This window comes from Lagenorhynchus albirostris, chromosome 4 (genome assembly GCF_949774975.1).
Source record: "Lagenorhynchus albirostris chromosome 4, mLagAlb1.1, whole genome shotgun sequence".
In the NCBI taxonomy this organism is placed as follows: domain Eukaryota; kingdom Metazoa; phylum Chordata; class Mammalia; order Artiodactyla; family Delphinidae; genus Lagenorhynchus; species Lagenorhynchus albirostris.
This window is the reverse complement of record NC_083098.1, coordinates 98,577,846-98,722,024: the sequence shown is the minus strand read 5'-3', so window position 1 is coordinate 98,722,024 and position 144,179 is coordinate 98,577,846. Positions and strand designations below refer to the sequence as shown.

General features: G+C 36.6%; 1 protein-coding gene across 1 annotated transcript; it reads right to left on the bottom strand.

The window, feature by feature from the left end:
- Window positions 1–40,575: 40,575 nt before the first annotated feature.
- LOC132519109 (nucleolin-like) lies at window positions 40,576–112,718 on the bottom strand. The gene is made up of 3 exons (XM_060147052.1): window positions 112,567–112,718; window positions 83,432–83,732; window positions 40,576–41,971 (listed from the first exon to the last, which is right to left on the bottom strand). The coding sequence occupies exons 1-3, from the start codon at window positions 112,716–112,718 to the stop codon at window positions 40,937–40,939; spliced, it is 1,488 nt and encodes a 495-aa protein (XP_060003035.1). The 3' UTR covers window positions 40,576–40,936.
- Between the last annotated feature and the right edge of the window lie 31,461 nt (window positions 112,719–144,179).

Below are 144,179 nucleotides of genomic sequence, written 5' to 3'. Positions count from 1 at the left end.
AGAGATATATCAAAGGAAGAATATATAGAACTTGGTTTCTGATTAAGATTATTCTTTACGTTTGTTGTTCTCTTATTGTTTTAGTCTGATGTACATAATATTTCTATTTATTTATTTATTTATTTTGATTTATGGCTGCATTGGGTCTTCGTTGCTGCATGCGGTCTTTCTCTAGTTTTGCTGAGCAGGGGCTACTCTTCATTGCAGTGTGCGGGCTTCTTATTGTCGTGGCTTCTCATTGCAGAGAATGGGCTCTAGGTGCATGCGCTTCAGTAGTTGTGGCTCATGGGCTGTAGAGCACAGACTCAGTACTTGTGGTGCATGGGCTTAGTTGCTCCATGGCTTGTAGGATCTTCCTGGACCAGGGCTCAAATCCGTGTCTCCTTCATTGACAGGTGGATTCTTAACCACTGTGCCACCAGGGAAATCCCCATAAGTGTTTCTTATTTACCATGCTTAAGATTCACTGGTTTTCCTGTGTCTCAGTGTATTAGTCAGGGTAATTAACACTAGCTGCTGTAACAAATAACCCCCAGAGTCATTGATTTAACATACTACAAGTATTATTTCTTGCTCATGCAAATTCAATGCAGATGTTCCTGGGGAGTGGCTTTCCTGGGCTATTATCCTCTAAGGAAGAACTCTGAAATCCAGGTTTCTTCAAGTTTGACATGATTTCATCATGTTTAGTGGAGAGAGAGAGAAATGGGGAATGGGAAATGTGCACCTACTTGTAACTATATAAGTCAGTAAGTGCCCATTTCATTTTTTTTTTCTGCTTACATTCTTTTTCTGAGAACTAGTTGAATGGCTCTCCTAAATGCAGGGGGGCTTGAAAAACTAGGTTACTGTGCCAAGAGCAGTCTCCCACACTGAGAATTAGAATCTTTGAGCATTTCACAGCTATTAACCCTTCAAATATTGTCTCTAGCTCATTCTTTGTATTCTCTCCCTCTGAAACTCCATTTAGAAGCATATGACCTCATTACCTTCCGTATTTTAAAATAATCTTTCATATTTGACACCTCTGCTCCTTTGTGCTGGATCTTAGGTATTTTTTTTCAGGTTTCTTCCAGGTTACTAATTCTCTCTTCAGCTGTGATTGATCTTACATTTCACACTTTTACTGAGGTTTTTAATCTTAATGATTACACTTTTTTATTTTGAGAATTTCTATTTTTTCAACTCTGCTTTTGACAGTCTAACTTCTTGTTATGTTTCAATTCTACTTTTTATTTATTTTTTTAAAATGCTTATTTAAATTTTGTGGCTGAGAATTTCAGTATCAGAAGTTCCTGGGAAGTCTACTTCTATTACTGGTTGATTCTTCTGACTTTTATTCTGGTGGCCTGTTTCCCTTTGTGTTATTAATTTTGAATTACAAATTCTTGTTCAAATGGTTGGGCTTTATCTGGAGAAATTCTGCAAGCGTTTTATTAGAGCACATTTTTCCAGAGAACATCTATGTTTGCTTCTGCTTGACACACTAGGGTTCTACTAACCCGAAATCATTTTGAATTCATTATTTTTTAGCATATAGTTTGTCAGATCATATAAATAGTACAAATAATTCCAACTCCGTTTAAGGGATGGCTTGATTTTAATAAATTCTCAAGAGAAACTTTTGTGTTCATCTAAGTCTGAGCTAAAATATATGTTTCCTTTGTTTCTCCCTTTCCTTTCAGGCAGATATTTTTTCTTCTGGTCCATACTTTCACATGGCCCCTTAAGGACTCTGGCTTCTAATTCTAAATCCTTAGCTTGAGTGAGCCCAACATCACTGAAACACAAGTCTCTGGGTGACAGAAGATTTATACATGCAGTCAGGGTAGGTATAGCTTCATCACCCTACTTATTTTCTTATTTCAGCTTCTTTTATGATCTTGTCCCCCTAAAGAAACCTCTTTTTACTTGCAAGCTCAGCTATGTATTTTTAAAGATGATTATTATATTACAATTCAATACTCCTAGGTGTTTCATAGCAGAAAACTTTTTGGGTATCTAGTTAGCCACGTTTTCAGGTGTGGCAGTTCCTTGTAACTAATCAGATAGATAGAAAATCCTCATATATATACTTCCACAGTTTCATTTATATTGCTGACTGCTAAAGCTATGTGTTTTTCTATTTTTCTAAACCACTGACTAGTGTTCCCAATTTCATCACAGTTACCTCAAACTCATTATATTTAAAATAGTATGCCTCGTCTTCCTCTTTTCCCACTTTGATTCTCCCGCATCTGGTTTTTGCCTGACTCTTACATCTCTTTCTCAGTTAGGTCCATGAGAGCAAGCTCAGGTCTGCCACATTCTTTGAGGTTATCTAGACTGAGCACTATGCATTTCCAGCAATCTAAGTGCCACCATCCAATGAAAATCATAATTAAGCCATATTTCCTAATCTTAGGATCAATAACTCATTGCTAATGAAAGAACATTAAAGACACCCCTACACTGTGAGTTAGCCCAAAACACTGAGTTAAGTTTTCTCTTAGTATTCATTGGTAATACTGGGTGGGGATGCAGACAGAGGGACCCCTTTATTTCAAAAAGGACCATTGGTACTGACAAAGGGAAGTGACAACAATGTGGGAGGTGATAGTAATGTCACATTCTAGCAGAAATGTCAAGGTCAAGTCACAAGGCAGAAAAGCAGCAGATTCAGGGTAGTTGGTAGGGATGAGGTCGGCACTAGTAGCTTTATCAGAATTTGAATGGCTGCCAACGAAATCACATGAGGTACTTGGGACTCTGCCTGAAGACAGAGGGAGTTAGAATGCTTATATATTAGAAATTACGTTGAATGGAAACTCAGAGCCACAGACCATATGTATGACTATCACGGATGTTCTCTTTCAGGCTGGAATAATAAGAGTTATCTAAATATTACTCAAGTACACTTCAAGAGGAAAATTGTAATATAAATAAATAGAGTAATACAAATAAGTGCTGTAAGAGTATATAGAGATAGAGATGTAATTGTGGGTCCCTGAGAACAGAGAAAACTGATGCATTTTGGCCATTTCAATGAAGAATTAAATTACATGCATATAAAAAAACGTGGTTTGGGATTTCTCACACTGAGACAATTTGAAATGGTTATTCAAGGTAGGATTTTCCTAAAACAACAGTATTAGGATAGACATCATTATTTTGTAGTAACCAAAAAAAAAAAAAAACAAAAGGGGGTGGGGCTTCCCTGGTGGCACAGTGGTTGAGAGTCCGCCTGCTGATACAGGGGACACGGGTTCGTGCCCCGGTTCTGGAAGATCCCATATGCCGCCGAGTGGCTGGGCCCGTGAGCCATGGACGCTGAGCCCGCGTGTCTGGAGCCTGTGCTCCGCAACGGGAGAGGCCACAATAGTGAGAGGCCCGCGTACTGCAAAAAAAAAAAAAAAAAAAAAAACACTGTCGAGATGTAGGAAATCAACTTTAAAGTTTGTGGTAGCCTAATGCACCATTTTCTCTGATCTACATGAATGCAAATATCACAATTTTATTAAGGTAGAAATTAAAACAAAGGTAGGCTGAGGAGTCATTTTATGGAGAGATTTAATGCCAAGTACACGTTGAGTCTCCTTTCCCTTTATCTGGTTTTCTATGCTTCCCCTATCCACCAGTCCAGTCACAGGATAATTCTTGAACTTCAAAGTACATCAGAATCATCTGGGGAGTTTGTTAATAATCCAGACTCAGGGCCCACTCAAGAGATACTCTGCGGCTGGGTATTACACTTTAAAGAACTTTCCAGGAGATTCTGACTAATGCATTCATTTGTCAAATCAGTCATTCATTCAACAAATATTTATTAAGCATTTAATATGTACCAGGCACTGGAATATAGTAATAAACAAAGCAGGTGAAACTCCCTGATTTTCCCTTGGGATGGGAGTATAGGAAGAAGTGACAGTTAAAAATATATAAATATAGTGTATTTAAAAATTGTAAGGTTGCCTTGCATATTGCCTTGCATTCAAGTTCTCCCACGTTAAGTAGTATTTTGTCATCAGTGGGATGGTCCTGAACAAGTATTTTATATTCTCATGCACTAAGTATAAAATTCACCATCACAACACTCTGTGAATGCAAAGTTCAAAGACTTACTTTTCATTATTTCTCTACGTCTGAAATAAACTTAGTTCTCAAGGCTCTATTTCTCCCACTGACTTAAAACCGAATTTTGTCAATTCACGGTCAGTTTGGGAACTTCCACTTTAAATGAAATCTCTCATTCAGGATTCTCCTGTCTTTCTTTTCTTTCCCTAAACTCTGTAGCAGGGTGTACCTATTATCCTGGCAAAAATGGAGGGTTGTGTTCATTTTGGTTGCCTCTGGGTGAAATTTGTATTCTTTGAATCAGCAAAGCTGGGTGAGGAGCTCACTTTCTCCCCCTGCTGGCTGGGCTCCTGCTCCGGCTGACACTGGTTCTCTGAGATGCAAATCTCTGTAAATTTCATCTCGCACCAGGCATGAGTTGTTCATCCCAAAACTGATCACAGCAAGCCCATGGGGCATCCACTGAATCTCAGTTTTAACCACCATCTCTGCCACTCTGGACATGCAGGAACTTTGGTTAAATACCTCCCTCAGGGCAAGTATTCTTAATAAAAAAGTATGGAGGTGATCATTTAACTACAAAATAGGAAAGAATAATTCTTAGAGAATACTTTTTGAAGAATATCTTAATAAATTGTCTGAGTCAGTGATATTGATACTTGGAATATCCTCTGGGGTGTTTCATAAAGTAGGCCAGGCTATCCTTTGTGAAGGGAACTCATGCAAGTTTGGTGCTCTGAGTAACTACTATTATGTTATTATCTTTGAGGTGACATTCCCCAGTGCTGTTGGAAATAGTTTAATTTAAAGTTTATTTTATGTTGCAGGTATGAATAATTTTCAGACCTTATTCAAAAAGAGAAAAAGAAAAAGAAATGTTGTATTTTTGAGATCCATCGGTAAGTACAGATTATACACCAATGTAAATAGACAAAATTGTTATGTTTATTTCTCTTCTGGTGAATATAGTTAATAAATAAAGTACAATAAGAAATATTAATTGATTTAGGTATATCTTAAATGAACTTATTTAAAGCCAGACAAGCTATTTTTTTTTTCCATCAGTTTGAGTCTTTATCTGAGCTGAGAGTTCTGGAAATGTTTATACTCAGGCAGTGGCCTGAAATGAAAGTTTGCCTGTGAGTAGTTATAATTCACATTTGTATTTTTGAAAGCCCCTCATAAACTAAAGTCATATTAGTTACTGACAACCTAGTTAAGCAGTTCTCAAAAATAGAGTCTTGCGATACCTGTGGATCCTTGACACTTTTCAGAGCACCAAGAGGTCAAAGCTATTTTCATAATAGTACTAAGATATTATTTACCTTTTTCACTCTTATTTTCTCATGAATGAATTGTGGAGTTTTCCAGAAGCTGCATGAAATGTGATGATATTGCTTTGATGGTGAAAGGCATACACACATATATTCTAGTATTTTAAAATGTCTCTTTTAATTACTATTACAGTAAATATTGATAGATATAATCCACATAAACAAAAACTTTTGGGGATTCTCATTAATTTTTAAGAGTTTAAAATTTGATCAAAATGTTTGAGAACTGATGAACCTAATTCATTGAGTTGACATATCTTTTCTCCTTAAATTAACAGTGATCATATATTTTCTTTGGAGCTGGTAAACTCAGGGCTTGTTTTTGTTGTAGTTGTTTGCTTGTTTTTCTTTCTTTCCCACTCCATGTATCTTCTAGACTTTGTTGTTTTTCTCTAGCTTTTCTCCTTTGCCTGGTGTTTCAAAATACAAAACAAAAGTGGGATCTGACGAAGAAGTTCTTTTTCTGAGGAAGAAAATATAATAGTTATAAAAAATTTTTAAAGGTGCTGAATTATTAAAACAGAGATTTGGGTTAAGATGGAAACTCGCACATATCAGGTAATATCATGAGATGTGAAACTGAGCATCAAATAGAACTTATATAGTAGTGTCTGGGTACTAACTAGCAAACTCTCCCACGCTTCACTTGAGGTGTACAAAGACATCAGGGGAATAATGGAGATGGGAGGCAAGATGTCTTTGGGGAACACTGAGGTATTAGGCCCATCCAACCCCCCAGGGTGAGAGATGGGGTTCCTTCATCCTTCACCTCCAGTACTTAAATGGACGACTAAGAGCCTGATGGGAAGCTCCTGCATTTTGAAGAGGATGTAATTAATGATATCCGACTTTCGTAATAGAAATCTGGAAGACCTGAGATTGATTAACCACTGCTATCCTGCTGGATGGACCAAAGCAGAGATGTTCAAGATGAAGAAGAACCTTCACACCTTGGGGGAAGTATGTGTGAGTGATTCTACTGGCCCAGACATGAACATGTGTATGTCATATATATCATCTGTTATACTATGGTATGCTGTATTATGAAGAAAACAAATCTTGATGATAGAGATTGAGTTTGACTGATGGGGACTTACTCCAAAACAGTTGGGCAGAAGACCAATATGAACAGGTAACATTTCAGTTAAATTGTGAATAACAAGAAGGAGTGAGCCATGAAATGATCAATGCAAAGAACATTCCAAGCGGAGTGAATAGCCAGAAAACGCATGGGTTCTGCATGTTCAGACTCTGGTCTTTGAAATCCACTGAGGCTAGAGCCCAAGCTGATGTGTGCAAGATGAGATTGGAAATGGAGGCAGGGACCAGGTCATGCAGGGTCTTATAAGCCAAGGTAAGACCACACAGTTCTGCTGATGTATTCTTCATGCTTTCTGTAAGCGCTACAATAATTTTCCAGACCCTCAATAAATTGGAGGTTCCATATTCTTTTTTTTTTAAATTTTTTAAATTTTTTTTATTTTATTTTTTTTTACATCTTTATTGGGGTATAATTGCTTTACAATGGTGTGTTAGTTTCTGCTTTATAACAAAGTGAATCAGTCATACATAAACATATGTTCCCATATGTCTTCCCTGTTGCGTCTCCCTCCCTCCCACCCTCCCCATCCCACCCCTCCAGGCTGTCACAAAGCACCGAGCCAATATCCCTGTGCCATGCGGCTGCTTCCCACTACCTATCTACCTTACTGCGTTTGTTAGTGTGTATATGCCCATGACTCTCTCTCGCCCTGTCACAGCTCACCCTTCCCCCTCCCCATAACCTCAAGTCCGTTCTCTAAGAGGTCTGCGTCTTTATTCCTGCTTTACCCCTAGGTTTTTCATGACATTTTTTTTTTCTTAAATTCCATATATATGTGTTAGCATACGGTATTTGTCTCTCTCTTTCTGACTTACTTCACTCTGTATGACAGACTCTAAGTCTATCCACCTCATTACAAATAGCTCAATTTCGTTTCTTTTTATGGCTGAGTAATATTCCATTGTATATATGTGCCACATTTTCTTTATCCATTCATCCGATGACGGGCACTTAGGTTGTTTCCATCTCCGGGCTATTGTAAATAGAGCTGCAATGAACATTTTGGTACATGTCTCTTTTTGAATTATGGTTTTCTCAGGGTATATGCCCAGTAGTGGGATTGCCGGGTCATATGGTAGTTCTATTTGTAGCTTTTTAAGGAACCTCCATACTGTTCTCCACAGTGGCTGTATCAATTTACATTCCCACCAACAGTGAAAGAGGGTTCCCTTTTCTCCACACCCTCTCCAGCATTTATTGTTTCTAGATTTTTTGATGATGGCCATTCTGACTGGTGTGAGATGATATCTCATTGTAGTTTTGATTTGCATTTCTCTAATGATTAGTGATGTTGAGCATTCTTTCATGTGTTTGTTGGCAGTCTGTATATCTTCTTTGGAGAAATGTCTATTTAGGTCTTCTGCCCATTTTTGGATTGGGTTGTTTGTTTTCTTGTTATTGAGCTGCATGAGCTGCTTGTAAATTTTAGAGATGAATCCTTTGTCGGTTGCTTCATTTGCAAATATTTTCTCCCATTCTGAGGGTTGTCTTTTGGTCTTGTTTATGGTTTCCTTTGCTGTGCAAAAGCTTTGAAGTTTCATTAGGTCCCATTTGTTTATTTTTGTTTTTATTCCCATTACTCTAGGAGGTGGGTCAGAAAGGATCTTGCTTTGATTTATGTCATAGAGTGTTCTGCCTATGTTTTCCTCTAAGAGTTTGATAGTTTCTGGCCTTACATTTAGATCTTTAATCCATTTTGAGCTTATTTTTGTGTATGGTGTTAGGGAGTGATCTAATCTCATACTTTTACATGTACCTGTCCAGTTTTCCCAGCACCACTTATTGAAGAGGCTGTCCTTTCTCCATTGTACATTACTGCCACCTTTATCAAAGATAAGGTGTCCATATGTGCATGGGTTTATCTCTGGGCTTTCTATCCTGTTCCATTGATCTATCTTTCTGTTTTTGTGCCAGTACCATACCGTCTTGATGACTGTAGCTTTGTAGTATAGTCTGAAGTCAGGGAGCCTGATTCTTCCAGTTCCTTCTTTCGTTCTCAAGATTGCTTTGGCTATTCGGGGTCTTTTGTGTTTCCATACAAATTGTGAAATTTTTTGTTCTAGTTCTGTGAAAAATGCCAGTGGTAGTTTGATAGGGATTGCATTGAATCTATAGATTGCTTTGGGTAGTAGAGTCATTTTCACAATGTTGATTCTTCCAATCCAAGAACATGGTATATCTCTCCATCTATTTATATCATCTTTAATTTCTTTCATCAGTGTCTTATAATTTTCTGCATACAGGTCTTTTGTCTCCTTAGGTAGGTTTATTTCTAGATATTTTATTCTTTTTGTTGCAATGGTAAATGGGAGTGTTTTCTTGATTTCACTTTCAGATTTTTCATCATTAGTATATAGGAATGCCAGAGATTTCTGTGCATTAATTTTGTATCCTGCCACTTTACCAAATTCATTGATTAGCTCTAGTAGTTTTCTGGTAGCATCTTTAGGGTTCTCTATGTATAGGATCATGTCATCTGCAAACAGTGACAGCTTTACTTCTTCTTTTCCAATTTGGATTCCTTTTATTTCCTTTTCTTCTCTGATTGCTGTGGCTAAAACTTCCAAAACAATGTTGAATAATAGTGGTGAGAGTGGGCAACCTTGTCTTGTTCCTGATCTTAGTGGAAATGGTTTCAGTTTTTCACCATTGAGGATGATGTTTGCTGTGGGCTTGTCATATATGGCCTTTATTATGTTGAGGAAAGTTCCCTCTATGCCTACTTTCTGCAGGGTTTTTATCATAAATGGGTGTTGAATTTTGTCAAAAGCTTTCTCTGCATCTATTGAGATGATCATATGGTTTTTCTCCTTCAATTTGTTAATATGGTTTATCACATTGATAGATTTGCGTATATTGAAGAATACTTGCATTCCTGGAATAAACCCCACTTGATCATGGTGTATGATCCTTTTAATATGCTGTTGGATTCTGTTTGCTAGTATTTTGTTGAGGATTTTTGCATCTATGTTCATCAGTGATATTGGCCTGTAGTTTTCTTTCTTTGTGACATCCTTGCCTGGTTTTGGTATCAAGGTGATGGTGGCCTCGTAGAAGGAGTTAGGGAGTGGTCCTCCCTCTGCTATATTTTGGAAGAGTTTGAGAAGGATAGGTGTTAGCTCTTCTCTAAATGTTTGATAGAATTCGCCTGTGAAGCCATCTGGTCCTGGGCTTTTCTTTGTTGGAAGATTTTTAATCACAGTTTCAATTTGAGTGCTTGTGATTGGTCTGTTCATATTTTCTATTTCTTCCTGATTCAGTCTTGGCAGGTTGTGCATTTCTAAGAATTTGTCCATTTCTTCCAGATTGTCCATTTTATTGGCATAGAGTTGCTTGTAGTAATCTCTCATGATCTCTTTTATCTCTGCAGTGTCAGTTGTTACCTCTCCTTTTTCATTTCTAATTCTATTGATTTGAGTCTTCTCCCTTTTTTTCTTGATGAGTCTGGCTAGTGGTTTATCTATTTTGTTTATCTTCTCAAAGAACCAGCTTTTAGTTTTATTGATCTTTGCTATTGTTTCCTTCATTTCTTTTTCATTTATTTCTGATCTGATTTTTATGATTTCTTTCCTTCTGCTAGCTTTGGGGTTTTTTTGTTCTTCTTTCTCTAATTGCTTGAGGTGCAAGGTTAGGTTGTTTATTCGAGATGTTTCCTGCTTCTTAAGGTGGGCTTGTATTGCTATAAACTTCCCCCTTAGAACTGCTTTTGCTGCATCCCACAGGTTTTGGGTCGTTGTATCTCCATTGTCATTTGTTTCTAGGTATTTTTTGATTTCCTCTTTGATTTCTTCAGTGATCTCTTCATTATTAAGTAGTGTATTGTTTAGCCTCCATGTGTTTGTATTTTTTACAGATCTTTTCCTGTAATTGATATCTAGTCTCATGGCATTGTGGTCAGAAAAGATACTTGATACAATTTCAATTTTCTTAAATTTACCAAGGCTTGATTTGTGACCTAAGACATGATCTATCCTGGAGAATGTTCCATGAGCACTTGAGAAAAATGTGTATTCTGTTGTTTTTGGATGGAGTGTCCTATAAATATCAATTAAGTCCATCTTGTTTAATGTATCATTTAAAGCTTGTGTTTCCTTATTTATTTTCATTTTGGATGATCTGTCCATGGGTGAAAGTGGGGTGTTTAAGTCCCCTACTATGAATGTGTTACTGTCGATTTCCCCTTTTATGGCTGTTAGTATTTGCCTAATGTATTGAGGTGCTCCTATGTTGGGTGCATAAATATTTACAATTGTTATATCTTCTTCTTGGATCGATCCCTTGATCATTATGTAGTGTCCTTCTTTGTCTCTTTTAATAGTCCTTATTTTAAAGTCTATTTTGTCTGATATGAGACTTGCTACTCCAGCTTTCTTTTGGCTTCCATTTGCATGGAATATCTTTTTCCATCCCCTTACTTTCAGTCTGTATGTGTCTCTAGGTCTGAAGTGGGTCTCTTGTAGACAGCATATATAAGGGTCTTGTTTTTGTATCCATTCAGCTAATCTGTGTCTTTTGGTGGGAGCATTTAGTCCATTTACATTTAAGGTAATTATCGATATGTATGTTCCTATTCCCATTTTCTAAATTGTTTTGGGTTCATTATTATAGGTCTTTTCCTTCTCTTGTGTTTCTTGCCTAGAGAAGATCCTTTAGCATTTGTTGTAAAGCTGGTTTGGTGGTGCTGAACTCTCTCAGCTTTTGCTTGTCTGTAAAGGTTTTAATTTCTCCATCAAATCTGAATGAGATCCTTGCTGGGTAGAGTAGTCTTGGCTGCAGGTTTTTCTCCTTCATCACTTTCAGTATGTCCTGCCACTCCCTTCTGGCTTGTAGGGTTTCTGCTGAGAGATCAGCTGTTAACCTTATGGGGATTCCCTTATGTGTTATTTGTTGTTTTTCCCTTGCTGCTTTTAATATGCTTTCTTTGTATTTAATTTTTGACAGTTTGATTAATATGTGTCTTGGCGTATTTCTCCTTGTATTTATCTTGTATGGGACTCTCTGTGCTTCCTGGACTTGATTAACTATTTCCTTTCCCATATTAGGGAAGTTTTCAACTATAATCTCTTCAAATATTTTCTCAGTCCCTTTCTTTTTCTCTTCTTCTTCTGGAACCCCTATAATTTGAATGTTGGTGCGTTTAATGTTGTCCCAGAGGTCTCTGAGACTGTCCTCAGTTCTTTTCATTCTTTTTTCTTTATTCTGCTCTGCAGTAGTTATTTCCACTATTTTATCTTCCAGGTCACTTATCCGTTCTTCTGCCTCAGTTATTCTGCTATTGATCCCATCTAGAGTACTTTTAATTTCATTTATTGTGTTGTTCATCGTTGCTTGTTTCATCTTTAGTTCTTCTAGGTCCTTGTTAACTGATTCTTGCATTTTGTCCAATCTATTGTCCATTCTATCTCCAAGATTTCGGATCAACCTTACTATCATTATTCTGAATTCTCTTTCAGGTAGACTGCCTATTTCCTCTTCATTTGTTAGGTCTGGTGCATTTTTATCTTGCTCCTTTATCTGCTGTGTGTTTTTCTGTCTTCTCATTTTGCTTATCTTACTGTGTTTGGGGTCTCCTTTTTGCAGGCTGCAGGTTTGTAGTTCCTCCTGTTTTTGATGTCTGTCTCCAGTGGCTAAGGTTGGTTCAGTGGGTTGTGTAGGCTTCCTGGTGGAGGGGGCCAGTGCCTGTGTTGTGGTGGATGAGGCTGGATCTTGTCTCTCTAGTGGGCAGGTTCACGTCTGGTGGTGTGTTTGGGGGCGTCTGTGGCCTTATTATGATTTTAGGCAGCCTCTCTGCTAATGGGTGGGGTTGTGTTCCTGTTTTGCTAGTTGTTTGGCATAGGTTTTCCAGCACTGTGGCTTGCTGGTCGTTGAGTGAAGCTGGGTGCTGGTGTTAAGATGGAGGTCTCTGGGAGATTTTCACCGTTTGATATTATGTGGAGCTGGGAGGTCTCTTGTTGATCAGTGTCCTGAAGTTGGCTGTCCTACCTCAGAGGCAGAGCCCTGCCTCCTGGCTGGAGCACCAAAAGCTTTTCATCCACAGGCTCAGGATAAAAGGGAGAAAAAGTAGAGGGAATTAGTAGAAGTATGAGGAAAGAAAGAAGGAAAGGAGGGTAGGAAGGAAGGAAGAAAGAAAGAAAGAAGCAAAGAAGGCAAGAAGGCAAGAAGGAAAGAAAGGAGGGAGGGAGGGAGGGAGGAAGGAAGGAAGGAGGGAAAGAAGGAAAAAAGACAGAAAGAAAGAAGATACAGTAAAAATAAAATAAAGTATAATAAAGTTATTGAATTAAAAACTTCTTATTTAGAAAAAAAAAAAAAGGGACGGAAAGAACCTTAGGACAAATGTTGGAAGCAAAGCTATACAGACAAAATCTTACACAGAAGCATACACATACACCCTCACTAAAAGAGGTAAATGGGGAAAAATCCTAAATCTTGCTGTCAGAGACCACCTCCTCAATTTGGGATGATTCGTTGTCTAAAGGAGGGAAGGAAGGACGGAAAGAAAGAAAGAAAGAACGAAGGTAAAGTATAATAAGGTTATTAAAATTAATTATTAAGAAAAAAATTTAAAAAAAAAACATGGACGGATAGAACCCTAGGACAAATGGTGGAAGCAAGACTATACAGACAAGATCTCACACAGAAGCATACACATACACATTCACAAAAAGAGGAAAGGGGAAAAAATCATAGATCTTGCTCCTAAAGTCCACTTCCTTAATTTGGGATGATTGGTTGTCTATTCAGGTATTCCACAGATGCAGGTACATCAAGTTGATTGTGGAGCTTTAATCCGCTGCTTCTGAGGCTGCTGGGAGGGATTTCCCTTTCTTTTCTTTGTTCTCACAGCTCCCAGGGCTAAGCTTTGGATTTGGCCCTGCCACTGCGTGTAGATCGCTGGAGGGCGTCTGTTTTTTGCTCAGACAGGATGGGGTTAAAAGAGCCGCTGATTGGGGGCTCTGGCGCACTCAGGCCGGCGGGGACGGAGGGGCACAGAGTGCGGGGCGGGCCTGCGGTGGCAAAGGCCGGCGTGACTTTGCACCAGCCTGAGGCGCGCTGTGCGCTCTCCCGGGGAAGTTGTCCCTGGATCCCGGGAACCCGGCAGTGGCGGGCTGCACAGGCTCCGCGGAAGAGGGGTGTGGAGAGTGACCTGTGCTCGCACACAGGCCCCTCGGTGGCGGCAGCAGCAGCCTTAACGTCTCCCGCCCGCCTCTGGGGTCCGCGCTTTTAGCCGCGGCTCGCGCCCGTCTCTGAATTCCGCGCTTTCAGCCGCGGCTCGCGCCCGTCTCTGGGGTCCGCGCTTTCAGCCGTGGCTCGCGCCCGTCTCTGGATTCCGCGCTTTCAGCCGCGGCTCGCGCCCGTCTCTGGGGTCCGCGCTTTCAGCCGTGGCTCGCGCCCGTCTCTGGGGTTCGCGCTTTTAGCCGCGGCTCGCGCCCGTCTCTGGAGTTCCTTTAAGCAGCGTTCTTAAACCCCTCTCCTCACGCCCCAGGAAACAAAGAGGGAAGGAAAAGTCTCCTGCCTCTTCTGCAGGTGCAGGCTTTTCCCCGGACTCCCTCCCGGCTAGCTGTGGTGCACTAACCCCTTCAGGCTATGTTCAAGTAGCCAACCCCAGTCCTCTCCCTGCGCTCCGGCCTCAGCTCGCAGCCCCGCCCGCCCCGGCGGGTGAGCAGACAAGCCTCTCGGGCTGGTGAGTGCCGGTCGGCACCGATCCTCTGTGCGGGAATCTCCCCGCTTTGCCCTCCGCACCCGTTGCTGTGCACTCCTCCGCAGCTTCGAAGCTCCCCCTCCGCCTCCCGCAGTCTCCGCCCGCGAAGGGGCTTCCTAGAGTGTGGAAACTTTTCCTCCTTCACCGCTCCCTCCCACTGGTGCAGGTGCCGTCCCTATTCTTTTGTCTCTGTTTTTTCTTTTGCCCTACCCAGGTACGTGGGGAGTTTCTTGCCTTTTGGGAGGTCTGAGGTCTTCTGCCAGCCTTCAGTAGGTGTTCTGTAGGAGTTGTTCCACGTGTAGATGTATTTCTGGTGTATCTGTGGGGAGGAAGGTGATCTCCGCGTCTTACTCTTCCGCCATCTTCCGCCTTCCCCATATTCTTTTTCATTTTAGAGTTTTCAAGGAAAGTCATGGGAGCTATAATTTGATGGGTTATGGAAAGGCTGAGAGTGTCTGCCTCTTAAGTTTTATTAATATCTAGTTAATACCATAAAGTCCTCTAATAATGGTCCAAAACATTAATTTTAGCAAAGGCTGTATTCACTACATGAATACCTCAAGTAGCAGCAGAGATTTGGGACCAGGTTTTGTAATTCTTAATCTATTTTTATTTCCCTGATCACCATATTAACTCTTGATTTTAATAATGCTTCTACTAGAAAGCATCCCGTACATTTGGCTGGTACATCCAGTTTAGAAAAATTAATCCAAGTCAATCAATTTCCTTGGTAATATCATGATTATAACTTTACTTTTTATATTGAAACTCTTCTGTATAATCTTTTTGAAGGATCTGAAGCATTCTTCATTTGGTATTATTTTATCCAATCAACAAATATCTCTTATCTATTCTTTCAGGTGATATTAAATATGTATTAAGTATACATTAAAAGATATATATCAAATAAATATAAAAAACAATATATTTATAACTATATATACAATAATCTAGTATAATGGTATAAAGATCAAGGATACTATAGCTAATAAAACATGTAGAAATTGAGAGACAATGGAACATCTTCCTTCAGGAGGAAAAATTTGAACTTGGCCTTGAAGGAATGATAGGAGTTGGGTTAGGAGACTGTGAGGTAGATGAAGCATGTAGGCATGAGTTGATATAAAGAGTGAAGATGAAATCACATGAAGCTTATTTTGGAACACTGAGAATGTCAATTTGGAACACTGAGAATGTCAATTTGGAAAGATGAATATATTAGTGAAAAGAATTGTGAGTAATAAGAAAATTGGAAAGGGTGTTTCAAGCAGAAATAAGTTATCTTCCCCGATTTAACTATGGATGTGACAGAACATTTAGAAGTTACTCTGAAGAAATATTTTGGATCTGCTTGGAAATTCCTCCTTTTTAGTAATATGTCAGTCACCATGAATAGCCTTTAAAATAATCAAGATTTCCCGTTTACCTGTGACCTTTCAGAGAAGCATGTTCACAAAATAACATTTAAAAGATTATGGACCATACTGCAGAACTAGCAAAATTTTGTGGGATGATCATTTTAGTCCACCCATTATAAAGTCATGATTCAGCTTTGGAATTCACCAGAATTATTTATAATTGCCACAGATATTAACACCTGCTCTCATGGCAATTCATCATTAAATGTCACATGGGGAGAAGAAGGATGAAGAAATCTTGTTTTCTTTAAAGTCAACCTATATCTCTTTAAACCAACATTTTTGATTTGACAGAAAACTCTATAACATCGTCACAAATTGGAAGAAAGCAATACTTTTAAATTTAGGGTCCAACTCTCAGAGCTAGATTTGAAGGGACAATCACACACAGCTCTCTACCTGTGTCTTGCCTCAATTCTTGGCAATGCAAAGTTTAAGCACTATTGTATCTCCTAATATTCCTGCTGAAAATTAGTTCCACTTGTTTTGTCTTACAAGGAACATTAATGTTGCTTTCAGCTTTGCTCTCCTTCAACTCTTTCTCTATACTTTCAGCAGAATGGTCTTTCTGAAATCTGAGGCAAATACAGATCTGATTATGCTATATCTTGTTTAAAATCTTCCAGTGATTCTTGATTCTTTTCAGGAAGAAGGTTAGACTGATCATGGCAAAAGAGATCACCTCACTAGCTTTTAGATTTCAGCTTATTTATTACATCCTCAGGGAGGCTCTCCCTGATCTCTTCAACTAGGTGAGTTTCACAGCACCCTGCAGTTTTAGCACTTATCACAATTGTAAATGTACAGCTGTGGCTGTGATAGATAAAATGTCTGTTTTCTTCACTAGAGTGCAAGTTCTATGAGGACAGGAACAAAATATGCTTTTTAAACCCATTCCATCCTTAGCCACTATCACAGCACTTTAACAAACTGAAGAAACTCAATACATAGTTATTAGTATTGTTATTATGATGTTTCATGAGTGAGTGAATGGATGAACCTATGACATGTACAAAAACTATAGTCATCCCCTATTACATTCACAGAATCATAGTGTGTTTGGGAAAAAAAGTACTTTTGAAAACTTTTATTTTAAAACTCTCATTAGTTAGGGAAATTGAAGCCTTGAAACCAAATGACTTGCTCAAGATTGTACAGTTAATCACAATGACAGAACTGGACTTAGAATGTAGGTTTTCACTACTACTCTGAACTCTTTTTATTATGTTATAGCTCCTCTCATCTAATCTCCTCATTCCAAAAGTGCAAGCTGTGAGCCAGAATTGCAGGGAATTAGTGCAGGAGTTGGGTGGCTTCAGTGTCTCCACACTCCTTTATACTCAGGGACTATCAAGCAAATATTTGAATGTTGGTGGTCTGGGAGAGTGGTTTTTGGCTTACTGACTTCATGGTTCCAGGAACTCTTACCCTATGCTTTATTAGTCTAGTCATTCCTAATGTACATATATCATGGTCATGGAAGAACTAGGAAACTGAGTCTGAATAGAACAGGGAAATATCCATACTTCCAGCCAAAGAGCTAAACGGTCAGGTCCAGTGACGGTAATCCCAGTCCAGGCTGTTCACATACAAAGAGCAACAGCCATACATGAGAACTTGGACCTATTAATTCACATCTTCAGCTTTAGTTTATCCATCTTTAAATCCATTAACGATGTTCTTAATTCTAAGATGCTTTGATTCTGAAAATGTTTCAAGAAATTCTCTTCCTCATAATTGCCTTTTTTTTTTTAACTTTGCCTTTTCTGGGTCAATTTCCATAAATTTGTTGCCTCTTAATTATAGCAGTGGAGCTCAGTGTGAAGGAAACACCACACAATGAGTCCCCCATTCATCATAATGTCCCATTACTGCGAGGGTCAGATCACCTAATGTCTTCGCTCCCTTGGGTAGCTCAGGGTTACCCCTAGGTAGTCAGGTAGAGTAGCAGGTTGGCCATTTAATCTCACCCCATTCTCCATTTCACTCCCTTTCTTGTGAACACAAAAGAACTTTAAGCGATCTATCCAGCGGCATTGAAATGCCAACCTTAGTTGGTACTTTGAAAACTCAAAGCCTTTTACAAGATGAATAGCAAACTGTGGATGACAGCTCCTGTGGAGCCATTATTGAATTGCAGCCCTTATGACTGCATTACTTTGGATTTAGATAAAAGACTCCATACAAGACAAATGGTGGGAGGACATCAAACAAGATTGTGTCCATACAGTGACAGAAGCAATCCAATTGAAGAAGCTGTTGATTTCCCCAAGGCTCCATACTATTTCTTCCTGAGTAATTTATATTAAAGAAGTAAAGATTGTATATTCAACTTTTATTTATATTTTTCTCTAAAAATACGAATGTCCAGTTGTCAAGTCAAAGTCTCACTTCTGCTCTTGCCTGGAAGAGAAATATCGATATAGGAACATGTTAATTATTTTGTATTGTGTTTTATTTAACCACAATAGCAGTGTGTGTAAAGGTTATAGACTGAGAGTTACAATCTATAATGATCAGATAAAAAGATTAGTCAGCAAATCTATAGTTCCCTGTACCACCAACAGGAAGCTCGGTATATTCAAGGCAACAATGAGTACAAAGGGTACAGATAAACATCGGGCACCTTTATTTAGATGAAAACTAATTCTTGAGAACTTCCACTACCTCATTAATTATGTACCAAGCTTCAGAGGCTGAATTGGGTGAAGTATCATTAGGGGCTTTTGGAATGTGTTGAAAATGCTTCTGGCTCTATGAAAATTGTGTGAAATAAGAGCTTTTCTTTCTGTTGGTCTGGCACATGTTCCCACAAACCCAGTTCCTCAAAGGGGCAAGGGTTTCATGGATAGAACTTGCACACATTTTTTATATCCTAAACCTCGGGAACAACAATGCACCAGGCTTTATCTTACGAAGTACCATCAACATTGTATAAAAGAGAGATTTAAATCTTAATCTACTTAATAAAGAAATAGCAGCCTTCATATAAGTTTTATCCTAAAAAAGCTATGTTGACATCCTTTTTTTTAAATTTAATTTTATGCTTTTGTGATGACACTGCTCTCGTGAACTTTTATACTGTGAGTCCTTTGCTTTTCCTGTTTTATTTGGGATTATCTACCTTTCTCTTACCCTTCCATTATGTAAAAAGTAATCTATTGATAAGTGGATTTGGATTCAGATTCGCTGAATTGTGAACTTTGAGTAGAACCTTTGTTGTTGAATGGGGAGAGTTGTTTAAGATCTCTTTTGGAATTACATGTAACTTCATTCATTTGTATAACCACATGTTTTGAATGGGGACTCCCCTCTTAGCATCTTTGACTCGGAGTATTTTCCAAAATCAGACTCGCTCTCTTCTGGACAATTATTCAATTACTCAGGAATTCATCAAGATGAAAGCAGAATGTCATTTGTTTGGAATAGAGTCATGTAGAAGAACAAATTTCAATAACATAACAACTCAAAAATAGCTTCAGTGGTGTCTAATAGGTGATTCCTGCTTGACATCAATAATTAATATAAAAAAGGAAAGAAAAAGAACTGAAGAATTGACATAATTGAGCTCATAAGAACAGTTTGGTTCTCTTGAAGTCATCTTCAGACATTACTTTGTGTGGTTGCTTTTAGAAAATATTTTTCCATTCGAATTTTCTATGTTAGAATGAGCATATATTAATTTACTTCTTCTGGGTCAGAATATACCCTTAGATGTGCTCCTGCAACTCCCTCATACTGAATCTACTATGAAATACAGCCTATATTATGTTCCTTAAATGCAAAATTCCAGAATTGTGTGTATATGTGTGTGCTGTCAGTCTCTGGGAACTTGTAAACAAACCTAGCTTCTACTGACTGTCAAAAAAGAAACTGTGCCACCTTTCCTGTTTCCTTTTGGATGTGTATTTGGGAACATGTTCTGTTCAGTGAGCTCACCTGGGCTGTGGCTATTTGCCCAGCAATTGAACCACTGAAGAAGGTTCTGATTAGTTTTCAGTAGAACCAATCAGTGGCCTTCTGGCTGATTGGCTGAGACCTGGCGTACTAGCAATCCTGTCACACCTCAGGGCAGACTAACAGTTGTGACTGTAGTTTAATGAAACACTTTGACTTCAAATGTCAACTTAGCTGAAAACTCAATTCCTCTGTCTCCCTTCTCTCCCTTACTGTTTTCCTTCTGTTTCCCTCCTTCTTTCTTTCTTCCTTCCTTCCTTCCTTCCTTCCTTCCTTCCTTTCTTTCTTTCTTCCCCCCCCCTCTCTCTTTCTTTCTTTTTCTTTCTTTCCTTCCTTCTTTCTTTCCTTCCTCCCTCCCTCCCTCCCTCCCTCCCTCCCTCCCTCCCTCCCTCCCTCCCTTCCTTCCTTCCTTCCTTCCTTCCTTCTCTCAATGCCACTGTGACATTTCACACTCTACAAAGTAATTTCACACTCTGCCACTGCCATGCTTCAGGCCCTCATTGTTTCTTGTCTGGATTGCTACGGAAGGCTCATAACAGCTCTTGTTCCTCCCCTGACTGCCTCCTGCTTCCACCCATACAATTGCTACGCCCCAGTATTCCATCCTCCACAATATAGTCAGAGTGATCTTTCTAAAACACAAATCTGCTGACAACATCCTTCTGCTAAAAATACTGCCATGTCCCGCACCTCATCTAGGGTAATGATCAGACTCCTTCACAAGGTATCCAGATCCTTGCCTGGTCTGGCCCTTGCTGACCTCCCTGGCTTTATCTCCCATGCCGTCGCATGTACACGTTGCCAGGTACACCCAGCCTTCTCACACATCCCTCTTTTACACTTGCTGTGCAATGTCCATCTTCCCTCCCTCATACCTTTACCTCACCTGACCTATTTGGCCTGGCTAATTCTCACCTCCTCATCAAGGCTTAGCTAAAGCATTATTTACCATTGAGATCTTCCAAGACTAACCTCCCAGGAGTGCTCTCCCCAAAACCCCCATCTCACAAATACACACACACACACACACACACACACACACACACACACACACACTGACCCAGACTGTGACATTATTCCTACCACAACATTAACTACACTGCTGCGATAACATTAATTACAATGTATTGGAATTGTTGATTTACTTAAATATCACTTTTTCTAGAGCCAGGATTCTTAACACTTTCATACCATGAACCCTTTGGCGATTTGATGAAGCCTGTAGACCCATCCTCAGAACCATGTTTTTAAACACATAAAGCAACAAAAAAATTTGATTACAAAGAAAAAATTATAATGATATAAAGTTACCAAAATATTAACAAAACATATTCTAATGTATTATATGTTTTAAATATATTTAATAAAAATTTTAAAGTATTAATTAAGAATGCCTAGCAGCAAGTCCACTAATTATTGTACTTTAGAAGTGGTGGTTAGTAAAAACAATATTTCAGGATATCTTCTGCCGCTCTAATATGATATTTGTAATTTCTACTTGTGCCAAAGTACTACTGTGGCTTGTTGTCTACATTCCTGATTTTAACAAATGCTAAATTTTACTAAAGGTAAGCAAAACTAAATACATAATTATTATTTCAAACCAAGTTCATGGAGAACCTGAATTCTAGGATCTTTGTTTCCATTTTAGGCCATAAGTTCTTTAAGAGTTTCATTTTAATATACCCAGGACTTGTATAGTACTGGAACATAGAAAAAACTCAAAATGTTTGTCAGCCAAATGTATGAAGGAAGAAATAGTTTAACATTTCATCTAACTTAAACTTTACAGGCTCATTCCCCCATTAATTAGGCTTTATTCTTCTGATCACATATTCAAAAATTGAAACTCAGAAAGGTTAAGTGTATTTCTCTAGTTCACAAGGCTTAAAAATGTCTATTCCACCATAAAGTGGCCTCCCAGAATGTTGTGTCCAAACTATCTGGTAATCAAGAGAAAGAGAGCAAGTGTGGAAAGGTTATGCTATCAGTTCCTACAAGGAGAAGTGATCTCATACCTTTGATAACTCTTGGCATCCATTATATTAATGTTCCATCAAATTGGTCAGTGGACTACATGATATTCATCTGGACTTGATGAGAAAAGCTAGGAACTTAGAGAAGATGATCCTGCCATCCAGGAGAATCTGTCTCACCAAGAGAAATGCTTACTCGGGCTCAGAAACAATCTGAGAATAGCAAGACTAAGGATGGAAATGCCACTTCCCCCGCAGCTCGCTCAGAGAGCAGCACTTGTATAGACCTCGCTTTTTGTTTCATTAGCTCCCTTTGAGGCAAAGAAGAAAAGCAAATGACTGAAACTAGGACAACCCTTTTCATGTTTCAGGATATGAGCAAAGGACAGTTTGGGGCATTCTATTCTGCCCTGTGCATTGAAATACTCGGACCATTGTGGGACACAATGGCTCTCCTTTCAGGAAGGTAGCTTGTTACTGTGTCTTTCTGTTGCTCTGTTTCTCTCCTATCCTTTTGCCTGCTTTAGTTTCTTTCAGTGTCTAGTCTACAAAGAAACTACTCAGTAGCAATGCCTGGGAAGTCTCCTTAAGGAAAAGAGAAAGAGAAATTCTCTCTCCACTCCCCAACACACACACGAGGGAAAAGAAAGAGAGGGAGGCAGTGTCAGCCCTGGGATGTACAAGCTATGAGGATGCAGCAGTACAAAGTCACTTTAAATACTCCAAACCCTTGTTTCCCTGGCAGTGATAAATCAAACCAAACAAGGAACAGCTTATATTGTCAAGCTCTGGGAACTTGCTATAAGAATAGGTAAGCTCTTGACATCTGAAATGTCTCTGGTTTAGGTATATCCTGATCTTTTACTTTATGCCTGTATATTTGATGAGTCAAAATACATATATCAGAAATCACACCACAGTTCCTGGGGGACTCCCACAATAAGATGTGTTGTATAATATTTATATAAGGCAGTGAGACCCTGAATAATTAAAATACTTTAGAACAACATTAATTTAATTGTGAAGCCTTAAGATAACCCCTCTTAGCATCTTCTCATGCTATTACAATTTTTAAAAATATTTTACATTATCTTTTTCTATTTTACTACTCATAGTACCCACATTTGTTTTTAATTCTAAGCATCTTACTATAATTTATGGGCATAATTATTGCTTAGTAATCATGGTACTATAGATCAAGACTTAGATAAAGTCATGATACTAGAAAATACAGTGAAAATTGTTTTCTTCTCCCAGAGAAGGAATTGTGCTGGGGTTAAGAAAGTCCATGAAGTCAGATAGCGCTGAGTGTGACTCACAGGCACGGGACTCTGTGTGTCCTATAACAAATGGCTTAACTTCTTTTATCTAATTTTCTCTTTCAGAAATTGTGGTGATACAATTTTACAGCCTCATTCATATGGTTGTCTTGAGAGTTAAATAGGATAATGTATGTACTATGCTTAACTCAGTGTCTGGCACACAATATGAATCTAATAAATACAGAGTAGCTGGTATTACCCGGGTCCTGTTGTAAACTTGTTTCATTGTGATCTGTCTTCAAATGGCATGCCCAATAAGGATTATTAATATACAGCTAATACTTGTCTACACTTTACTGTTTACAAAGTATATTTAAATACATCAATACCTTTAAGTCTCCTAAATTCCAAGATCCATTATCTTTCTTATTTTACCAATCGGGTGGCTGAATCTTGGATAGGATGTGATTTCCTGAGGGTCCAAGCAAATACACAGTAGAGTAAGAACTAAAATTGTCCTTAGGATTCCACTTAATTGGTTCTCATTAACTGAAGTTTTACCTTAGATGCAACTGAATCTCTGATAAGTAGAATTATTTTTCTTTTCTCATTTCTTATAGTCACTTGTATGGGCTACTAAAGGCTACAGCTTTAGTGTGCAGAATAGCAATCTGGCAAGCTGATTAAAACATAAATTTCTCTCCCCCTTCCCCTTCCAGACCCTAGAAATTTTGGTTCTAGAGATCTGGGATGGAGCAGAGAATTTGCATGCCTCATAAGCTCTCAGGGGATGGAGAGCCTCTTGTTTCAGAAACTACATCTTCAACAGCACAGCCACAGCTGATTTCACCATCAGTGGATGTCTCGAGATATGTTTGTCACAATCCAGAAACCCATCTGCAGAAGAAACTTCACAACCATGCTGTATTGTATATATCTTTAAAATTTTTTTGTATATCATGATGCTTTGCCATATTAAAAAACCTTTCTGGCTGGGGAGAGACTGTCCCTCCTGAGGCTAGCCAATGCTTAGAGACAGCAAAGGACTCAGCTGGGAGCATACCTTTGATATATAAACTAACTAGTCCAGATCCAAATCGCCTCTATCTGGCCCATACACTGAAGGAAGCAATATTCCTCTGATTGAATCGTCCCAGGGTTAGGTAGCAGGCAGCTAGAGACCACCGGTATGACCCAAAGCCCAACAAAACTATTCAAACTAGCCAATCCTAACTGTTTTCTCTACCCTGTTTTGACTTTCTCATGGAAACTCCATAAAGCTTTTTGCCTAAGCTTTCTGCTTACTCCTGTCTTTTCCTATTTGATCAAAACGTGGCACTTCCCCTGTGACTCCGCATGGCATGCGGTGATTCCCTCTTTAGGACCTAGGAATAGAATAAACTTGTTTTCTTCTGTCCCTTCTGTGTCCCCTCTTGTGGCTACACCTAACTGCCCATCAACTAAAAGAACACAGAATACATGCTATCTTCAGGCAAGAAAGGAAGGTGCAGCTCTCTTTTCCAAATGAGTTATCCTGAGTTGTGCATTTTCAGCAGTCATTCTGTCCAGCTCGCAGTCAGGCACCTATAGAATAATGTCATTAAGGGCACTGGTGATCAAGGCACCCCTGCAGATTTCAGGCGTGGTTTTAGCACATAGGACTTTCCATTGTCTTCTGACGGCAATTTCAGCCTCCTGCTGCCCAGCCCCTATCTCTCATTAAACCTCTTTGAATAGCCCTGCAGCAGCCATGAATCATACACTGAGGGCTTCACACAGGCTGGGTTTATTGAGCTGCATTATAGGAGACTATATCTCAGATGGCCCCGGTGCAACCAAAACAATCTGTCTCTTTTAATTCTTCCTGTCACCTCATTAAGTATATGGCAACGTTGACAATAAAACACATTTTCGCACAAACACAACACACACACTTTCCCCAAAATGTAACATTTCCTCCTCTTGTATTCAGATGTGGTTGTAAATATCCAGTCATTGAAAGATTCATTAAGCAAACATATGTGCCAGGGTACTGTATATAACTGACAGAGGCAAAGAACAGTCTCTACGGACACATAAAGCAATTAAAAATAACTGTGCTTCAAAGCAGGCTACTATAATACAAAGGTCAGGCCCATAAATATGAACAGGATGGCAGTAATGTCTCTATCCAAATATACCCCCAAATACACAACTACAACAGGTCAGAACTCAAAGGTTAATGTAAAAAAAAAAAATCTGAAATTATGCCATATTCTTCTTATGCCTTTTTCTTCTTGTCTTTTCATCAAAGCTTAATATATGTGAATCCAGTGGAAAAATTGTATCAGGGCCAAATATGTGTCGTCAGCCAGTATTTTATTCAATGCAAAATATTTATCCTTGTACACATGACAAAATGAAGGATCTGTAGCAAATTTTCTGTGGAAGGTAAATGTCTGTCGCTTGTTTTTACATGAACTGCACTGAAGTTTCAATTCCACTCAAAGCTGTAGAGAGACTGTTCTGAGGACTGGGATAATTTTTGCAGTAACACACAGAGTGTGATAATAAGGTTTAATGCATGATTGTAAAGAATGTGCTGACAGATGGAAAGGGAGCTACCTTGGTCTGCACAGCATTCACTTTTATATATATTTAAAAAATCATACTTCACCTGACTCTGGTTCAAACAGCAGTTCTTCCTCCTGCTGTCTTCCAGGAACAGAAATATTTTAGAGTATATAGAAAAATTCCAACCCCCAGTGGACTGATTTGCTAAAATTTCAAGTTCTATGCACATCAGAGTATCATAGGTCCTGTATTACCATTCAAGATGTCATGTGCAATGAAAAACTTATTCCCTCCAACATGAATTTCTGTGTAGTAAGTGCCTTAGATAGCGAGCAAATAAATGCAGCAAGGAAAAAAGATGTGAACAGAATGGTTCCCACAATGGAGAGGCACTTCCCCTCTGAAAAGCAAAATGCCAGCTTATTTGCCAAGGATTAGTTTGCACCAAAGGAAATTAAAATATGAATGCAGATTGTATTAGAGAATTCAGGTCATCTCTACCTCTCCATGATGTTGTGACATCTCAGAGCATATTGATTAAAGGAAAAGAGCACCGTGAGGTAAATTCCTTACTCTTTTTTTTTTACATCTTTACTGGAGTATAATTGCTTTACAATGGTGTGTTAGTTTCTGCTTTATAACAAAGTGAATCGGTTATACATATACATATGTCCCCATATGTCTTCCTTCTTGCGTTTCCCTCCCTCCCACCCTCCCTATCCCACCCCCTAGGTGGTCACAAACCACCGAGCTGATCTCCCAGCTGATCTCCCTGTGCCATGCAGCTGCTTCCCACTAGCTATCTGTTTTACGTTTGGTAGTGTATATATGTCCATGCCACTCTCTCACTTTGTCCCAGCTTACCCTTCCCCCTCCCCGTCCTCAAGTCTATGCTCTAGTAGGTCTGTGTCTTTATTCTCATCTTGCCCCTAGGTTCTTCATGACCTTTTTTTTCTCTTAGATTCCTTACTCTTAAGGATACGGAAGCAACAATGACCAGCCCATCCAATCCCACCTCCTTGCTTCTCTAAGGTGTGGTGTCAGCTTTCTAAGGGAGAGAAAACCGGCTCCTGCTGGCTATCTTCTCTCTTAGACCTTACAACTATGTTCTTGGAAAAACCCATTCCATGCTTAAAAAAAAAATAGGAAAAACAAGAAAACTCAACCACTTTCCATTCATCCTTTTGACCAAATATACCTATATTCTCTAGGGCTGCCATTACAAAATGCCACAAATTGAGTAGCTTAATCAACAGAAATTTCTTGTCTCATAGCTCTGAAGGTCAGAAGTCTAAAATCAGGATATTGCCAGAGTTGGTTCCTTCTGAGGGCCATGAAAAAGGATCTATTCCAGGCCACTCTCCTTAGCTTGTAGATGGCTGGCATTTCCCTATATGTCTTTTCACATCACCTTTCCTCTGTGTCCAAATTTCCCTTTTTCATAAGGATGTCAGTCTCAGTAGTATTGGATGAAGGCCCATCCTAATAACTCCATTTTCACCTCTGTAAAGACCCGATTTCCAAATAAGTTCACATTCTGAGGTACTGGGGGATTAGAACTTCAATATGAATTTTGAGGACACACAGTTCAACCTGTGATGACTACTGGATGCCAGATTACCTTTGTATGTGTGTGGCAGGGAGGAATCATCCAACAACTATTAGCTCCTGATCTCTTCAACTCAAGTGACCTTCAGCTGCAATCCACTTACACTGCCTAATCATTTGCATGCTCTATCTAGCCTGTACACTGTATACACCCATAAGGTGTAAAAATTTAAATTCAAATACTCCATCCTTTGACCACTATCTGCTCATACCAGTTTTCTCATTTCTCTACTTCCTGTACATCATCAGTTACAACTTATGTTATTGTATGGAACGTTAGTGTTTCAGTATGGTTAATGGTACACAGGGGAAGATAAATGGTGGGTGGTCAAATACATTTAGAAGAATAGGGTTAATAAAAGTAGAAATACTTCTTTACTGAAGAAATTTAGTACACTAACATTTATTCTGAATAACCAAGATTTGTGACAGCTTTAAACTAATTTATATGAGCAATTAAAAAAAATAGCAGTGAGGCCTAGTGATCCACAGAACATCAGTTTGCAAATTAGTGGATTACAACTGTTCTTTAACCCAGAACCCCTATTTCACTCTTTCCCTTCATTCTAGTTACGTTTCTAGTTATGTTTCTCCTCCTTAGGATTCTTGGATATATCACTTACCCCATTTGTTTGCTAAATAGTCCTTTCATTTAGTCTTATTTTCAAAGCCACCAAGCAACTCTGTGCCGTGTCTATTACCACATGCACACTCATGTTCTCTAAACTTCAGTGGGCCTCCAGAACTGCAAGCAAGAATATCCAAGCTACATCCTTTTCCCCCCAGATAGAATATATTTATCACTATTTACTGGGTCACCTGCTCATCTACCTCACTCTCATCTCCTACATCACAGTGTAAAATGATAGCACTCATTGCCATTAGGTTGGGATTTGCTCAGCTCACAGACTTCTCACTTTCTGTCTATAAACAGTAAAAACAACATGCATGGGGCTTCCCTGGTGGTGCAGTGGTTGAGAATCTGCCTGCTAATGCAGGGGACACGGGTTCGAGCCCTGGTCTGGGAGGATCCCACATGCCGCGGAGCGACTAGGCCCGTGAGCCACAACTACTGAGCCTGCGCGTCTGGAGCCTGTGCTCTGCAACAAGAGAGGCCGTGACAGTGAGAGTCCCGCGCACAGCGATGAAGAGTGGCCCCCGCTCGCCACAACTAGAGAAAGCCCTCGCACAGAAACGAAGACCCAACACAGCCAAAAATAAATAAATAAATAAATTAATAAACTCCTACCCCCAAGATCTTCTTTAAAAAAAAAAAAACAAAAAAAAAAAAACAACATGCATGGACACAGAGTTTCTTCCACTGTCCCTTCCATTATCAGTCAAAAGCCGTTCCTCCCTGAAGGCAAATAAATCCTCCCTGTCTTTATCCCTATTACTCCTGCCATCTCAGGGATCACCTCCATCTCTTTCCCATCTTTTTCTCCTGTATCTTCAATTCTACTAGTTCTTTCCCCTAGTATATTAAACCAGATCAAGGGGTCTTGTTTTAATATTGTTTTCCTTTTTTCACAACTCCCTTCTTGAGTTCTGATTTTATCTTCCTTTTTTTATTGTTGTTTTAAATTTTTAAAAAAAATTTCTTGTCTTTTTAAAAATTTTCTATTTTTTTTGTGGGTTTTTTTGGTCTTTTTATCTACCTTTTTTTTTTTCAGTTTAAAAAGCTAGTCTTTTTTTTTTTTTTTTTGAATCAGCTATACATATACATATATCCCCATATCTCTTCCCTCTTGCGTCTCCCTCACTCCTACCCTCCCTATCCCACCCTTCTAGGTGGTCACAAAGCACCGAGCTCATCACCCTGTGCTATGCAGCTGCTTCCCACTAGCTATCAGTTTTACATTTGTCTACCTCTTTTTTTTTTAAAGATCTACCTTCATAATTTCCATGTTCTCACCTCCAATAACTTTCTCAGTTTTCTGAAAAATCTAGGCTTTTCCATCAACATTAGAACTATTTTCTAAAGATGTCTCTTATTTTCCATATTCACTGGGCACAGAGAAGAAAGTCTTGGGTTTACAGTCTAGGATTTCAGTTTTATTATTAGCTTCTTAGCGTTGTGATCACTGATTGTGGTTTTTTTTTTTTTTTTTTTTTTTTTGCGGTACGCGGGCCTCTCACTGTTGTGGCCTCTCCCGTTGCGGAGCACGGGCTCCGGACGCGCAAGCTCAGCGGCCATGGCTCACGGGCCCAGCCGCTCCACGGCATGTGGGATTTTCCCGGACCGGGGCACGAACCCATGTCCCCTGCATCGGCAGGCGGACTCTCAACCACTGCGCCACCAGGGAAGCCCACTGATTGTGTTTTTAGACTCCTTCAGCTTTGGTTTTTTCTTCTTTTAAGGGGCAATGTTAATTTCATCTGAGCAGGATCTCTGGAATAATAAATTAGATATTATATGAAAGCCTTCCAAAAAAGAATGAAATAATGCCATTTGCAGCAACATGGATGCAACTAGAAATTATCATACTAAGTGAAGTAAGTCAGAAAGAGAAAGACAAATACCACATGATATCACTTATATGTGGAATCTAAAATATGGCACAAAGGAACAGATCTACAAAACAGAAACAGACTCACAGACATAGAGAACAGACTTCTGTTTGCCAAGGGGGAGCCGGGTGGGAGAGGGACAGAGTGGGAGTTTGGGGTTAGTAGATGCAAACTATTACATTTAGAATGGATAAACAACAAGGTCCTACTGTATAGCACAGGGAACTATATTCAATCTCCTGGGATAAACCATAATGGAAAAAGAATATAAAAAGGAATGTATATATGTGTATAACTGAGTCACGTTGTACAGCAGAAATTAGCACAACATTGTAAATCAATTATAATTCAATAAAAAAAGAAATTAAAAAAACCCACCACAACTACAACCACCACCAACACAAAGGCTTCCAGGAGGCAGGCAGTAGTGGTTAATTCCTTCCAGGCGACCCACTCTCCCTAATCCTATGACACTGTTCTTTATTGTCTCATTGAAATTCTCTCTCCCTGTTCATGGAGTAGCATCACCTCTTGAATCTCTTCTTAGTGCTTTGGTTGCTCTAACCTCTCTCCTTTCCTTCCCACGTAGTGTGGATATCTGTCAAATTTTTTCTCCCCCGAGTTTTCTTTCCTTCTTAATCTAAATTTTCACAGTTTCAACTACCATTTTCTAAGGATTTCCTTTAAAAAAAAAAAAAAGAGTTTGCAACCTGAGCAATTTGTCTAACTCCAAACTAGTATATCTTAAGTATTTACTGAGGATCTCCCCTTAAATGTCCCATAGGAAATTCAAATATAAAATGTGCAACACCGAATCCATTGTCTGTGTGCACCAGAAAGCTGCCCCCTTCTTGTTTCTTTGTCTCAATAAATGACACCACTTTTGGTATACATAAGATAATTTTAGGTGCCATACGACCATAGCAATAGGTACCATTTAATTAGATAATAAAAATAGTATTCACTTTTCATTTTTTAAATTCAAATCCTTCAAGCTACATCAAAGAGGAAGCTTCTGTTTTGGACTTAATATGTCTTTAGTGCTTCTATAGTATTTCAGAAACTCCCATTTTAACAAATAGAGATGTTTCAGAAACTTTAACAAGTCGGACTTTGAGAGAGTTGACTTTGTCAATTTTATGTTTAAATTCTACCTATGATAAATTATTCTCATTTTACACTTATAGTTTGGATATGTTTTTAATCAAAATGTATTTAAATGACAGTCAATTTAAAGGAAGATATTAAATAATATTACATTACTATACTAATATAGGGAAAATCACGAAGAGGATATGCAAAAGATGGTGTTTGGGAAACATAGTATAACTTACCTTTTTCTCTCAAGACCCACTAACATTGCCTTAGCTTAATTTTCCATAAGTTTTTACGTGAGATACTGCAGTGATTTTCTACTTGGAATCCTTTCCTCTTGTCTCACTTTCCTCCTATTTACCTTCTAAATCACTGCCAGGGTAAGTATTGAAAAGCCTGGATTACAACACCATGCTTTCTGTGATTAATATCCTTCATTGAGGACTTATTGATTTTTTTTCTTCTCAGCACCCTACAGCATTTTGGTCAGACTGCTTCCTGCACTTTACATGTCCTTATGCCCCAGTGTGTCTACCTGTCTCCCATTGGTTCTTTAGTGCTTCAGTCAGAATTCCTGAATAAAGATGATGGGATAAATACATCCATATCTTATCCCATCCCAGATTCTCACTAAAATGATCAGAGAAAAACCTAAGTAGAAAAGTTTGTTGTTGTTGTTGTAGAATAAAAATAATTGGAAAATATGTAAAGGACTCAGAAAATGACACCACCCACAGAAGTACTCCTACTGACATATGAACCAACTTCCTCAAGACATAAGATCAGCTAAACAGCTGTGAGCAATAAACCAGTAAAAGTTTCCCAAACTGCTACTTTAATATGGGTTTTAAATTGCAAATACATTCTTGAAAGAGGCAATTTTGATACTGTAAAATGTCAAATAATAATCATAATCTAAAACACTAGATTATAAGAAAAAAGAAGGTAATAAAAGAAAGTAATTTTGTTTTAATTATCAAGGGATAGTGATTAGAAAGATGTCATTTAAAAAATAACCTTTTGGGGCTTCCCTGGTGGTGCAGTGGTTGAGAGTCCACCTGCCGATGCCGGGGACATGGGTTCGTGCCCCAGTCCGGGAAGATCCCTCATGCCGCGGAGCGGCTAGGCCCGTGAGCCATGGCCGCTGAGCCTGCGCGTCCGGAGCCTGTGCTCCGCAACGGGAGAAGCCACAACAGTGAGAGGCCCGTGTACTGCAATAAATAAATAAATAATAACCTTTTTATTTTAGAACAGTTTATACTTATAGAAAAATTATAAAGATAGTAGAGAGGATTTCCATAGAATGTGCATGTTGTCCTCTATTATTAGCATCTTACATTTATTATGTTTAATGGTGCATTTGTTACAATTCATGAACCAATATTGTATATTATCATTTAAGTCCCACTCTTTATTCATATTTCCTTGGGCATTACCTAATGTCGTTTTTCTTTGGTTCCAGGATCCCATTCTGGTACCATATTACATTTACTTACTGTGTCTCCTTAGAATCCTTTTGACTGGAATAGTTTCTATGATTTTCCTTGTTTTTGAAGACCTTGACAGTTTTGAGCAGTGCTGGTCAGATTTTTTTTTTTTTAATTTTTTTGATGTGGACCATTTTTAAAGTCTTTTTTTTTAATTGAATTTGTTACAATATTGCTTCTGTTTTATATTTTGCTTTTTTGGCCGTGAGACTTGAGGGATCCTAGCTCCCCAACCAAGGATTGAACCCACACCCTCTGCATTGGAAGGTGAAGTCTTAACCACTGGATCACCAAGGAAGTCTCCTGGTCAGATATTTTGTAGAAAGTCCTTCAAAGGGATTTGTCTGATGCTCCTTTCATGACTAGATTAGGGTTCCTTTCATGACTAGTTGAGGGCATCACTATGTGGGTTTTGGGGAGGAAGACCACAGAGGTAGAGTACCATTTTCATCACATCATATCAAAGATACTTTCTATCCACAGGACTTATCATTGTTGATGTTAACTTTGGTCATCTGGCTAAGATAGTGTTTGTCAGCTTTCTCCACTGTAAAGACTTTTTTTCTACTCCTCATTCAATACTATATTCTTTGAAAGGAAGTTGGAATGTACAGCCCACAGTCAAGACGTGAGGAGTTATGGTCCACTTACCTAAAGGTGGGTAATCTACATAATGTATGCAAATAAAAAAGTCATTTAGGTGGTTAGGAAAATCCCAGGATGGAATGCAGAATATGACAAAACAATCTGACTGTATTAAAAATTTAAGAAACATCCTCACTAAAGGAGTCGAGAGAAAAATGTGCTGATCTAAGTAACTTCGGAAATTAATGGAATCCATAAAACTAAAGTCAAAAACAGTACATAATTACTGTAATTTAGATGATAATGTTGCTTCCTACAGGGTTATTAGTTAAAAATGATCATACTGCTATACATGTATACAGAATTTAACAATGAAGTAAATGGATGGTAGATGGTGAGAGCCAGGTGGGAAGTGAGAATTTACAGGTAAGAATGTTTTAATGGATTAGAGTTGAGGGCATCACTATGTACTCATGTTTACCTTAATATACACAGATAATAGCATATAGAAATATTTACAGAGAGGTGCACATACACTGTTAGTATACACGTATATATTTCCTTGTTCTGTCAGCTGAGACAGTCTGGAAGCAGCAATGTCCCAGTATCAGCAAGTATATCTGGTACCCAGGTCTTAGTTCCTAAGTATTATTTTTCAGTAAAACAATGTAGAGTTCCTTGGAGAAATGGCTGATTCATGGACTGGGGCAGGAAATATAAAAGATGAGCCTGAAGTATTTTGCAGTGCCAGAGGTAAGGAAATGCTAAGAAAAAAATATTTTAAACCCTATTATGATGGGACCATGTCAAAGGACCCAAGAGACTTTAAAAGAATTCCCAGTGGCCAAAGTTGTTAACAATGTGAGCAAAGAAAATAATGTTGGACTATAAAATAAATACCTGTGAGTACACATGGGTATAAATAAATTTTTGAATAAATAAATAAATGGGGAGAAGAGACAAGTCTCCTATACAGAAGAATTCCAAATAAGATATGTGTGGGAAAAAAAAAAAAAAAGATATGTGTGATTTTGGTATTTGTAATTTTGTGAAAGAAAAGTCCAATGTTTTTTCCTCAAATATTTTAAAGTTAACCTGGGGGAAAATATATGATGAAAACAAGATTTCCAAATTCCAAATCAGCATTAAAAATAACAAAAAAGTAATCATAGGCAGCAAAAACGAACACTCATAAAAGAAATTTAAAATGGAGGACAAAAGATCAAATTTAATATTCATTTTATTTTCCCATATCAAAAATATTAATTTACTAGTTCTATGATTGAACTCAGAGAAGTTTATATTGAAAAATTGTCCAGGCTATTATAAAGTATATTGGACATTGTGAGCTACTGATATTGAGAAAATTTTGACAAAGATAATGAAGACAAAGAGATAATGCACTTATGTTGCATTAGGAAATAAAAAGAATGCAGCCTCAAATATGGAGGATATTAAAGATAGTTTAAAATTCTATATATTTTTGAAAGTATCGATGAAATAGAAAATTTTCCAGAGAAGAATTTATTATAAAAATTGATATTTTATGAAGAAGCTTAAAAATAATCTCATAAACATTAATGAAATAGAAAATATTATCTAGGAAATAATTATCAAAAGGTTATTCTTACCAATAATTTTATGTTGAGTTCTTTGAAACCAGTTTTAAACTATTTCTTATTACAGTTGTTGATGAAAAGCTTCCCAATTTCAATTATAAACCAAGCAAAATTCTCTATCAAAACACGAGAAAAGTGAGTCAATTAATAAAAAAGACTAAAGATATTTAGAACCATCACTGCAATATATTAGCAAATCAAATATAGCTGGTTATTAAAAGATAACACACTGTGACCAAATAGGTTTTTATTCCAGGAATGCACTAACAATTCAATATTAGGAAGCCAAGTAATAATTCATAACAATAATTGATCAATGGAGAAGAAAGAAAAAATTGATCTTGATAGGTGTTGAAAAGGCATTTAAAAATAATTCAACATCAATTATTGATTAAAAAAAAGTTAGTCAACTAGGAATAGGAGATAAGAATAAATCACCAAGGTGATGAAGGCTATTTCAAACAACATTATAGCTAATTGTAAAAAAAATAGAATCTTTCTGCATAAAGTTAGGAATAAGACAAAGATTGTTATTACTGTTTTTTTAATTTTTAAAAAGTTGTTTATTGATGTATATTTTATAAACAATAAAATTCACTCTTTTAAGTGTTTAGTTTGATGAGTTTAAACGTGTAGTTACATAATCATCAGAATAGTAAAAAAGGAGTATTTTCTTCACTACGTATATTTTCTCTTGTCTGTTTCTCTCCCTCTGCTCCCAGACCTGATGACTACTCTTCTACTGTATGTCCCTGTATATTTATCATTTCCAAATTCCCTGTAAATGGAATCATATAGTATATATGTTCTATACATAATGCGCAATGCTTTTAAAATTCATCCATGTTGTCCATCCATATATCACTAGTTCATTTTTATTGCTTAATAGTATTCTACTCTACGTATGTATTACAAATTATTTTTTCATATGTAAATGATGCATATTGGGGTTATTCTAGTGTATGGTTGCTATAAATAAAACTGCTTTAGACATTTGCATACATGTCCATAAGTGAACATAGGTTTTCAGTTCTCTCTGCTAAATATCCATAAGTAGGATTGCTGGATTTTGTTTTATTTTATCTCTCTATCTCTGCCTCTGTCTCTCTATCTCTATATCTGTATCTTTATGAAAAATTGCCAAACTATTTTCTAGAGTGGTGTACTATTTTATCTTTCACAAACCATATATGAGGAGTTCTAGTTTTCCACATCATCATCAACATTTAGCATTGTCAGTCTTTTTAGTTTTACTATTTCAGTAGGAGGTAGTGATATCTCATTGCGTTTTTAATTTGCACTTCCACAGTGACTAATGACGATGAGCTCTTTTCCTGTACATATTTGCCCTCTGTGATTTTCTGTGTTCACAATTATCCTAATTGTGAATAAATGTAGTTATTTTTTCCCTTACTGTATCTTTATCTTAAAATCTTGACATCAGGTAGAGAGAATTATCTTTTTCTTCTCATTGAATTTCTGCACAAATTTTAGAATCACCTCAATTTCTAACAACAAAACAAAACAGAAACAAATCTGATGTAATTTGAATTGAGATTGCCTTGAATCTATTGATCAATTTCACAAGAACTTACATATTAACAATATTTAGTCTTTGGACCATGAACAGTGTATTTTTTCATTATTTAGGTCTTTAATTTTTCTCAGTAATGTTTTATAGTTTGTAGTGTACAGGCTTTGCACATATTTTGTTAAATTTATCCCTAGTAAATAATGTCTTATGATGCTACTAAAAAATGTATTCAATTTTCTTTTTCAATTTCCAATTATAGGTTGTGAGTATATAGAAATACAATTGCCTTTGTTCCTATTGACCTTGTATCATGTGATCTTGCTAAAGTCAGTCATTTCTTTTTTGTGATATCTTTGTTGGAGTATAACTACTTTACAATGTTGTGTTAGTTTCTGTTGTACAACCAAGTGAATCAGCAATAAGTATACATATATCTCCATACCCCCTCCCTCTTAAGCCTCCCTCCCACCCTCCCTATCTCACCTCTCTAGGTCAAGAAGAGACATCTACCACAATGTTCATTGCAGCACTATTTACAATTGCCAGGACATGGAAGCAACCTAAATGTCCATTGACAGAGGAACAGATAAAGAAGATGTGGCATATATATATATATATATATATATATATATATATATACAATGGAATATTACTCAGCCAAAAAAAGGAACGAAATTGACATATTTGTAATGAGGTGGATGGACCCAGAAATAGAAAAACAAGTACTGTATGCTAACAAACATATATGGAATCTAAAAAACGGTACTGATGAACCTAGTGGCAGGACAGGAATAAAGACACAGTCATTTCTTTTTGGAACGCTTTTTTTTTTGTAGATTTGTGGTGATTTTCTGTGTATAAATTTATGTTATTTTTGAATAAATATAGGTTTTTTTTTTTCTTTTTGCGAGCATTTTGTTTCTTTCTCTTACCTTATACTCTTTGCTAGAACTTCTGGTTCAATGTTAATTAGAAGTGGTAAGGGCAGATATATTTGCCTTGTCCATGATCTTAGGGCAATATCAGTCTTCCACAATTAATATAATGTTATCTGTGGATTTTTAATAAAAGCCAATTTTTAGTGTTAATACTTCTAACATTAATTGTGAATTCAAATATACTTTTTATATTTCTATGATTTTTATGTATTTATTTTAAACTCATTAGAGTTTTTATTAAATTTTTGCTATATTTTCTTGATAAATTCAACCCATTATTTTTATGTAGTGTAACATTTCTTTTTCTCAAGTCTAGTTTGTCTGATATTAATAAGCCACTCCAATTTACTTTTGATTAGAGTTTGTGATATATATTTGTGCATTCTTCTACTTTTAACAAATTTCTGTATTTATATTTAACATTGATTTCTTTTAACAAATTTACGTCTTTATATTTAACATTAGATATTGCTTTTTGGTCTGCTCTACAGTCTATGTCTTTTAATTTAGTGTTTATACAATTTGCGTTTAATATAATCTATTATCTGGCACGTTTTTTTCTATTTGTCCCATGTATTTTTTGTTTCTTATTTTCACTTTCTGACTTATTTTAGATTGACCCCTTTTCATATTTTTTATCTTCAATATTAACTTATTTATTATACTTATTTTATCAGATGCTGTCATGTTTACAATATATGTCTTTAATTTATCATAGTATGCTGCCAGATCATATTATATAACTTTATGTAAAGCATAAGAAACTTAAAATGGAGTATGTCAGTTTACTCCCTCCTACATTTTGTGCTACTTTTTGTCATATATTTTATTTCTACATAAGCTATAAGCTCCATGATACTTTGGTATTATTTTTACCTTAGATAGTCACTTATCACTTAAAGAGATTAAAAATAATGAAAAAATATTTTATATTTACCCACATATTTATTCCTTTTCAGATGCATTCTTTTTTTGTGTAGATCCATATATTCTTCTGGTCTCATTATCCTTCTGCCTGAGAACTTAGTTTAACATGTCTTGTAGTGCAAGTCTGTGATAAATTTTTTTAGCTTGCACATCCTTAACACGTCTTTATGTCACCTTCATTTTAAAAATTGTATTAATAAACTTTATTTTTAGAATCATTTTAGATTAAGAGACATTTTTAGACTTACAGAAAAATTGAGTGAATAGATAGAGATTTCCCATGTTCTCTCACACAAAGTTTCTCCTATTATTAACATCTACATTACTTTGGTATATTTGTTATGATTCATGAACCAGTATTAATATACTATGGTTCATAGTTTATTCAGATTTCTTTAGTTTTCAATCTACTATTCTTTTTCTGCTCCAGGATCCCATCTAAGATGCCACATTATATTTAGTTGCTATGTCTCCTTAGACTCCTTTTGGTTGTGACAGTTTCTCAAACTTTCCTTGTTTCTTGATGACCTTAACAATTTTGAGGAGTGCCGGTCAGGTTTTGTAAAATTTCGTTCAATTTATTTTATCTGATGTTTTTCTCATGATTAGACTAAGGTTGTAGCACTTGGGGAGGAAGATCACAGAGGTAAAGTGCCATTTTATCACATCATTTCAAGAGTACATTCTATCAGCATGACTTCTTATCACTCTTGTTGTTAGCTTTGATCACCTTGCCGACATAGTGTTTTTCAGGTTTCTCTGCTGTAAAGTTACTTTTTTTTCCTCCCCTGTTTTCATACTGTCCCCTTTGGAAGGCAGCCATTTTGTGCCATCTACTCTGAAGGAGCAAGGAATCAGGATCCACCTCCTTTAGAGTGGATTATCTACTTGGAATTCTTCTGCATGGGAGATGCTTCTCTTTCCCATTTATTAATTTATTCAATCATTTATTCATATGTATATGGATACACTGATATTTGTTTTATACTTTGGTTTATAATCTAATACTATTTTTTTTTGCTCAAATTATTCCAATTTTGCCATTGGAATCTTTTTCAGGTAGCTCCAGTACCCTTTTGACATCCACATCAATTTAAAAAAATTTTATTTTATGCACTTTCTTACTTTTTGCCATTATAAGATGCCCCAGGCTCATTTTGTACAGTTCCCATCCCAGTCCAAGAACCAATAAGTCCTGTTTCCTTTTATTGGAATGGCATTAGAAACCAGTATCTGGAGGTTAGATATATTCATTGCTACTAGAGAGTTGTTTTGTTTTGTTTTTTTGCCTTCTTAACTGACAAAGCAAGGAAATATATGTGTATATGCTAACCCGTGTATGCACATACACCTATAAATATTTCTTTATGTAGGCATTTGTATTTATATTAAGTTAAACATGAGTTCATACTGAAGGCTCCAAATCTAACTATTAAAACATGGATCATTCTAGCTTTTTCCCTTAGGCAACATAAATTTCTACTCCAATAGTTGCAAATCTAGCTTCTGCCATCCTTCATTCATTTACTTAATTGTTCAGTTCCAGTATACATTTATAGCAGTATCATATTTTTTAACCTATACTTCCATGGAAAACTACTTTAACTACTAAAGGACTTATGTACAGCTCCTTTTGCCTTTAGCTTTGTGGATTTCATTCATTTCTAATGTGATTTAGGGCAGCACCTTTCCCCTACTTTCTTCATTGAGATCATTTCATACATTTGTAATATAATTAGATTCTCTTGTCATCCTCTGTATTCTCTACTAGGATTCCCTGACCTCTTAAAAGATTTTTTAAATTTTTCATACATTTTTTGTGTGTCTTAAACTATTGTTGGTTTTAATAATATATAATGTCATGTGTTCATGATTACAGCATCCTAGAGTTTCACCACACTAAAAATCTCCTATTTATTTCCTCAAATCTCCTATTTATCTCCTTTATCTATTTATTTCCTCAAACTTGAACTCCTGGCAACCACTGATCTTTTTACCAACTCTATACATTTGCCTTTTTCAGAATGTCATATAATTGGAATCATGCAGGTTATAGCACTTTCAGAATGGCTTCTTTCACTTAGCAATGAATTCAAGGTTCCTCCATGTCCTTTTATGTGGCTTAATAGCTTTTTCTTTTACTATTTAATAATATCTTATTGTATGGATACATCACAATTTGTTTATTTATTTATTGGAGAAATATTGGTTGCATTAATTTTTAGCAAATAAAGCTGTTTTTCATGTGCAGGCCTTTCTGTGGACTTAATTTTTCAACTCATTTGTACAAATATCTAGGAACATGATTATTGGTTCACATGTATGGTAAAAATATGTTTAGATTTGTAAGAAACTGCCAAACTGTCTTGGAAAGTGGCTGTACCATTTTGCATTTCCACCACCAGAGTTCTTGTTGTGCCTCACCCCCATCAGCATTTGGTATTTTCAGGTTTTTCTGGATTTTAGCCATTCTAATAGGTTTGTAGTACTACCTCATTGTTGTAGTAATTTGGGATTACATATTGTAGGTATTTGAAAACTTTTATATGCTTAATTTTTATCTGTTTATCTCCTTTGCAGAAGTCAGTTCAAATCTTTTGCCCATTTTTAAGTTGAATTGTTTTCTTATTGTTGTGTTTCAAGTTCTTTGCATATTTTGGACATCAGTCCTTTATCAAATATGTGTTTTGTCAATATTTTCTTACACTCTGTGGTTGTCTTTTCATTCTTTTAACAGTGTCCTTTGCAGAGCAAATATTTTATATTTTAATAAAGTCCAACTTATTAATTTTTTTCTATCATGGTTTATACTTTTGGTTGTATCTGAAAAAGTGTTAGGAAATCTAAGTTCACCTAAATTTTTTTTTTTTTCAGAGTTTAGGACTTTTAATTTGTCCCAAAGTTGCTAAAGCAAAAATCATGATAAAACATTCTGCTTTCCTTTATAACCCACCAACGCAAAAAAACAAAAACAAAACCAAAAAACTCCATAGGAAAAAAATGGTTTTGTACATGGGAGGAAACAATATAAATTCAAAACTTACAGATAAGGGTTAGCTCTATCACTCATCTCTTTAAAAAGTTTATACGAATATCCAGTCAACACCAACAGGGTTATCTCCCTTGAAATGTTATCTATACGGATTTCCAAGTAGACCACAGGGCTGTATACTGTCTTGGAATGTCCTCAGAAGGCTCTGTCATTGAGCAGGTAACAGAGTAAAAACCTCAGAGTCCTTTCTTTCAAATGGAAGAGGGGAAGACAGGGATAGAAGAAACTATTCGAACTTCGTCTTCTTTCCTTGTGGCTTGTGGTCTCCTCCTCCTCCTCCTCTGCCTCCTCGGAAGCCTCCTCGCCCTCCAAAGCCTCCCCGGCCTCGGCCTCCAAATCCACCTCGGCCGCCACCTCGGCCTCCTCCTCGGCCACCGAAGCCACCTCGGCCTCCTCCTCGGCCACCGAAGCCACCTTCACCCTTAGGCTTGGCCCAGTCCAAAGTAACTTTGTTTCCATCGATTTCACCATCTTCCATGGCCTCCTTGGCAGCTTTGGCCTCTTCCTCGCTGTTGAAGTCTACAAAACCAAACCCCTTAGAGGATCCAGTCTCCCGGTCAGTGACTATCCTTGCACGAACAGAGCCGTCAAACGACTCCTTTAATGTCTCTTCTGTAGTATCCTCAGACAGACCTTTGACAAACAGAGTTTTGGATGGCTGGCTTCTTGCATTAGGTTGTCCCCTGGGTCCTTGCAACTCCAGCCTGATGGCTCTGCCCTCAATTTCCCTTTTATTACATGAATTTAAAGCTTCTTTAGCATCTTCAAATGATGCAAATTCTATAAATGCATACCCTTTAGATTTGCCACTTTGGTTCTGGGGCACTTTGATAAACGTTGCCTTCTCAAATACTTCCTGAAGAGTTTCTTCTGTTGCACTATAGGAGAGGTTGCTTAAAACCAGGGTTTTTGATTCACCAGTCCAAGTGCTATTCTTTCCACCTCTATGGTCTTGACCTTGACCTTTCTCTCCGGTATAGTACAGGGAAATGGATCGCCCATCTATCTCTGTTCCCTGCTTTTCTTCCAAGGTTTTCTCTGCATCAGCTTCTGTCTTAAATTCAATATAAGCAATCCCTTTACTCTTTCCATCCTTGCTGACTAATCTGATCTCCACAGCATCTTCGAACACTTCTTTTAATTCTTCCTGAGTAACTTTATAAGGAAGATTTTTAGCCAAAAGTGTTCTCGCATCTCGTTCTTTCTTACTGTCTTTTCCCTTTGGTTTTTCTAGTTTAATTTCATTGCCAAAGACTTTCACCTAAATTTTATTCTATGTTTTTCCTAGAAGTTTAAAATTTTTGGATTTTAAAATTAGATCTATGATTAATTTTGAGTTAATTTTTGTAAGAGGTATAAGTTATGTGGTTAGATTAGGTGTTTGTTTTTATTTTTGTTTTTCTGGATATGGATAGCCAGTACCATTTGTTGAAAAAAAAAAGGTTCTTCCTTAATTATATTATCATTGCTCCTTTATCAAAGTTCATTTAATTATATTTATGTGGGACAAATTCTAGGCTTTCTATTCTGTTCCCTGTTCTTTTGGTAAAACCATGCTGTCTTTATCGCTGTAGCTTTATAGTAAGTTTGAGGCTGGGTAATGTCAGTCCTCCACTTTGTTCTTTGTCCTCGATACTGTGTTGGTTACTCTTGTTCTTTTACATTTTCATATAAACCTTAGAAGCATTTTGTCAATATCCACAAAACACCTTACTGATATTTTGCATGGATTGTGTTGAATCAATAGATCAAGTTGGGAAGAATTGACATCTCAAAAATATTGAGTCTTCCAACCCATGAACATGGACTATATCTCCATTTATTTAGATTTTTAAAAATTCTTTCATCAGAGTTTTACAATTTCCACATATAGATCCTGTGTGTATTTTGTTAAATGTGTACCTAAATATTTTATTTCTGATGTTAATGTAAATGGTATGGTATTTTACATTCAAATGCCAATATTGTGTATTGACCTTGTATACTATGACCTTGGTGTAATCACTTATTAGTTCCTGAATTTTTTCAATGCATTGGGTTTTTCTACATAGACAACCTGTCACCTGTTAAAAAAAAAGAAAAGAAAAGAAAAATCAGTTTTCTTTCTGTTCTATTTGTATACCTTTATTACCTTTCCTTGTCCTAGGTAGGACTCCTACTATAATGTGGAAAAAAAAGTGGGGAGAAGAAGACATCCTTGCTTTATTCTTGATCTTAAGGGGAAATTATCCTGGTAACTCACTATTAAGTAAATGTTAGCTGAAGGTAGTTTGTAGATGTTATTTATGAAAGTTATTGTCTATTATTACTTTTCTGAGAGTTTTTATCATGAATACATGTTGGATTTTGTCCAATGCATTTTCTGCCTCAATTGATATAGTTTTTCTTCTTTAGTCTATTGATATAGTAGATTACATAAATTGATTTTCAAATGTGGAACTGGCCTTGCATAACTTGAATAAATTCCACTTTGTCATTTTGTATAATTCTTTTTGTACATTATTGAATTCAATTTGCTAATATTTTGTTGAGGATTTTTGATCTATATTCATAAAAGATATTGACATGTAGTATTCCTTTTTGTAATGTCTTTATCTGGTTTTGGTATTAGTGTAATGTCAGCATCGTAGCATTAGGAAATCTTTCTTCTGTTTCTATTCTCTGAAAGAGATTGTAAAGAATTGGAATTGTTTCATTCTTAAATGTTTGGTAGAATTCACCAGTGAAACCGTCTTGGTCAGGTGATCTTTGTTTTAGAAGGGTTTTAATTATTTGTTTAATTTCTTTAATAATTACAGGCCAATTCTATGATCTATTTCTGCTTTTGTGAGAGCTTTGGTAGTGTGTGTCTTTCAAAGAATTGGTCCATTTCATCTAAATTATCAAATCTGTGGGCCTAGAGTTGCTCAGAATATTTCCTTATTGTCATCTTAACTGAGAGGATCCATGGGATCTGTGGTGATGATACTTACTTCATTCATGATATTAGTGCATCTGTGCCTTCTTTTTTCTTTATTATTTAGTGTGGTGTCTGTTTCTCCATCCTTTGTCTTTTAAGCTATTTATGTCTTTATATTTAAAGCAAGTTTTTGTAGACTACATATAGATAGACCTTTTTAAAATAATCAGTTTGAGTCTGTCTTTTAGTTGCATTTAGACCATTCACATTAAAATTGATTATTGATATATTTTGATTAGTATCTACCATGTTTATAATTGTTTTATGTTTGTTGCATTTGCCTTTTTCCTATCATTTTATTTTCTCCTCTTTTATTTTTGTGCCTTCTCTGGTTTTAATTGAACATTTTATATTATTCTACTTTTCTCTTAGCATATCAAGTACAATTCTTTTAAAAGTTTTTTAGTGTCTAACCTAGAATTTGCAATGTATATTTACAACTATTCTAAGTCCACCTTCAAATAATACTATACCAACTTCATGGATAACATCAAGTACCTTGTAACAGACTTTCCCCAATTTCTCTCTTCTGCCCCATATAAATTGCTCTAGTTTCCTTCACCTATCCATATGTTATCAGCACTCAGTATATTGGTACTCTTATTTCTTTGAATAAACATTTATCTATTAAGAATTTTAAAGTATATGATTTTATTTTACCTAAGTTTATTCCTTTGCAACTACTGTTTCTTTATGTAGTTCCCATTTTCTACCTATGTATTCCCCTTCTATCTGAAGAACTTCTTTTAATATTGCTTGCAGGATGTGTCCACTGACAATGAATCCCATCATTTCTTGTTTGTCTGAGAAAGCCTATTTATTCCTGACTTTCGAAGGATAATTTCTCTGGATATAGAATTCTAGATCAGTGGTTTTGTTTTCCTTTTGACACCTTAAATATTATATTTTACTCTACTCTCTTCTTCTTTGCATCGTTTCTGATGGGAGGTCCACTGTAATTCTTAAGCCTGTTTCTCTATAAGTAAGGCATATTTTTTCTCTTGGGCTTATGATTTTTTGCAAGATTTTCTCTTTGTCTTTGGTTTCCTGTTATTTTAATATTATTTGCCTTCACATAGGGCTTTTTGTTTGTTTGATTTCTTTTTATATTTTTCTTGCTTGGCGTTATCTGAACTACCTGGATCTACTGTTTGGTGTCTGCCATTATTCTGGAAAGTTTTCAGCCATTATTAATTCAAAAAGTTGTTCTGGGTATATTTCAAATGGTTACGCTTATCCTTTCCCTGCCTAAAACCCAAGGGGATGTTTCTTGATTCTTCAGTTCAAGAAACTGATGGAGTTCCTGGAGGTAAATACCATGAAAATATATGTTTATGTGTGAGGAGTAGAGGGGTCTAAGACCACAACCCCTAGGAGTTTCTCATTCCCACACTAGGGAATCAGCAGTTTGTTAAAATTACTTTTCAAACATTCCTACCACTGTATGGCTCCAGTGGCTTCTGCTAATCGTTAGGTGATCTTGGTTGTAGTTTTCTATTTTCTCCTGTCTCTCCTGATGTGAGGGTGGCAGTTTTCTCTATGACCTCAATTCTATGATGGGTCTAAGAAAAGTCATTGATTTTCAGTTTGTTCAGTTTTTTCTTGTTGTAAGAATTAGAGTGATGACTTCCAAGCTCTTTACATGTTGGATCAGAAACCAGAAGTCTTGCCTTCGTTTTTCAAAGGTATTTTCACTGGATATAAATTTCCAGGTTGATAGTTTTCTCTCCCAGTTCTTTAAAGATGTTCCACTATCCTCTTACTTGATTTGTTTCCAATGAGAAATATATTCTCATCCTTATCTTTGAACATATGAGGAGAAATAAAACAATCTAGGGTCTGAGAAGAGGGAGAAAAAGCTTTAAAATCACACAAACATTTATTTAAAGATGAATTACCACATCTGGAATAAGAAAGATGGGCTAATATGTCATTTTGAGGAGGACAACTGTGGCAGATGAGCTGCTAGTCTTGGGATGATTTTGTCACCTTAAATACATTTTGGGTCCACAGAACTGAGTAAAAAGTGAGGTTAAACATAGTTTTCTTCCCATGCTTTCATGGATAAGATGGTGAGAGCCACTGATACCTGGAGAAGTAGAGCACTCTTCTAAAAGAAGTGATAAAGAAATGTATAATAAAATATGGTCAGCGTTAGGAGAAGTCTCAGTAAGTCAAATATTAAGGCCCTAAGTTCAAGAACATGGCAGGAGAAATGACAGATATGACAGTGGTATTAAAAACTCTGGTTTTCCCTGAGAGAAAAAGCAGACTCCTATAAATCAAGCATAAACTAAATAGTACTTAATCACAATTGAAACTTGGGAACTAAGCAGAGGTGCCCCAAAGAATCTGGATACTTAAAAAAATTCTTGCATTAGATGCTATTTCCAATTATTTACCTATAAGTGAATTCCCTCAGTTACAGGATTAAGTCCCAGAGATTTAAAACAAACTCATAAGCCTAGCTTCTTAGACCATGATATTAAAGGGCACAACATGTTTCATTTAATCATTAGTGGCCATTCTCTTAATGAGTTAAATGCACGCCACATAGAATGCAATCATGATATGCTTAATTTATTATAACATTTTATTTGATGGCAGGGAATGTTTGACATAATCTCCACTTTGGCCTCCAAAGACTTACACACTAAGAATAAACAAAACTGACATAGAAAGCCTAAAAATTTTGGAGGCATAATAAATATATTATACTAATGTATAACCTGAAAGCAGAGTATTGTAATATGGGTCTTGTGGCATGAAGGCATCTAAGTAAGAAGTAAGTCCAAAGTAGAGTATAACTCAAGAGGAAAAAGGATCTAAGTGTTTAGGTTGGGTATGCAAATAATGGTTCTCCTTGTGGGTGATTTTATTTATTCAGTCAAAGTTATTGAAAATCAGATATATCACATACATTTCACTGGGAAAAATAATGATTCCAGATCTATTGTTTTTTTTGCAAGGAATTTACACTCTGAAGGGATAGACTAGTAAACAGGTTGTTAAATACAGAGGGTCATGTTCCCTAATAGGGATAGTTACAGGTTGCCAAGAAAGCGCATAAGAAACCCTGTGTGAATGAGGAAGGAGGAAAGAAGGTCATCTAATTAAAAGAATAAATGCCAAAATGAAGACTAAAAATATATATATCTCCCCGTCACATTATCTTTAAATGTTTTGGGGTAAGGATAGGGAGATTTATACAGATTGTCCCATGTTTCTCAAGGTCCAGTCATCATCAAGCCAGCTTTCAAATTTGGCATTGTCCTGTACCAACTGTATTTGTACTTAATATTTTTCTTTATATTGATTTACTTTTTTGTTTAAATCATTTTGTATAAAAAAAGAGAGTTTATATTTCCAGTATAAAAGGAAGTCAATTACACATTAAGTAATCAAATAAAATGTGAAACGAAAACAAAATAATATTTTAGATATATTATTGTTAGATATTATTGTTTTGCCTAGGAAGACTGAACACAAGAAGATGGGTAAGAATTTAAAATGTATTAAAGGGAGACCTTCAAGATGGTGGAGGAGTAAGACATGGAGATCACGTTCCTCCCCACAAATACATCAGAAATACATCTACATGTGGAACAACTCCTACAGAACACATACTGAAAGCTGGTAGAAGACCTCAGACTTCCCAAAAGGTAAGAAACCCCCCACATACATGGGTAGGGCATAAGAAAAAAAAAAAAACAAGAGAAAAAAGAATAGGGCCAGGACTTGCACCTCTGGGAGGGAGCTGTGAAGGAGGAAAAGTTTCCACACACTAGGAAGCTCCTTCACTGGCAGAGATGGGGGATGGCGGCGGGGGGTGGGGGTGGTGGTGAAGCTTCAGAGCCATGGAGGAGAGTGCAGTAATAGGGCTGCAGAGGGCAAGGTGGAGAGATTCCCACACAGCAGATCTGTGCTGACCAGCATTCACCAGCCAGGGCAGGTGGGGGCTGGGAGATGAGGCTTGGGCTTCGGAGGTCAGATCCCAGGGAGAGGGCTGAGGTTGACTGCATAAACACAGCCTGAGGGGGGCTAGTGCACCACAGCTAGCTGGGAGGGAGTCCAGGAAAAAGTCTAGAACTGCTTAAGAGGCAAGAGAGCATTGTTTTGGGGTGTGCAAGGAGAGGGGATTCAGAGACCACCTAAATGAGCTCCACAGACAGGTGTGAGCACGGCTATCAGCATGGACCCCAGAGATGGTCATGAAATGCTAAGACTGCTGTTGCAGCCACCAAGAAGCCTGTGTGCAAGCACAGGTCACTATCCAAACCTCCCCTCCTGGGAGCCTGTGCAGCCCGCAACTGCCAGGGTCCTGTGATCCATGGACAACTTCCCTGGGAGAACACATGGCACGCCTCAGGCTGTTGCAACATCATGCCGGCCTCTTCTGCTGCAAGCTCGCCCCACTTCCTGTACCCCTCCCTTACCACGGCCTGAGTGAGCCAGAGCCCCCTAATCAGCTGCTACTTTAACCCCGTCCTGTGTGAGTGAAGAACAGAAAACCTCAGGTGACCTATAGGCAGAGGCAGGGCCAAATCCAAAGCTGAACCCCAGGACCTGTGCGAAAAAGGAACAGAAAGGGAAATTTCTCCCAGCAACCTCAGGAGCAGCAGATTAAATCTCCACAATCAACTTTATGTATGCTGCATCTCTGGAATACCTGAATAGAAAACAGCTCATCCCAAAATTGAGGTGGTGAACTTTGGGAGCAACTGTAGACTTGGGCTTTGCGATCAGCTTCTAATCTGTTTCTGGTTTTATGTTTATCATAGTTTAGTATTTAGAGTTTATTTTCATTGGTAGATTTGTTTACTGATTTGGTTGCTCGCTTCCTTTTTTTTTAATATATAGATATATAAATTTTTTCTATTTTCTCTTTTTGTGAGTGTGTATGTGTATGCTTCTTTGTGTGATTCTGTCTGTATAGCTTTGTTTTTACCATTTGTCCTAGGATTCTGTCCATTTTTTTTTTCTTTATGTATAGTTTTTAGTGCTTGTTATAATTGGTGGATTTGTTGCTTGGTTTGCTGGCTCTCTTCTTTCTTTCTTTTTTTTATTGTTACTTTTAATTTTAAATAATTTTTTAAATTTTTTATTTTAATAACTTCATTTTCTTTTCTTTTCTTTCTTTCCTTCTCCCTTTTCTTCTGAGCTGTGTGGCTGACAGGGTATTGGTATTCTGGCCAGGGGCCAGGCTTTTGCCTCTGAGGTGAGAGAGCCCAATTCAGGGCAGTGGTCCACCAGAAACCTCCCGCCTCCACATAATATCAAACAGTAAAAGCTGTCCCAGAGATCTCCATCTCAATGCTAAGACCCAGCTCCATTCATGATCAGCAAGCTACAATGCTGGACACCTTATGCCAAACAACTAGCAAGACAGGAACACAACCCCATCCCTTAGCAGAGAGGCTGCCTAAAATCATAATAAGGCCACAGACCCCTCAAAACACACGACTGGAGGTGGTCCTGCCCACCAGAAAGACAAGATTCAGCCTCCTCCACCAGAACACAGGCACCATTCCCCTCCACCTGGAAGCCTACACAACACACTGAACCAACCTAAGCCACTGGGGGCAGACACCAAAACCAACAGGAACTATGAACCTGCAGCCTGTGAAAAGGAGACCCCAAACACAGTAAGTTAAGCAGAATGAGAAGAAAGAGAAACACATAGCAGATGAAGGAGCAAGGTAAAAACCCACCAGACCAAACAAATGACAAAGAAACAGGCAGTCTATCTGAAAAAGAATTCAGAGTAATGATAGTAAACATGATCCAAAATCTTGGAAATAAAATGGAGAAAATACAAGAAACGTTTAACAAGGACCTAGAAGAACTAAAAAGCAAACAAACAATGATGAACAACAAAATAACAGAAATTTAAAATTCTCTAGGAGAAGTCAATAGCAGAATAACTGAGGTAGAAGAAGGGATAAGTGACCTGGAAAATAAAATAGTGGAAATAACTACTGCAGAGCAGAATAAAGAAAAAAGAATAAAAAGAATTGAGGACAGTCTAAGAGGCCTGTGGGACAACATTAAATGTACCAACATCCGAATAATAGGGGTCTCAGAGGAAGAAGAGAAAAAGGAAGGAACTAAGAAAATATTTGAAGAGATTATAGTTGAAAACTTCCTTAATATGAGAAAGGAAATAGTCAATCAAGTCCAGGAAGTGTAGAGAGTCCCATACGGGATAAATCCAAGGAGAAACATGCCAAGACACAAATTAATAAAACTATCAAAAATTAAATGCAAAGAAAAAGTATTAAAAGCATCAAATGAAAAATAACCAATAACATACAAGGGAATCCCCATAAAGTTAGCAGCTGATCTTTCAGCAGAAACTCTGCAGGCCAAAAGCGAGTGGTAGGACAGATTTAAAGGGATGAAAGGGAAAAACCTATAATCAAGGTTACTCTAGCCAGCAAGGATCTCATTCAGATTTGACGGAGAAATTAAAACCTTTACAGACAAGCAAAACCTAAGAGAATTCAGCACCACCAAACCAGCTTTACAACAAATGTAAAGGAACTTCTCTAGGCAGGAAACACAGGAGAAGGAGAAGACCTACAATAACAAACCCAAAACAATTAAGAAAATGGTAATAGGAACATACATATCGATTACTACCTTAAATGTAAATGGAATAAATGCTACAAGCAAAAGGCATAGACTGGCTGAATGGATACAAAAACAAGACCCATATATATGCTGTCTATAAGAGACCCACTTCACACCTAGGGACACATACAGAGTGAAGGTGAGGGGATGAAAAAAGATATTCCATGCAAATAGAAATCAAAAGAAAGCTGGAGTAGCAATTCTTATATCAGACAATTAGATTTTAAAATAAAGACTATTACAAGAGACAAAGAAGGACACTACATAATGATCAAGGGATCGATCCAAGAAGAAGATATAACAGTTGTAAATATTTATGCACCCAACATAGAAGCATGTCAATACATAAGGCAAATGCTAACAGCCATAATAGGGTAAATAAACAGTAACATAATAATAGTAGGGGACTTAAGCACCCCACATTCACGAATGGACAGATCATCCAAAATGAAAATAAATAAGGAAACACAAGCTCTAAATGATACGTTAAACAAGATGCACTTAATTGATATTTATATGATATTCCATCCAAAAACAACAGAATACACTTTCCTCTCAAGTGCTCATGGAACATTCTCCAGGATAAATCATATCTCAGGTCACAAATCAAGCCTTGGTAAATTTAAGACAATTGAAATCTTATCAAGTATCTTCTCTGACCACAATGCTATGAGACTAGATATCAATTACAGGAAAACTTCTGTAAAAAATACAAACACATGGATGCTAAACAATACACAATAACTAAGAAATCACTGAAGAAATCAAAGAGGAAATCAAAAAATACCTAGAAACAAATGACAATGAAAACACGAGAACCCAAAACCTATGGGACGCAGCAAAAGGAGTTCTAAGAGGGAAGTTTATGGCAATATAATCCTACCTCAAGAAACAAGAAACTTCTCAAATAAACAACCTAGTCTTACACTTAAAGCAATTAGAGAAAGAAGAACAAACCCCCCAAAATTCCAAATTCCAGGGAAAGAAATCATAAAGATCATATCTCAAATAAATGAAAAAGAAATGAAGGCAAGAAGAGCAAAGATCAATAAAACTAAAAGATAGTTCTTTGAGAAGATAAACAAAATTGATAAACCATTAGCCAAACTCATCAAGAAAAAAAGGGAGAAGTCTCAAATCAATAGAATTAAAAGTTAAAAAGAAGTAACAACTGACACTGCAGAGATAAAAAGCCTCATGAGAGATTACTACAAGCAACTATATATCAATAAAATGGACAACCTGGAAGAAATGGAAAAATTCCTAGAAAAGCGCAACCTTCTGAGACTGAACCAGGAAGAAATAGAAAATATAAACAGACCAATCACAAGCACTGAAATTCAGACTGTGATTAAAAATGCTCCAACAAAGAAAGCCTAGGACCAGATGGCTTCACAGGAGAATTCTATCAAACATTTAGAGAAGAGCTAACACCTATCATTCTCAAACTCTTCCAAAATATCACAGAGGGAGGAACACTCCCAAGCTCATTCTACGAGACCACCATCACCCTGATACCAAAACCAGACAGTGATGCCACAAAGAAAGAAAACTACAGGCCAATATCACTGATGAACATAGATACAAAAATCCTCAACAAAGTACTAGCAAACACAAGCCAGCAGCATATTAAAGGATCATAAACCGTGATCAGGTGGGGGTTATCCCAGGAATGCCAGGATTCTTCAATATTCGCAAATCAATCAATGTGATAAGCCATATTAACAAATTGAAGGAGAAAAACCATATGATCATCTCAGTAGATGCAGAAAAGGCTTTCAACAAAATTCAATAACCATTTATGATAAAAACCCTTCATAAAGTAAGCATAGAGGGAACTTACCTCAACATAATAAAGGCCATATATGACAAACCAATATAATCACAACCAACATCATTCTAAATGGTGAAAAATTGAAATCATTTCCTCTAAGATCAGGAGCAAGACAAAGTTGTCCCATGTCACCAATATTATTCAACTTAGCTTCAGAAATTTTAGTCACAGCAATCAGAGAAGGAAAAGAAAGAAAAGGAATCCAAATCAGAAAAGAAGAAGTAAAGCTATCACTCTTTGCAAATGACATGATACTATACATCAAGACTCCTAAAGATGCTACCAGAAACTACTAGAGCTATTCAATGAATTTGGTATGGTAGCAGGATACAAAATTAATGCACAGAAATCTCTTGCATTCCTATACAACTATGATGAAAATCTGAAAGAGAAATTAGGGAAACACTCCCATTTACCACTGCAACCAAAAGAATAAAATTCCTGGGAATAAACCTACCTCAGGAGACAAAAGACTGTATGCAGAAAACTGCAAGACACTGATGAAAGAACTTAAAGATGATACAAACAGTTGGAGAGATATACCATGTTCTTGGATTGGAAGAAGCAACATTGTGAAAATGACTATACTACCCAAAGCAATCTAAAGATTCAATGCAATACGTACCAAACTACCAATGGCATTTTTCACAGAACTAGAATTAAAAATTTCACAATTTGTATGGAAACAAAAAAGACCCTGAGTAGCCAAAGCAATCTTGAGGAAGAAAAATGGAGTTGGAGGAATCAGGCTCCTGGACTTCAGACTATACTACAAAGCTACAGTAATCAAGACAGTATGGTACTGGCCCAAACACAGAAATATAGATCAATGGAAAAGGGTAGAAAGGCCAGACATAAACCCATGAACCTATGGTCACTTTATTTTTTGATAAAGGAGACAAGAGTATACAATGGAGAAAAGATAGCCTCTTCAATAAGTGGAGCTTGGAAAACTGGACAGCTACACATAAAAGAATGAAATTAGAACACTCCCTAACACCATACACAAAAATAAACTCACAGTGGATTAAAGACCTAAATGTAAGGCCAGACACTATAAAACTCTTAGAGGAAAACAGTCAGAACACTCTATGACATAAATCACAGCAAGATGCTCTTTGACCCACCTCCTACAGAAATGGAAATAAAAACAAAATAATCAAATGGGACCTAATGAAACTTAAAAGCTTTTGCACAGCAAAGGAAACCATAAATAAGATGAAAAGACAATCCCCTGAATGGGAGAAAATATTTGCAAATGAAGCAACTGACAAAGGAGTAATCTCCAAAATTTACAAGCAGCTCATGCAGCTCAATTTCAAAATACGAAGAACCCAACCCTCAAATGGGCAGAAGACCTAAATAGACATTTCTTCAAAGAAGATATACAGATTGCCAACAAACAAATGAAAGGATGCTCAACATCACTAATCATGAGAGAAATGCAAGTGAAAACTACAATGAGGTATCACCTCACACCAGTCAAAATGGTCAGCATCAAAAAATCTACAAACAATAAATGCTGGAGAGGGTGTGGAGGAAAGGGAACCCTCTTGCACTGTTGCTGGGAATGTAAATTGATACAGCCACTATGGAGAACAGTACGGAGGTTCCTTAAAAAACTAAAAATAGAACTACCATACGACCCAGCAATCCCACTACTGGGCATATACCCTGAGAAAACCATAATTCAAAAAGAGTCATGTATCACAATGTTCACTGCAGCTCTATTTACAATAGCCAGGACATGGAAGCAACCTAAGTTTCCATCGACAGATGAATGGATAAAGAAGTTGTGGCACATATATACGATGGAGTATTAGCCATAAAAAGAAACAAAATTGAGTTATTGATAGTGAGGTGGATGGACCTAGGGTCTGTCATACAGAGTGAAGTAAGTAAGAAAGAGAAAAACAAATACTGTATACTAACACATATATATGTTTTATATGTATATATATAAAAAAATGGTTCTGAATACCTAGGGGCAGGACAGGAATAAAGCTGCAGATATAGAGAATGGACTTGAGGACACAGGGAATGGGAAGTGTAAGCTGGGATGAAGTGAGAGAGTGGCATGGATATACATACACTACCAAATGTAAAATAGATAGCTAGTGGGAAGCAGCCGCATAGCACAGGGAGATCGTCTTGGTGCTTTGTGACCACCTAGAGGTATGGGATAGGGAGGGTGAGAGGGAGATGCAAGTGGGTGGGGATATGGGAATATATGTATAGCTGATTCACTTTGTTATACAGCAGAAACTAACACACCATTGTAAAGCAATTATACTCCAATAAAGATGTTTAAATTAATTAATTAAATATATTAAAGATGGACAGAATTAAACTGAGAATTTCTCCTTGACTTAGTCAGATTGAAAGAGTTAAGATGACTGTATCTTTCTACCTGATTTGAAGTTTAGGTACCACAAACTAAAGCCATTACATATGCCTGCTAAAATCTTAAGTCACATAGTAAGTGTTCCACATCTTGGGAAAGGCTGGGATACACACAACAAATATTTAGGAGGAGTAGGTAAATCCTAAAGCTAAAGGAAGGAAAGAAAGTCAGAAATTCTGATTTTTTAAAGTAAAAAACATATCTCTTTGGAAGTTAGACATCGAGTCCAGCCACATACTGAGTATCAGTCTCCATCTAATAGCATCTGTGTATTTTCATGTTACATTCTGACCTTTCCATTATTAGATTCTATATCATTATATTGAATTGAAGTCAGACTCTATGTAATTCCCAGACACTGGTTCTATTGATAACTTCCTGAGTGACTCACAGTCCCTTGAGGATAACGGAGAGTAATTCCTCTTATACTGGATATAAATTCACCTGTATCTCTCTCAATAACAAATGAATGAAAGTATGTTATAAGAATAGCCCCAATCTTCTCTAGTTTATAACAAGTAAGATTCAATCCCAGACTAGTGGTTTTTAATTATTTTTCATCCTTTGGGATTCCCCTACCAACTAGAAAACAGTGTGTCCCACTGGGAGATGCATGGGAGAACTATAGTTCCAGGGCACGAAGCAAGTCTATTTTTGGTTTCTCACTGCTTTATAAAGATCTGGAGATCAGTATCACTTTCTGTAGTTTTCTCTTTTCTGGTATAAACATCCTCAGATACTTCAAGCTCTAATTTACAGTTTGTTTTTTTCACCCTTATCACTTGGATTGTCATCATTTTAGTGGACTTTGGTTTGCTAGTATCTCTGAATTCATGTGATCATTTGAGCTACTACATTTTATTGTTGTCTCATACAGAAATTGTAGTCAATGAAAACCTTAAATACTTTCTTTTCTTTTCTTTTTTTTTCCATATGAATTGCTGGTTTTCGATAGCTCTTTTAGGACAATCTTGGATCCACGTCTGCCGGAATTTCCATACAAGAAATAGGGTAAAAGTAGAGGGAGGCTGACAAAGCGGTTGAGAATGAAAGAAAATAAAGCAGTGAACTTCAAGTGGGGCATATATTAAATTATATACTTATTTAATGTGCATTAAAATATAACTAATCAAGATGGTGTAGTAGAAGAATGTGGAACTCACCTCCTCCCACAAATACATCAAAAATACATCTACAAACGGAACAGTTCTCACAGAACACCTACTGAATACCAGCAGAAGACCTCAAATACCTGAAAGGACAAACTGGTTAGGACGAAAGGAAAAAAAAAGAAAAGAGGAAGCAAAATGGGACCTGTGTCCCTGGGAGGGAGCTGAAAAAGAGGAAAGGGACCCACACCCTGGGAAGCCCTCTCACTGGTGGGGAGACCAGCTGGGAAAGAAAGGGAGCTTCAGAGGCTCAGAGGAGAGCACAGCAAATGGTTTGTGGAAGGCAAAACAGAAAGAGACATGCACAAATGGTCCATCCCACTAACCTGCATGCCCCAGTCTGAGAGGTATGTCCAGTGGTCCAGGCAGGGGCTGGGTGCTGGAATTCAGGGTTCAGAGGACAGACGCAAGGAGAGGACTGGTGTTGGCTGAAGTGAGACAGCCTTAAGGGGCTAGAGCATGGTACCACTGCAACCAGGGTTGTTCGTGGAAGAAACCTGGGCCCACCATAGGGACAAAGCACCATTGTTAAGTGGTGCACAAAGCTGGGGGTGTAGCACCATAGCAGCCTCTTTCTCCATATGCCAGCCCCCACTTGGCCTCTGCGGGCTCCGGGAGAGTAAGCCCCAGCCATCTCTTTCGGGGCTCCTGCACCAACCTCCACTTTGGCAGGACCTGGGAGCAGAAACCAGCGGGTCACCCATGTGCCGAGGTGGGGCTGAAACCACAGCTGAGCCCCAGGAGCCATGCAACTTAGGAAGCAGGGCTGAAATCTCTCTTCACGGCTGTGTGGGCCATTGATTTACACCTCCACTGCCAGCTTTGTAAATTCAGCGCCTGTGGGACATTCCGAGTGGAAAACGAGTGTTCCTGCAGCTGGGACAGGTCTGGCATTAGCAGTTGTGGACTTTGTGTGTGTGAGTGCATGCAGGGGCTGGGCTGAGCCAGGGTCTGAGCCGCCTCCATAGCTCTCACAGCGTGTCCAGATGTGCAACTACTGCAGTCCTGGGACCCGACTTCAGTGGATCTGTAGTGGTGGCCTTGTGAAAACAATGCCTGAGGGAGACCAGGGCCAACTGCCATCATTCCCATGGTTGAGGAGGAGCCAAGGGCAATGCCAACAACAGTGTACTTTGTGAACCTGCACAACAGGTGACAGGTGACACCACAGAGCACACTCACAGGTGAACAGCTCCAGCGGAGAAATACTAGACCCACGCAGGTTACACAGGGACTTTCCCACATAAAAATAGCCCTCCAAGACCACAGTAGGTAAACTCATAGAGCAAGAGAAATATAAATAAACTGAAGAAGCAGAGGAACCACTCCCAATTAAAAGATCAAGAGAATTCCCCTGAAATAACAATGAAACAGACCTCTTCAGTCTAATAGATGCTGAGTTCAGAAAGGAGATAATGAAAATACTAAAGGAATTAAGAAAGGCTATTGACAGAAATGCAGATTACTGTAAAAAGGAACCAGAAACTATAAGGAGGAGACAAGAAAAGTTAGAAAATTCATTTGCAGAGATGAAAGCTGAACTAAAGGCAATGAATAGCAGAATGAATAATGCAGAAGAAGGAATAAGTGATCTGGAAGATAGAATAATGGAAATCACCCAACAGCAGACAGAAACCCAAATGAAAAAAAAAATGAAAGCAATATAAGAGACATATGGGCTAATATAAAGCATGCTAACCTACACATAATAGGGTTCCCAGGAGGAGAGGAAAGAGAAAAGGGGATTGAAAATGTATATGAAAAAATTATGGCTGAAAACTTCCCAAACCTAAAGGAGGAAACAGATATCCAGGTACAGGAAGCACAAGGGTCCCAAAAAAGATAAACCCAAACAGACCTACACCAAGGCATATTATAATTAAAATGGCAAACATTATAGATAAAGAGAGGATTCTAAAGGCAGCAAGAGAAAAACAAAGAGTTAATTACAAGCGAACCTCCATAAGGCTATGAGCTGATTTCTCTACAGAAACGTTGCAGGACAGAAGGGAGTGGCAAGATATATTCAAAGTCCTGAAAAGGAAAAATCTGCAACCTGGGATACTCTACCCAGCAAGATTATCATTTAGAACAGAAGGAGAGATAAAGAATTTCTCAGACAGGCAAAAACTAAAAGAATACAACAATATTAAACCTATCCTAAAGGAAATATTGAAAGGTCTTCTCTAAATAGGAAAGAAATAAGAATCTATAGGAAAGAGAAAATCACAGTTGGAAACTAAATCACTTAAATAAGCCAGTATACAGATTAAAATAAAATCAAATAATTTCTGTGAAAATGATGATAACCAAAATAAACAGCAAAAGGATGAACATGAAGATGTAAAAGAGGACATCATAAAATGTGGGGCAGGAGAGTAAGAAAATGTAAAGTTTTTTTTCTAGAATATGCTCAAGGCTGTATGACTACTAGTCTGAAGCACATAGATATAGGAAGGGGTTAACATGCTTGAAAAACAGGGCAATCACAAATAAAAAACATGTAATAGAGTCACAAAAACCAAAAAGAAGAGAACATACGCATAGTACAAAATAAAATCATAAAATATAACTATCAGAGAAATCTGTGGTTTCATAGACATTTTTAGTTAGGATGAGTCTATGTTTAAAAAGATAATTGAATCATTAGCTATCAAAAAAATGCAAATCAAAACCACAATGAAGTAGTACTTTACACCTGCTAGGAAGACTGTAATCAAAAAGTCAGATAATAACAAATATTGGTGAGGATGTGGCAAAACTGGTACCCTCATACACTGCTGATGAGAATATAAAATAGACAAGGAAAATAGACTCAAGGTTTTCAGGGGGACCAGTTGATGAATGACTGCTAATGGGTATAGGATTTCTTTTGAGGATGGCAAAATATTTAAAACTGATTGCAGAGCTCTGAATGTATTTTAAAAAGATTGAGTTATACACTTTAAATGAGTAAATTGTATGATATGTGAATTATATCTTAAAAAGTCATAAAAAGTAAGTTGCTTTTAAGTTGACATAAATAAAATAACATACAAATATATTATATATATATAATAAATTAAATGAATACATAGTATACATTTGCAGCAGTTCAGAGATGTTTCACTGCAGTGTGAGAAAACCCAAATAGTGGTGGTCTAACAAGTGGTCCAAACAAGTAGGTATTGATATTTATACATAAGAAGAATTGCTGGTGATAGGTGGTTCAGATCTTGGTTCACTTGCTTAAATTCTATTAACAAGAACCCAAGTATCCTTTTGCTTTTCAATTTTTGGTGTGTTGATGGTTCACCCCTTAGGTTATTACCTCATGGCTGCAAAGTGGCCACCAGATATTAAAATGCTCCTGGTTAAGCAACTATATTCCAATAAAAATTAATAAAAAAATAAAATGCTTCACGTTGTCCATACATTGTCTCCTTCTTGTTCACTTGAATGATAGGGAAAGAGTTCATGGAACTATATATGTGAGTCTCTGCTCAGAAAGAGTCCACCCAGGAGGACAGCCCAACCAGGAATAGCCACATTGGACTTTGTGAGAATGAGAAATACATTTTTGTTTGCTAAGCTACTGAACCTTAAAATTTTAAGTTTTTCTATTACATCATGTAGCCTTCTTGACCAGTGCAGCATGGGGAACATGAGTAGAGAAGAAGTGCTTCTGCCTTGACTGGGCACACATCATGAGCATGGGCTTTGACAAAATTTTACCACTTTGGTCATTAAAAGGATTTTTTTTTTTCTGGAATAATGAATAAGATAAAGCTTGCTTTTCCTACTCCTCCCCACTTTATTTTTCCAGGGCATTATTTTTCTTTATTAGTAGAGTCTTGCTATTAGAACATTGCCTAGAATCTAGAAGACATACAATAAGCAAATGGTGGAAAAAGAAGGAAAAGAGGAAGGTGATGATAAGGGATGAGTTGAGCATATCAAGGCATGAAAGCATGGTGGTCAAGAACACCAATTCTAGAGCCAGCTGGCTGGGTTCAAAAATCCAGTTCTTATATTTACTAGCTGTTTGGCATTGGAAAAATAACCTCTCCATGCCTTTGCTTCCTCACCTATAAAATAGTTAAAATAATTGTGCCTGCTTCATAAAACTGTTTTGAGGAAGTGAGTTGTATGTAACATGCTTGGAACAGAACTTGGCATGTAGCAATGTTATGCAAGCGTTAGCTATTATTATTATGGTGTGAAACCCAGAAGTACTCTTTCTACCCTAACTCCAATAGACTACTCCATAGGGTTTCTTATAAATCAATCTCTCCTCTTATTGTACCAATAAAGCCATAATATAAAATTAGTAATGAAAATACTATTTCTAAAATTTTAATCATGTATGCTCATTATATGTAAGCTTATTTCCCTTTCTTCATTCTGTCTGCAATTAAAGCTAAGTCGTCAGGTTTAAGGCCTCCAGGAAGAGAGAGAGAGAGAAACAGAGAGAGAGACAGAGACAGAGATAGAGACAGAGATAGAGAGAGAGAGAATGAGTAAACAAGGTAAAAGTCGTTGCCAGAGAGTAAGAGAAAAAGGAAAATTCTGGCCTGGCAATTGTGGGAAGGAAAAGGAAGAGTTAGTAGGAAAAAGTCTCCTGATCTTCCTCCCAGAGAAAAGAGACATCACAACAGAGGAAAAGATAAAAGCAGCAGTGCTTTGATGAGCTCCTCCTTATATTCCTGGCAGAAGCTCTCCGAAGACGTGGAATGAGCAGGGGTGGGCAAGGATGAAGATGTGGAATGAGCAGGGGTGGACAAAGATGAGCCCAGGTTAATAACCCAGAGCTGGACACTGAGATCCTGAGTGGAAAGGGCCTGACAAAGTGTGGGGGATGGGTGTGATGGGTCTGGGGATGAAGAAAGCTGATAGATTGGTTGGAAAACTTAACAGGGAGTATTTCTGTGACATGAGGATGTTACTCTATAACTGAAGACAACTGAGTAGCACCCAGATTAGGGATGGTCTAGTTGTCAAAGTCTGGACTCTGGAGCCACTACAAGAAGTGAGATGGGGCTGAGAACCTGACCAAGTCAAATGGACAGGCCACAGAGCCCCAAGGGCAGACAGCAGCAGCACATCCCACCAGGAACCCCAGAGATGCAGCCAACTGTACATTTCAAAAGATGCCTGACAGATAGTGCTCACTCAGAGACCAGCTGCCTGGATGTGGAGGACGGGAGCCAGATGTGAGATATCACCTCTTTACCAGCACATATAGGCTGAAAGCTTTCTCCTACTCTCAGATACTATCTTGGTAAGGAGCAAAGGAAAGGAGGGTGGTCTTGATGGGATATTTGCAAGATATGGATGGGCTTAAATTGAGAAAGATGAATATACTCATAATTGGTAAGTTCTGTAAACCTCCCTGACTATCCATTGGTCAGTGTCTTCTGAAAAAGATTAGATGTTTACAGAAAAATAAAGATTTTCTTATCATCCATTTATTTGTTTAACATCTTTTATAATAAAGTGATAAATTTTATGTGCTTCTTTCACATGCTTGTATTTAATTTTCAGATTCATTTTATTGAAGGCTGATAGACCACAGCAACACTCCCTTTTTACACCTTTCTCGAGGTATCTGGATATTACCTTTTCATCACCAAATGGGAACTAGGTCTGCTGTTAGGTAAGAGCCAGGAAAGCCTCCCAAGGGAGAGCTAAAGTAAAGGTATTCTGTGTGCTGCCTCAATGTCAAGAAGAGGGCTTGTCCTGCTTGGAGGAATGGGAAGGACCAGAGGAAGTGGCAGTTCACAGAGAAGACCCAAGGATGAGATCCTTCCTTCTCCAAATAAGACTGGAGAAGATTCTGGAGAACTGAGATAAGGTGGAAATGGTGATGAGGATCTGTTGAAACCAGTAGTGGTAGCCCCATCGTACAGGAAGCAGGGCCTACAGTACAGGGCCAGGGTGGGAGAGTGGGGAACAGCTGGGAGGATGCAGAGCAGAAGAAGCCACTTAGTCCTCTGAGCACCTGGAGTGAGTTCGTGGATCTACCACAAAGAATGTTCCTTGAGGGAGATTTTCAATTTTTAAGGTAATCTGCACATTTAATATTTGTTACATTATATTCTATTGATTAAACCTCTGTGATAAATTTGTGTTTCATGTGTTTGCAAGCAGAATGCTTCAAGATAACCTGGTAGATTTTATTTTCTTAGCTCAGCTTGGTGGGGACTCTGCGAATTGAATTGTAAAATTCTCTTTTATAAAGCAACGCATTTAAAAATCTCCATACTCTTAGAACGTAGTTCTTATTGAAAATGTTAAACTATTGATACGGCATTACCACCTACTAATCCAAGTGAATGCCAGCAGATATGCCATTTGAATGCATAGTTAAATACTAGACTTGCCTTGGAGCTAGTGAGTCCATTTTTTGAGATCCACTTTAAGGTCATAATGTAAATTAGATAAAAGTTTATAATATATAGGCTACACCATTAATACTAAGAGAGAAAAAGTTGGAAATGACCTAATAGATTATACACACACACACACACACACACACCAGACTTTATCAGCTACTTATATAGGCATGCATTTTATATACACATACATTTATGTATAGGTGTGTACATGTCTGATGTGCATGTATATGTATTTTTTGCACATTTCTACATATTTGTAAATGTATATATATGTTTACATATGGGTATATTACATGTTTTATATATGTGTATGGTTGTATTTATAAGTATTTATATCCATCTGTTTATATATAGGTATGTATGGATAGTTAGGTAGATAGGTAGATAGATCAGTAGATAGATAGATAGATAGAAAAACAGAGACCAGAAAGAAATATATCAGAGTGATATGAACTGTGGAATTATGGACAATTTTTGTTTTCTTTATACTTTTTTTTTTATCTAAATTCACAGTATTTGGCAAGCAATAACTTTATTGTGAGAAAAAGAGTGACAACAAAGTTATTGTAAAAACTAACTCAGAATACTGTGGTAGGAGTTTCTCCAATCCACTGCTATACCAAGAGTATGAATGTAAAAACTAATGCACCAGAGAACTCAGTTCCAAAGTCAGAAGCTGAATCATTCCTAGTGATGAGCAGGACCTAGAATTTCCACCCATTTTATCTCTCAACCCAACACACATCTTTGTTTTGCTAAAGCCAAGGCATCATGAATGTCAAAGGGTGAAGACATAAGGGTGAGGTGTCACAAACAAACAGAAAAGGAGTCCAGAAGCTGACTGTGTGCTATACTTCCAGCCCTGTGGCAGGCATTGTTTCAACCTCACAACCCGCTGGGAAGTAAACGTTTCTCATAGGATGTGAAATAAAGTGCAAAGTACCCAAGGCCACATGCCACAGCAAGTGGCCAGGATGTTTTTCTTTTGTTTTTCCATTTCCCTTGAGACAATACAAAGAGGGGAGCAGTAAGTGCACCTCCTGCTTTGGGGCAACGGGAGGGAGCTTGTACCAACTTTGTGTATTAGTTTTCATTTCCTTTTTTTGTTCGTTTGTGTGTTTTGTTTTGAAAATGATCCCTGTGTTTTCCATTCATTTTATTTTTATGTTTTACATATTATTTTTCATATTCTTTTCCATTATGGTTTATTACTGGATATTGAATACAGTTCCCTGTGCTATACAATAGGACCTTGTTGTTTAACCATTCTAAATATATATGAGTTTGCATTTGCTAGTCCCAAACTCTGAATCCAACCCTCCCCTGATCCCCTACCCCAGCTTTCATATCCTTTTAATGAATCATTTCCTTTCATTCCAGAAACTCCCCTTCTGTCCAAGAAGAAGTAGAGTATTATGCAATGATGTTCTAATGCAGCTATGTATGAATTTGTACTTACCAGCTGACAGTGAATGAAATAAGACAAGATGCACTTATTATAGGAAGTAATTTCTGGTACTTGGCATGTGATTTATTGATTGCTGTTAAATTTTGACTGAAGCTTATATGTGAAATAAATGTATATATTTTTAACCAGTTTCCTCCTAATCTGACTGAATTACTTATTAAAAGTCTAATGGTTAATAACTTAGATACTCAAAAGATTCACATATTTAAGGTTCTAAAATTTATCTGACTGGATTTTCTTTTGAATACCTTGTTCTTTCTAATGGCATTTCCCTAATATTAGTGCTGAACTGAAACCAAAAATAGCAAGGGGGTAAGGACTCAGAATAGCAGGAACTGAGAAGATCAGTGTAATCAGCAAATTAGGGCTATGTACAAATCATGCAATTGGCATCATGGGAGCAGCAAGGACCATGCCATGTGGAGAAGAGAACACTCAACGTTGATAACATTGATTAGCATTAACATTGATCGCATAATTCAGTCACTTCCAGGATGTTTCAGGATGCTAATAAATAAAAGATGACACTCTTTAAGAATGGTGGCTTCTATAGTATTGTAGCCAGAGACAGCTGAAATGTGGGGTAGGGGTGTTATTTATTTCACCAGAATTCTCTTGACTGAGCTCTGACTGGGAAACCCAGACAGAGCTGTTTCTCAAAAAAGGGTGGCAGAGATGTTGCTAGAGGTCTCAGGGGGATTTATGCAGCAACTAGTTTTGTTTTCAAGATCTGGATGTTCTCCATTTCTGTGCTTTAATATCCTGTTCAACCCAACCCCTCCATCAAACAAGTGTGCTCCTGATTCTCTGCTCCCTTAGCTCTAGATCATCCTGGGTGGTGTTTCACACTCAAGGCCTTTGTTGATTCCTTCTCTCTCATGTTAAGTGAAACCCTTATCTATAGTTCTTCATAAGTTCTAGGTACAGAACCTCTCTTTCTCTCTTTAAAATTCAGAGCAGTGAAGGAATTTCCCCAGATTGCAAGGTCAAATACTCTGCTGACTTAAGCCTTTGTTTTTTTCCTGTGCACCTCACTATGCTAACTCCTTTAGTTCTTCATTCTCATGTACTAACTGGCACTTATATGATCATCATTGATAAAGATTACAAAGGGTCATAGAAGCACAAAACCTCCTAATTAAAGCCAGTTTCTAGCGGGCTGGCCTGACAGTGATCCATTGAGTAACTAGACCTTTTGGAATTTACACCAAATCCAGGTTCCTTGGATGCTGCTAATGATGAGGGTCTCATCTTTGTACAGTCTTTGAAATCAGTTCTTAGAGTGTTGAAATCTGTTTCCAGAATGCTCTACCTTATGATTCTAGCTTTGCATATGGAGCCAAATGATGATATTATCTAATCTATATATTGCTTACTATGTCAGGACTGGTTTTAAATACTTTAAGCACATTAACTTAACTCAGAGAAATCTCTGAGAAGGTACTAATATGCTCATTTTAAGATAAGGAAGCTGAGCTAGAAAAGAGAAGTAATTGCTAAGAAGTGGCAGAGCTGGATGTAAAACGAAGTATGTAGCTCCAGAGCCAACACACTTAACCACGACCAATCACTACTCTCCTGTGATTTCTTTTAAAGTCTACTTAAACCAGACTTCCACTTTTGACACATAAAACACAACCACTTTCTTTCATGCTTTGAAGTTAACCAAAGAGTCAACACAGTTAGACTTTTTTTTTTTAATAGACACATCAACGTTTAGATAAAAGGCAAAGTATGGGGTGAAGACAGAATGCTCTTTGGTGAATTTACGCATTAAGGGTCTATACTTGAATTGGGCTGTCCAAATTCCTAATCTGGTTTTGCTATTTACTAGCAACAAAGCACTGGACAAAATAGCCCATGTGTGCCTCATTTTTAAGATGAATATAATAACATCTCTACCTCATAGGATTTTTTTTAACTTAAATCAAACATTTAGAATATTGCCTGGCACACTGTCAGCACTCAGTAAATATTAGCTATTGCTTTTAATATTGACATGATTAAATAAAGTAATATTGGTAAGTATCCTATGACAGTGCCTGCTGCTTAGAAATCATTCAATCTATATTAACTTTCATCATCCCATTTACTATTTTTATTTGATGTTTTTACACACGTACTTTAATATCCAAGGGCATAAGAAATATGAATTTGGAATTCCAGGGTCCATAGCACACCTAGTGGGTAAACGGCTTCAGGTATACTGGGCAGACTTTGTGTTATCCCCCCAGTAAACTCCCAATACCTCTTAACAACTTAGTTTATGGAATCACTATTTAGGTTCAGTTAAGATAACTGTACCCATTTTTTCTTTCCTTTAAGCGTCAGAGATTCAGCCTCTTTTCTTCAACCGTCTAAAGTGACAGCTACCCACAATAATTTCTTAACATACCCTATTTTTTAATTAGTATGGCAACACTGCAATGTATGTCTTTTCAACCCATTTCACATCTGAGAAAACTGAGGGATGGAGAGGCTACCCAAGTAGTTTAGGAAGTAACTCAGTGGGAATTCAGACTGATTAACTTCAAAAACCAGATTCTTAATAGCATACTTCATGTTTCCAAGTACATCAGAAAAACAGTTCTCAGTGCCCATCTTAACTGGAATTCCAGCGACTGAGTCCGATACTGTGCTCTCTCCCCTGTAGAACTAGAAACCAGGTACATAGAAAATCTGTCTGGAGCTTCTATCCTAGTGATATACACTTTAGATATCCCCAAAAAAAAATTCCGCAAAATAAAGAAACAGTATAACATGGAATAAAAATGAGTGTATCCTGAAGATTACAGATAATGAAATGTGCTTATGTTTCCACCAAATTAATGGGCATTTTTATTACCCATTGATAAGACCAGATTTCAGATCTAGGAGAAGAGTTTAGACACTGAGCAGTTGAACTTAGTGAACTACCCAAGGTAGTAAAGTGATATAAACTTGTCTACAACCTTCTCCCTTCCTGCTCTATCACTCTCCAAGTCCCAAGTATTATGAATAAAAATATTCAAGCTTAAAGACCAGAAATAACAATTTTCAGGCCACTTTAAATGAAATTGAAAGACTTTTCAGGAGCTACAAAATTTATATAAATTATAAACAGGTATTAGAGGGATACTGAAAGTTAATTGGCTGGTTTGCCAAAAAATATATATAATTTGATTAGATATTTCTGTGTACCTGAAAGAGAGATACTGGATAACATTTGTGATTAGGCATGCTTGTACACACACACAAACATACACACAGACATTAAAATGGATTAAATCTTCTGGAGGCATGTTGTCACATTCCTTGAAGAACAACATTTAAATACCAATGTGCTTGATTCCCTCAGAGGGTTAAAAATGACTCCCTTATATCTGATAATGGACCTGTACTTAGAAGTTCTTTTATACCCTGAGAATCTCAGGCTATACTATTAAAGCTGCATAACACACCACAAAATACCAGGAGATCAAACCAAGTAGCAGTTACCAAAAACATTTTTCTGCTATCTCCCCAGATTTTCCTATGTGGAGTGCTAACTCAGTAAGTGTTCACTATACATAAACAAAGCATAGGCTATAACTCTGCAAAGAACTTACTACAATCTTTTCTAAAGTGTTTTGCTTTGTTTGATAAAATAGTCTTTAGGGAAAACTCTAATGGACAGAAGTTAAAGATCCAAAGAAAGGAAACCTGATCCATTTGAAAGTGAATAGGGGGCTGCAGAGCAAAGTAAAAAATATGCTGGTGCTGACTCAAAAAGTGCTGACTTCCTCTGGTAGGTCATCTTATAGGTCTATCTTATACCACAGAGGACTGTAATTAAAAAGCGCTGATGTTGGGTACCAGGAAGAATCTTCCCTCTCCAACCCTTGTTGAAGCTGCGATGGGAGTCACTGTGTTGAATCTGTGGCATTGCAATTGTATCAGTAGCCCAGGATACAATCAAACCCCATTAGCTCAGATTCCACTGGTTCTGAATTTACAAGAATTCAGATACGACTTAAGAACTGATTCTTGCTGAGCTAAAAAATCTCCAGATAATTTCTTCTTTTGTGAGTATCAGGGTCTTATTCACAAGACCAAGATAGTCAAATGTTGTAGTGGTTGCATCAACAAAGAGCTTCCTATTCGAAGTTTTGCTGAAGTTTTGGAATCCTCATTTCCCATAGAAACTCATTACTATGGGAAGTAGAAGTGTTAGGCAGGCCTAGTTACGGCAAGCACAAAAACTGGTGTTATTGAAATGATTGCTGAATACAACACAAGGTAATTTAGTGTTTGAGTTTAGATAATGAGATTATGGATAATTTTAGATTCTACATTTCTTTATTTTCCAGTTAAAAATATAGAAGGTGTCATTGTATAATGTGTAAGTCATCAAAAAGCATTTTTTAGGAGTTGGAAAATAGCAAACATTTACAAATGTGACTAATTAGTGCTGTGATCCCCTCCTGCTTAAATTCAATAATTATATCCATTTCACCTTAGTTTATAAAAATAATTTTAAGTGATAAAATACATTTTTATTAGTTGTATTTATAAATATGTCATAAAGTAGTTTATTAAATTTGTCTTTCCTTTATAGAAGATGGCACCTAGGTTATGCTCTGACTTGATATTGTTGATAATCTTTGGGAGCAAAATGAATAATTATAAAAGCAGTATTAACTTTTCCACAAAGTGATTAGAAAGTATTCTCTTTCATATATATTAAGATATATAGGGTACTAAATTACTACCCTATAGCTACTACTACCATTGATCCCTTACCCTACTGCCAATTAGAAATCTAAATAATTCCATTTATGTTCCTATCTGAGTTTCATAAAGGCAAGTTGAAAACTTCCTCCCTTAACTTTACCACACAACAGCTGCACAGCTTTTTCATTTGCTGGGTAGGGTTCAGTGGAGCCAAATGATAGAGCACTTTATTTGCTGTGGATATAGATGCACATTAATGTCCCCAGTATGAACAGGGTGCAAATGTTACACAGTCTATCTAATACACAAGCCATTAAAATGGGAAGATTTCTCCTCCTCCTCCTCCACCCATTTGCAGTAGCTTCTATGAACACAGTAGGCTTATTCCTGTATTAGTGTAACTTATATCACAGCTGCTAGTCATGTGATCTGTGGATAGGAGTTGGTACACAGAGTTTGTTGCTGGTATACAAATAAAAAGAGTCTAGAAACTTTTATGGCAATTTGCCATCACTGTGACATTCAAGCTCATAGTCTATGGACTTACGTCATTGCACTGGTCACTAATTACTTTTAATGTTGTCTATCTTGTGCAATGGATTGTGTGTAGTATGAGCTGTCTATTAATATCAGTGCAACAGGTTAGAAAAAGAACTGATCCTTCAACCCTGATAGTTTGAGAAACATTGGTCCACACACAGAGGATATGATGTACATACAAAGTACAATTTCAAGTTGTATCTGAAAAGGCCACCTACAATAATAGTGAACATAGGGGAAGGAGATCAAGATGGTGGAGTTGGAGGACTCCACCGCCTCCAATGAATACATCGCCACCCATGAATACATCAAAAATGCATTTACATGTAGAGCAATTCTCACTGAAAATAAACTGGAGACTGGCAGAAAGACTCTTATATAACCAAGGCTATAAGAAATATCCACATGGAGTCAGGTGGAAAAAGAGCAAGAATTAGTCTGGGATCTGTGCCCCAGGAGGGGACACAGAAGGGGAGGATTACACAGTCTTGGAGATCCTCCTTGGGGAGTGAGTGGTTCAAACCACATATTGGGCATACCAGCCATGGGGTCCAACACCAGGAAGACGATTCCTCTTGGCTGGTTTGAAGACCAGTGGAACTGGCAGGGTGACTGTGAGAAACTCAAACTCTGCTTATGAAGAGTATGTTCACACTTGCTTGCTCTAAAAACAAGGTGGAGGAATTAAATTGAGACTGCCTGTTACTCTGGCCGATTTCCCCTGACTACCCCAGCATGCACCCTGGCCCAGGCCAAGTTCTTGCTCTGGCCCCTCTTGCTGTGCTGTGCAGCTCCCAACTAGGGCGAAGCCTGCCATTGGTGAGGACAGTGCGCAGTTGTGGGGAAGCAACCTGCTTGGACCTGGCACCATATCTGAATAGGGCGACGGCAACCATTACTGTAATGGAACAAGCTAGAACCCAACCCTTGGGGCTTCTGCTCCAGTACGTTGGGACCCAGCCCCACCTCTGATAGGGTGGTGTTGGCCACTGAGCATAGCAAAAGCCTGAGCTCACACTGGGCTCTGGCTCTAGGCTCTCCACTTCCACCCCTACCTCCCAATCAGGTGATAGCTGTCAGCACACCTTGAAAGAAGACATGACTCATTCCCACTTCTGATCCAGGTCTCCCACCAAAGCCAGAGGTCATGCACAGACTGCAGAGGCATGCTTCCACACAAAAACATCACTTCAAGACCAGAATAGGTAACTGTTTCACCTAATTTACTAGAAACAAAGAAAGTTAAGCAAAATGCAAAGACAGAGAAATTTGTTTCAAATGAAAGAACAAGGAAAAATATGAAAAATACAACTGATGAAACAGAGATAAATAGCTTACCAGATAAAGAATTCAAAGCATTAGTATTAAGAATGCTAATTGAACTAGGGAAAAGAATGGATGAACACAGTGAGAATTTAAACAAGGAACTCAAAAATAAAAAAAGAACCAGTCAGAGCTGAAAAATACAATAGCTGAAATGAAAAACACACTAGAAAGAATGAAGAGCAGACTATGTGATACAGAAGAACACATAAGTGATCTGGAAGATAGAGTAATGGAGATCATGCTATCAGAATAGCAAAAAGAATAACAAATTAAAAGCAAAACAAGAACAGTTTAAGGGACCTCTGTGTATTAACATCCACATTATAGGGGTCTCAGAGGGAGAAGAGAGAAAGAAAAAGTTTGAAAATATATTTGATGAAATTACGGCTGAAAAATTCCTGAGCCTGAAGAAGAAAACACATATCAAGGTACAGGAAGCCTAGAGAGTCTCAAACAAGATGAACTCCAAGAGACCCACATCAATACATGTCATAATTAAACACAAAAATTAAAGAGAGAATTCTAAAGGCAGCAGGAGAAAAACAAAGAGTCACATACAAGGAAACTCCAGTAAAAATATCAACTGATTTTTCTGCAGGAACTTTGCAGGCCAGAAGGGAGTGGAATGATATATTTAAAGTGCTGAAAGGGAAAAACCTACAACCTAGGATTCTCTACCAGCAAGATTATCATTCAGAATTGAAGGAGAGACAATGAACTTCTCAGAGAAGCAAAAACTAAAAGAGCTAATCAATAATAAACCTATCCTAAAAGAAATGTTAAAGGGTCTTCTCTAAGTGGAAAATAAAAGGCTATAGTAAGAAGCAAGAATTTATGGGAAAGGAAAAAATTGCACTACTGAAAGCCAGTATCTAGTAAAGAATGTGGATCAACTAGTTAAATAAGCTACTATAAATATTAAAGACAAAAAATTGCAAAATTGACCATAACTACAATAAACAGTCAAGGGATAAACATGAAAATGTACAATATGACATCAAAACCACAAAATGCGTGAGAGGGGAATAAGGAAAATGTAGATATTTTAGAATGTGTTTGAACTTAAATGACTTCCAGTTTAAAACAAGTAGATATATTTATAGGTGAACATACATGAACCAGATGGCAAACACAAATCAAAAACCTACTATAGATGCACAAAAACTAGAGAGAAGAAAACATAAGCATGCTACTAAAGAAAATCATCAAACCACAAGGGAAGAAACTAAAATGAGAAGAAAGGAATAGAGAAGAAATACAAAACAATCAGAAAATAAGTAACAAAATAGCAATAAGTACATACCTGTCAACAATCACTTTAAAAATCAATGGAATAAATGCTCCAGTCAAAATGCATAGGGTGACTAATTAGATTAAAAACAAGATGCATCTATATGCTGCTTATAGGAGACTCACTTCAGAACTAAAGGCACACACAGTCTGAAAGTGAGAAAATGGAAATGACAAGAATGTAGGGGTAGCAATACTCATATCATACAAAATAGACTTTAAAACAAAAGGCAGAGAAAGGCATTATATTATGGTAAAGGGATTAATACAAGAAGAGGATAAAACATTTGCTAACACATATACACCTAACATAGGAGCACTTAAACATATAAAACAAATATTAACAGACACAAAGGGAGAAATTGACAATAATACAATAATAATAGCAAACTTTTAACACCTTATGTCAATGGACAGATCATCCAGACAGAAAAGCAATAAGGAAACAGTAGTATAATTACACACCAGATTAGCTGAATTTAATAGATATCTACAGGACATTACATCCAAAAGCAGCAGAATACGCATTCTTTTCAAGTGCATATGGAACATTCTCCAGGATAGATCACATGCTAGACCATAAAAAATGTTCAACAAATTTAAGAGGATAGAAAATACATCAAGCATTTTTTTCTGACCACTATTGTTATGAAACTAGAAATGAATTACAGGAAGAAAAATGAGAAAAACACAAATGTGTAGAGAGTGAACAACATGCTACTAAAAATCCAATGGTCAGTGAAGAAATCAAAGAGGAAAATAGAAAATACCTGGAGACAAATGAAAATACAAAACTGTTTTCCAAAATCTACGAGATGCAGCAAAAGCAGTTCTAAGATGGGAATTTATAGTGATACAGGCCTACTTCAAGAAACAAGAAAAATATCAAATAAACAACTTAACCTACCATCTAAAAGCATTAGAAAAAGAAGAATAAACAAAGCCCAAAGTCAGCAGATGGGAAAAATAATAAAGACCAGAGAGAAAATAAATAAAATAGGGACCAAAAATTAATAGAGAAAAGATCAATGAAACCAAGAGCTGGTTTTTGAAAGATAAACAAAATTGATAAGCCTTCAGCCAGGCTCATCAAGAATAAGAGAGAGGACCCAAATAAACAAAATAAGAAATGAAAGAGGAGAAATTATAACTGATATCACAGAGTTACAAAAAATTGTAAGAGAACACTACAAGCAGTCATATGTCAACAGACTGGACAACCTAGAATAAATGGATAAATTTCTAGCAAGATACAAGACCGAATAAGAAAATAGACAATTAGAACAGACAATTAGAAATAGGCAATCTGAACAGACAAATCACTAATAGTGAAATTGAATTAGTAATCAAAAAGTCCCATCATACAGAAGTCCAGAACTGGACAGCTTCATGGGGGAATTCTATCAAACAAGAAGTGATAATACCTATCCCTCTCAAACTATTCCAAAAAATTAAAGAGGAGGGAACTCTTCCAAATTCATCCTATGATGCCACTATTACACTGATATCAAAACCAGACAAAGACACTAAAAAAAAGAAAATTACAGGGCAATGTCTCTTATGAGTATAGATGCAAAAATCCTCAACAAAATATTAACAAACCAAATTCAATAGTATATAAAAAGGATTATACACCATATCAAGTAGCATTTATTCCAAGGATTCGAGGATGACCAAATATCAGCAAATCAATCAATAAGATACACTACATTAACAAAAGAAAGGATAAAAATCACATGATCATCTCAATAGTCACAGGAAAAGCATTTGACACAATTCAACATCCATTTATGATAAAAACTCTCATCTAAGTTGGAATAGAGAGAACATACCTCAACATAATAAAAACCATATATGACAAACCCACAGCTAGCATCATACTCAATGGTGAAAAGCTGATAGCTTTTCCCACTAAAACTCAGAAACAGGACAAGGATGCTCACTCTATCTACTTCTATTAACATAGTATTGGGAGTTATAGCCACAGCAGTCAGACAAGAAAAAGAAGTAAAAGGAATCCAAATTGGAAGAAAAGAAGTAAAACTGTCACTGTTTGCAGATGGCATGATACTGTACATAGAAAGTCCTAAAGATGCTACCAGAAAACTACTAGAGCTCATCAAAGAATTTGATAAAGTTGCAGGATACAAAATTAATATACAGAAATCTGTCATATTTCTATACAATAAAAACAAACTATCAGAAAGAGAAATTAAGGAAACCATCCCATTTATCATTGCATCAAAAAGAATAAAATACCTAGAAATAAACCTACCTAAGATGGCAAAATACCTGTACTCCAAAAGCTGTGAGACACTGATGAAAGAAATTGAAGACCACACAAACAGATGGAAAGATATACCACGTTCTTGGATTGGAAGAATGAATATTGTTAAGATGACCATACTAACCAAGGCAGGCCACAGATTCAAAGCAATTCCTATTAAAATACCAATGGCATTTTCACAGCACTAGAACAAATAATTTCAAAATTTGTATGGAAATACAAAGGACCCGAATAGCCAAAGCAATCTTGAGAAAGAAGTACAGAGCTAGAGAAAGCATGATCTCTGACTTCAGACTATACTACAAAGTTACAATAATCAAAACAGTATGGTATTGGCACAAAAACAGACCCATTAATGGAACAGAATATAGGGTTCAGAATAAATCCACACACTTATGGACATCAATTAATCTATGACAAAGGAGGCAAGAATATACAATGAAGAAAAGACAGTCTCTTCAATAAATGGTGCTGGGAAAACTGGACAGCTACATGTAAAAGAATGAAATTGCAACATTCTCTAATACCAGATACAAAAATAAACTAAGATGGATTGAAAATCTAAATGTATTTCCAGAAACCATAAAACTCCTAGAGGAAATCATAGGCAGAACACGCTTTGATGTAAATGGTGGCAATATATTTTTTGGACCTATCTCCTAAGGTAAAGGAAACAAAAGCAAAAATAAACAAATGGGACCTAATTAAACTTAAAAGCCTTTGCATAGCAAAGGAAACCATCAACAAAATATAAAAACAACATACTGAATGGGTGAAAATATTTGCAAATAACATAACTGATAAGGAGTTAACGTCTGAAATACATAAACAGCTCATATGACTCAATATCAAAAAAAAAACCCACCTAATTAAAAAAAAAGGACAGAAGATCTAAATAAACATTTTTCCAAAGAAGATATATAGATGGCCAGCAGGCACCCAAAAAGGTGCTCAACATTGCAAGTCATCAGGGAAATGCAAATCAAAACCACAACAAAATAGCACCTCACACCTGCTCAAACGACTATCATCAAAAAGGCCAGAAATAAGAAACATTAGTAAAGATATGGAGGAAAGGGAACCCTCGTACACTGTTGGTGGGAATGTAAATTGGTACAGCCACTGTATAAAACAATATGGAGGTTCCTAAAATACTAAGAAAAAGGACTACTATGCGATCCAGCAATTCCACCCCTGGATATTTTTCCAAAGAAAATAAAAATACTAATTCCAGAAGATATATGCACCCCGATGTTCATATCAGCATTATTTACAACTACCAAGACATGGAAGCAACCTAAGTGGTCATCAACAGAGGGCTGGATAAAGAAGATGTGGCGCATATATACAGTGGAGTACTACCTGGCCATAAGAAAGAATGAAATTTTGTCATTTGCAGGAACATCCATGCACATGAAGAGTATTATATTTCACGAAATAAGTAAGACAGAGAAAGACAAATACTGCATGTTATCACTTATATGTGGAATCTAAAAAAATAAAACTAATGAATGAGTATAACAAAACAGAAACAGACTCAGTGACGTAGAGAACATATTAGTGGTTACCAGTAGGGAGAAAAAGTGGGGAGGGGCAAGATAGGGTTAGAGGATTAAGAGATATAAAGTCCTATGTATAAAATAATTAAGATACAAGGATATTGTACAGCACATGGAATATAGCCAATATTTTATAATAACTTTAACTGGAGTAAAATCTATACAAATACTAACTCACTACATTATACATCTGAAACTAATATAATATTGTAAATCAACTATACTTCAATAAAGAAATAATATAGTGAACATAGATAATAAGCCATACACTAGATTCTAAGCACCATGAGGGCAGGAGTCTCATCTGATTTATTCACCATTACGTCTTGCAGATTGCACAGTGTTAGATACTCAATAAGTCATTATTGAGTAAATGCATAAATAAATGACACTACAACTTATGATTAAACAATTTTGACTCCTTGGATTAATACACACTCTTGAAAATAGCTAAAGATCAGCAAACATACAAAAAACAGAGCAAAACAAAAGCCAAAATAAAGAGAGGCAAAACCATTTAAGTTCAATTGTGAATGAGTCCTAACTTCCTAGGACTTGACTGTATACCAAATTTCCAAGGTTACACTAGCAGAATTTGAGGAGTGTTTAATTCTTTTCCCAGGAAACTTCCTCTGACCTCCTTAGCATCTTCTTATAGAACCCAATATTTACCCAATCATAGCACATATCAACACAGAGTCAGGGGTTGGGGTATTGGCAGAATTGCCCACTAAACTGTCAGCTCCATGCTACATTCCTCAGCCTTTAGCACACTTGGTAGGGGCTCAACATTTTAGTTGATTTGAATTAATGCTTACTTTATATTATAAACCATGCTTTGTGTTTTATATGTACAGTCCCACAGTAACTCAGAGAGGAAAGCACTTTTTAAAACTTGTTTTATAAATGAAGAGACTGAGACTTAAGAAGGGTAAATCATTTGCCCATGATCATCCAGTTAGTAATTGATTGAATAGTTTTTCACATGTATTCTATTTCACTGGAGCCTGTATTTCCAACCATGCTATTATACTGTTTAATGGTATCCAAAACTTTAGCCCAGTGGGGGACCTAATTTGTTAGACTCAAGCTGCAGTTACTCTTTATGCCAAGAAATGAGATATAAAATTCCTTTCTTCCCACAGAGGCAGTGTGGACTCACACAGAAGCAGTTAGATAAGAAAAGGAACTGAGGACTTTGGAATTATTTTGACAGAGGTCATTCCCAGGGTAAAGCAATTAGCTAGCATCTCACACCAACCTGGATGAGAACTACATGGCTTCCAAAGTATAAGATCAGTCACAGATAAAAGAAAACAAAACAAAACAAAGCAAAACTGCATGAGCAAGTGTAGGGAAGAAAAATAATAGCTGAAGATAGTGGTGGTGGTTTGAGCCATTTGGGAGTTACTCAATATTCCTGGGTATCTCTGAAGTTTATAGGAAATGTACATGTTATTAAATTTCTATTTGTTTTTCTCTTGTTAATATATTTTATTACAGGAGGGTTTCAGCCAAGAACCTAGAAAGGGAGAGGGGAAATTGTTTTCCTTTTTCTACAATAACAAGCAAAGAGAATATCCAGAATCTCACAACTCCTTAGTGAAGTGGAATTAAAAATAAATATCAGAGACTGATTTGCCATATTTAGTATATATCTTTTCACTTATTCCAACTGAGTATCATTTATCATTTTTAGTCTATGAATATCATTTTTAGGTAACCATTAATCCTTTTGTCATGATAAAGTTCCAAGTTAAATCATCTCTTACAGTCTTGTGATAAATAGCTATAAAAATCCAATGAACCCTAAGTTAAAATTAAAAGCTAGTTCTATGTTATTCATATTCGTAGCTACCAGGCATGTGTATTCACATTTAAATTAATTAAATTTAAATAAATTAAATATTTAGTTCCTTAGTCATATTAGCCACGTTTCAAGAGGTCAATAACCATATGTGGTTAATGTCTACCACACTTTGGACAGATTCCACATACTGGACGTGGAAATAGAACATTTCCATCATTGTCGAAATTTCTATTGGTCAGCACTGTTCCTGTTTCTTCTGCCTGAAGTGGACAAAGCCAGTAAGCAGTGTCCTTCGTAGACTGTTGTCATTCTCAGGATTATTGCATTCTGATATGCCAAGGATATGATCAACCAGGGATACTCCTGTTTAAGCCTGTTGTCCTGGCATAAATATTAATAACGATCTCAAAAATGTTCCAATTTGGTCAACAAATTAGGGCCAGCCTAATTGGACATTACTCATGATTTTCATTTCTTTCCATTCAATCTGTGTAATATGTGGCATGTTATTTTACCTTTCTAGGCATCTCCTTCCTCGTATGTAAAACGAGGATAGTAGTAACTCCTTCTTTTGGTTCTATCTTGTACTGCTCTCTCCTACTTCCTGCAGTGATTAAAAGTATCAAATAAATTCCTAAAAGGCAGAACTTTTGCATCCTAGTGCTTTGCGGTATTTATTATATAATAATATTATATGTATAATATATAATATTATTATATAACAGACACTCAAAAGTGTCTATTACATAATAGGCATTGAAAAGCACATGATTCCTGAGGAAAGTTTCAAGGTACATATTCTGCCTCTCTCTGTCCCAGTACAATGACGGGTGTACCTTCAATCTTCCATCAACCAATCAGGTGTTCTCTCCCGGTACCTTGACTCTTGATCATGTGGTAGATACTGGTTAGAAAGTGTGTATTACAGCTGAAATGAGGGTGCATTATCCAAGGATGTTCCTGCTGCTTTGCCCTACTCCTTTTTCCAGTCCTATCCTTTCACTCCCCAGTAATCCTGTGAGCCTCTCACATCCCTCCATTAAATTCTATTTTTGCTTAACATAGAATTTCTTTCTTTTATTTGCACCCAAGACCCTAAACAGTACAACAACCTTGAAGAGAACTTTTAACTTGAAACTGTCAGTGGTACTAACTGTACTAAGCAACTCTACACATTTTTGTTGCAATTTACTCAATGCTGAGGCTCACAGAGACATCTCACGAACTCCATTCCAGATGTACAGAATAACATCTAGGTAATCATATGTTCCTCCACAAATGAAGATTGTAAGGTTAAGATTAGAGAGTTCCCTTCTTCGGAATACTCTTCTTCAGATATCATCACAGTTTCTCCAGATGTTTATTAAGCAAAGATTCCCTTTCTAATCTGCTCCCAAATTCAAGGCAACTATTCTCTTGGCTGATGCTCAGCTGTATTATTATGTGGGTCACAGTTAACTCTCCACATTTTCACTATCTAATTATTGTTTATGGTTTTACTTTGGATCCTGTACTTCAATTACCTACTCTATATTGAACAAACATACTAAGTCTCCCTCTATTTATTATATCTTCCATAAATTGTATTGCCCATCTAGGATAATGGGTATTGCTTGCACATTTGTAACATTTCAAATAGCCTAAATTTTCTGATAGTTTAAGTGTAGGGTGTGCTACTGTGGGGCTTGAATACTGCATATTGGAAAAACAATAGACTTCTTGAGTTCTCCTAGCCGTGTGTTTTTATATTAAAGTTAATTTCCCCCTTGGTGGAGACTGCCACACAGTAATGACTATATCATTGAAAACTCTATGAAATAAAGCGTATTATCCTCTCAACTGAAAACTCTTCCTAAACATTTCCATTTTAAAGGAAAAATCTAACTACTGAGCAAACCAAATTTGCAAAGAGAATTTTCATTAGCATTTGGCTGGTGGAGAGGGGGGTCATTTCTTTCTTAGAAGGAGGGAAACATGGCCACAGAGACTCAGGGCATCGCATCATCCTCCTTATTCTTGAGATTTGCAAAGGCAGATCTGTAACTGCCAGGAAGTCCCTGGGTTGCCTATTATAAACCGTAATCAGCTAGAACTGATTACTCAATTCTGGTCATTTTCATCTACAAACAAATTCACAAGTGTCCCAGACAAATATGGATGGGCTGGCAAATTTAAATTTCAAATGAAAAAATATCTTCCTGTAATGAGTTCACATACCTTTTATTTAGACTTCCAAATGCCAGCATAATGTGATTAATTTTGATGTTGTTTCTTTGCACCACTTATGAGAAATCACATCATCAATCATATTATCAAAATTAGATGTGGAGAAGACCTAGCTTGTCACCAGGACCCTTCCCTGTGCCAGTACAGACTTGTTTTAGCCAGTCTGCGGTACTTTTTAATATTTTCTTCAATCTAATATTAAACTTCCCTTGTGATCATGCATTTACCATTTCCATTGTAATGACATAAATATAAAGAATGAGAGTTGGTTTTCTTAAGAGGATGCATCTATGTTTATCTTCTCTGCCTTTTCAATAAAGAAAGCTCATGGTGAACATTTAGGAAATAAAAATAAATCCAATATATTGTGATCAATAATTTCAACTATGATCAATAATGACCTCTAACATTTTCATAGAATTTGTACATATGTTATGCAAATTATACACAATACAGTAGTTGTTATATGAGTAACATTTTTTTTAACATCTTTATTGGAGTATAATTGCTTTACAATGGTGTGTTAGTTTCTGCTTTATATCAAAGTGAATCAACTGTACATATACAAGCAATATTCTTTTCACAAAAATTTACTGGGTGTCCTTACAAGCCTTCAATTTGTTCTCTCTCTCTATATATAAATATATATATATATCAACATATATATATATACACACACACACACGTATATATACATACACACACGTATATAAAGTACATATAGTATATCATATATATATTTACTTATGCTTTTAAAATCAGTTTATTGAGAGTTTATCAAGCAGTTTTAACTTATTGAGGTATAAAGCTAAGGTGTTTCTATTTTTCTCTGGTATCTGTCTTTAGACTTGCTCTGTCAAATTCTCTTCTCACATCCTTCAGTGAAAATTTGCATACATTTTGATTATTAAAATTTCAGTCCAGATTACAATTTTGAACTCCAGTCTAGGAGTGCAGATGCTGGAGCCATATTCTATTGATTTCAATGCCAGAACCACCAACTACTAGCTTTGGTTCCTTGACTTAGTCACTCAAACTCAAATGGACTTCATTTCCTCAAAAATCAAATGGAGATAATAAAATAACCTACATTATATGGCTCTTCTATATGTAGAGAACTTGGAATATTGCCTGGAATAGAGTGAAAGAAATATGCATTATCTATTAATATAATAATTGTTATTTTCATTATCATTTTATCGCTTCCCTCAACACATTCTTATGTCTCAAAGAGATCTGATTTTGGGAAGGGCCATTACTTTCCCTCTTCATTCTATTCTAGCATCTGCCCTTTTTCAAACCCTCAGGAATCAGGAATGGGAAGGGAGGTAAGTGAGAAACCATTTTCTCAGACTTGGTTGCAGGAAAGTTTCCCTTATCTCACTCTGGCTTGGTACCTACCATTCACTGTTGGTGTTTCTGCCAATGTATTGATCTCCACATGGAAGGTGTGTATAATTTTACTGAGTCAGTGATCAGCTTTAACCTAACACTTTCTATTATGGTTAGTCCATTTAGAGGAGGAAGTCATGCCTGTCTCCAGCTCTTATCAGCAATTCATGCCTCTAACACGTTCTCTTAGTTTTGAACACTTGGCCAGCCCAGGTTATCTGCTTCTACCTCAAAGCTTTGGGCTCTTTGGAATCGGAATAGCCGTTTTCTTTATCAATGTTTTTTGAGGGCTGCAGAAAACTGGGATAGGGTGGAAAGCTGCCCCGTTTTCTTCCTAGGCATACTATATTGCGATCCCTTTTTGTTGTGTTGTCAACCCTCTCACTTTTAGAAATCTCCAGACAATAACCAGACCTCAGTATCAGTGCTCTTGTAAGCCCCTAACCTTCAGAAAATGCAAGTCATTCTCTCCCAACAACTCTTTTACACTAGTTAATTAATTATCTAGTAGGAAACAGAGATGTAAGTTCTCCCTCTTTTCATACAATGCCAATCTCTAAGAAGAGGTTTCTTCCTAACACCATGACTTAGCTTTGCGAAGGAGTGGAAAGGCACTTTCTTTTTAACCATAAACACTACCTTGCCTAGGATGGCAACTAACTTTTCCTCTTTCCAGTATTATTTTTTAATCAGAAGGGAATTGTAGAGCATTCTGTTTTTGGCAACTGGTAGTAAGGCCAGTTCTGCTGCCTTAAAGAAAGACTTGGAAGGAGCTGTCAGGATACAGTTGTTGCAAGTTCTCTTTTGCATGTAGGGGACTCAGTACAGATTTTCCTTCATCTTTGGGCATCAAGCACTAAACCCAGGGAAAAAGGAAAAATCCCACTCAATTTTGTGTTATACATTTATGTGTGACTTATAAATCATAGCATGCAATCATTAAGCATATGTCATATATTTGTCCAGATTAATACCAACATTTTAAAGATTATTAGATGGCTGGCATTGTAGTAGACTCTCTACTTATGTTCCCTGCTTAATCATCCAAACAATGTTATTAATCCTTTTTATACAGAAGAGAAAGCTAAAGCTGAAGGGTGCCCAGTTCCAAAATTCAGATTTAGTATAGCACTTCCATATATATGGAAAAAATGGACAAGAATAATATATGGGGATAGACTTTAAAAATTCTATAGCTAATGCGCCATAACTAATATTTGTATTTTGAGATTCACAGAAAGGAATCAAGTCAATGGATCAAACCAAGATCTTTGGTTCCGCTGTTTCTCAGTGGCCTTTAGTAAGTGCTGCAGCAACAGCCTCTTAGGCCTTGACAATTGAAATTGTAGTATCTGTGTTCTTAGGCACCATAATCACCATAAAAATGAACATAAGACCCAGTCTCCTCCTTTTTCAGAAACAGGACATAGGAAGGACTCTTCTTCCTAATCATAGCAAGTCAACCATATTGGGAGAGGTGAAGAGGGGAAAAGTTTCCATCTGGCAAAATAGGAACACTATCAGGAAATGTGTTGGGGTGTGAGAGTGAAGGGGATTTTTCTTATTGTCAGCGAATGTGACACTTTTTATAAATAAATAAATGCACATATACTTATGACCAATGTAAATATCACATATTATCCCTTGGGACAGAGAGAAAATGCAGCTCCAAAGCTTTGTAAGCCCGGTGATTTTCAAAAAATCATAATGATACAAGTAAATTTGTGAATAAATTTTAGGGAAGCAGTCAAGCAACAAATAATCTTTCATGTGTACTTGAGGGCTCAAAAATGGTTATAATCCCCAGCTTAGGCTCAAAAAATTGTTTGGTGGTTCTCGCCAAAGTAAGAGTTAATTTCATTTCTCGTGGGCCCCACCTGCTAGAAATGCTGGCGTGGTGGCAGAATGCAATCATGTGCCCAATTAGGCAAGCAGTTGCCAGCTTCACCCAATGCAGTACAGGTGCACCATCTCTAAAACACAACAATTATGCAGTTTACTTACATCACAAGGATACTGTTGAAATTCAGTTGAAAAAATGAAGAGGGTAGAGAAGGCTATCAGAAGGCCAAACAACGAAGTGAAAGGAATCTCAGAGTGGGGTGGGTTTTAGCTATGTAAGGATTAGAAATAATTTATCAATATATAGTACACCTAGCATACAGTAGTTCCTTAACAAATGATGGCTGCATTATTATCACGTTAATTGTTCTTGAGCTTATATAACCTAAGTGACATAAATATACATTTTTGATTTAAAAGAAATGATTACAGAAGGCCACTTCATTGCCTTTTTTGGGTAATCCAAAGGTAAGTCACAGAGGAAACTGCTGTGTGAAAGAGTACTGCTCGCTCCATTTTACTGACGAGAAAACTTAGTAGGGGTCTGTTTAGTCCTTTAGGGCTCCTATAACAAACGACCATAGAGAGGGTAGCTTATAAATAACACACACTTAAATCTCATAGTTTTGGAGACTGGAAGATCAGGGTGCCATCATGGTCAGGGACGGGCAGAGGTCCTGTCCCAGGATCAGACTGCTGAATTTTCACTGTGTCCTCACATGGGGAAGGCAGGAGGGAGCTCTGTGGGGTCTCTTTCATAAGAACATGAATCCCACTCAGTGACTCCCATTTATGTGCAGAATTAGCACTCCAGGGTGGTGTAGAGAACTCTTCATACTCTGGCCTTGCTTTCCTTCTAAAATAGTCATCACCTCCCTTCTATGCCATAATCATAACCCTCTGTATTTCTCACCTGTGTCTTTGACTGTGACAAAGTAGCTGGTGTCGACTTAAGCTCATATTCCTCCCTGCACAGTATGTAGTTATCACTAGGTGTCACTTCCCAGACAAGGTCTACATCTCCCAGTCCATCTGCATCAAGGTACAGCGCGAGACCAGTTTTTACCCACGGAACGTAAGCAGAAGTGACTGGTATCACTTCTTGGCTAAAGCTCTTAGAAGCAGATGTGCCTTCTCCAAGCTCTTTCCCCTTCCACTTGCTGGATGCAGAGTCCTCGAAGTCCCAGATGCTGAAGTCACCAGTTGGAAGGACCCTTCATTTTAGAAACGTCAAGTTAAAAATAGTGAATTCCCGGGCTTCCCTGGTGGCGCAGTGGTTGAGAGTCTGCCTGCTGATGCAGGGGACACGGGTTCGTGCCCCGGTCCGGGAAAATCCCACATGCCGCGGAGTGGCTAGACCTGTGAGCCATGGACGCTGAACCTGCACGTCCGGAGCCTGTGCTCCGCAACGGGAGAGGCCACAACAGTGAGAGGCCCGTGTACCGCAAAAAAAAAAAAAAAAAAAAAAAAAAATAGTGAATTCCTGATCAGGAATGGCCACTGTGGATTGTAATGTAAGTGAGAAATTAATTTCTATTTTGTTAAGCTCCTGAAAATTTAGGGTGTATATTTAGTTACAATAGCTGGTATGACATAACTAATACCTTGTTCCATCTATCCAATCTATCTAGCATGTTCTTGCCACTCCAGGTATCCATCATTCAAAGATGATCTTAAATGCAACTTCTTTGGCATCTCCTCCTAAATCCCTCAGTCACAGTTCATACCTTCCTTCATTACGTTTCCCTAGCTGGTTGTCTTAGGTTATAATTAATTCTGTCCATGGAAGCACTCACCACTAAATTATGAGCTTCTATGGGTAGGAACTCTATCTTAATCACTCCATACCCTCCAGAGAGTCACACACAGTATCTCACAAACAGTAGGTGCTCAATAAAAGTCTGTTACATTCAACCGAATGAAATCGAATTCATATATCTGAAAGATTAATATGTTTCTTTCATTCAAGATCTTAGGGCTGGTATAAAAAAAGAAATCTATTACTTCAGTCTGACTCTTTAACTTGGCAGATTAGAATGAAATAAAAATGTGTCCTGGATAAAATGAAAATGCATTGTTTTACATAAGATATAGCAATTTTGAGAAATACATTGATTTAATGTACTTGGGTCTGTGAAAAATCTGTTGGTTTAAGCTAACTGCCATTAGCTTCGATTAAAATGCATTGATTTGGGTAAATGTTGGTTAGGATAAATGTTACCTGACTGTGGGAAAAAAAAAAAGCACAACATTTGCTTAAGCTGGTGTTGGAGTGCAGGCAAAGAGAACGGAGGTGGCAGAGCAGTTGTGGGGGAGTGGGAGGGGGATGGGGGGGTGGGGAGCGTGGTAGCCAGCCAGGCAGAATTCCTCCCTGTGCCCTGCTTCACGGGAAGAGGGCCAACTGGGGTGGCCAGTTAGGGGGTCACTGAACTTTGACTTTATGTTATCTACAATCCATATGTGAGTAGAGTAGCAATGAAACAAAAGTTTACTGAAGTTAAAATGTTTCTGAAAAAGGCCCAATCAGGTCAATTCCATTAATTCACTTAAAAAGTGAAATCATTCAGCTGAGTTCATAATGACAAAACAACCAGGTGTAGTTGGGAGACAGCATTTCTCACTTTTTGACAAATGGTTTTAATGCTTTTATTAGATTGAACAATATGACAAAGCCATATTTTGTGGTTATAAAAAGTTGAATATTGGCTATTTCATATGGTTCAGCCCAGTAGATACTGCCTAAGGGTCATTAGAGAAAGAAATAGATTGTATTTTTTTTTTTTGATATTCTTAATTGTTTCTCCTTCTGATCTTTGAGGGCAGGGAATACACACATACACACAAGCACATGATACATGCACATGTACTCACAGACATATGCACACTCTTATTTATCCATCATCCATCATCAATTTATCATCTCTGCATTTACCATCCCAAGGAAGTAAGGGTCTGGAACATAACAGGTACTCAGTAAATATCTGCAGAAGGAAGACAGAAATGCAGGCATAGAGATGTTAAGTGATGGCAGATAAGATTAGAGCAAAGGCAACAAAAAAACAATGAAGAATTTCAATTAATTTATTTAACCATTTAAATGTTTTTCATTGGAAAAATGAATTTTCTTCTTTTTCTATGTGTTTTTCATGACTGGAAGGAACCAGATGTCTTGGCAATGAATACTGTGTAAAACATACATAAATTAAGCAAGTGCATAACAAGGAAGTCTCATTGTTAAGGGTGCAGAGAAGATGTCAATGAAGATTGGGGAAAGGGATGAAGACATCTGGGTAATGCAGAAGTAGGAAGTGGGAGGGTAGTAATTGTAAGGATGTATATGTGGGGTATCTGGACAGGCAAGGGTCATTCAGAGGGAGGAGTCAAAAAATACTCAAAATATATGAAGTAACATATTTCAAATAAAAAAGGAGAATATTTCAAAATATAAATAGGAAAAGAAAAAATTAAAGGCAATACGTTGGTAAGTTTCATTTCTTTCCTCTTTATCTTCTCCTGTTTCTGAAATGGGATACAGTTATTGTTTTAGTTTATTTGTTTTAGTTTATTTTTGTTTGTTTAATTGCAGAGACTATTTTACCTGCAAATCTTTCAAGCCTACAAAAAAGGTGTTATCTTAACTGTTTGTAAATGTCAAAATGGTTCATCAGGCCCAAAGTTTATCTCCATAGTTACTAAACAGCAACAACCAGCTCTTCTGAACACTGATGAGACTTGAGTTCTACCATTTTAGGTTCTGACTACCTATTCCTTGTTAAAAATTACTCCACTGTAATTTCTACAGTGGAGTAGAAGTTAGGAGAACTGACTTTTTTATCATAGGTTCTGTTGCTAATTTCTGGGCAACATTTGACAGGAGCCCTTTAAACTTTCTGAAGTTTTTGATCTAAAAATTAGAGATAAGCATAATCATTTTGTTTTATGACGGTTGTAAAAATAAGATAAAATGGTGTTCAGTATTCAATAAATATGAAAAATCATCACTGAGATCCCACAATGAGCAGGTGATAATGCAGGGCAATTTCACATACTTTACCTTATTTAATCCTAATGGTAGCCCTCTGATAGACATTATCTTCACGTTTAAAGAAATGAGGCTCCCCTGTCAAAAGGTAAGCAATTTGTCCAAATGTAAGATAGGCACTTAGCAAATATTTTATGAATCAACTGATGAATTACTCCCTAGTCCCCTCCTTTGGCATTCCTCACATTTAATTATTTACATAAAGTAGAACCTTGCCAATGTAACAAAGTGTGTCTAGGGGGAGATCTATGCTAAATAGAAAAAGTGTGAATTATGAAATATTTGATGAGTATAAATTCACCCAAATTTCCTTGCAACTTTAGAGCTCTGCTTATTTGATCAACTTTATGGAGTACATGGTCATAGGGTGTAAATAGTACACAGTGATACCAAATTTGAGATTTTATCATTATAATTATTATCTAAGATTATTTGATATCCATTCATTCATTCAGCCAATCAACAAATGTTTAAGGGGCTAAGTAGTGGGAATTCAGTGGGGAACAAAACTAGGTAGTCCTTGTCTTTGGAAGGTTTCTAGAATAGTGAAAGAGATGGATATTATTCAAATTGTTACCCAAAATTTGTGAACTTGCCATTGTGGTAAGCGTGACTCTGCTGAGAGAGGCTATAAGAGAAAGGTTTACCTCAGTGAGAGAGACAAGGAAAAACTTGAAGTGAAATATGAGAAGTGATATGAGAAGGGAGGTATGTCCAGGGCAGAAGGAATGGCATAGAAAGTGATCTCTAGCAAGAGAGAAAGCTGGAGTGGTGAGAATAAAGAAATTTATCCTGCAGCAACATAGGGGGTCAACATTGGCTCCCTCTGTCTTTTCCTTTTCCACAGAACCAATCAAGAGATGCAGAGGCAGCAGATAGATGGAGATCAGAATGAGTAGGGGTAGCACAAAAGGCTAGGAGCGTCACTCAAAATGAAATACCCTTCACAGGGAAACAGATGGAGTAGGGGATAAATAATCCCCTCCCCCAAAAGTTGAAGAAAATTGTTTTCAGGTAGAGGATAAAGATGGAGGCAGGGCTGGACTGCAAAAAGCTGGTCTTGTAGGTGACTTCAAAGAAACCTATCTTTATCTTAAGAGTAATAAGAAATTAGTGAAGGATTTAAGAGTATAGGTTATAGATGACATTTTGAAAATCTATTTCTAGCTGTTGCAAGGAAAAAAGATTGGAAAAGGAGAATAGTTAGGAAATGATTGTGGAAATATAGGCAAAGAGTAGTTGGACTAAGGTGGTGATGGTCAGAGTTGCAATGGGAGACAGACAGGCATGAGAGCTATTTAGTACATAAAATGGACAGGATTTGTTAAAGGCTTTTGAAATGGGGAGTAATGGAGATATTGAAAATGACATGTCATGGAGAATGATGAATGGTGGTTTGATTTAATGAAATTGAGGAAACTGAAAGAGAACCAAGTTTGGGGAGAGAAGATTTCAAGTTAGTTTGACTTGACTGAGTACTAGATGCCTTTGAGAGTGGCCAATCATTTGCCTCCATATTAATGTTTCAAAATTAATTTATACACTTGATTTATCTCAGCCATATTGTTTATACTACCTAATTACATGGCAAACGTTTTTCAAGTCTACCTGTCAAGTAATCATTATAAATTTCATAATAGTGGAATATAAATCAATGTGCCTTTTGTGTTTATAACTCTAAACTGCTGCTCTATTCAGAGATTATTCTAGATTTTTGAAAAGTGAATTTTTTTCTGCATTTATTATTTATGTGTTTTGTTTCTGTGAAGTAATCGCCATGCCTTCTGGGCAGCTCTTAAGGAAACCCTATTTGAAACAGCATAGTGGGCAATCTTTCTTGAGTCTAAACAGAAGTGAGTTCTTTACGCTATCATCACGTGCAGGCAAGTTTTTCAAGAAAAGAGGCTTGGAATGATTTGCGTAGGACCACTGAGTTTAGAAGGAGCTGTGATTTCATTAAGCTCACCTTGCCTTCCAGTAAGGCCACAAGAAAAACATCTCATTAAAGAAGAATGTGCCCTGTGTTTAAATAAAGCTTATAAGAAAACTCCTTTACTTCTTTTCCTAGGTCTTCCCCAAAACTTATACACTATTTGTCACCTCAAAAGTTTTTCTTTACTTCAAATCTAAGATCTACCTACTGGTGGTAGAATTTACTTCTTTTTCTTCTCCTTTTCCTTCTTCTATTTTTTTTCCTGAATGAGTGGTTTTATAGAGGTAATTTTCAAAGTTTAAATCTATCAACTGTTTAAGGAAAATACACAGAGCTAAAGACTATTGCATTTTAAGTGGAATCTAAAGAAAAAAATCACTCACAGTAGTAGCTTAAAATATTTTCATGGAATTTGGGGGGGGGAATATTCAAGTGTAAAGAAACATCATAATTTCTAAAGTAGTTCATGGAACTCAGACATAGATAACCCTCAATTATACCTACTAATGGAGGAAAGTCTGCATAGAGATATGAAACCTCCAACCAGTAATTTCAAATGTCTTCACTAAAATTTTATGAGGGCAATATCTGAACTGATTTTCACTACTGTTCTTTTCTTTAGCCTCTGCCCTTCTGGTTAAGGAGCTTCTAACAATCACATTGATGCGCTTAATGTCAAGAAGAATAAAAGAAGGAAAGTGAAAAATGGGCAGAAGACCTATATAGACATTTCTCCAAAGAAGATGTACACATTGCCAACAAACACATGAAAGAATGCTCAACATCATTAATCATTAGAGAAATGCAAATCAAAACTACAGTGAGATATCACCTCACACCTGTCAGAATGGCCATTATCAAAAAATCTACAAACAATAAATGCTGGAGAGGGTGTGGAGAAAAGGGAACCCTCTTGCACTGTTGGTGGCTATGTAACTTGATATAGCCACTATGGAGAACAGTATAGAGGTTCCTTAAAAAACTAAAAATAGAACTGCCATATGACCCAGCAATCCCACTACTGGGTATATACCCTGAGAAAACCATAATTCAAAAAGAGTCATGTACCACAATGTTCATTGCAGCTCTATTTACAATAGCCAGGACATGGAAGCAACCTAAGTGTCCATCAATAGATGAATGGATATAGAAGATGTGGTACATATATACAATGGAATATTACTCAGCCATAAAAAGAAACGAAATTGAGATATTTGTAGTGAGGTGGATGGACCTAGAGTCTGTCATACAGAGTGAAGTAAGTCAGAAAGAGAAAAACAAATACCATATGTTAACATATATAGATGGAATCTAAAAAAAAAAATGGTTATGAGGAATCTAGGGGCAAGATGGGAATAAAGACATAGACCTACTAGAGAATGGACTTGAGGATATGGGGAGGGGGAAAGGTAAGATGGGACAAAGTGAGAGAGTGACATGGACAATATATACACTACCAAAGGTAAAATAGATAGCTAGCGGGAAGCAGCCGCATAGCACAGGGAGATCAGCTCGGTGCTTTGTGACCACCTAGAGGGGTGGGATAGGGAGGGTGGGAGGGAGGGAGATGCAAGAGGGAAGAAATATGGGGACATATGTATATGTATAACTGATTCACTTTGTTATAAAGCAGAAACTAACACAACATTGTAAAGCAACTATACTCCAATAAAGATGTTTAAAAAAAAAAAGAAGGAAAGTGAAAGAAGACAGAAGATGACTGTAGAAGGTGTACAACCCACAGATTGAATTCTATACAAAAATCAAGCCTCATATTTATTTACAATACGTTTAAAAATACAATTTTGTGTTTTTGTATTAACTACAAAATATATTACAACATTCTTCTCTATCACATAGAGACTGATGTGAGAAGACACCTTATTGGGCCTAGTAATTCCCACTCAATGCCCTGAAACTTAAAAAACACTCAGCTCTGCTGTAAAAATAATTCTACATTGGACTCAGGTAACATTTCCTCTGACAGTCTTCCAGGGCTGAAAAATTTATGGTATCTTCATTGTTCTATTGGGATAAACACATTTTAGAAACACTTCAGCTTTGCTTTTGTTTTTATTGTGTCAAACAACAACAAGAACAACAACAAACAAAAATACAAAGTATGAGTACAAGATTACTCAGGATCCAATCATTCTGATAGTTATTTCAAGGGCTAAGATAAATTATCTGCAGTTATATGGAGACTATATGGCTGCATGGACCAGGAGATTTGGTCTGTCTTAAAGATAGCTTTACATTTGTAGTGAAAGCCATTTCCATGAAAATGATAATGAAACAGTACTATTTTATTCTGCTGGTATTGATTAATGTGCATGATATGTCACATTTGATTCCCATTAAGATTTGAAACACATGAAATCTAAGATTTCAAGCTTTAACAACACAGAATCATGATATCTTAGAAACAGAGAAGGCCAATCTCCCTTCAGTGCAGCAATTCTTTGTGAAACTTCCAGGACAAAACATAGCTGAAGCCTCTGATACTCCCACGGATGGAGAACTTACTACTTCACCATGCTAATTGTTTCTCTGCAATATTGCTATGTCTCAAACAGTCTACTTCATATGTATGCAAGTTTATCCTATCTGTTGGTCCTATTCCTCTGGGGCATCACAGAGTACATTCTTATTTCCATAGCCACATTTTCAAATGTCAGAAGACAGCTAGACTTGTTCCTCCAATCATTTCTTAGAAAAATAAACACAGTTCCTTCCAGGACTTTATGTAAGACATGATTTTCAGCTTCTTGGTCATTCAGTTTTTTCTGATCTAAACATGCTTTATTTGGTCAATAACCCTCATGGGACAAAATAATACCCTATAGGTGGCTCTAATTACAGGCAGTATTTTGAAGCTATCATCTCCCTTACTTGGGATGCTAAAATGCCATTAATTTAAAGCAAAATCCTCAGGTGGTTTTAAAATTAACCCTATTCAAAATAAGATATCTTTTATATTATTCTCTTTTATAGTTCCTCTTTTTAAAATGATGTGAAATGTACATGCATTAAAATACATAAATACTAACTATGCAGTTTTAACATGGTAATACCTGTTTAACCAACACCCTCTCGCAATATAAATATTTGCACCTCTCCAGAATGTATCCTCATGTCTCTTTTGAAACAATTCCCTCTAGCCCTAACACAAGGACAACCCCTGTTCTTATATATTTTTCTTTATCTTAGTGCTTCCTGTTCTTGAACTCAGATAAATTAGGTTTGTTGAGTCTGATTTCTTTTGCTCAAAATTAAGGATGTGAGATTCATCCATGATGTTTTTTGTATTAGTTTGTTCCTTTTGATCGCCCAGCGGTATTCCACTGTATGATTATATCACAATTTGCCAGTCTTTTGCCTAGTTGATAGAATTTGGGTTGTTTCTAGAGTTCTACTATTGTGGATAATATTGCTATGAATTTTTGTGTACAAGTCTTTGTATAGATATACATTTTCATTTCTCTTGGGAGTTGCCTTGCTGGGTAGTATGAAAAGTGTATGTTTAAAATAGAAGAATGATCAATCTATTCTCCAAACCATCTGTAATATTTTGCATTCGTACCATTATGTTCCAGTTGCTCACATCCTCAACAGCATTTGGTAATGTAAATCTTTTTATTTTAGCCATTCTAGTCAATAGGATGGCCATGCACACTGCTTTGGTTTGTCTGGGACAGTCCAGATTTATGCTTGATGCCCAAGTTTAATTCTCTCTGTCTCTCCCTCTCTCTCTCTCTCTCTCTCTCTCTCTCTTTAGTGAGAACATTTAAATTCTACTCTCTTGGCCAATTTCAATTATACAACACAGTGTTATCAACAATAGTCACCATGTTATCTATTAGATTCTCAGACCTCATTCATCATATAACTGAAAGTTTGTATCCTTTTACTAACCTCTCCCTATTCTCCCCTTAATCCCCCAGCCCCTAGTAACCGTTTTTCTACTTTTCTATTCTGTTTCTGTAAATTTGACTTTTGAATTTTTTTTTTCCTTTTTAGATTTCACATATAAGTGATACCATGCTGTATTTGTCTTTCTCTGTCTGGCTTCTTTCACTTAGCATAATGCCCTACAGGTTGATATATGTTGTCACAAATGCCAGGATTTCCTTCTTTTTTAAGACTAAATAGTATTACATTATATATATATATATATTTTTTTTTTCTTTTTCCATCCATTGATGGACACTGAGGTTGTTTCCATACCATGGCTACTGTGAAATTATGAATAATGAATGCTGCAATGAACATAGGAGTACACATAACTCTTTGAGATAATTATTTTGTTTGGATATATATTCAGAAGTGGGATTGATGGATCATATGATCATTTTTTTTGTTTGTTTTTCGGTACGCGGGCCTCTCACCATTGTGGCCTCTCCCATTGTGGAGCACAGGCTCCGGATGTGCAGGCTCAGTGGCCATGGCTCACGGGCCCAGCCGCTCCGCGGCATGTGGGATCTTCCCAGACAGGGGCACGAACCCGTGCCCCCTGCATCGGCAGGCGGACTCTCAACCACTGCGCCACCAGGGAAGCCCTGATCATTCTATTTTTAATTTCTTGAGGAACCACCATACTGTTTGGCACAGTGGTTTTATCAGTTTATATCCCCACCAACAGTGTACAAGCATTCCCTTTTCTCCACACCCTTGTCAATATTTGTTATCTCTTGTCTCTTTGATAATGGACAACCTAACAGGCATGAGGCCAGTTTAATTTGTAATAGTGCTCCTTTTGCTCTTGAGAGTGTCCCAGTTTGGACAATGAATTATATGGTCAATCTGGTTAATCAGGGACTCTGGTATGACCTATACCCTAGTGGTAAAGGGTCATGTCTGCAAGTACCAGGAGCTATTTGAGGGCAGAAGAAACATGGCAGGCCATATAATCCAGATATCCTACTGAGAGGAACAGTTTCTGGAAAATTTCTCCAATGAGAGTCACGTGTGTTAGAAGCAGATGAGCAAAGTTCTAACCAATTTACACCATTAAGAGTCATCACTATTAGAAATGCAACTAGAATCAATAAATAGCGTAAGGCTCTTTGTGAGTTTCCAGCATGGAAATGTTTCCAGCATGGCAAAGCATGTTATTTATGCTGCATAAAAAAATTTCCAAAAGCTTAGTGTCTTGAAATAACACATGATTATTATCTCACTGTTTTTAAGGGCAGGAGTCAAGGCATGACTTAGCTAAATTTTCTCCTTCAGGGTCCTACTAGGCTGCAACCAAAGTGCCAACAAACTGCCTTCTCATCTGAAGACTCAACTGGAGAAGAATTCATTTCCATGTTCACTTAGGTTATTGGTACAATTCATTTCCTTGCAGCAATAGGACTTGAAGTTTGGTTTTATTTCTGGCTATTGGCTGGAGGTCACCGGCTCTAAGAGACTGTCCACAGTTCTCTGCTACGTGGACCTCTCCGTAGGCAGTTTACAGTATGGCAGCTTGATTCTTCAAGGCCCGTAGGAGAGCAAAAGCTGGGTGGCTGGCAAGATGAAGTGTTATGTAACATAATATATGAGTGACATCTCAACATCTTTGCCTGAATTTACTGGTTAGAATCAAGTCATAGGTCCCACCTACACTCACACAAGAATTACACAAAGACATGAATTTCAGGAGGTAGGAATCATGGGGCCACATTAGAGTCAGTTCTCTTCCACACTCTGCAATATTATCTTAACAGGGCATTAGAAATTACTAATTTTCTTTTGTCTACACTTTCCTTAGAAGAAAAAAAAAGAGCGGTTTTCCAGAAGGAAAGCTAATTGGGGTAGGGGCTTGAGCTATCTATTATAAATTGAATTTTAACCAGTGGCTTAGTTTTCCAGGGAATTCTATCTATCTATCTATCATCTATCTATCTATCTATCATACATTTTTCCATTCTTAGTTTCAAGCTTATTCTTCCAAATGTCTTCTAATATTTCTGCTACTAGGCCATGGTCAAATCACATTAAGCTTTTCTTGATTATCTTAGTTCACAGAAATTTCTCTCTTCTCTTCAAGTCAGATATATATTGGTATGAATCCTGACTCTATCACTCACTAGATTTTATGAACTAAGGAAGATTATTTAAACTTCCTGAATATTAGCCTTTTTGTTGGCAAAGTGGGAATAGTATTATTTGCTTCACCTGCTTCTTGAGAAGTGGAACTGTAATTATACACAAATAGCCTGGTCCACAGAACATCCTATCCAAATAGTGATTCCTTTATTCCTCTCCTTTTCTTGCCTTTCTCTACTCTCTATATCATTTTTAACACTCAATGCATATTAGTCAGCATAGTTAATTTTGTTATGTGTATATGTATACACATCTGGGAGATGTATGTTATTATTACACATTGCATTTTTTGGGGTGATAATTTCAAGTAGGTTTTCCAGCTGTGATGATGGATCTATACTGGTCCATCCACATTCTCTTCCCAATCTCTGGAATAAGTTGCAGCAAATCTATGAAATGATTAGGCAGGTTACCCTTATCCAATATTTGATCACTTTATTATAGAATTCATTTTGTGGTGGCTATCCTTATTATTCTAGGCCCTGTTATATTCCAATCTTAGGGCCTCTTTCTCTCTCATCTTCTTAATAGTCTTTTGGAACTCTCCAGGGGGAGGGGGGAACGTTTAGGGCCCTGGTTTACGGTTTTAGGTATTAGATAGCTTTCTTTTTTTTTTTTTTGCCGTACGTGGGCCTCTCACTGTTGCGTCCTCTCCCGTTGTGGAGCACAGGCTCCGGACGCGCAGGCCCAGCGGCTGTGGCTCACGGGCCCAGCCACTCCGCGGCATGTGGGATCCCCCCCGACCGGGGCACGAACCCGTGTTCCCTGCATCGGCAGGCGGACTCCCAACCACTGCACCACCAGGGAAGCCCCTAGATAGCTTTTTTATGATACCTGCCAGAAACGTTTTAATTATGTAAATTCCTCATTATATAATTCCAGTGGGAAAACTATACTCTTTAAGGAACACTCTGGCACTTCATTTTTAAAGTCCATTCCTAAAATTAATATGAAGTAGCATAACATATTTCCCCCCAAAAGAATAACTTTCATGAATTTCCCCTGAGAGTATTTTAAAAAATATATATCCTTACATAAATAAAGGCACAGACTTAACCTTGTAACTTAGTAATTTCAGATGGAATAAATAAGTTATACTCAACTACTGAGCTGGTCATCTTATCATTTTGAGTCCCAGGTTTTTGTTTATTAACTGAGGAATTTGGAGAAGGTGATTCTTCAGTTCCTATGGGCTCTACAGTTCTATAATTTTGGAAAATTAGTTACATTTCTGTTCATTAATTTCTTTTTATAAAATTACATTCATTCATAATGTATTGTAACTTTCAGCTTTCTTTCTTCATTCTCAAGCTTGTGTATGTGCTGGTTTGAGAACAGGATAAGTCCGTTAAAGTCACATCAGGAGTTTTTACATATACATTTGTGCTGGTCAGGAGGTATACAAAGATAGAGATTTCCAACTAAGGGTAGATCATTAGGCATCCCTTTCGATCTCTACTTCAAAGAGAATAGAACTTCTCTTTGTTATCAACACCAAGAATACAAACCAGGACGCCAAAATCAATTAACAAGAATTTCAGAACTGAGTCTAAAGAAAACGTTTCAAGTTGCTTTCTCAGAAGTGAAAAGAAGTGGGTATGGGGGAAGACTATAAATATCTTTTAACGTTCAGGTGGCAGAAGTTTGCGTCTGAACAGCAAAATTGTCTAGCAAAATCTGAGGCCATGCAATAACTGACTTCTACATTCCTGAGCTACAGATATTCTTCTTGAATGTCTAGAATATTAACGGATGGGAGATAGCCAGCATATGTCCATCACTGTTCTCAGTACTGAACATGCACACAGCTGACAAGGCTGCTACCCAATCATTCAAGTGTGGCTAGAGGGGCTCATTTCTGACCTGCAGTCTGTTCCATGTTGACTGCAAATACAGTTTGTATTCTGGAGCCAGCAGGGCCACCCAGGGAGCCTGTCACTCAGCAATTGGCAGAGATATGATCACTTTGCCTTCAAAATTACATCATGTTCTAAATCAAATTTATGTTCTCTACTTCTGGGAAACTCATGATTCCCCTACTGTTCACTTCCAAATTTCAGAGGGGCATCCCTGTCTTCTTTGTCCTTTTTCCAATTGATAAGAACCAGTAGAATCCTCAAACCCAAGAGCACCAGTGCCTAGGCAACTACCTTCTACAGTGCCCTTATTTCATAGAACAAATGAAGAAAGCTTCACACAAGGAAGTGACTTGCTCAAGGCCAAACAGGAAAAGGCAGAGATGGAAATGACTTGACTTCCAGTTCCAAGGGCTTTCTCTGACTCCATGCTACATCAGTGTAATCTCTTGGGGGAGCTTCATTCTGACCTGTTTTTTAATATGCATCCTGCTATGACTGGCCCAATATGACCTTCACAGCTCATTATTATCATTGATCCTTATATGATGAACTTCATAAATGAACAAAAAGTAAGGTAAATAATTATGTTAGACATGCTTTCCTAGTACACTGATTTTACTCAAAGTAATAATAATCTTATATTGTAAGAGTACTTTGTAGATCCAGAAAGCACATTCATATATTTGATCACTTTGATATACATATTTTTTTTCCTTTAAGGATACTCTGTGAATTCAGCAAAATGATTGGACCCAAAGGCTGACAATGGCTATGTAGCAGATTCACCTTATCATATAGAAATATCTATTTATCCAAGTATAGGTGTGAAATGGTTAATCCACGCATCCTGATTAACAGAGTGATGCATTACATATACTATCTAAACTTTTTTCTTTGTTTTTAACTTTTTTAAAGTGCATACATTTTTAAAAAATTATTCAAAGCCATTTCAGACTTTAATACCCTCCACTTACAGTTATTACAATAGAATTTCATTCAAATTCCCATCCCACACTACAATCCAGTTAACAAAGGTTTTGAGTAATGCTGAAGTAACAACATTTTACATTGAACTAAAGTGCCTGACATTTCATTTAATTTAGTATACATTTTGCTTATTTCATGAAGAATTTTAAGCCACTTACAATACAAATAAAATATAAGTAGAAAATTAAGAACATGTAAAAATTAAAAAGTACAGATCATCAAGGCCAGGTTAGATGTTAATTGAATTTCACATTCACCTTTCAGCTTCCAAGAATCAAAAGCCAAAAAAAAAAGAAAGAAAAAAGAAGAGAGAAATAGAAATCATTTATGCATTTTACTGTATTTCTAAAACATCAATATCAAAAAGAATCAGGCAATATCAAAACAATTTAGACTTCTAAAGACAAGAATACACGGAAACAAACACTCAACACAAATGTATTGAAAATAGTTTATTGTTTCTTTAGTAACTGAAAGGGCATTTGGAATATGGCAAGGCCGTAGCATATTGTATTAAATATCTCCTGGATAGCTGCAATATGGAAGATACAGAACTCATATGCCTAATTATCCAAAGTACTGGCATTTTTGAAAGACTAGAATAGATTATCTCTAATGTTTCTTTTAGTTCTAATTTCATTGACTCTGATTCACATGGAAGCTGTGACTGATTGACATTTGTGAATCTCAGATTTAGATCTCCTTGTTCCAGGCCTCCAAACAGTGCCAGACATACCCTATTAGGGAATTCAACAAATGAGACACTGATGGGTTTGGTGACCTCCCTGGATGTATCTCGCCTTCCGATGTTGAATTCAGTAAAATCAGGGTCCTCCCACTTGGAGTTTCTTCATTTCTGGCAATTCCCAGAGCCCTTCCTCCCTAGGATGCTCTCCTTCATTGCTCCAGAAGGCAAGCTACTGAATAAGTGCTTCCCAGAGGGAGGGAAAAGTTACTTGGAAGAGGCTAGACTCTGCTAGATAAGTAAAAACTTTTATAAATACCTGGCTTGGAACTGAGAGAGAAGAAGGTTTTCAAATCAAAGTGCTAAATTAAGAAGCTTAATTTTGGTACTTCAGCTGACTGAGTTGTTTATGGAAGGGTTTATGCTAACAATTCCCCCGCATCCACAGGGGATGAAGAGCTGAAACTGATAAGATAGCTTCACGGGGAGGAAAGGGCTGTCTCACTCCAGTAGCTCTGTCTTCAGAAAGCATGTGAAGAGTGCTGAGTCCAGGACTGTTTTGGTCCCGTGCTGGTATAGAGATAGCTACAGCATACTGCCTTTCTCCATACTGTGCTTTCCTTGGAGGAACAGAACCAACACTTACGTTTCTTGTGGACTTCTCCAATTTATCATTACAAATACAATCACAAAGAGAAAATTCTTTGTCAGGGGAAGGAGAAAGACACTGGCTTTGAACAAAAAGACACTTAATTGGGATTTATACTATGACTAATTTCAGATTCTAACAATAACTTGCTGAGGAAATTATTTGCTTACTCTGGAGCAGTTTTTCCCATCTGAAGATGGGAGTTAGAGCTTTTATATGGTCTCCATCATACTCTGCACCTCTAGAAATTCCTTATTATATCATTCTAATGTTAAATATATTTCAAGGATAGCCCAGTATATTTATGTATTGAAGTTCTAAAAATCAAGTTTGGCACTGGATGTAGTAATATTATTTTTGGAAATTTACATAAAAATAATAAGACATTTGCAGAAGTATTTATCTGTCAGAATGTTTATTTCAACATTATTTAAGTGGTAAAAGTTGGGAACAAACTAACCTCACAATAAAAAATGATTGAATGTATAAATTATTGTTTATCCATATGAGGGCATAAGGTACACCTATTTAAATTCAGATTGTTGAAAAATATTTAATGGCATAGAACATGCTCACAGTGAAATCCAAATAATAAAATCAGATTACAAGCAGTAAGAAGATACCTCAATTTTGTTAAAGATAAAAATAAATTTGTTGGGCTTCTCTGGTGGTGCAGTGGTTGAGAGTCTGCCTGCCCATGCAGGGGACGCGGGTTCGTGCTCTGGTCCGGGAAGATCCCACATGCCGTGGAGCGGCTGGGCCCGTGAGCTATGGTCGCTGAGCCTGCACGTCCAGAGCCTGTACTCCGCAACGGAAGAGACCACAACAGTGAGAGGCCCGCGTGCCGCAAAAAAAAAAAAAAAAAAAAATTTGTTAAAGATATATGTGTGTGAAATGGAATAGAAAAAAGTCTGGAGAACTCTATTTCAAAATTTCAACTGTGTTTATTTCTGTTTAGGTGGCTGTTGGTAGTTTTTATTTATTATTATAGCATTCTACAATTTTCAGTACTTTTACAATGAAGGTTGATTACTTTTGCAATCAGAAGTAAACATGATTAATTTCATTTAAATATTGCAGAAAAAAATAATGTATACACCCTCCCTTTCTTCACCTTCCTTCCTCCCAATAGCTCAAGCTTGAAGAAAAATCTTCAAGTATTGTGACAAATAATATGCTATCTCAATAAGTTTCAAAAAGTTGAAATCACTTCCATTTATTTTTTGTGTGAACTGTAGATGTCAGGGCTAAAGGAGACTCCAGGAGCCCTATGATTTTCTCAACTCATGTTATTGGGTCTCAGAAAAACTAATGACTTGTCAACTGTTATAAAGCAATGATCCAAGTAGTTACAAACATAAAGAATCTAAATTTTACAGACCTGACTCACAATGAGGTATACAGCACATAGCCATCTGAAAGGAATGTAGTAATGTAAAAGCACTGAAACTATTAACTGATCTAATATTAAGATTCTTAAAAGTCTGGGACTATTCCCACCATTGTCAAGCAAAAAGTTTCAAATAACTTTCTGATTACAAATAGTACAAATAGAGTACTTTGGTTTCATAACACTTGGTGAATATGAATGGTCCATTCCTCTAGATTTTTGCAGAAGCATACCTGGATATCATGGTACCTGAAAAGAATTCTAGTAAAATCATTTAGCTATCTAACTAAAAAGATAGCTTTTTGTTGTTGAGTTTGGACAATTACATGCATTTACCTCTATTCATAAGCTCAAGATGCGTTTCCTGATCATGAGGTGTTGCAGCTCAATGACAGTGCTTTGACCATTTGTGGCCAGTGTTTGCCCCCAAGACAAAAGTCACATAAGGCATAACATGGCTAACATCCAGAATGATCACGAGAGCCACACAACTGCTTTGTCACCCCTTCAAGAACTTCCCAGCAAGGAGCTCGAAATTGCTGACCATCTGGTTGGAAACACTAGCAATAATTTGTTTAATATTAGAATCTATATGATGTTTGTCAGTAAGAAGAATTTTGTGGGATTGTAACCACCATGGTAGTCCATGTTAGGTAGACTCTTATTATTATCTTTGTTTTCCCTTGCTCATTAGTTTCTGGGAAATTAATTATGGGCTTCATAGTCAATGTTTTCTTATTAGACATTGGAATTCATCATACCCGTTCTTTATAATCTTAAATGTTAGGAGACTAGATGAGTTAAAAGGATTACATAGATTAATAAATTTTAATGCATCTGAGGACTTTAGAAGCTATAGGAGCCATTAGTCCTGATTTTCTCGACATGATTCCAAATGTGAAAAGTTCTTTTCAGGGACCTAAATATTTCAGAATAAATTTACTCATTTTAGTGTTTAGAAAAATGGGTAACTTAACTGAATGTTATCTAAGCTAGTGTCTCATACCAACACTGAAGAACCTGAAGCTTAGGAAGATGAAGGAAGATTCCTAAGGTCATAGTGGCAGAATGAGACCCAGTGCCTCATTTTAGACCCCAGTTCCATGTGTTTTCTTTTAGGCTGATCATACTTGTTCACATCTCTTGAAAGGTTTTAATATGACTCTTGGGGACTGGGAGAAATATGAAAACTTTTTTGGTATTATTGTTGCAAATTCTAGCACTATTCACTTTATATTTTTATACAATTTTTAAAGGTTACACTCCATTTACAGTTATTACAAAGTATTGGCTATATTCCCCATGTTGTAAAATACATCCTTGTAGCCTCTCTTACACCCAATACTTTGTACTTCCCACTCCCCACCCCTATATTTCCCCTCCCACCTGCTGGTAACCACTAGTTTGTTCTCTCTATATATGAGTCTGTTTCTTCTTTGTTATATTTGCTTGTTTGTTGTATTTTTAGCTTCCACATATAAGTGACATCATACAGTATTTGTCTTTCTCTGTATGACTCATTTCACTTTGCATAATACCCTCCAAGCCCATCCACATTGCTGCAAATGGCAAAATTTCATCCTTTGTTATAGCTGACTAGTATTCCATTGTGGGTGTGGGTGTGTACATATATACATACATACATATATATATATATATATATATATATATATACACATATATATATAACATCTTCTTTACCCAGTTCTCTGTTGATGGATACTTAGGTTGATTTCATATCTTGCCAGTTGTATGTAATGCTTCTATGAACATTGGGGTGAATGTATCTTTTTGAATTAGTGTTTTGGTTTTTTTTTGGATATATACGCAGGAGTGGTATTGCTGGGTCATATGGTAGTTCTATTTTTAGTTTCTTGAGAAACCTACTTATTGTTTTTTTTGTTTTTTTTGTTTTGTTTTGTTTGTTTGTTTGTTTGTTTGCGGTACGCAGGCCTCTCACTGCTGTGGCCTCTCCCGTTGCGGAGCACAGGTTCCGGACGCGCAGGCTCAGCGGCCATGGCTCACGGGCCCAGCCGCTCCGCGACATGTGGGATCTTCCCAGACCAGGGCACGAACCCGTGTCCCCTGCATCGGCAGGCGGACTCTCAACCACTGCACCACCAAGGAAGCCCTACATATTGTTTTTGACAGTGGCTGTACCAATTTACATTCTCACTAACAGTGTACAAGTGTTCCCCTTTCACCACAGTCAATATCTGCAAATCAATCAGTGTGATATACCACATTAACAAATTGAAGAATAAAAACCATATAATCATCTCAATAGATGCAGAAAAATCTTTTGATAAAATTCAACATCCATTTATGATAAAAACTCTCCAGAAAGCAGGCATAGAGGGACTATACCTCAACATAATAAAGGTCATATATGAAAACCCCCAGCTAACATCATACTCAATTGTGAAAAGACAAAAGCATTTCATCTAAAATCAGGAAAAAGACAAGGGTGCTCATTCTCATCACTTTTATTCAACATAGTTTTGGAAGTCCTAGCCACAGAAATCAGACAAGAGAAATAAATAAAATGAATCTAAATTGGAAAGAAAGAAGTAAAACTGTCACTGTTTGCAGATGACATGATACAATACACAGAAAATCCTAAAGACACCAGAAAATGACCAGAGCTCATCAAAGAATTCAGTATAGTTGCAGGATACAAAATTAATATACTGAAAAACTGCTGCTTATCTAAAATAACAATGAACTATCAGAAAGAGAAATTAAGGAAACAATCCTATTTACCATTGCATCAAAAAGAATAAAATACCTAAGAATAAATTTACCTAAGGGTGTAAAAGCCCTGTACTACAAAAATTGTAAGACACTGATGAAAGGAATTGAAGACAACACAAACAGATTGAAAGATATACCGTGTTCTTGAATTGGAAGGATTAATATTGTTAAAATGACTACCCAAAGCAATCTACAGATTCAATGCAATCCCTATTAAAATACCAATAGCAGTTTTCACGGAACTAGAACAAATAATTTTAAAATTTGTATGGAAACACAAAAGACCCCAAATAGCCAAAACAATCTTGAGAAAGAAGAACAGAGCCAGACGAATCATGATCTCTGACTTCAGAATATACTACAAAGCTACAGTAATCAAAACAGTATGGTATTGGCATAAAAACACCACTTAGATCAATGGAACAGGTTAGGGAGTCCAGAAATAAGCCCACACACTTATGGTCAATTAATCTAAGAGGTAAGAATTTACAATGGAGAAAAGACAGTCACATCAATAAGTAGTGCTGGGGTAACTGGACACCTACATATAAAAGAATAAAATTAGAACATTCTCTAACATATACAAAAATAAACTCAAAATAGATTAAAGACCTAAATGAAAACTTTAAAGTAACAATTGTGTAAGATTAAAGTTTTAATCAGTCCCAAGTTCATCTGGTTATAGGCCTGATTTTATAGGCTTATTCTGTTGGTACCAGATGTTGTCACTGAAGTACTCTAGTTTTAATTATTCTATTATTTCTGCCACAGACTGAAGAGCTTTCCTCCCCCCTAAATTCCAGACCTGGGTTTTCCTTTTTCTCATTTCAAAATCAGGATAGCATGGACATATATACACTACCAAACGTAAAATAGATAGCTAGTGGGAAGCAGCCACATGGCACAGGGAGATCAGCTCGGTGCTTTGTGACCACCTAGAGGGGTGGGATAGGGAGTGTGGGAGGGAGGGAGATGGAAGAGGGAAGAGATATGGGAACATATGTATATGTATAACTGATTCACTTTGTTATAAAGCAGAAACTAACACACCATTGTAAAGCAATTATACTCCAATAAAGATGTTAAAAAAAAACAGGATAGAAGTGGTGGTGACAGAAATAATCTGTATCCTCTCTTTTATTCGTATGATTTCTCTCAACACGTGTAGATGTATCATAGCTAGGCTCTGACAGAGGAAATGTCTTTGGATATGGAGAGAGAAGGTATGGAAAATAGATGTGGTCTGCTGTCCACAGTCCTGAAATGTCATTTTCAACTTGCCCTGCCATAACGGGTAACTTTGGCAACATCTCTCAAGAAATCTGTACAAGGTAAGGAAAATGTCTTGTGGAAGAGAATGGAAGAAGCACAAAATGAGATGAAGGAAGAGAAGATATTAGATAGGAATGGTCTCTCACTGATTGCAGAGAGTAAAATAAGAGATTATTCTTTGATGTAATGGTCACATTTTTACAGTTTTACAAAAAGATTGTTTTCCCTCCAGGAAGTTGGTTGACGTAAGACACTCCCATTCCTACCCATCTGTATCTACCTCTCCTTGATGGTTTAGGTCTTAGTTAGCCAGGCGTATTTCATCCAGATAAAACCATGCAGAAAACACTAATACATGTTTCTTTGGATGTTAATTTTAAAATAATCATAATTTTTCTGATCAGTTCTTCTAGAATTGGGGCACAAAGCAGAAGAGGGAAATGACATGAGTGATTGGAATGTGTCATTCTTGAGACAGGAACCATAGAGAGATAGTAGAGACACAAAAGTGAAAAATGAAATTTTTGTTGCACAGTTTAGAGAAAAAAATTATTTATATAGTCAGTTTTTGTTGACTTCTGAGCATGTGGTAAACAATTTCTGTGCATTATTTCACATGATCATCAGAAAAATCTTATGACATTGATATTATTTTCACTAATTATTTTAGGTGAAGAAACTAAGACTAACAGAAGTTTTAAAGAATGTCCAGAGATACATGGCTTATGGCAGAGCTCAAATCCAAACCTTTCTGATTCCACAATTCATGTCAATAATTCAGCAATGCAGGGGTATGCATGACAATAGAAGTATGCAAAAAGTGATGGCTGGTTTTCAGTAAATAAGAAAACTGTTGAACTTCTCTCAAGTCTGAACAAGGTGATGCAGAGTAGTAAACTAAAGTGGAAGAGAAAGAAGACACAAACAGTGATATCAAAACTGAGCTTTAATGGTTGGGAAGAAGGTCATCAAGCTTTGCAAATAGGGTCAAAGGCATGTGCAAAGTTCGAAAATGGCATGGTGTGTTTGAAGAATGATCAGTTTTCAACATGGCTTTATAACAAGATGCATGCTGAGAGCACAGTGAATGTGAGCTATGAATTTTTCTTGCATTGTGACTGGACAAGTCATTAACCTCTGGGAAAGCTAATCATTTTCTGGCTGAATTTCATGGTGTTAATCCCATAAAGTCCTTTTGAAATGTCATATTTATACATCATTTTCCTTCTCTTCTTCCACAATCTGCTCAGTTATCCTGGATCTTATTATCCCATTTATGGATTGCTTTGGTCCTCTACTTTTTCACTATCTCCCTTCTATTACCAATCAGGTAACCATTTTATTGCTCATTTGCACCTCTACTAGAGAGAAAAGATGTGATAGCCAAACCAGTCAACATTTTATTTGCTTGCAACTCTTTTAAAATTTTAGTAAGGGAAAAATCATAAAAAAGGTAATGAATACAATCAGATCTGAGGATGTTCTGTACATTTCTCTGTACTAGGTTTCTTTCCCTTAACCTTGTATAATCAAGAGTTTGATTTAATTTTTTTACCTTAAACATTATATTATACTGTTTTCCCTCCCTTCCCTATTTCATTTTCCAGATAATATTAACTGAAGTGAATTAAATGTTAGGTGAATTTCAATAAATAATATATCAAGTTATTGACAGGGCTTCAATTATAATCTGAATCTTCTAATCCCTTGATATTGTGGCTCCAAATTCAGTCTATTCTATACCCTCTAAATATTCTCTTAGATTAGACACATAAATCTAGAAATGACTATGGCTCAGGATGATCACATAATTCATCATCCAAAGAATAGCACCTTTGGCAGTGAAAAGAGGTATAAATAAAAATTAATCCATGACAATAGGCATAAACCAGATTTAGTCCAGGCAATCTGGAGTGTATGGGTAATCTGTACTTCATTGAAATCAAAGGACACCCTAATAGGTAGCCCAAAATTATGTATTAGAGTGTCTCCAGAGCACAACACATGCTCACTTGACCAGGGGGTATCACTCTATCCAGATTAAAATTTTTTTAAAAAATGGCAGGTGACGTGTACAGACAATTCCTAAGGGAGTCCATGGACCATTGGTATTCAGTTAGTGCTTCTGAAGGCTGGAGTAATTGGGCTCTGATTCCCTTATACATCACCAGAACTTTTACAAGTTGAGCAGTGAACCAGGTACAGTCCCTGTCCCAGAGTCATTCACATTCTTAATCTGCCAATGAAGAAGGCAGGTTAATAAACAGATATTTACTGGGCAGGGGAATAAATGCCATTAGAGTAATAAACTATGGTTTGTGAAACACAAAGGATGGAAAAAATCCTTACTATTCTCTGGGAAATTGGCCAAGGCTACAATAATGAATCCTCTAGGTGGAGGGGGAAAAAGTAAAACAAAAAGACAGAGATATTAAATAACCCCTCTTAGGTATACAAGGTACAGCTGTGCAGGTTACTTATCCTATCCATTAGGTTGTGGCAGGTTGTTTGAAGGGCTAGGGAATTTGGGATTTACCCTACAGATAATAAGGAACCATCAGTGCTTTTGTGTTTGCTTTAAAGCAGGTAAGTGATACAAACACACATGTGTTTGAAAGTGTAATTCTGCTGGCAGTATTAAGGGAAGTGAATCTATATAATGTCCTTCCCATGCTTACATGTTTCTTTGGAAACCTAAGTATAATAATGTGCTAAATATTTAAACATCTTAACTACACTTAATTTAGGTATTTGCTTATTTTAAAAGATACTCTCTAGCCTCTTTCCGCTCCTTTTGCTCCTTCTCTCTTTTATGCTCATATTCTCATCTTAAACACTTTTTTTTCAGAATCCCATGTCACAGTGCCTCCTTTTTAGGTTAAATCAGCATTCCTTCTATCCTGCTTTTCCAGAAACTACACTTGGGATTTTCCTTAATTTGGTTTCCTTTTATTGACAGGATAAAGGCAAATACTGTTTTTCTCCTCTTGTCTTTTCTTTTGCTTGATTTCCACTCTTTCTTGTAGTCTTTGATCAGAGAGAGCTGTCTGCATTATCATTAAATTTGCTGAGTCATTTGTAATTTTCTTTGAACGCTGAGGGCTTCAATGCCATTAGAGATGAGGTCCAATTTGGTTGGTTTTTCAATATAATTGAGCCAAATTACATATTCTAATTGTACATCCTAATTTTTAATGAAGCTGAAATGAGAAGGGGTCATAAGGGTGCATGCAGTTACAAAATCTTTCATGAGGTAATAGAGAAATAGTGATTCATATCTTTCTGTATTGTATTTTCAAGGAGAAAGGCTGCTTTAAAAATGAAACCAGAAGAAACACATTAATTGAGAGAAATATGGCAAAGTCCAAGCTTCAAAAGGAACGGTCTAATTTTAGAAGATAAACTAAAAGAGTTTTTTCAAGTAAATTATAGAATCATTCTTTGCTTTACAGAAAATAGAGTATATGTGTGTATTGTGGTATTGCTGCACCCAGTAGCCTTCCTTATCCCTTGTTGGACTGACTTTACATTTCTAATGGGTGTAGCAGATTTAAAAAGTGGTTACAATATTTTTCAGCTCTTACAATTAGGAATATATTTCTCTACCTCTTGAATCTTAGCTTGGACACATGACTTGCTTTGACCAAAAGGACATTAAGAGACATGATAGAAGCCAAGGGTTGAAAAGTGCTTTCTTTTCCTCTTCCTGCTTCTGGAACCCTGCTACCTTGTGAAGAAGACTGAGATAGCTTTCAAGATTCTGGAGGAAAGTGGCCTAGTTTCCCCTGTTGCCCCACCCAGTCACCAGAAACATAAGGGAGACCATCTACAACCAAGATGCAGTCAACTCAAAAACTCACTGCAATTGTATGAGTAAATCCAGCTGAGATGATTGGAAGAACTGCCCAACTAAGCTCAGTCTAAATTGCCAACCCATAGAATCATAAGCTAATAATCAGTTATTTCTGTTTTAAGCCACTAAGTTTAAGGGTGGTTTATATGCATCAAAAACTAACATAACGGGTTAACGTGTCTCCAACTCTAATAGGCTGAATTCTAAATTGGTCCCCAAGACTCCTGTGCCCTGCATGCCCTATATAATTGGGGAATGGAAGAGGATATCACTCTTGTGTTTAGGCAAAGATGAAGGGATTTTGCAGATTCACTTAAGGTCTCTGATCAGTTGACTTTGAGTTAATCAAAGGGGAAATTATCCTAGGTGAGGCTGACCTAATAAGTCACATCCTTAAAAGAGATCAGCAGAACCTGAAGCAGAAGCAGATATGCTTCTTTTGTCCTTGAAAAGATAATCTGCAATGTTGTAAAGATGATTACATGACAGGAAATGGTGAGCAGCTTTCAGAGATTAAACCAGCTCCCAGGTGACAGGCAACGAGGCAATGGGACTCTTGGTCCTCCAGCCGAAAACTTTCAGCAGCTAAAATCTTGGAAGAGGACCCCAAACCACAGATGAGATCACAGCCCCAGTCTGCAGCTAGATTTCAACCTGATGAGACTGAACAAAGCCCCCAGATTCCTGGACTCCTGACTCATGGAAACTATGAGATAATAATTTGTTTTGTTTTAAGCTAAATTTGTGGTAATTTGTTATGCAGCAGGAGAAAACAAATATACCAATCTAGTCCTTCAACTTTTAGATATAGTCAGAATTGTGACTTAACAGAAATGGTCCACTTACAGGTTTCTTTGCCAGGTTGTAAATCTTGGTAAAAGACAGAAGTGAGGTTCTTTGACTTGAAGAAAGCCATTTTCTCTTCCTCTAGGCTCACTGAAAATGCAACCCCCTTCAATGTCATGTGAATATAATGCAAAAAGGAAGATTTTATCTATAAGTGATGATCTCTTCAAAAGCTAATGTTCAGTTGGAGTCAGAGGATTAGATTATATGACCTCTTGAGGGAATTTCTTGCCCCCATAATGTTGTGGCTCAGCATAATGTCATCTTTTCTTGCTCCTAAAAGTGCTGAAAGGCACTCAAAATTATAAGTCAAAGTGCATGACTGATGGGCTTGTTAATGTTGAAAAGGAAATGGCTTGTTCTCTATTATAACACAAACAAAAGGAGCATAACTTTCACCAAGGAAAACAAAGACTAAAGGAAAACTGTCTACTGGTAAAATAAATGGCATAATGAAGCCAGTAAAAGTCCCAGCTGGTTAAAAACAGAGATACAGACTAGCCAGATCTCCATGTGGCAGAATGGATGCAGAGCTTTCTCTGACAGAACAATGACAAGAGATTTCAGTGAATATGCATTGATTTAGCAGGGCCTTGGACAAATCCATCTTTACTGAGTGGCATATACAAGTTCCCTGTCATTAAGTACAAATCAAAGCATTTAAAATGCATGCAAGAAAAAATTTTCAATCCTGCAAGGCTTAGCACCATGCAGAGAGCGCCACAGGCCATCAAATTTTTATAGTGTTATTCCTGTACCATTTGCCTGGATCCATCTGACTCTCTACTCCCTAATTTGCCCTTGATTCTTCTAATTTCTGACCTTTTGATATGTTCACCCTGGCACTTTTATAGTTATAGCTTTTGCTTCCTTTCTTGAATATGATTTACATTTTCCCCTGAATATGGTATCTTTATCCCATAATGTATAATGCTGAAATCTTCAACTTTTTAAGGTGGCCCTCTTCTCCATTAAGAATCTTCTACTGAGTTCATGCTAGCTCTTCAAACAAGACTGAGACAAAACTCAGGCACTGCCACATCCCATGCAAATACCATTCTCATTGTCACATAATTATTCTAATGCATTGAAAATTCTCTGGGTCGTCTTCATGGAGAATGAGTAGCTTGCACTAGGACTAGTGAGAGAAGTCATTCATTAATTCAACAAATTGTAATTAAGCACTTACTGCATTTTGGGCACAATTTTAGGGTCTTAGAGTATGTCAGTGAATAAAAGAAAGATCACTGACATCTTAAATTACTAAGATGTAATATTTATAGGTGTAATGATACTATAAAATAGTTAGCAAAAAATGGGAGATTGGAATCCATGAAAGAATTGAAGAACAGAATTGAGCTCTTATTAAGTATAATTGATCAGACTAGGAACTTTACATTATCAATCTCTTTGAATCCTTCTGAAAACCACTTGAACAATAGGTATTATTATCCTCAAAACCACACACACATTAAATGGTGAAATTTGAATTTGAACCCATGAATAAAGTGTTCATTATAGTGGGTTTCCCTGAAACCATGAATAAACAGTGTAAGAGAAGTTAGCATAAAATTTCAAGGCAAAAAGACCTAAATTAAAAAGTTTTCTCTGCTAGTTACTGGGAGTGTGATTTTTGTGGCCTCTCAGATAATGTCCCCTGTTAACCATAATCTTCCATGGCCTAAACCACATAGATTTGAGACAGCTATGCTAGTCTCTCCCATTAATTTGTATTTCTAGTTAGTATAAACTTGAAAGAGCCTATTCACATAGCAGCCATTTAGAGGAAATGCTGACTCATAGAACCTTAAGGATCTTCTGCTGATTCATCTCAACTCTAAAATAAGGGGTTTATCCCTGTTCTATTCTCACTCTCCATCATATCAGTCCATATCTTCTATTTCAATGGTTCCCAAATTTGTAGTATGAGAATCACCTGGAGACCTTATTAAACCCTAGATGGCTTTGCCCCACTCTCAGAGTTTCTGATTCAGTCTGTCTGGCTTGGGACCTGAGATTTACATTTGTAACAAGTAACCAGATAATGCCAGTGCTTCTGGTCTGCGGATCACACTTTGAGAACCACTATCCTATGCATTTACTTTCTCTTCTCACCTCATTCCCTTCTATATTACTTCTAACCCCTAATTAGATATATTCAAACAATCTTCCCTTTGATAGTTCCAATATGTGTGAACTTCAGTTACCATGATTTAGTTAGAAAATACCAGTCCCCCACAACATGGTTTAAATTTTAATTACTATAGTATATTAGCTGTGAGTGATTGCATAAAGTACAGACTTCTATGGCAAGTTCTGCAGTCCACAAATCACTGTGTGAATAAAAGATGTGCATAATGACCAATCATGTCAATTCTTTGAAAATCCATTAGTGGTTGCTACCATGGGCATTGCTGATTTACCTACAGACAGCAAAGCATGTAGTTGTTTTACCTCCTTATCCCTCAGTAATAAAGCAACATGGCATTTTACAAAAATGGATAATCAAAAGAGAGAATTGGCTAACAAAGATAAAAGTACAGAAAAGAAACAAAATGATAACACTGGAAGTGTAATTGCAATAAAATGTAAATGGAGTTATAGAAGAAATTGCTGACTGTGAAATATAGACCCTGTCACTACTTGAAAGACTCTAGATAAGAAGCCAGAGGAAATTAGTGAAGATAAACTTATCAACATACATGAAGAAAATGATAATGATGAAAAACATGACCATATCCCATATAAGAAATACCAGAAAAAACTTCACATTAAAATACCTCTCAAAGATATTTCATGACATTGAAGGTGCAAAAGGTACAATTTTGGAAGGTGATCCAAAATTAGAAAGGTATATGGCAATTCGCCAAGGCATAGAAGATACGTTCACGTCATATCTTAATTTATACGAAAAGAAGGAAAGAAATGTTCAAGCTATTCTTAAAGCAAAGAAATAAAACACTTTAATTCTCAGTCTTTCCAATGTTTTAAATTACAGTGTACTAAATAAGTACTAGTGTTACTGTAGTTTTTCTTTTTCATTCCTCTCTACATCTACAATAGACGGTAAAAGATTTTTTATATTTTGACAAAAAATTTTTAAAGGTTACAGAACAGTCATAATTTTCCATTGATTATTAAGTTCGCCTTGCAGGGTTTCAGTTTACATCACATTTTTATGGTTCTGCACTGCCATACAAATTGAGCATTGTCTATACCTGTTTCTCTCTTCCTAACTATATAAAGCTCTCTTTATGGTTATAGTGGATCAACTGGTAACTATATTAGCACCTTTACCAGAGTTTCCTGTCTTTAACTCATAATCAGCCTCCCTAGGAATAGTGCTGTATGGTTGGAGTTTACTTCTGTGGTCTAACCAATGACCTGATATTGGTAACCTGCAATAATGCATTTCTTACTCAGCTCCAAACTTTTGCACTCACGCAACATCAAGTATGCAGTCTGGAGAGCATACTCTAAGCTCTCCAGAGCCATTACTATACATTTATCACTTGCTATATTAGTTTCCTAGAGTTGCTGTAACAAAGTACTACAAACTGGGTGGCTTAAAACAACAAATAATAGAAATTTATTATCTCATAGTTCTTGGAGGTTAAGAGTCCAAAAATCAAGATGTTAGCAGGACTGTGCTCCCTCTGAAAACTGTAGGGGAATTCTTTCTTACCTCTTTCTAGCTTCTGGTGATTTTCTGGTTATATTTGACATTTCTTGGTTTGCAGCTGCATAACTCCAAATCTCTGGCTTTGTTATCACAAAGAGATCTCTCTGCTTGTCCCTGTATTCCCATGGCTGTCTTCTTGTAAGGACACAAGTCATATTGGATTGGAGGCTCATCCTATTCCAGTGTGAACTTGCCTTAACTAATTATCTTAATTTATAATCTGCACTGATCTTATTTCCAAGTAAGGTCCCATAACATTTACTTTTACTGTCGACGCACCTTATGAACCAGCCATAGTTCAAATACTTAGTCCATGAGACCTATCCTCTCTTAGCCTCCGTTGCCTCAAAAGTATACTTAGCATCTTAATTCCTAGTCACAAAGTAGTTTCAAGGATTAATAAACATATTTGTAATACATGTGTCAAAAGTTCATGGCTCCTTAAACATTAGTTCCTTCTGAATGCCTCCCCACTTAACCATTTATAAATTAAATCCCTCATTGAACCCTTGACCTTTAGTGCCTTATATTACTGATAAATGCCACTGTCTATGTTAGGTCACCTAAAAAGATTACAAAAAACAGCAAATTAATTACATGTTACTATATGATTTTGCATCTCCGAAGAACCTAGGAGACATGGCTGCATAAAACAGAAACATTTTTAAAAGCTTTATTGGATATTCCACCACTGAATAAAGTTAATTACATATGAATGCATGTTATGATCCTGGTTCCTGAATAATTAGATTAAAATAAAAATCAGATTTCACAACTGAAATTTGGAAAAAGAAATAAAAACCAACAGAACTACCGTATATTCAAATGTTTTCCTTTTTCTTGCAGGACAGCATGGGAATACAATTATGGAACTTTTTTTCTGCAAAAGTCTTTTTGTTCAGGTGAAAGTATACATATTATTACAGTTTTGAAGGGAGATAGGTACCTTACAATTGAAAGATTTTGGATGGAAGTATGACAGATTGTGATTTTAGATCTTTCTGGTCATAGGCTTTTCAAGACCATAGATTTTCTCATAAAGTGGAGTTGTAGGATATTTACTGGGAAGTCGTAAAAGTCTAATGATAGTATATCTAGCAAATTATATAGAAAATATTACTGAAACTAGATAAAAGAACTCAAAATACCTTTCAGTATATATGAGCAATCAATACATGAAAAGAGTATCACTTACCTTCTTCAAGGAAAAGAATGATTTTTATAATAAACAGTGCTGGTGAAATTTGCTATCCACTTAAAAGATAATAAAGGAAGACCATGCCTTTACACCATATGAAAAAAAATCAGATCAATTTAAGATTCAATGAAAATGTGAAGTAGTAAAACTATTAAAAAAATTTAAGAAGATCTATGTTTAAACCAATTTTTTTTTCTTTTTGTGGTTCGCGGGCCTCTCACTCTTGTGGCCTCTCCCATTGCGGAGCACAAGCTCCGGATGCGCAGGCTCAGTGGCCATGGCTCATGGGCCTAGCCACTCCATGACATGTGGGATCTTCCCGGACCAGGGCACGAACCTGTGTCCCCTGCATCGGCAGGCTGACTCTCAACCACTGCACCACCAAGGAAGCCCTGTTTAAACCAATTTTAAATGTGAATTAATGTATTAAGGATGGAGAAAGATGTATGATGCAAACACTAACTAAAAGAGAGTAGGATTAATATCACACAAAGTAGACTTTAGAACAGGAAGTGTTCTAAAGCCTGGATAAATAGAAACACTATGTAATGATAAACAGTCAATTCTCCAAGAACAAATAATGATTCTAATACATATGCATTTATCAGCAGAGTGTTAAAGTACATGATGGAAAACTCATAGAGTTAAAAGAAATAATAGACAATCTGAAAAGAAAAGATATAGAAGAACTGAATACCCTATAACCAACAGTCCTATTTGATATTAATAGATTTCATTCAACAACATCAGAAAACACTTAATTTTCAAATATACACAGAACATTCAGCAGGACAGGCTATGTTTTGAGCCATAAAACAAATCTTGACAAATTTTAAAGATTAGAAATCATATAAATTATGTTTATTGGCCATAACAGAAAGATAGCTGGAAAACCTCCAAATACTTGGAAATTAAACAACACAGGTCTAAGTAATGAATGATGCAAATAGGAAGTCTCAAGGAAAATTTTAAAATATTTTGGACTAAATAAAAATAAAAATACAATATATTCAAATGTGTGGGATGCATCAACAGCAATGTTCACTGTTAAATTTGTAGATTAAATTGTTAGAATAGAAAAAGGGCAAAATAATCTTCACTAGAAAAAGGACAAACTATATCCAAATCAAGTAGACAATAAAAATAATAAATATAAATAACAAATAAAAATAGATAAACATTAGATAAAATCAATGAACAGTTGATAAATTGTTCATTTATAAAATTAATCTCTAGCCAGACTGAGGAAATAAGTGAGAAGATACAATTTACCATGTCAGCATTAAAAGAGAAGATATCACTACAGACCCCACAGACATTAATAGAAAAAAAGGAAGAAAATGAACAACCCACAACATAGACCCACAGATATTAACAGGATTAAACGCATAATATAAACAACTACTCCTATAAATTTACAGTTTATGGGAAATGTACCAATTTTTTTGAAAATACAAACTACCAAAACTAACTCAAGAAAAACATAGGTAATTAATTAATCATATATCAATTAAAGAAATTGAATTTATAGTTAAAACTTTTCCAAAAAGGAAAATCCAGTACCAGATGTTTTCTCTTGTGAATTCTACCAAACATTTAAGGAAACAAAAATAACACTAAGCCTACAAAATATATTCTAGAAAATATGAGGGAGCACATCCCAACTCATTTTATGCGGGCAGGTGAGCATTTCTATTACCAAAAGCAGACAAAAACATTACAAGAAAAGAAAAGTACAGAATAATATCACTCATGAATAGAGATATGAAAGGTTAGAGAAAAATATTAACTGACTGAATCTGGCAGTATATAAAAAAGATAATATATCTTGGAAAAGTGGGGTTTCTCCAAGAATACTGGTTTAGGATTCAAAAATTAATTGATGTAATTTATCATGTTGACTGATGAATGAAGAAAAATCATGTTATAATCTCAAGCAATGCAGAAAACCATTAGACAAAACCCAGGAGCCATTCCTGATTCTAAAAGTCCCAGCAAACTTGGCAGAAAAGTGAGCTATCTTAACCTGATAAAGAACATTTGTTTAAAAACAACAACATAAACAAAACCAAACAAACAAAAAAGGCAGCTAACATCCTATTTAATAATAGTGACAGACTGAAATCCACCCCCTCAAATTTGGGAATAACTATATTCCCAAATATACTTCCCAAATATATCATGTTCTCCATCATGCTGGATGTTGTAGTCTGTGTAATAAGGCAAGAAAAATAAATAAAAGGATTACAGATTTGAAAGATAGAGAAGCATGAAGTCTGCAATATTTCTACATGTTAAATCTTAAATAAGCTACATAAAAAGCTCCTAGAGGTTAACAAGGTTATAGAATCAAAGTAAAAGTACAGAAATCATATGTATTTCTATGGTCTAGCAGTGAACAAAAAGAATTTGAAATTAAAAAGCAATCTATTGTGGTGACTTCCAGTTTCTGATCTGGCATGTAAGAAGCTTGGAAGTCATCACTGCTGTCCCCATAACAACTAAAACAACAAACAAAACTGAAAATCCATTGGCAACTCTTCTTAGATCCGTCAGAGAGTTAAGGTCACAGGGCAAACTGATGTCCTGAAAATTGGAGACAGACGGGTGGTTTCAGAGAATCACAGCTCACTGGAGCAGAAGCCCAAGAGCAGAAACTATTGTTAAAGTCAGTAACCAGAGTAGGAAAACTTAAACTTTGGTTAATGAATTGCTGGAGTTTCATGTGGACAATTTTGAGATTTAAATACTCCAAGAGGGCTCAGAGTCAGTGATACCCCTACACTTTCATGAATTTTATCTCCATGAACCATACCAGATTTGCAGAGTGATGGTCAGGGGAAAATCTCCTTGTGCTTCCAGTACTTGGAAGGAAAAAGTAGTCATTTTGATATATGCTTAGAGTATTTTATCCTTCTTAGTAACACCTTTATTCAAAGGAAAACATTTTATCAGAGCCTAATCAGGATTTTACCAGAGCCTAACTTACCTGAGGGAAAGGAAATTCCCAGTCCTAGGTCCCTCTAAACTTTCTGTCTCATCCAAGGGTGTGAGTGGGAAGCACTTGTAAAGGTCACAGCCCAAGGGCACAGGCTGACTAGAAGACTGAGACTTACTGATAGGACTTTAGAACACTTCCCCTCCCCTATACCTTACCACCACATCAATAAGGCTCCTGTAAAATCACAACAAATTAAGTAAATATAATTATACATTGAAAACCTTATTTAAGAAGACATCTCTAAGGAAACACAAATACAACAAGGAAGACAAAAATAAAAACACTAGAGGAAATTTTAACCTCTGATAACTACAGATAAAACAAATAGTAAATGCAGCCTAACTTCTAGTCACAATAAACATAAATCCTCCCTAAAGCTTTCTTACCTCAGTTCCCAGTACATCATGTATGATTTTCAGTGAAAAATTATGAACATACCAAAAGACAAAAAAACACAGTTTGAAGCAAAAGAACAAGTATCAGAACCAGACTCAGATATGGCAGTGATTTTGAAATTGTCAGATCAATGAATTTAAAACAACTATAGTTAATATGCTAAGGACTCTTATGGACAAAGTGGACATCATACAAATCAGTTAGATAAGTAATCAGAGAAATAAAAACTCTAAGAATCAAAAAGAAAAGCTAGAAATCAAAAACACTGTAAAAGAAATGAAGAATCCCTTTGTTGAGTTCATCAACAGACTAGACACCGTGCAAAAAGAATCAGTGAACTTGAAGAAATATCAATAGAAACTTCCAACAAAATGCAAGGAGAAAAAAAGTGAAAAAGATGGAACAAGATATTCAAGAACTGAGGAACAATTATGAGAAGTTTAACATACATGCAGTGAGAATACTGGAAGGAGAAGAAAGAGAGAAAGGAACAGAAGAAATATTTAAAGTAATAATGATTGTTAATTTTCCAAAATTAATAACAGACACCAAACAACATATCTGGGAATCCCAGGGAACACCAAGCAGGGTAAATACCACAAAAATCACACCTAGGTATATCATATTAAAACTGAAAAAAAAATCAAAGAAAAGAGGAAATCTTGAAAAAAGGCCAGAGAAAAAAGCCACACTATCTGGTAAATAACAAGGGTAAGAATTAAGACAACTCCTTAGAAACCATGCAAGAAGAGTGGTGAAATATTTAAAATGTTAAAAGACACACACACACACACACACACACACACACACACACGATTTGATTTTCTATCCATTGAAATTATCCTTCAAAAGGAGAAATAAAAATTTTTTCAGACAAAGAAAATGTGGGAATTTGTCACCAGTAGACCTGCTTTGCAAGAAATGCTAAAATACATTCTTCAGAGAGAAGAAAAATTATATAGGTCAGAAAATCAAATTACATTGAAAAAGAAAAAAAAAGATCAAAACCCATACAAGATGAAAATGTTGAGCAAACTAATAATAGAGGAGAACTTCTTCATCTTGGTAAAAAATATGTACAAAAACCCTACAGCTAACATCGTACTTAATGGTGAGAAAATAGATACTTTTCCACTAAGAGCAGGAATAATGCAAGGATATTATTTTTCACCACTCCTATTCAGCAATATAATGGAATGCTAGCTAGTGCAATAAGACAATAAAATGTTTACAGATGGGGAAGAAAGAGATAAAACTTTGTTCACAGACAACATGATTTTCTATGTAGAAAATCCCAAACAATCAACAACAACAATAATAAATTCCTAAAACTAATAAGCAATTGTAATAAGATGGTAGGATGCAATATTAAAATACAGGAGTCAACTGTTTTCTTATATACCATCAATGCGTAATTGGAATTTGAAACTAAAAGCACAATATCATTTACATTAGCACCAATAAAATGAATACTTAGGTATAAATCTAACAAAGTACATACAAGACATTTATGAGGAAAACTACAAATTTCCAATGAAAGAAATCAAATAGATCTAAATAAAAGGAAAGATACTCCATGTACATAGATAGGAATACAATACTTTCAAGATATCAAATTTGTAGGCACAGAATTGTTCATAATCCTCTATTATCCTTTTATACACAGGATCAGTAGTGATGGAAACTTTCTTCTCTGTTATCAGTGATTATTGTATTCTCTCTCTTTTTATTTTTATTTTTCTTAGTTACCCTAGTTAGAGGTTTATCAATTTTGATGATATCTTGGAAATGAGATAACAATTTTGTACTTCCTGTGCCACTGAAAAACAGGCAAAAACCAAGAATACAAGTTACTATGCTGTCTGGAGTGATAGATTATGATGACAGGAAATTGGGTTACTGATAAACTATGGGGAAAAGAGAACTATGTCTGAAACCCAGGGTATTCTCTGGTATGTCTCTTAATATTTTAATTTCCAATTCTAAAGATTAATGAAAAAGTACAGTAAAAATAAAGAATGATTGAGGGCTTAGCCCTTTCAAGAATAAAAATTTTTGTCACTCTACCAGGTAAAGTATCCTGAGAAACTGTGCTTCTAGCTGAGGGCAATAGAAATGTGGAATTAAGAGTGGGAGAAAGATGCCACAGATGTTCATAGGGCTTTGTGAACAATTATTTTAAAAAGGAATTGTAAGTAAATATGCATATTTTCTCTTTGCTTGCTATATGTATGTGTTTCTTTGTATATAATATCCTGTTTCTTCTTTCTTCTCATTTTTATTTTATATACAAGTCACTAGAATTTAAATTCACAATTTAGTTTTTACTTATTCAGTAGGTCTGTAAATGTATTTCAGGAGTAATTCATATAGTTAACCATAGATACAACTGTTGTAATTGTATGTTTCCTTATTTTTCAGAAAACATGAGAATTTTTTCACATGTAAGCTGTGAATTCCAGTGGTTGGAGTATTGGAGGTGTTGACTAGAAAGGGACAGCATAAGGGAATTTAGGGGGTGATGGAGGCTCTTTATGGAGGCAGGATGTCAGACATATGCCTGTATGCAGTTGTCAAAATGCATAAAGCTGTACCAAATGAGAATGAATTGTACTCTATATGAATTTTAAGAAATCAACCAGGATATGGAGGAATGATGGAATCAGAAAACAAACAAATCTAATTATTACATCGAATCATATCATCACTCTGAAGGGGTTGGGGAAAAAAGCTGTTCCAAGAATGTTGGTAATAATGTCTTACCTGGATACTATAGGGCTAAAGACAAAAATGATTATACATAAGCACTGTACTTCAATTTACAAGTTTGTTATTCGTAAGGATATAGGTAAGCAAGACTGAAACTATATTTTATTAGGTTTGAACAAAACAGCAAATTATTGTAGATAATGAGAAACACTTCTCACGGTTGGAGGAATAAAATATGATTAAGAAAATGAGGAAGGTTAGAATAAGCTCTGGGTTAGAATCAATGAATCACTATGGACACAGAAAAAAATGCTTATGTGTGTGTGTGTATGCCTGAGATAGTATATATACATATATTTTCTAACTCTGTTTACTAACAAAGACTAAAAGTAATGACAACCTGTATTGCTGAGCACACCTACTGCTCAGATATTGGTTTCTAAATGCCATTCTCCAATTAAAAAAGAATAAAAATAACAGGACCCCTTGGAGAACTGATGGATTATAGGAATGGCACAGGAAAAATATAAGATATGTCTAGTGTATCTTGGAGTGCTTAAATATATGTGGGGACATATCAAAAGGGCACAGGAGGCAAGTGAAAAAGCTTTGCATGTCCAAAGTGAGAACAATTTGAGCAACAAAGTAAACAATAATAGTATTGTATTCAAATCAAAAGGATAAAATAATTATCCAGGGTTCCATACTGATATAAATAAATAAGTGAATAGGGGAGAAGGAAAGACTCTTCCTTACAGAATAATTACCTTTAGTAAATGCTGAAGGAATTAGAGAACTAGAAGATCAACATTAGAACACAACAGTAGTAATTGCCACAGGCATTATTCCCCAATGGTTCTTAAAATTAGTAGCAGAAATGGACAACTGCACTGTCTCCAGTTATCCACCTCAAAACATTTAGAGTTAACAAAGTAAAAAATAGTAACTTTACACTAAAAATCCTGGCAAACACCTCCTTGACCAAATAAACAATGTTACCCATTGTTCAGAATACATAGCAGCACTACATACCCTCTGAGATGAATGCATCACTTCTTTGATATTCTTCCCCAAAATAGAAAACGTTAATTTAATCATGAACAAATAGCAGACAAAACCAGATTGAAGAACATTTCACAAAATAAATGACCATATTTTTGAATGTGCAAGGTAGGGAAAGACTTTGGAATTGTCACAGATTGGAGGAAACTAAGAATGTGACAGCTAAATGCAATTTGGAATCCTAGATTGGTTCCTTGAATAGAAGAAAGGACATTAGTTAAAAAATTGGTGAAATCCAAATAAAGTCTGTAGTTTAGTTAATAGTATTTTACCAAGGTTAATTTCTAACCAAATTTAGTTTTGATAATTGCTCAGTGCTTATGTAAGATGCTAGTGGCAGCTGAGTGAAGGCTATGCATCAACTCTCTGTAATATTTTTGCAACTGTTCTGTAAGTCTAAAATTATCTGCAAAAAAATCTTTAAAATATGCAGAGGATCCAATTAGATACATTTTTAAAAGAGCATATACAAATAGTAAAAGAAACTTATGAGAAAAATATTTAAACTCTCTAACACTCAGGACAATGCAGATTTAATTAATAATTTGGTGCTATATTTCACCCTTTGGGTTGGCCATAAAGAACAAGAACAATAATATCCAGTGCTCACGGAGATATGGGCAAGCACACTCATATATTTCTGGCTAGAGCATGACTTGTTACAGATTTTTAGGGAGAGTAATATTCTATTATCATAGGTCCCACACCCTCTTTTTGAGGAATTTATGCCTTAGGAATAACATTACTATCATATAAGGACATGCATGGATTTTCATTGCAATGGTAAAGTGGTAAAATAAACAAAGTGAAACAGAAATATGAAAACCTGGAAAAAACCTGAATGTTCATCAATAGAGAGATGTTCAAATCATTTGTGGTAAACCTATACTATGAAATGTCATGCAATTATTATGAGTTAGCTCCAGTCCATATTTTCTGACCTGGGCAGACATCAATACGAGTTTTAAGTGAGAAAAGAAAGTTCCAAAGTTATATATAAAATATCATCCCAGGTTTGTAATTACAAGCATTGACAACAAATACTCCTGTACATAAATGTGTGTAGATACTTCTGTATGAATATAGGGAAAGTAGTGGAAGGATATACCCTAGGCTGATAACAATGCCCATTTCAGGGGAATAGGAAAGCCATGACCTATGTGTGTGTCGGGGGAGAGGGGCAGTGGTAGGTGAGTGATAGTGGTATGTATTAACATAGATCTTCAGATACTGAGTCCATTGCATTTTTTTCTGCCTCTCCCACTAGGACAAACCAAGCAAAAAGAACATTCTTACCTCAATATCTTAAATTACCTATACCAATTGTCATCTAAAAGTAGAAACAAAAAGTAACTACATCTTTTCTGATATTTGGTAAGAGAAAGGCTACATTTTATCTTTCTTCTATTCATCGAGATGATTTTGAGAGAGTTTAGATATTGAAAATAACTTCATATTTTGAAATATTTTATATTGAATAAAATGCTTATTTTTCACTTAGGCAAAATTTTCTCTTTTACTTTCTCACTGTGTCTGCAGCAAAATGACTTTCCATTCAAAACAATGACCACACTGAGAAATCCCAAAGCATTTTATGCATAAAAGAAACTTTCAGATGTGTTTCTTGTATTTGTAATGTTAAAAGTCATTTTTCTATATAACACTTCTGTTGAAATTTGACAAGAGTATATAACTCTCTATTCACTCGTTCATTCATTCAACAATTATTTGCTAAGTGCATATTAAGTACCAGGATCCATGCTTTTTGCTAGGGATATGATTCTGCCGGCATGGAGCTTACAATCGATCACAGAAGACACCCTAAACCAATGAATTGGGTATTAAGGTAGTAGAAGCATTGGATGTCTAGGCATCCATAATGAACTCAGGTCTAGAAATAAGAAAAGGTTTAGAGAAAGAGAGTGAAGTTCAAGTGAAGGCCTGAACGGTGAGTGGATAACAGCTAGAAAATAGGGTGACAGAAGAGGAGGTTCCAGGCAAAACCAACAGTACACGTGAAGGTCCAAAGGAGAGAGAGAACTTGGCACCGCTGAGGAACTGGAGGTTCTCAGAATGCCTGGAATCTAGACGGCAATGGGAAAAATAAAGATGGGGGAGGAAGAAGAGGGTACAGAGTGTGGAGGCCACATCAGCTCTGTTAAAGGGCTGGGACTTCAATGGCAATTTCTGAACTTGATAATGGACTAATTAAATACGCATTTTTGAAGGATGTTTCTTGCTGCTTTCTTTGAAGTCTCTAATAGGTATGCTACCCACAGACTTAGCTTTGACCTCTGCATTTTGTAGATGCTCAATATATTTCATTTGAAATGAATATTTCATGGACAATTCTACTAACAATCTCCTTTGTTTTATATTTAGAGCCTGTCTTTTTCCAAAAGGATTTGGGGCACAGTGCAGATAATACAATTATGGCAATGATTTTTCTCAAAAACTCATTGGTTTCTAAAACCGGAAGACTGGCATTGAAGGAATTGTTTACTTTCCCCTAAATAATGCTTATGGGTTTCTACTAATTGTGAGCTGTCTGAGCCTGCAGATGATGCTTAGCAGATCTCAGCTAGTATTTAGTAACAAAGGAATAAATGAATGAATGTTTTATTGAAGATGTAAGGTATGGATGATTTGTATGCAATGACAAGTATTAGACCAAGCACTGAACAGCATGTGGTGGGGTGCATGACACAATCTCTTTCTAAAGGGCCTTGCAATCAAATAGTGGAGACATCACATGCCCACAGACCCACAAAAAGCTTCACTCTATCACACATGCACCTTAAACTGAAGGCTGAGTGTGATAAGCCTTGTATGAGAGGTATAATGTGTACATTCCTCAATGCAAGACACAGTATTTTTATTTTTCCTCAAATCAAACTATTTTCCTCAAATCAACACAGTCTGCAAAAGTTCAGCTGCTTTTCCAAACCATATACGAACTCTAAAGACTTGGGGGTTTCCCAGTCACTTCTTACATTACAGTTTTCAAAAATCACTGCAGGATGACTTAGTTAATTGTCCCGTCTTTTAGTTTTCCATCAAAAGTAGATGAATACCTGTGCATCTCACAAATCAATGAGCCCTGGAACTTCCTACAGGTAGATTAGCAAATCTGTAGTTTAAAGCCAGTTTGCATTAGGAGGGAAAATATATTCCCATGAGGAATGTTTAAGGGATCAATTCATAAGCAAAGAAAACATGCTATTCTCAGCAAGGAAACAATATACTTTGCTTCTGTTGCTGTGATTAATTACACACCACAACTTGGAGAATGTTTTTAAAGGGCCATAGTCAATCTTTTAAGACCCACAAGTTGGCCTGCATTAAAAGTTGAGGAGGAATTGCACACTAATTCTGAGCAGCTTTGGCTAACAGGCCTGTTGTGTGAGAAATTGCACCAGTGACCAAAAAAAAAAAAGCATAGTCTTTCAAAGTCAGGACCTATGTGGTGTAATTTCTCTCTCTTCTCACAATCTGATCCTTCCATCTTTTTTTTTTTATATATAAATTTATTTATTTTTGGCTGTGTTGGGTCTCTGTTTGCTGCGCATCGGGCTTTCTCTAGTTGCAGTGAGCGGGGGCTACTCTTTGTTGCGGTGCGTGGGCTTTGCGGTGGCTTCTTTTGTTTCGGAGAACAGGCTCTAGGCACGTGGGCTTCAGTAGTTGTGGCTCACGGACTCTAGAGCACAGGCTCAGTAGTTGTGGTGCACCGGCTTAGTTCCTCTGCGGCATGTGGGATCTTCCCGGACCAGGGCTCGAGCCCATGTCCCCTGAATTGGCAGGCGAATTCTTAACTACTGCACCACCAGGGAAGCCCTGATCATTCCATCTTTCATCTTTCCTCCTTTGCTGATCTTTCCACTCTCAGGTAATGAGACAGAGCTTCCTCCAAGTGCCACACCTTGTCCTGAAGCAACCTGACAATCCATTACACCAACTCTTCTATCTTCACATTTTGCAAAATGAAGGTTCCTGGCCACATCTTTTCAGTGGAGTATTCTCACTGTGACCTCCTACATACTCTGTGTCACCTTATTTCATTTGTTCTTTATTATGCTGTACTTGTAAGAGTAGGATGTGGACCCTAAGTGCTGATTTTTCACTTCTCATCTCTGAACAACTTTCCCCTACAACACAAAGCTATGTACTCCTACCAAAGACTATATAAATAATAGTCAATTTGGTTTCAATTTCAGGCAGATGAACCCTGCCTTTACACAGTGACCCCTGGCAATCATAAGAAATGAAGCATGTGCTCTGTCTACCCATTTGTGGAGAAAGGTTGGAGACACCTATTCCATCAGTTTTTTCCCCATCTTTCAAGCTCCACTGCCACTGGTACATTCCCAGCAATGACCTGGAATGGGACCTTGAAAAATATAGAATCAATTCCAGTTTGTCTACTTCACAGACATCTGGATAAAGGGAAATTATTTGAAAACTCTTAAGTTTGAAGACTACAACCTTAGTACCATAAAAGCTTAAGGCTTCATTTCTGATGCTTCAAATCTACCACACTGGGGCAGTGCAGAGGCTGATGAAAATAAGAATTAGTTGCCTGCAAAAGTATTTTGTGCTATGGAATGTTTTAGTATTTTAAATTTCTATTACCCTGATATCTTAGTACGAGGTCCTCAACAGCTTGTTGGTGCTCTGTAGATTTTTTGTTCTGCAACTTAAGTAATAGGTATGGTCCTTGATTTTTAAGAACTTAGAATCAAAGAAAAAACACAGATGCATACAAATGCATAAAACACTCAAATTATCTGTCTAATCTTAACATGAGTCAGATAGAGTTGAAGAGGGCTAAATCTTGAAGAAAAAAATAGACACTGGCAAAATTTCTGTTAATAATTTCATTCCCTCTTGCCTCACTGACCTTGAAAGTCTATCTAGCATGTCCTTCCCCTTCCTTCTACTTATCCTCTAGGAATTATCTTGGCTCCTTCTTTCTCTTAGGATTTGTTCTAGTTCAACTTTCTGTTCATAAATCTGTTCAAGTCCCCTTTTCCCCAAAGTAAGCTGTACTGACCTCAAGTGGCACTTCTCACTTGATAAAGTCATCCCTCAGTACCCCTGGGAATTGGTTCAGGACCCCCATGGATGCCAAAATCCATGGATGCTCAAGTCCCTTAAAAAAATGGTGCAGTCCAGTTACCCATCTGTATCCGTGGGTTCTGCACTCATAGATTCAATTTTGATCTGCATTTGGTTGAATTCACAGATGTGGAACCCAGAGATACTGAGGGCCCACTGTAATATGAGTGCCTAAGTCTATGTTGATTTCAAACCATAGACCTGAGAACCTTGAAGGAAGAAACTTTATCCAATTCTTTCTTTCTTTTTCTTCTCTTTTCCTTTTTTTTTTTTTTTGCTGTACGCGAGCCTCTCACTGTTGTGGCCTCTCCCGTTGCGGAGCACAGGCTCCGGACGCGCAGGCTCAGCGGCCATGGCTCGGCCCAGCCGCTCCGCGGCATGTGGGATCTTCCCGGACCGGGGCACGAACCCATGTCCCCTGCATCGGCAGGCGGACTCTCAACCACTGCGCCACCAGGGAAGCCCCCTCTTTTCCTTTTATGGGCACTAATCTTCTCACATGTTGCATTAGTGAGTATTAGTTGAAAGTGCATCATGAAGTCATGTAATGAGAACATGATACAGTAAATATATAAGACTAGAGCAGTAAGGGTTAGATGTGGGAACCAGTGGAGGAATAAAGAATATGGAGATGGAAGAAGAATGCTGCTTTGTCAGTGTTGGAATAGAAGTGCCATCCTTCACAGGACTGCCTTTTACTTTTTACCACATCTCAGTGCAAAGATGAAAACAAGAATTTTGTCAAACTTGCTTCCATTTATAATCACTCGGAAAACTGAAAAAAATAAAAGTTTTAAAATGAAGGGAAGCCAAGAAGAATGTGAAGAAATAAATCTGAAGCCACTCTTCCATGGAGAGTGCAGTGAAAAAGACCATTTTCCATATACTTTGTCAGCATTTTTTTTTTACAAGTATTGATAATGCAATTAGGCTGATGGGTTAAATACCTTGGTAACAGGAGCATGGACAAGGCATTATAGGAGAAATTATACAACATATTTACCAAATGTAATGGGCTGATTCTATCACCATATCTGTAGAACAAAATAACATGTGTTCTTGCCTAACAGGTATTTTACCTTAAAGTGCTTTTCTTGGTGTATTACAAACTTATTTTCTGACACTGGTTATTACTTATTTCTACAGCCTTTATTACAGGAGCAGTTAAAGAGTAACTTCTACTCTTAAAAAGGTTGATTTGTTTTGCTCCAGGAAGGAGTCTGGTGTGAAATGTTGAGACAAGCTTTAGTTAAGGGCAGCTGCCAGGTAATAATGGAAATCATTCATTTCCTTTGCATGTTACTTGTCCTTTTATTTCCTCATCTTTCTTGCACTGCAAGTAATTGGTTACAAAGTCAGTATTCTCACTTGCCAATTTGCAGTGCTCTTTATTTAATTATTATTTTTTAATTCCCACTTCAAGAGCTAGCCAATGGTAGGCACAATCACACATATCTATAGATGGGAGAGTGAAACAGGGCACAGCATCATAGTTTTACCCATCTTTGTAGATTGGATAATTTCCCCTTATGCATCGGAAAGTTGGTTTAATTTATTTAGTTCTTTGGTCATTGCTAAAACATTTACTTTGTATGGATATTCATTATGTATTTAGAGAAATTCTTGAGTTTATAGATGAAAAGATTTTCATTCTGCGTGCTTTAATATATTTAAAAATATTTTAGTTATTGACGTTTCATGTACTTAATCCAGTCTTACTTATTCTTTCATGGGAAAAAAAGGGCGAGTCTAAATGCAAATTAACATTACTGTTTAAATATCACAGACCATTTTCTCTGAGCCCAGTTACAATAACTAGTAATTATAAGAACTGCTTGCCTTTGGCTTCCGGCTAAGCCAGTGCTAAACTTGTCCTTTTATTAGATCTGTCAGACTGAGTTAATTATCTTTATGATAATATATGTGCCTTACCTCCAACAAAACAAATACACTTATAATTAGCTTTTTAGTTAGAATTTTAATTTATTTATAAAGAATGTTTGTTTTCCTTCTTTTTTCCTGCTTTGAAAGAGAGAAGATGGAGAGTGGGGTGTTTCCCGTTTATCAGGTTACCAGCCTGCCTACTAGTTTATAGAGGAAGAGAAAAAAAGGACTCATTGTATTTAATCAACAAGTCCAGTATTCAATAGTACATCACACCCCTTCCATGTTATATCAATTCAACTCCAAGGCATTCTATTCTATGCACAAACACAAAAAGGGACCCTTTTTATCTGCCTTCTCAACAGAGTAGTGTTATGGAAGCTATTATATGGAAATACTAACAAGTATGAATTGAAAAGCTTTCTGTATCACAGCATAGCTGCCTTAAAAGTCAAATCATGTTATACTGTCCCCACATTTTTATGGCTCTTGCTCCTCTTTCATCTGTGCTCAGCATGTTTCAGAATATTACACAAATGCCTACAATGAATTCTTGGAGAATATCTATGCCAAAACAGAGTATAAAGGAAAAAACACATGCTTTGGTGTCATGTCAAACAAAGCTGGGTTTCATCCTTTGTTCTGCTACTAATTAGCTGTGTGACTTAGATAAGTTGTTTAACCTCTCTGAGCCTTGGTTTCCTCATCAGTATAATGAGAATAATGACTAAGTTTGTAGGGGATGTTGGAGGAATAAAAGGAATACAGAGGGCTCAGCAGGGTGCCTGGCACAGTTTAAAAGCTCAGTTAGGGGCGGTTGCTATTATCTGTATTAGAATCATGGAGGAGTGTAGATGTCTAGAGGATCTGAAATTAATATTACAACCTAACAATCATTTCATAAATTTTATTTTATATGGAGATATGTTTTCTACTAGCTTCTGAAAACAGACATCCCTGATTACCTAGAAATCCACTCTAATTCAAATTAAATAATGAAAACACAGTGCAAAGAAACAATTTCCCAAAGTTGCCATGATGAACTTCTACCTGTTCTATGCTGGAAATGGACTGCCTTATCTCTCAGCCCTATTTACAGCAGAACACAACTCATTCTTTTGTCTGTAAACTTACCAACTCATTCATTTCACTTTGAAATTTTCTATTGGTTGCAAGCTCCCCTCCAGATATTTCTGATCTGCCAAATACAGATCTTGGTTAGGATAGCAAAGATCGTATTCATTCAATGTGCGTCCCAAAGATTTCATAATGTAAAGTCAGATTTGTCCAGGATAATGTTCATTCTATTTGCAAGTCATTAGTAGTGAGTGACCATTACCCCGATTCCTTGCCAGAAGAGAGATCCCAGGGCTGGAAGTGATGAACCAGCACCTTGACCATGTGGCCAAGTGCTCACACATTGACAAGAAAGTATGGGTGGGATGTGAGAGAAACAGACAGAGGGCGGTAGAGAGGCTCTTACGTCCTCTTAACACAAGCATACTGATACCAAATCCTGGACTGATTTGTTTCTATAGCTACCTTAGAAATTTGGGGGTCAAGAGGCCAGATGTGCTAATTCAGAGACCAGAGAAGGCCCTTTGTTGTCAGAGTTCCATGACTTTTGCACCCAGGTCCAACGCCATCTACATCATATTCTCATGAAACCACTTGATGGTCTTTCTTATAACTCAGAACCATGGCAACCACTCTCAAATTGTTCTATTCCATCATGAAATTATATGGATTTTTTTCTTAAACTCAGAGGTCTCTTTTCTTTCTTTTTTCCCTAAATAGGAAGATAGGTCCTTGTTCCCAGGCCCTCTACCTGGTGCTGCCATTATGACATTGGTGGTACATTTCTATAGTCTGTAGTTTAGCCCTAAGTTCCTAGAACAGTTCATTTATTTATTCAATAGTGTTTTTTTTGCCAAATCAATGTGCTACATACAGTGTATAGCAATAAAATAGTACACGCTTTCCTTGTTCTCCTTCTTTTCCCCTACCCCTGCATGTTTTTGAAAAGGATGAAATGTGATATAAAGATCAGCCAGTAGCAACAACAACAGCATGGGGGAGAGCACACTTGATAATAACCCTGAGAAAAACAGTATTTAAGTTAGGGATAATAGCATTAGAAGAACATTTTATCAATCCGGTGCTGGATAATTGGAATTTGGAACGTTGTCAGTAACTCTAACATTTTTTAATTAGCAATCACTTATAAAACAATATAAATATTTTAGCAGCAAAGAAAACAAAGATAGGTGCTGAGTAAAGATACCTAAATTTTATATTCTCATGAACATGTATACATATATCATCTATTCAGTCAAAAACGGCTAATTAGGATGCTACTACATATCAGGCACTTCTAGCCACTGGGTATCATTAGTGAACAAAGAATGATTGAACAAAGCTGCTGTGTCATTGCATAGCCTTTTCTTATATCTGTATGTAGGGTGAGGTAATATGGAAAAGGCTCTCTCAAACCTGACCAACTTGCCAGATTAATCAACCCCTCCATCCCTCCCCTAAAACATACTGGCCACTGCCCTTAGCACAGTGAATGCTTACAATTACTCCTGCCCAATTGGTTTATGAAGAACCAGTGGTGTGTATTTTTAAATATTTTTTGTGTGCTAGCTGTGCTTTTTAGTGTAATTATGTGAGTTAATTAAATAGGTAAACCGATTATAAGTGTAAAAAAGAGAATTATAGATTCTATAAAATTGAAGCGCTTTAAAGCACTAAAAAATTGAAGTGCTTTAAAGACTTGATGAGGATGAATCACTAAAACACACTTAACATTGAAATAAGCACGTGTCCAACAAATGCTTATACATGGCTCACATGTATCTGGTGATGGGGAATGCCCTCTGGATATCTGTGATAGCTGGGTCTATAGACTGCAGTGGTCTGGAAGGTACAGTGGAGATCATAAGGTGTGTGAAATATGGAAGGCTTCTTCAAGTAATTTTGATGAATATCCTAAAAAGTGAAAAGTAATAATTCACATTCTCAGTTTCACAAGCAATTAAAAATGTCTTCATTTATCCCTCATGAATTAATTCATGAATTAAATATTTTGGTGAAAAGAATTTTCGTAATATCTTCTAGTAAGACTAAGTAAAGGAAATGCAGCTGAATGTAAAAAGGCCAATCTTGCTTTCCTTTTCTTTCTTCTGTGTAAGTCATTTGGGGCTTCTCTTTGCTACTGCTGTGCTCCAATGAGCCAATCTGATCTCCAAGTCATTATTACCTTTTTTGCCTGAATGGCAGGGCTACATACAAATAGAACTTGTAGTGTAATTCTACACTTGTATTAACACTCATTCCGCTCTACTTTATTTAAAAGTAACGGTGCAGAGAGGTCCAAAAATAATATTAGACTCTAGTAGTTTGCCTGCAAATTACCATTCATTTCTTTGTATCCTGCATTTCCTTAGCTGTCAGTCCCATGGGCTTAAACAGAGACTCAGGCTCTGGCAGCTAGTTCCACTACTGATGCATTTTAGAGATTTATTAGACAGAGGTGGGGGGATGGTCTTTTATATACTTTTAACAAGTCCCATCTCCTGGTGTCTACAGTTTCTTTCTCAAAGCTAGGTCTGGCAGCATCTTCTCTTAGTCACCTTCACATTTTCTGGCCACTGCTTTTTCCTGTCATGTCATCTCCTGAAGGGCACTGTTCAGGCACTTTCCAAATTTGTGGAACAACTTGCAGAGTCTTCTGGAAACCCCATTAACAGAAGCTGTGTTCCAGGCAGTGGTGGGGAGAAAACTGTCTTTCCCCTTTAATTACAGGTATACTTTTATATGTGGGTAACAATTCAGAGCTCTTTGTTGCCCCCAGGAATGTTCAGAATTGATACCAACCCATTTAGTTCACAGTTTTAGTACCTGCCTCTCCATGAGTCTCTGAGAGGAGTGTGATAAGATGAACATGAGACACATTCAAGTAAAAATCTGTGCACCACACATTACTTTCCGGTAGAAAATGCCTCCTAACAGCAAAGCTTGTCTACCTGACTCTCTTTCCATGGGCTAAGCATAGCATGGGCCTGCAAGATCTAAGAGAGTGGATAAATTAGTGAGCCAGGCTGGGAGGAGACTCCAGAGAAGAAAGAAGTCACATTCTCTATTTAAAAGGAGTATTTTTCAGCTGGAGCCAATTGTTGTCACGCTAGGATGTGAGCCAAATATAATCAGACCTAAATTTTCTGGTAAAGCTCAAATCTAGACTTTTATGTGTACTCACTTGATTTTTGAATCTTGGCAACTAATTCAAAAACTATTAAAAGTCCTGGCCAAGCACAATGCATCTCCATTTGGTCCCTAAGTACCTAGTAAATGATGTCTGACTTAGATCATTATTTCTTAAGCATTTCCACCCAAATATCCCTTAGTTAGAGAATCATGCACGCTTTCTCCTGGGAGAGTATGAAGTGATCAGCCCTCCCAAATTTTTTTAAGTAAAACAGTGCCTCAGGATTCTCTACCAAGTTTATCTCATGACCTTGTACATGTCCCCATGTAAGGGTGTTCTCTCTATTTTCTTTTAGGAGGCTCTTCACTCCTCTACAACTATATTTCTACAACTGGTCAACCTTACTACTCAGAAAAACATGCCCAAACCCAAGATGTCTTAAATTAGTAAGATCAGCTTAAGGTTAAGCTAGGCATTAGTACACTCAATAAATATGTCTGGGACAACTTTTTTGTGCAAATAACAAAACTTAGTTTGCAAATCTACTTCTTAAAGACCTGATAGAATATTTAAGGAGGGTATGTTTAAAAAGGAGAGAAATTAAACTTTGTTATATGTCTATTATGTAACAGGTACTTTGCCATTTAATTCCAGAAACCATCTTATAAAATAGGTAAGATGAAGCCCATTTGAAAGATGAGAAATCTAAGTGCTAAGGATATTCAGCTAGTACCAAACAAAGTATAACTCGAAACCTAAACTGCCAGTGTCCAAAATTTGCCACTTGAAAGTTAGGTATACATATATCCAATTTGATGTCCTTAGGTATTTCTATATACCTATATATCTATAGGTATAGATAGATATAGATTAATAGTTAAAGATATACATGTATATAAATAGATAAATAGGAATCATAAGTATATATATGTATACATACACACACCTATAGGATATCTATCTAGCTAGTTAGCTATCCATTTGATTTGATGTCCTTCAGGCAAATGCAGAAAGGAATAATTACAGCTTGAATAAACCACAAGAGACCTCTTTCATTCTTTCCTTCCATTCCTTCCTTTATTCCTATCCTGGATTGGAGATTTTTGATTAGCTACCGTCACTGAATATCCATAGCTTGATGACCCTTTCTAGTAATATTTACCTAAAATAAGCTCTAGTAGTTTGCATTTATTGCAGTAAAGTAAATATTTTGCATTTATTGCAGTAAACTGTGACTTTATAAGATTTAGGTAATTTAGGATTTTTAGAATTTTTAGGAATTTAGGATTTTTATCAAACTCCAATTCCATGCTCGGCAGGACTACTTCAGTGGTCACGTTAACTTGACATGATCCATTTACTAGTCCTTAAAAGAAAATTATACATAGTTTGGTTCAACTTAGAGAATATCTTCATATCTGGATTTGTTTCCACATAGTGATATTACAAGTGTGTAATCAAAATATTATTGCAAGTACTAGATTTTCTAAAAGCAGTGATAATGCTTGCTGTTTGATAGGTTCTGAGTTCTATAAATTAGGTTTTAGAGATTTTGATTTATGTTATTGTAGCTGTTTTTATATTTTTGGTGAGAAAGACATTTTCAAGAGACGTTTTGCTAACTTTCTATGTGCATTTCATGTACAAATGGCTCCTAGGAATTAACCAGGGGAGGTAACAGAGTAGATAATAAAGGTATATTATCCCCAACAAATCTTAAAGTTATTTTTTTTTGTTCCCATGTCTTCCTCTAAGTCTCAGTGCAGTTTATGTCTTAGGTAATCTTGGGTCATCATGGACTCTTGCACAAAGGTTCCAGGCCACTTTTGTCTACCAGTAGAATATCATCCATTTGTGTCTTTGCAGCTAAGTAAGAAAGGATAGAGCATGACCTAGGAAGAATCCCTTAAAATCTGGTTTCAGAGATTACAGGGCTAAGACTCATCATTTCTCCTTCCTTCTGTGTCACAATAATAGAGACTAGACACAAGGATCACTAGCTAAATGTGACAAGATGTTAGTTTTGCTAATGGCTAATCAGGTGCCCAATTGTCCTCCAACTACAAGGCTCCTGATAAAGTGTGTTGGAGAATGTAGCTTAGAACTAAAGCCTAATGAAAACTTTTTATTTTCATTTCAAAGTAAGGTCTGAGGGGAGAGCTGGGTTAGCAAAACATACTCCAATCGTACAAAACCAGTCTACTAAAAGAGCGTAGGCCTGCCACACACATGGTTACCTGAGAATGAGAGAGAAAGCGGGGAGGAAGGGCAGGTCTCCTTCAGAGGACTTATGGGAACAGAGAAGAGGGAGGGAAAGCTCACCCCCTATAAGTATAACCAGTGCCAAGAGAGCAAGAGCCCATGCCTGGCATGAGCAGAGATCTGCAGCACTGTGCCCTCACCCATGAGGAAAAGTGTAGTCTTAGCAATGTTAGGTTCTCACTAATCAAATTTAGCTGTTCCCCTCCATGGAAGAGGTGGGGATAAGAGTGAGAAAATACTGACACACGATGTGAAGAGTTATAGGACGACATGCACACTGCTGCACATGCATTTGTGTATTGCAGTAGGATCATTTCTTGTAAGGCCTTAGAACTGCTTTGTTTTCATCAGGGACAATGAAACTAGGAGGAGGGACTTTCCGGCTGTCTAGTGGTTAAGACTCCATGCTTCCACTGCAGGGGCCTTGGGTGTGATCCCTGATCAGGGAGATCCCTAATACAGAGAATTGAGGCCAAAAAACAAACAAAAAAAAACCAACTAAAAAAAAAAAACAACTTCAACAAAAAGAAACTAGGAGGAAAAAGGTGATAGAACAGAATGAAGTCACTGTGGCTTTTAAAGGTTTATTGCATTTGTAGGGTATTAGGGCTCAGACCGAGAGATTAATAAATGTTCCTAAAGTTTCCAACTAAGAAATGTACCCAGACTCAGGGTTTCACAGGGCCTTACCTTCATGTGTTAGTTCATGATGCCTTTATCCCCACCTGCTGTTCAGTCTCCTTGATGTTCTCCAGCTCCACTCCAGCCCCTGCCTTCTCAAGACCATGGAACATAGAACTTGAAATTGAGGACTCCCTATTGTCACTGACTGATGAGTAGGAAGGGACTGGGGGAAGGGAAATTCCCTAATTCTGCCACAGGGAGAGCCATTCTCTGAGGAGAATGTAATCATTTGCTTATTCAACCAACATTCATCAAGTAGAGTGCAGTGATCCTCAGGGGTCTGCAGATGCCAGGTTTGTGAAACACTGCAGTAAAAGTTAAGGCTGTCACTTTAGCTGTTCCCTTGATACCAATATTGTTGAAAACAAACTCAAAAGTGAGTCTTTGAAACATATTACACCAGTGGCAAATTATAAGGCGATCCTCAAAGATATATTCATATTTATATTTAATATCATTGAAACTCAAACAAGAAATTTACAGAGACCTAGAAAAATATGGACTTAGAAAAATTTATCTTAAGAATCCCAAAGACATTCTGCAGTTTAGAAATGCTAGCACAGAGGGAAAATAAATAGTTTTGAGACTCAAATAGTCCAGAATTTTAATCCTGGCTCTGGAATTTATGTTTTATTTTAGTAAGATTAGATGATTTAATATCTTTATATTTAAAAATTGAGAATAAAACTGCTTATGTAACAGAGCTCTTATGAGGAAGATAGAGCATGATGTATGTATGTCACATAGTGTTTTACACATAGTAAACTCCTAATCAATATGGATTCCTTTTTATGCCATAATGCCTCTTCATTCCCATTGTGTTTAAGGGACCATATGAGACGATACAATGATGAATTAAATATTATGTACGAGAAGATCTCAATCTGGTGAGACAATAGACATGTAAACACAATTACAATACACTGAGATAAATATCATACTAGAAAAATGTAAAAAAATAATATGAGATATAGAGGAAGATTTTTTCCTGATGTGCCTAAAAGAAACTCTGAAAATTGTTTCCAAAGAACATATTCCTGGTGAATATTCAGTTAATGATAATAGTGATGATAATGTTGATGATGTTGATAAAAATGAAGTTTGTGATTATGTTGACAATAATGATGGAGATAGTTTACATTTATTGCATATTTGCTATGTTGTAGGAACTCAATTTGCATATATTACTTGATCCTCACAACACTCTAGTGAGGGAGAAATATAATTTCCATATTGTAGAAAATCACAAGGTTACACAGGTAGCATGGGGAAAAGCTGGGACTTGACCCAGTTCTGTCTGATTAAAAAGCTCAAATCCTTAACCACTATAACGCATGCTCTTTCCATGAATTAATTACTGAATGGTAATTAGGTTCTATTTGAACTATAGCTCATTTGAATTTAAATAGGATTTTGTGGGTATATTGAGCACCTTTCCTTATTCTATCCTATTTACCAATTTCTTGGTTTTAGCACCCTAAATGGGATTTGGGGATACAACACTCCAAAACTCAGTGCATGTCCTTCAGAATGTGAGCACTTAACCAAAGACTCTAGATATGGAACATGTGGCACACACTGAGCAAGGGAGAGTATTAACTGCTCTGGGCACAGTGAATGGTTCAGGGATGGACAGGCATGTGACTCAACCCAAGAGGCAAACCCCATCAGAACCAATCCCAGAGACTTTGTTTGTGGGATCATAAACAGGGGTCATTCCTTCCCTCCTAGATTGTAACCAGAGAGGTTATAAAATTGGAGCTACTTCAGCTATACTACTACCACAAAGAGACTGAAAATGAAGCCCGTAGTTTGGAGAAAGCAAGAACTAGCAAAGAGATCAGATCTCCAGAACATCATTTTCAGCCTCCAATTTCAGTCACCTGAACCAACATATTCTATTTCTGCTGATGTCAGTTTGGGTTATGCTTAATTTCCTTGCAACCAGAGGACTCCTGAATGATGAAGTAGACTTGTCTTGATGCCTAGTAAAAATATTTTTTAAAATTATTATATACTTTATATATAAGATATACATGTATAAGATATATAAATATACCTTTTATGTTTCTGTGTATGCATACATAATATTATAACAAATTCTTATGTAATACAGGCTGAAGAAGTAGCACATTATCGAGGTCATTATAACACCATCTGCAGGTTGACTTTCTCCATCTCCATCTTTACATCCAGAGATAACCAGGAACCCACATTTTCTGTTTATCTTAAATTTGCCTGTTTTTACATAATATTAAAATTTTACATTATTTTTAGAGATGTACTTTATGTTATGGATTATATGTATAGTCTACATAATTTATTTTCGCAATTGTATAGTATTCTTTGTATGAATAGACCACAGTTTATTTAAACATTCTGCTTTTGATAACCTTTGGAAAGTGTCCATGGGCTATTAGCAATGGGCTTTACAAACATACTTGAACACATTCTCTGGTGCAAATGAGTAAGAATTTTCCTGTATATACCCAGAGGAAGCATTTTAGGGCTATAAGATATTCACATCTTCAACATTAGCAAATAATATCAAGGTTTCTTTTTCCAAAGAATAGTAGCTGTGGCAGTGTTATTCCACACATAGGTAATGAGAAAATACCCATTACTTTATACCTTTGCCTACTTGGGGCATTGTCAAAATTTTAAAATTTTTGTTCAGTCTGTGAAATGATACCTATTGTGATTTTCCTGTTATTTCTCTAATTATGCATCTTTTATGTGTATATCATCTCTTGTTAAGTATTTATTCATGCATCTTGCTCATTTTTCTGTTGGATTGTTTATCTTTTAATTATTGATTTATAGGATTTTTATTACATTCTAGTCCTTACTAGCTCATAAATCTTCACCCCATTTATGGTTTATCTTTTCACTCTTCTTCTGGTACTTTTTGATAACCAGAAGTTTAAAAATTGTTAATATTTACATTCATTAAGTCTTTGCTTTTATGGATTATATATATTTAAAAATCCTTCTCTACATCAAGTCATGAGGATAATTTTCTATATTTTATTCTAAAAAGGTAAAAATGTACCTTTCAAATTTATCTCCTAAACCAAAGAAAGTGTTTGAGATATAATTGTATTTCTTTCCATATAGATAACCAATTGCCTCAGCAACATTTATTGACAAGTTCACTATTTTCTCACTGCTCTGAAATGTTACCTCTATCATACATCTAGCTTGCATAAAGGTGTGGGTCTATTTTTGAACTTCCTATTCTATTCCATTGGTCTCTTTGTCCTAATCTGTGCCAACAATAGTGTCTTAATTATTATACTTTTATCATAAGTCTTAATGTATATAATAAGTCCCCTCAACTGATTCTTCTTCAGAAATGTCTTTTAATGTTGGGCCTTTTTCATTCATATTAATTTTATAAACAGCTTATCTAATTCACATAGAAAAACTCTGTTGGAATTTTTACTAAAGTTAAATTAAATTTACACATTAATTTGATAAGAATTGACATTTTAAAATGTTGAGATTTCTATTCATGAACATGGTATATCTCTCCATTATTTAGGTCTTTTTTTATATCTAATAGTAAAGTTTGAAATTTTCCCTTATAAAGGTCATTTCCTCTTTTTAAATTTTAATTCCTATGTAGCATATATTTTTATCTTGTTAAAATTACATTTCTATCTCTTGTGTCATAGAAATGAAATGTAACTGATTTTTATATTTGGTCTTGTATTCAACAAATATAATAAAATATCTTAATTTTAAGAAATTTTGTTTTCACATGGGTTTTCTATGTAGATAATCTTATACATTGTGGATAATGACATTATTGTTTATTCTTTTTAAACCTGTAAACTTCTTTATTCAAAGTATTATGACTAGGAGCTCAATAAACAACGAAAAGGAGAGTATGTAATGTAAACAACAGTTACCTCCTCAATTTCACCTCATTTCTGAGTGTAAAGGGAATACATATAATGCCTTATCATGACATATAATCTCACTGTAGTCTTTGGTTAGACTGTCTTCATCATTTTAAGACATTTCTTTCTTTACTTGGCTTGTTAAAAGTTTTTGTCATGGATGGAGATTAAATTTTACCTACTATAATTTATGCCTCTATTTCCACGTTCATATAGCGTTCTTCATCTTTGATATGCTAATAGGATGAATTATCAATACATTAACAGCTTTCCTGAAGTCAAATGAGACTTGCATCCCTAACATAACTATTGATGGATCATTTTGTCAGGCACATTTTGGTGATTTTTGTAGGTGTAACTATGAATAAGATCAGACTGTAATATTCCTCTCCAGTGCTACACCTTGTCTGTCTTGTTTTAGTACCAAGGTACTGCTGGCTTCACAAAATGTAATAGATTATTTCCCTGCTCCTTCTTTTTTTCTTTTTCTTAAAAACATAAATGATGCTAGAAACACCTATTTCTGGAATGTTTAACTGAAACTGCTTATAAAATATTTGAGACTTGGTTTATTCTCCATCAGAAGATTTTAAACTAGTGAAGCTTTTTTTTTTTTTTGTGGTATGCGGTCCTCTCACTCTTGTGGCCTCTCCCATTGCGGAGCACAGGTTCCAGACACGCAGGCTCAGCAGCCATGGCTCATGGGCCTAGCCACTCCGCAGCATGTGAGATCTTCCCGGATCGGGGTACGAACCAGCGTCCCCTGCATCAGCAGGTGGACACTCAACCACTGCGCCACCAGGGAAGCCCTCTATTCCGGTTTTTATTTTGAGCAAACTCAAGTATTATTATTACACATGTGTTATGATTAAAGGTCAAACTCTAGATTACTGTGTTTGCCTCTGCACCAAAGGAACCCTTAGCATCCTTGTCCATTTACCATGCTGGAATTGCTTTTGTTTTGGGTCTTGATATGTAAAGATTTCTCTGGTAACCATTATCATTCCGTTCTCTGTATCTCTGAACCTTTCTTGTGATGTTAGCTAGTACTGAGAAGGAGTTTTAAAGCAGAATTTCATGAGCATATTTAGATGTTCTGTAGCTGGAGAAGTTGAGAATACATGGAATTTCACAGAGCTTAACAAGGAAGCTGGCACTATGGTTTTCAACTTCTTTGGCTGTGACATTTTAGCATTAAGTATAAATGATTGAATAATATAAAATTTATTCTTGTTGTTATGGGATTAAGAAGCCTCAATCTCCACTTGCTCACCACTACCATCTTGCACAAAATTGGAGGAAGCTAATAGAGATTGCCAAAGTAGAACAATAGATCCATGGGAAATGTTCCCAAGTTGCTAAAATACATATTACAAAGGTACATTTGGAAAATATTCCATTTTAAAATGTTGGACTACCCATCTTCATTTGTGAATGTCATAGACTTATTGTGCTTCTGGACCATCTTATCATGGACCTCAACAGCAGGTGTTAGACACATGGATGTTAGCAAATCTTGTCTGCAAGTTTGAAGGGGGAAACCAATTCCATTTTGAGAAGACACACTTTCTTTGCAAAGTATTGAACTACTTTAAAAGCATGTGGACACCTGCTTCCTGCAATGTCAATTGCTTTCCATTGCAATGAAACAACAACATGGATATTGAGATTTACCTGCATTTCATACCCATCAAATCTATATAAAAAGATGAGGGTAGGGGCTCCCCTGGTGGCACAGTGGTTAAGAGTCCGCCTGCCGATGCAGGGGACATGGGTTCGTTCCCCGGTCCGGGAAGGTCCCACATGCCACGGAGCAGCTGGGACCGTGAGCCATGGCCACTGAGCCTGCGCGTCCGGAGCCTGTGCTCTGCAACGGGAGAGGCCACAACAGTGAGAGACCCGCGTACCGCAAAAAAAAAAAAAAAAAAAGATGAGGGGAAAATTTCTGCTGCTTCTGTGGAATGAGAATGAACCATGTTTTACAGTAATGCCAATAAGATGAGCAAAAGAGCAAATACTGAGAATTTTTATTTAGGAGCTCTATCCTAAATGGGGTATGCATAAGATATCAAGTATTGAGATGTGCTGCAGTTGTAGAAAAATCTTATTGATATAAAACATAAAAAGGGTCTTTTACTCCCAAGGAGACTGGCTATTTTATGCATCCCACACAGTCAAGAGTAGTCTGAACTGTTTAGCACAGATTTTAAACAGCAAAAATAAAGTCAGTATCATTTAGGACACTACTTAAACTTGTGAGATCATTTTAAAACTGTCTCAGTGAACATCAAGATACAAAAGATGGATGATTAAAATGTAAAGACATATGGTTGCCTTCTCCAAAATAAAAATGGCTTGACAACCCCAGGGAAAATGTCCAATACAGTAAACTTAGTCTTTACTACATTTCATGTTTTGGAGCCCTCATCTTCCTTTTCTTGAGTTCTTGGTCCTGACACTGCCTAATGTTGTTCCTTGATTGCTAAAATTGATTGTGCACCCCAGCATAACCCCCCTTTCTTCAATCTCACTTGTTTTTTTAAAATATATATTTCTCAACTTAAGAAATGACTTGGTGATTTGACTAAAGCAATAGGTCATTCAGAAATCTTCAATCCAAGTGAATTTTCTCAAGAGAAATAATGTAGGAAATCTATTATGAGAATTTTAAAGATCATAGCATTTTTCTGATAAACCACATGAGTAGGAAGAATAAATAAACAGGTTATAGAAAAATTAAATGCACTGTATATTATATGTATTTATATAATATATATATATAAGTAAAAATATATATTTGTACATATTCATACTGATTAAATGGTCACAGATGATTGAGATAGGAATGGCCTTCACTAATAAATGCTAGCTCTGTTTCCTTCATCTTTTTCATTTCTGGAATTCAAGTCTAAAAGTTCTTTGTCATACATTGTATTCATAACTTTTATTTTTCATTGAAGTATAGTTGATTTACAGTATTATGTCAGTTTCAGGTATATAGCAAAGTGATTCATATATATATATGTATTCTTTTTCAGATTCTTTTCCATTATAAGTTATTATAAGATATTGAATATAGTTCCCTGTGCTATACAGTAGGTCCTTGTTGCTTATCTATTTGATATATAGTAGTATGTATCTGTTACTCCCGAACTCTTAAAATAAACTTTGTTTCAATCCTTATGTTATTTCCACCTTGCTCCTCCTCCTGAGAAGCTTGAGTCATTGGCCATAGTCACCGCTTGTGAGCACTTCTATTTTGAGTCAGTGAGGCTCTTCCCTGACTCTTCTCTTTAGAGAACTTCCTTAATGTTTACTGGTATTTTTCTGTCCTGGGTTGACTTAAAAGTAAAATGGAAAAACAAACCAGTAAGTGAAACACCAACTGGAAAACACAGACACTCACAGAGTGTCACCAAATCCTATCAGAATAACATAGCTTCACTCTGTCCCTCTAACACTGCTCATTTCTTTGGGTGTTTATCATTATCTCAACTGCCATCTTTCATTTGCTTGCTTGTTTACATCTGTGAAATCCTGCTACAATGGAAGATCCACGAGAGATTGAGCTTTGTCTATTTTCTTCTTCTGGAATACACATGCCAATAACAGGGCCCATCACAGGCCACATGATCAAAGATCTTTTTTGAATGAATGAATGAATGGCTGGAGAAGATGGATGCGGGCCAGGAACACACTTTAAATAATTCTGTGAAATACGAGAGACTTGGCAGTATTACTGAATTGTGCTGCCAATGGAAGATCCTAAACACTCTTCTGGGCAGTATAAGCAATTTTATTTTGAAATTAGTGAATGTACATTAGTGAACATTGATATTTCTGTCACTTTTCTCCAAAAATGTGTGTATAATTGAGCAGAAAAGGAAAGGTAGCTAGTTACATTTCCTCTAATGGTCTTAAGCTCTGTAGATAGGCATTAAGGAAATCATAAACACAATAGAAGAATTTCTTTGCTCTTTTAAGTCATGTTTGAACAATTGGCACTCAGACTGAGTTTTTAAGTAAAGGGAGAGAAAAGTGGAAAAAAGACCAAAAGTGAAAAGCAAAAGTAATTACATAAACATACACACACACATGATCCTCCCATAATTTGCATTTTCCACCAGTTTTTCTTTCAGTATAAAAGTTTAGAATTGTATATGTCATGCTGCTTTAAATATGATGATGCTAACAATAACACTAATGATAATCATAACAGCCTTAGAGTATATAAATTATATTTCACATACATAAATTTATACTAGGTATTGCCTACCCATTTTATAGGAAAAGTAATAGTTTAATGGAAGTTTACTGCCATCATGTCTTATAAACTCAATTATTAGGGGTCCACCTACCACTTGCTTTCTATTTTAAAACCTTCTTTTTTTTTTTTCCTTTGGCTGTGCCATGTGGCTTGCAGGATCTTGGTTCCCTGACCAGGGATCAAACTCCAACCTCCTGCAGTGGAAGTGTGGTGTCCTAATGACTGGAATGCCAAGGAATTCCCTATTTTAAAACATTCTAACCGAAAAAAAATACTAGAGACATTATCTTTTTTATATCACCTATTTGTTACACTTTACCTTACATAATGGGAATTTCCAATACGTATTAAAACAGTAAAAACATCTTTGTTTTAAAATTGTGAAGGCCATGCGTCTTTGCATATCAATCTTTGGCCACCTTCTCTCTGCTCACTTTTAATAATCTCACTTGTTTTCATTATCCAGCTACACTTTATTGGTTGATGACTCCCCAGTATTTATAATTCAACTTAGACCTCCCTCCCAGTTTCAGACCAATAGAGCAATTCCAGCTAAAATACTGCAGACATCTTAAACTTAAGTCATTAACTTCTCCCAGAAATCCACCTCTATTCTGATTCAAGATGGTTGATCAAAAAAATTTTAACTCTCTTTCATTCAAATCTCATCAGATTTATTGGAAAATTATAAAAGTAAATTCATAGTAACCTTGGAAAGTCAAGAGGAGTGCCACTAGCACAACAGAATGGTAAGGATTTCTGGAGCTTGACAATGAAGCCCAGCAGGTATGATGCCTCTATAACATCATCAGGTATCAGGGAGGATTTATAAACAAAGGGTTTATCTGGAAGAATGTGAGGATAATGCTAAGAGATCTAAAGGGACAGAATCAGGAAGAACGATCTGAATGTGGTAAAATTTC

Excerpts from the sequence above, each read along its gene's own strand:
- LOC132519109 (XM_060147052.1), bottom strand. The coding sequence starts at position 112,718 with ATGACTTGTGTCCTTACAAGAAGACAGCCATGGGAATACAGGGACAAG. Across the intron at positions 83,733-112,566 it reads TCACCAGAAGCTAGAAAGAG|GGTCCTTCCAACTGGTGACT; the intron begins GTAAGAAAGAAT and ends TCTAAAATGAAG. Across the intron at positions 41,972-83,431 it reads TGTCACAGTCAAAGACACAG|GTGAAAGTCTTTGGCAATGA; the intron begins GTGAGAAATACA and ends AATAAAATTTAG.